General features: G+C 35.7%; 6 protein-coding genes, 1 long non-coding RNA gene and 5 other non-coding genes across 15 annotated transcripts; 5 read left to right on the top strand and 7 right to left on the bottom strand.

Moving 5' to 3' along the window:
- Positions 1-3,456: 3,456 nt before the first annotated feature.
- LOC123258006 (aspartate-semialdehyde dehydrogenase-like) lies at positions 3,457-4,943 on the bottom strand. Its single transcript, XM_044717928.1, has 2 exons — positions 4,465-4,943; positions 3,457-4,404 (listed from the first exon to the last, which is right to left on the bottom strand). The coding sequence occupies exons 1-2, from the start codon at positions 4,701-4,703 to the stop codon at positions 3,669-3,671; spliced, it is 975 nt and encodes a 324-aa protein (XP_044573863.1). The 5' UTR covers positions 4,704-4,943; the 3' UTR covers positions 3,457-3,668.
- Positions 4,944-5,011: 68 nt separating this feature from the next.
- On the top strand, positions 5,012-10,599 carry LOC123258005. Its single transcript, XM_044717927.1, has 3 exons — positions 5,012-5,424; positions 5,476-9,566; positions 9,618-10,599. The coding sequence occupies exon 2, from the start codon at positions 7,508-7,510 to the stop codon at positions 8,741-8,743; it is 1,236 nt and encodes a 411-aa protein (XP_044573862.1). The 5' UTR covers positions 5,012-5,424; positions 5,476-7,507; the 3' UTR covers positions 8,744-9,566; positions 9,618-10,599.
- Positions 10,600-33,771: 23,172 nt separating this feature from the next.
- Positions 33,772-35,732, top strand: LOC123258009 (NADH-quinone oxidoreductase subunit F-like). Its single transcript, XM_044717935.1, has one exon. It carries the CDS (start codon positions 34,416-34,418, stop codon positions 35,667-35,669), a length of 1,254 nt encoding a protein of 417 aa, XP_044573870.1. The 5' UTR covers positions 33,772-34,415; the 3' UTR covers positions 35,670-35,732.
- On the bottom strand, positions 33,931-34,003 carry Trnaa-ugc. Its single transcript has one exon. It is a non-coding gene; the product is annotated as a tRNA-Ala (tRNA).
- Trnak-uuu lies at positions 34,324-34,396 on the top strand. Its single transcript has one exon. It is a non-coding gene; the product is annotated as a tRNA-Lys (tRNA).
- A 4,691-nt stretch (positions 35,733-40,423) lies between the features above and the next one.
- Positions 40,424-40,511, top strand: Trnas-uga. The gene has a single exon. It is a non-coding gene; the product is annotated as a tRNA-Ser (tRNA).
- Positions 40,512-54,140: 13,629 nt separating this feature from the next.
- LOC123258010 (cysteine desulfurase IscS-like) lies at positions 54,141-55,693 on the bottom strand. The gene has a single exon (XM_044717936.1). It carries the CDS (start codon positions 55,644-55,646, stop codon positions 54,399-54,401), a length of 1,248 nt encoding a protein of 415 aa, XP_044573871.1. The 5' UTR covers positions 55,647-55,693; the 3' UTR covers positions 54,141-54,398.
- Positions 55,694-57,413: 1,720 nt separating this feature from the next.
- On the top strand, positions 57,414-57,498 carry Trnal-cag. Its single transcript has one exon. It is a non-coding gene; the product is annotated as a tRNA-Leu (tRNA).
- A 9,181-nt stretch (positions 57,499-66,679) lies between these two features.
- Positions 66,680-73,034, bottom strand: LOC123258007 (tRNA uridine 5-carboxymethylaminomethyl modification enzyme MnmG). 4 transcript variants are annotated; one of them, XM_044717932.1, is made up of 4 exons: positions 72,072-73,034; positions 69,383-72,006; positions 69,131-69,316; positions 66,680-69,072 (listed from the first exon to the last, which is right to left on the bottom strand). In XM_044717932.1, the coding sequence occupies exon 2, from the start codon at positions 71,820-71,822 to the stop codon at positions 70,857-70,859; it is 966 nt and encodes a 321-aa protein (XP_044573867.1). In that variant the 5' UTR covers positions 71,823-72,006; positions 72,072-73,034; the 3' UTR covers positions 66,680-69,072; positions 69,131-69,316; positions 69,383-70,856. The 4 variants fall into 4 exon arrangements, with proteins under 4 accessions (XP_044573867.1, XP_044573866.1, XP_044573864.1 ...); XM_044717931.1 differs by having other exon boundaries at positions 69,131-69,313; XM_044717929.1 differs by having other exon boundaries at positions 69,131-72,006; positions 72,072-72,289; positions 72,341-73,034.
- On the bottom strand, positions 72,983-73,055 carry Trnah-gug. The gene has a single exon. It is a non-coding gene; the product is annotated as a tRNA-His (tRNA).
- Positions 73,056-87,129: 14,074 nt separating this feature from the next.
- On the bottom strand, positions 87,130-88,895 carry LOC123258014 (phosphoribosylformylglycinamidine cyclo-ligase-like). Its single transcript, XM_044717940.1, has 3 exons — positions 88,875-88,895; positions 88,538-88,815; positions 87,130-88,444 (listed from the first exon to the last, which is right to left on the bottom strand). The coding sequence occupies exon 3, from the start codon at positions 88,438-88,440 to the stop codon at positions 87,403-87,405; it is 1,038 nt and encodes a 345-aa protein (XP_044573875.1). The 5' UTR covers positions 88,441-88,444; positions 88,538-88,815; positions 88,875-88,895; the 3' UTR covers positions 87,130-87,402.
- A 219-nt stretch (positions 88,896-89,114) lies between these two features.
- On the bottom strand, positions 89,115-90,635 carry LOC123258015. The gene is made up of 2 exons (XR_006507956.1): positions 90,396-90,635; positions 89,115-90,119 (listed from the first exon to the last, which is right to left on the bottom strand). It is a non-coding gene; the product is annotated as an uncharacterized LOC123258015 (long non-coding RNA).
- Between the last annotated feature and the right edge of the window lie 19,277 nt (positions 90,636-109,912).

Here is a 109,912-nt window from a genome sequence, read left to right as displayed (position 1 = left end):
CGGGTAGCGGAATGACAGTTTTTCAAATTGTCGGTAAATCTAAGTCAGTTTAGCTATAGCTCACGCTGCTTGGGTGACAATAGGAAAAAGTTTATTACTTAAGCTTAAAAAATGTGTATGATAGTGTTATTTCGCTCAAATCTTTTGTGTTGTTATCAAGCATTATCTCAGGATCTATATAGAAAGATACGGGCATAGCTGCTTTTTGTTTTGCTAGCAACATTTGTTCTTCAAAGCAAAAACATGCAACTTTGTTGAAATACTTACCTGCTTTGAAAGGCGTAACGTTATATACTGCCATACCAAATGAAGGCTGATCAGATAGATTTTTTGCGTAATAAAACGCTAAACTTTGTTCTCCTATGTTTACGTCAAAGTAGTTAGTTTCTGATTTAAACTCCCAAGGTAGATCGGACATTATATCAGCATTGAAATGGACCCTGATCTTTTGGTTAGTTATATTTGTTGTTGTGTTAGTTACTTTTCTTATTGTGCCACCATACCCAGTAGCTTTACAAAAAATGCTATATAGAGGCACCGATGCATATGCAAGACATAACATCAATACAACTAGAGATATTAGAAAGAAAACTATAGAATTCTTACTGCCTTTCCTTAAAAAGGAAAACATCTAATCCCTATTGTTGAACAAGTTAAGTAACCTGAGTAGATTGAGAAATATATTAATAAAGTCAAAATAAAGATTAGTTGCACCGAGTATTGCCAATTTAGTAGTAGCAACTTCTGATCCGTCATTATGTTTATAATAAACGTCCTTGATTCTTTGAGCATCATATGCAGTCATTAAGGTAAAGACTATTACTGATATGAACGATATTGCAAAGTAGAGAGGACTACTTCCAAGGAATAAATTTACTATGGATGCTATAATTATCCCCAAGACTCCCATAATCAAGAAAGAGCCCATACTTGTAAGATCTCTTTTTGTGGTATTACCATATAAAGCCATAGAGCCAAACATAATTGATGTAATGAAAAACGCTCTTGCTATATTTTCTGCAGTATAAACTATAAAAATATAAGATAAGGAAAGCCCCATTAACACTGAGAACGAGAAAAATATAGTAACGGCAGACTGAGCACTTAGGTGTTGAATTCTATGAGACATGTAGAACACCAATGCAACCGGAGATAACATTACCACAAGCGATAGAACGGGATTAGAATAAATTACTTGAAAAAGACCAGAAAATACTGTTAAAAATGCAACAAGCCCTGTGACGCCCAAAGCTAAAGCCATGTAGTTATATACTTTAGTTAGGTAACTTCTAAGCCCAGCACTATAATAAACGCCTTGAGAGCGAATATCCTGTTCATTTCTCATGTAAGACATAATATAACTCCTTTTATCCATTACTTAACACATTATAATATAAAACCATATTTTTATCAAGTGTTTTTATTATAAACAGCTATGCGCTGGCATTTGTTTTAATATAAATAGAATATAGGCCTATTGCTGCTGCATTTGAAACATTTAAACTGTTAATTGCATTTGACATTGGTATTTTTAAAAGATAATCACAGTTTTCTTTAACTAGTCTTCGTACCCCTTTCTCTTCGGAACCAAAAATAATTACTCTTTTTTTCTCAAAACTCTTTATTTCATCTATATTTTCTTTAGTATTGCAATCAAACCCATAACACCAGTAACCGACCTTTTTTAAATACTGCATAGTTTTTACTATATTTGTAACGTATATTAGTGGGACAATATCCAATGCTCCACTTGCTGCTTTTGCAATAGATGCATTTTCACTTGGTGAATGGTTATGTGGTAAAACCAATGCGTCGACATTAAAACAAGCTGAAGTTCTTAAAATCGACCCAATATTGTGCGTGTCAGTGACTTGATCTAAAATGACTATAGTAGAGCTATCGTTCGAGCTTTCAGCTATTTCTTCAATGCTTAAGTTATAAAGAATAGGGGCAACATTTAAAGCAATTCCCTGATGGTTAGCACCTTTGGGTAAAACGTCATTAAGTATTTTGCTTTCTACTAATCGAACTTTAATGCCCTTACTGTCTACACATTGCCTAATTTCTTTTTTGTGCTCTCTATAGAAATTTTCTGTTGCTAACAGTTCTATACACCGCCTATTTTTATTCTTCAGTGCTGACATGCAGGTGTGCTTTCCATACAGCCAAAAATTCTCATTAGTTTTTGACGATTTCATCGTATTATCGAAAATCTGGTTTTTATAGAATAAGCAACATTTTACTATGTTTGAATATTGTTGTAAAATTATACAATTCGATTAATGCGTTTATGTCGGACGATGAGTTGGATTGGCAAAAAAATGTTAAGCCAATAAAATGTGGAAAAGTTACTTTGAAAGTTGATCATAAAGTAAATATAAAGTCTATGGTTGATAAAGGTACCTCCGACTTACAAGGGAATTTTCTTAATACCAATAATGGTAACTCATCATTTTGTCTTGACCAAAACACAAAATCAAAAGTTGATAGGGGTAAATATTTTATAAGCGACAAGCTCGATTTGCATGGCTATAATATAGAGGATGCTTACTGTAAATTGATAGATTTTATTATCAAAAATTATCGAGCAGGGAATAGATGTTTATTGGTAATTACGGGATACGGCAGTGCAACAAATAAAACAGACACTATAAAGAATAACTTAAATAAGTGGTTAAATGATACTAAAATCCAGCATATGGTTCTATACTACCAGCAAGCTACGAAAAAACATGGTGGTAAAGGAGCTTTTTATGTTTTATTAAGAAGGCTTAGGTCCTATTAGCTGCTTAAGTTTCCTTTTAAGCCTTAATTTTTCTTGTATAACCATACAGTGTTCGGCAGCGCGTGACGCACAACTGTGCGAACATTGTGATTTGGGTCTACCAGGAAGGATGTCTCCCAGTACCTCTTTTCCCGTCATCCCGCTACGTGTTAGCGGGATCTCATTTCACTTTATGAGGGTGTCATCCGAGTAGCCCCTTTCTCGTCATCCCGCTACGTGTTAGCGGGATCTCATTTCACTTTATGAGGGTGTCATCCGAATAGCTTGACTACTTGGATCCAGATTGGATACTGAGTTGGTGAGTATAAAAGTATAGCTTCTACGTCATACCGCCGCGGTATCTCAGCCGCTAACAAGTAGCGGGGTGACGAGTTACTATACCGCTGCGAACCGTCATACCGCGATTTATTCCATAGCTGTACGAACATTCATTTTTGAAGGTAAACTGCACAGCAAATGGTGTCATTCCAGTGCTTGACACTGGAATCCAGCCGGCTTTGTTGCATCGCTAGCTATGATGGATTAAAGATAAAAAAGGTGGAGAATATCAGTAGCTTATTATTCTGGTATTTATAACAAGAACGGTCAGTGAATACCTAAATTTGAGTAAAAGAAATTTCACTACCACTCACTAATCCGGCTAAAATTCAAGAATTTCAATGCTTTAGCTATTTTCAATAGAATTAAATTTATTAATATAAATAACAAATTACTATTCTTAAATTTGATCAGATTGATTGCAAAAAAACAAGATTTTCAATAAGTTGCTTATAATCCTAATTATAGTTAGCCTTTCATAAGTAGCGATGCAACAAAGCCATTCCAGCGTCACGCGCTGCCATGTGGTATACAAATTTCCTTCGAATTACAACGTACGTGCGCTCTATATGCACTTGATTGACAAATGCTCTCTTATCAAAATCTCAAGAATCTGCACTATATTTAATGCTGCGCCTTTGCGCAGGTTGTCAGCCACTATCCACATATTTAATCCGTGCTCAACAGTATTGTCTCTTCTAATACGCGATACATATACAGCATTCTCCTGTACAACATCAATTTGAGTTATGTATTCACTATCTTCACGCCTGTTGTACACTAAAACTCCACTATCTTCGGCTTCACTTAGCACTTCACGAGCTTGTTCTTCAGTGATATGTTGATCAAATTCCACATTTACTGCCATAGCGTGACCGATAAAGACGGGTACCCTTACACAAGTTGCAGTAACTTTTATATCTTCCTCTAAAATTTTTTTTGTCTCCTCTTGCATTTTCCATTCCTCTTCTGTAGAACCATTTTCCATGAATTCTCCTACATGGGGAATGCAATTGAATGCTATTTGCTTAGAGAATATCTTGGGTTTTTTAGCTTCGTTCATAAAGATTTTTTTTGTCTGGTCATAGAGCTCATCCATTGCTGCTTTGCCTGCACCAGAAGTTGATTGATAAGTTGAAGCAACGATTCTCTTTATTTTTGCTTTTTGGTGTAATAGATGTAGTACTAGCAGCATCTGTATTGTAGTACAGTTTGGATTGGATATTATGTTGTGGTTTTTATATTCCATAATTTTTTCTTTATTAATCTCTGGAATAATGAGTGGCACACCCTCTTTCATTCTAAAATGGGAACTGTTATCTATCACGATGCATCCAGCCTGTGTTGCAATTGGTACATACTCTTCAGAAACATGAGATCCAGCACAGAAAATGGCTACATTAGTTCCAACGAAGTCATAATCCTCAAGGCATAAAACTGTTAACTCTTTGTCACCAAAGCTCACCTTCTTCCCTTCTGATTTTTTCGATGCAAGTGCAATAACGCAATCTATCGCCTCATCTTGAAATTCAGCAAGCGTGCTTAATACCTCACGCCCTACTCTTCCGGTTGCTCCAATAACAGCAATTTTGTATCCCATATAGATGAACCTCTAATTTCAAAGTTCTATTATATTTTTACTGACAAAATTTACAATTGTTTTAATATTTTTACCTTGCAATTAATTGTAATTTAGCTATTATTATGCAATATTAGTAATATTACATAATGAAATGAAAGATGAGTAAGGAATACGATGAAACTAAGGTTAAACCTGCAATTTCTACACCTCAAGGGCCTGAAGGAACCAATGGATCAAAGGCCCAAAGTGTTCTTTCGAATAAAAGAAAGCCTACAATAAATTTTGATGATAAAAAGTATGGTGTAAAAACCTCTAAAATATGTGAGGGTACGAATATGATTTTTATGAAAAATAAACAGAAAAGTTAAACTCTAAAGGTAAACAAACCATAGTCGATAGTTAGTAGACGATAGTTAGTAGTCGAATAAAAATAAGTCGATAACAGATCGCTGTTACAGCCCTTTAAAGCTGTTAAGGCAAACAATCTGGCAACCCCATCCATCTGGCAATTTTGACAACTGAATTTCCGCTTGCTTGGCTGGTTCTTTTGCAATCAAAACGCCAAAGTTAGAAGTTGTCTACAGCCAAAAGAAATAGTGAATATCGCCAACGTGGAAACTGGGATAGTACCGAACACGGTACACCAGGAGACTGAGATCAGAAGCCGAACGTTGGCTGTGGATGAGCCCAGCCGTTCGCCGCTGCACGTGTGTTGTGGTTGTGGCGAAAAAGACTCCAGGTGAGCCGGCTAATATGTCGCTAAGTAGAGTAATAATATAAGGTGTTCTAGGAAGTGTTAGGAAACCCACCCGATCGTTTACGTAGCGCTCGCCAAAAGCCTACGTCAAGCCACCGATCGAGTTTCGACCCAGAGGTCTACGGCGGAGACACCGCGTGGATCATCGGCCAGGGATCCAGGAAAAGCTTTCCTCGATCAGCCCCTAAACGTGCGCGAACCCGGTCCAGACTCGAACCGCGATCGGCGAGGTCTGTGACCGGCGACGTGTGCGTGATTGGGGCCGCAGAAGATCAGGAGCGGGCTGGAACCTGGCCAACCCAGGAGCGTGGAGGACATAACCTCACTCTCCGGAGCAGAACCGCATGTTCGTTTGAGCCGACCGCATTTAACCTGATGGGCTAGCCGACGATCGCTGAGGCAGACATCTCGTCCATAGTGACGATTCAACGAGAACAACAACAACCAGGAGAGAGGCGCGACAAGCTGTGCCAGGATTAGTGTATTATTGAGTAGAATTTAATTTTCATTATTTTTGTTTTGTAAGTCATTTTGGATCGTACATAGACTCATCTTTTGTTTTCTGTAGAGCATTGATAAGAGGCACATGTACATCAAAACTCCATAATATAATTCGCATTTAACCTGATCACCCCAAAACATCCAGCGTTCTCGTCTACAGGCCTGCGGACTTCGAGGGATGGTTTCGTGAGTAAACATTGTCATGTAACAAACTTGATCATGTAACAGTGCCTCTAGAGGAAAACATATGAATAGTCAGTCCGTATCAAAATGATTGGGTAGACGTTATAACTTAACTCCTACTTCACATTCATACATATAATTCTTTATCCACACATTTTTACATTATATTCCAATTTGTTAATTAAGCTAGAGTAAACTCATTTTGTAGGATTAGGACCAATTAGGAGTAAGGGTTTAGGTTAAGCATGAGTCTGAAGAAGAAGCTATTATGATTTTGTATTGAAGTTTGATTTTGAAATGAAGTAAATTTAGAATTTATATGGGCACCTGAGCTGATCGATTTCAATATGGGTAAGGGCAGCAGCAATTCGGTGTTGTTTCTTTACAGGTAGGGCGGGCAAAGCAGAAGAACCTCACCACCTTAGTTCTTCAAACAGCATGGTTTCCTGTCTCGACTTCATATCCTTCCAGATGACTGTATCCCCTTTCCTAACTCTGTCTACAAATTTTTATTGTGTGGCGGTGATGCTGATTAGGAAGTAACCGACCCCCTTGCCTCTTCCCTGAGCTAGGCCGTTCCCGTAGGCAGAGTATGCTACCAGTCGGTATCCACTACACCGTGTTCGTCACAGAATAAAATGGCGCCCAACGTGGGGCTAGCAAAACGGCTAGCAAAACATCTAGCTAAGCAACAAACAAAACACCAAATCGCAGCCCCTGCTCTCACGAGCTAACCTCCAACCTATCCTAACAGTCAGCCTTCCAAACAAGTTTCTTTAGTTTCAGAAAACCCTTCTTTTGATTCCACTAGGATTGCTGTGTTTTGGGAAATCCTCAGAACCAGACCAGGGAACAAATTAAGGATTAGGAAAGATGTTTCTCTTGAAATATCCCTTTGTTTACACATGTATTTAAGGAACAAGAAGTCGAGACTGTATTGGCTGGAATGTTTCAGCAATAACTCCTTCTTAGCCCTTGATCAACTCACCAAACCACAAAATAATCATAAGTTCGAGATTTGTAGTTGTTGGAACATTCAGCAATACCTCATTTTTGAATATTTTGGCTTCAATTTTGGCCTCTATTATTGTCAAAAGTTGCCTAAAAGAAATTGAGATTTATATTGGTTGGAGTATTTCAGCAGTATACTCTTTCATTTAGCGCAATGAACACATCAGTTTGTTTTAGATTCAATACAGATATGAAAATACAGACAGAAACCCTTGTAATGTACTAAATGAAATCGATACAGCAAAGGATAAGACCCAAGATATCCCATAAAAATTCAGGTTTCCGAAATTAAATTGTGGAAATAATAGACTTAATATCTATCAAATTTCGTTATATTTTGTTGTTGTTGTTGTATATCGAAAACGAAACAATGTCAGTTCGGCGTAGTCCCGAAAATAGTTCAAGATTGGCCATTGAGTCGGTGCAATGCTCCGTATGCAATGATACCAACGCCGAGATAGAATTTGTCGAAACTCCGTGTCAACACCGCTTTCATCGAACGTGCGTAACTTCCTGGTTACTGCAAAATGAAACGTGTCCAAATTGTCGACAACCATGCTTATCGTCGCAGCTCAATGATAGCACGCGAAGAGCGCAAGACACTACCCTAGAAGTTCCGAGAGTTCAAAACGGATCCAATCCAAACTCACGAACAGGTGCCGTTCCTAGAAGTCGTCCGAATACCAGACCGACAACAAGGTCAACCGCAACCATATCCAATAACCGTCCGAGCACCAGCTCGCAACCTCAGCGTTCACCACGTGCTGGAGGTTCGCAAAGAACGACTAGCATTTCAGAAGGGAGAATTCAGGAACTCATAACGAATGCATTAGAAGCATACCAAACCCAACTCTCTTCAACATTGTCAGAACAAATCAGTCTGGCAATGCAAAACCTTCACATACCTACCTCTCAAAGACAATCACTTGAGTGGGATGTGGAATTACCGCCAGCCGACCCATTACAAAGCCAGCCTTTTGATAGTCATTTGTCAGGTAACCATAACATCTCTGCTAATCGTTCACTAGAGAATCGAAGAGAGAATCACACTATCCGACCTGACCAAATTTCAAGCTTAATTGTTCACTGGAAGCTACAGTTTTCCGGCTCACCAAAAGATATTTTCGTAGACGATTTTATATACAGAGTGAATACTTTAACACGTCGCTCGTTAAACGGAAACTTTGATCTTTTGTATGAGTACGCGAATTTGTTGTTTGTAGGCCCAGCTCTAACCTTCTTTTGGCGATGCCATAGGAGTTCAGAGGAGATGAATTGGCGATTACTCTGTTCTCGGTTAAGGGAACGATATAAAGACCAACGATCAGATCAGGACATTCGAGCCGCGATGCGTAGAAGAAGGCAGGGAAATAGTGAATGTTTCGACGATTTTCTTGACTCCATCCTAGCCATCGCCGATGCGCTATCTGAACCTATTTCAGACTCAGAGTTGGCTCAGACAATAAGAAACAACCTAAGATCTGACCAAGGACACGACCTTTTACATATAGAAACCCCAACTATTGCTGCTTTACGCAAGCACTGCCACCGTCATGAAGAGTTCTTCAACAATCTCAGAGCTAAAAGTAGTTCACGTCCAAGGTAGTGAGGGATTATTTAGAAGATGAGATTTTTGTATGTTTTGGAACTCCTGAGGTTTTGGTTAGCGATAATGGCACTCAGTTTAAAAGCCAGGACTTCGCAGCCTTTACATCCAAGCATGGAATCCAACATAATTTCACTGGTGCTTACTCTCCGCAATCCAACGCGGCGGAGCGCGTCAACCGTAAAAAGAGAAATTTCGTTCTAAGCAACCAGGCTAAGCATATCAACGCAAAATTGTCACCGGTGGGAATCAAGGCCAGAGTAAAGGAGAAGAGAGGGCAGTCGTTATATCTGCTCGAAGACATCAATGGAAAGGAGTTAGGAGTTTTCATGCAAAAGACCTTTGGTGAAGTACCCTTTTTCAGCTTTCATCTCCTTTTATTATCAGGTCGATAAAACCTGTGGTGTGAGGGTACGAATATGATTTTTATGAAAAATAAACAGAAAAGTTAAACTCTAAAGGTAAACAAACCATAGTCGATAGTTAGTAGACGATAGTTAGTAGTCGAATAAAAATAAGTCGATAACAGATCGCTGTTACAGCCCTTTAAAGCTGTTAAGGCAAACAATCTGGCAACCCCATCCATCTGGCAATTTTGACAACTGAATTTCCGCTTGCTTGGCTGGTTCTTTTGCAATCAAAACGCCAAAGTTAGAAGTTGTCTACAGCCAAAAGAAATAGTGAATATCGCCAACGTGGAAACTGGGATAGTACCGAACACGGTACACCAGGAGACTGAGATCAGAAGCCGAACGTTGGCTGTGGATGAGCCCAGCCGTTCGCCGCTGCACGTGTGTTGTGGTTGTGGCGAAAAAGACTCCAGGTGAGCCGGCTAATATGTCGCTAAGTAGAGTAATAATATAAGGTGTTCTAGGAAGTGTTAGGAAACCCACCCGATCGTTTACGTAGCGCTCGCCAAAAGCCTACGTCAAGCCACCGATCGAGTTTCGACCCAGAGGTCTACGGCGGAGACACCGCGTGGATCATCGGCCAGGGATCCAGGAAAAGCTTTCCTCGATCAGCCCCTAAACGTGCGCGAACCCGGTCCAGACTCGAACCGCGATCGGCGAGGTCTGTGACCGGCGACGTGTGCGTGATTGGGGCCGCAGAAGATCAGGAGCGGGCTGGAACCTGGCCAACCCAGGAGCGTGGAGGACATAACCTCACTCTCCGGAGCAGAACCGCATGTTCGTTTGAGCCGACCGCATTTAACCTGATGGGCTAGCCGACGATCGCTGAGGCAGACATCTCGTCCATAGTGACGATTCAACGAGAACAACAACAACCAGGAGAGAGGCGCGACAAGCTGTGCCAGGATTAGTGTATTATTGAGTAGAATTTAATTTTCATTATTTTTGTTTTGTAAGTCATTTTGGATCGTACATAGACTCATCTTTTGTTTTCTGTAGAGCATTGATAAGAGGCACATGTACATCAAAACTCCATAATATAATTCGCATTTAACCTGATCACCCCAAAACATCCAGCGTTCTCGTCTACAGGCCTGCGGACTTCGAGGGATGGTTTCGTGAGTAAACATTGTCATGTAACAAACTTGATCATGTAACAGTGCCTCTAGAGGAAAACATATGAATAGTCAGTCCGTATCAAAATGATTGGGTAGACGTTATAACTTAACTCCTACTTCACATTCATACATATAATTCTTTATCCACACATTTTTACATTATATTCCAATTTGTTAATTAAGCTAGAGTAAACTCATTTTGTAGGATTAGGACCAATTAGGAGTAAGGGTTTAGGTTAAGCATGAGTCTGAAGAAGAAGCTATTATGATTTTGTATTGAAGTTTGATTTTGAAATGAAGTAAATTTAGAATTTATATGGGCACCTGAGCTGATCGATTTCAATATGGGTAAGGGCAGCAGCAATTCGGTGTTGTTTCTTTACAGGTAGGGCGGGCAAAGCAGAAGAACCTCACCACCTTAGTTCTTCAAACAGCATGGTTTCCTGTCTCGACTTCATATCCTTCCAGATGACTGTATCCCCTTTCCTAACTCTGTCTACAAATTTTTATTGTGTGGCGGTGATGCTGATTAGGAAGTAACCGACCCCCTTGCCTCTTCCCTGAGCTAGGCCGTTCCCGTAGGCAGAGTATGCTACCAGTCGGTATCCACTACACCGTGTTCGTCACAAATAGACCAACAGTCTCTAAACAAAAGACAAGAATCTTCAAAGCTAAGAGATTTCTTAAGGTCAATACCAATAATAAGGAGATTTTTAGCAAGGATTTTCACACCTGAAAAAATAGAAATCATCAGTAACCCTATATATGACAACATGGAAGCATATAAAAAATCGCAGGAAGATTACCCTAGTAAGATAAAAGATGAAACTAGTATAGATGATGAACACACAAAAGAAGTAGATAGTAAACTTGAGAAGGGTAATGTTGAACAAGTGGACAACAAGAAAAGTCGTAGTTCATAAATATCAATCATTTAAAAATTATCTCTAGTTATAACATTGTATCTGTTCAGATGCATGGCTCATGTACAAATATTGAAACAAAAATTCCAGTGCTCCCTTTCTTGTCATCCCAGTGCGTGACACTTGTATCTTTATGATGTGAGGCATTAGAGCTAAAATACCTCACAGGGAGGGTGAAGCTGATGCGACACTAATGCCATTAAGCCAGATTTTGCTTCCCTCCCATAGAGTTAAAGACTGAACAGTATCTTTTGGAATTATATCCCGTATTACAAGGTTAGTCTAAACTCTCAGTTTATTTATAGTCTTGGAGGCAATTTTATGCAAGTAAATGCTATTTTGGGTGTGGATATTTCAAAAAAGAAATTTGATGTTTGTTTGTTAGTGGACAGTAAAAAACGACACAAAGTCTTTCAAAATAATCAAGATGGTTTTGCAAAACTTGTAGTTTGGTGCAATGGCCATGGAGCAAATCTTACTCATTTATGTCTTGAAGCAACTAGTTGGTATGGAGAAGATTTGGCTACTTTTATGCACGATTTAGGACATAATGTCAGTATAGTAAACCCAGAAAGCTTTTGGCAAAAGTGAGCTGCTCAGAAATAAGACAGATAAATCAGATGCAGCTATGATAGCTAGATTTTGTATCGCCAACAAACCTGCTCTTTGGAAGCCCATTGCACCTGAAATGAGGCATTTGAGGGCGTTGCATGCAATCGCTAAAAGATGATAAGGTGCAACAGACAAATCGCTTGGAAAACAAAAATATGCATTCCAGTTGCAAAGAAGCTATATCTAAAGTAATTTTGGCAATAGAGGAGCAAATTATTGTTCTCGAAAAAGAAATTAATGAGCATATAAATAACTATCCACATCTAAAAAATATGGTGGAAAACCTTAAGACTATAAAAGGTATAGGATATCTTACTGCTGTTGCTGTTGTCGCAGAAATGCCATCAGTTGATAACTTTGACAATGCTAAACAATTTACAGCTTTTGCTGCCAGGACATTATCAATCGGGATCGTCAGTAAGTAAGAGAAGTTGCATATGCAAAATAGGATCTGAGCGTATTCGAAAAGCTCTTTATATGCCAGCTATAGTAGTCAAAAACCATAATAATCATTTTCAAAAGTTTTGTCAGCGTCTAGCAAGTAAAGGCAAATGTCCAAAAGTCATAGTTCTTGCGTTAATGCGAAAATTAATGCATGTCTTTTTTGGTATTCTTAAAAAGAATCAACCATTTAATTGTAATTTTGTTGGATAATTTGTTTGACAGCAGAGACAGTATCTGGGATCCAGATTGGGCACTAAGTTGGTAAACACGAAAGCGATTAATCCTTTACAACGTTTTTGATGGAACTGCGCGAAAGAACTGGATGCCAGTGTCACGCACTGGCATGACACCCATTTCTTCCTATAGTTGTCTTTTCTCGTCTACCTTATTTTGCCACTCTGCTGAACAGATACATAACATTTGCTATACAGAAACTCTGCGATACCAAAATAAATAAAGAGGTACGCCACTTGCAGTGAATAAGCTTGCGATCAGCAAGGTATTCACAGAAGTTTCAAATATTACCCAGCAGCAAAAGGTTGTTGCTATACTGCCAATTAAAAATTTGTAACAACTCTTTTCTTGCACAATAACTTTGAGAAAAGCAAGACTGCATGCAAGGTAAACAAATAAAAATGAAACTACAGAAAAGTCGATAATTGATGTGATCTGCTTAGCAAAATTGTTGCTTGAAGTGAGGATTAGTAAAGTTGCAGTTCCAACTGAGCTAGTTGTTATGCCCCAGAAAGGAGAACCGTGCTTGTTTCTTTGAGCAAAAAACTGTGGCATCAGTTTATCTTTTGCAAGGCCAAGGGCCACTTGTCCACTAGCTAGTACCCAAGCGTTTAAAGTACCAACACAAAAAATGAACGCAGTTATAGAAATAATCAAGTGCCAATTGCCAGAGGCCATAATTTTTATTGCGTCAACATATGGTGCTCTTGAACTTGCTAAATCATTGCCATTTATTAATCCCATAATTGCAAGATTGTTGATAAAATACACAACAGCAACAGAGATTGTTCCAAGTACCACTGCTCTTGGTATTGTTCTAGCTGGATTATCAACTGACCCTGCAGGTGCTGTTGCCAATTCAACTCCAATAAAACCCCATAGAGTAATAAGTGTAGAACGGGCAAGAATCTGCGATGTTGTAAGATTTGATATTTCTTCACTTATGATGAAGTTATTTCTATCAAAAAAAAACAATGCTGCTATAGGTATTACAAGCAATACAGAAATTTTTATCACCGTCAATAAAAACTCAACACGTCCAGCAGTAGCTACTCCTCTAATTTATTAGTGTAATAATTGTAAGTAATAACATCTCTAAAAACAGATGTACGTTTTGAATATCTTCATGGAAAAATGGTGTAAGATAACCAACACCCACAACTATTACGGCTGTTGTGCTAACCCATGAGATCACCCAATACGTCCAACCAACAAAAAAAGCTGCAGCAGGGCCAAAAGCATGCTTTACATAGACGTGAGGGCCACCCGTTTCCAGAAATTTTGCGCAGAGTGAGGCAAAAACTAAAGCAAGAGATATAGCACCAAGCCCTGATATTATCCAGCTTGTAAGGCTATACATGCCATATGGAGCAAGGCTAATTGGAAGCATAAAAATTCCAGAGCCAATTTGGCTGCTAATCACTAAGGCAAAAATAGCCCAAAAATCTATTTTATTTGACACAATAATTCTTATCTAAATAGATTAACAATATACCCTAAACTCAGAAATTTCAATTGATCTTTTAACATAAAAACTTGCATTTTTTTCAATTTATTCCTAAAATAGATTATATTAACAGATTATTAAGAGGGGGTTATGAATCCGAGATTAAAAGCATTTTTGGTTGTTTGTAGTATTATTGCATTTTTGATTGCACTTTTGTTTCTCGTGTATTATTTAAATCTTCTTGTTAACTATATCCTTGACCCGATTCTAGTTCGTCCCTTTGAAAGATTATACAAAAACTTAATTGTTGATGGTCTTTATGCCTATTTATCTACAAGCACTTCTAGCCCTGCACTAGCATTTTTGGCTACAGGTTTTATTGTTATTGCTGCGTTTATTTGCCTGAATAAAATGCTTCTTCCCTTGCAAGAGAAGATCATAAACAACTATACCTCCTTTAAAAACAACAATATTGATAGCAATAGCATGTTGTTTGAGGTTTATAAAGATCCAACAATAAAATTAAAGGACAAAATCTTATTCTTCAGTATACACTTGATATATTACCTACAGCTTCCATTTTTGTACATTGCATCAAAGGTATCAGCTCTACGTGAGTTTCTTATATTTAATTTTGGTTTATTATTGTTAAATTATGCACTGCTAATTCCAGTAGCACTTCTTGAGTTAATAAAATATCCATCAGTAAAACTCTTTTCACCTTTGGGTTTGAATGTAAAGCAGCTAAGCTTTTTGTTTAATGTAAGTGATGTGGGCACTGGTAGTCAAAGTGTTCATACTAGAAGTTTTGAAGAAAGCACCATTAAATGTGCTAAAGAATTAAAGGAAAAATATGGGGCACCATCAAATGAGTTAGATGAAGAGTTTAAAAGTTATATAAGCGGTTTAACAAGTCAGCAAAAACGAATGATAGAACCTTATCTAAGATTGGATGGTTATGAAACTGGGGAGTGGGTAAATTGGGTAGATTCAAAAACCGGATTGACATTGACACAGGCTATAAATTTAGTTTTAATTGCGGCAAGAAAGCAAAATTCAGACGTAGAACTATTGAAATCTATATTACTGGTTCGCTTTGATGAAAGTAACCGCCAATGTGGTCCTGGAATGCTTCTCCGCATTATTTATGCATTAAATGGCCTTGAAGCAGAAAACAACTTTGCAGCTCAACTAGAGCCTTGGCAAATAGGAGAGTTGGCTAGGTATACTACTAAAAGATTTTTTGAGAGATATGTGGATAAGCATTACTATAAGATAAAAGTTTTGAAAGAAAATTTTGATGATTTGTATTCACCAAGTTCTGAAGTGGATTTGAGCAACGTGAGTGATGAAGTAAAGGACGGCATTTCTTATACAAGAGATGCTATAAAAGAATTTGTGTTTAAGGAATTATATGTAAAGTTTTATAACGACTATGGGGAGCATATTCAGAGAGGGCAGATAAAACAAAGGTTAAGGGAGTTAATAACGGATGAAGTCGTAGACGCGGCAATATATTCTAAAATAGATGAAATAGAAATCCCTGCAGAACCACCTACTTATCTTGAAAGAGTAAAAGCATTTTTTGGAGGTCATGCAAGGTCTTCTGCTGCTTAGTGGTTTAGTTCGTGCTATATAGCTAAACTGACTTAGATTTACTGACAATTTTAAAACAACAAATTCGTCATTCCGCTACTAGTTAGCGGAATCTATACCGCGAATGAATCCATAGCTGTACGAACATTGTGATTTGAGAGCAATTTCCACAAGGGAGGGTGTCATTCCAGTGCTTGGCACTGGAATCCAGCCTTTATTATGCAGCCACTTGGTTGAAATTAAGTCTTCTGGATCCCAGTGTCTAGGCACTGGGATGACACCATTTGCTGTGCAATTTACCTTCAAAAATGAATGTTCGTACAGCTATGGAATGAATCGTGGTATGACGCGTTAGCTATAGCTTTGTCTTCCCTTTTCTGAATGGCTTGCAAGCTGCTATCTCTACAAAAACTATATTTTTCTTCAGAAGAGAGTTATATTGTAACTATGGACAAAATAATCATAAAAAAATTTGGTGGGACTTCGCTAACTGATTTAAACCGAGTTGCAAATTTGATAAAAAACGATATTGAGAAAGGTTGTAATGTAATCGTTGTTGTATCTGCTGTTGCAGGATTTACTGACCAAATGGCTTTTCAGGCTAGGCAAATCTCAAATTTAAGTTGCAGACAAGAGTTATCAGAGTATGACGTTATGCTTTCAGCAGGAGAACAAATTTCTTGCGGTCTATTAGCTATCACTCTCCAATCGATCGGAGTTAATGCTAAATCGTGGCTTGCTTGGCAGTTACCAATTGTAACTGATGATTTTTATTCTGAGTCTAAAATAAAAACAATAAAGATTGACCGTGTGAAAAGATCTTTTGCTGAGGGTTATACTGCTGCGATCATCGCTGGTTTTCAGGGTATAAATGATGATAGAATCACTACTTTTGGAAGAGGAGGCTCTGATATATCAGCAGTTGCCTTCACGGTAGCCTTTGGTGTTAGAACTTGCGAAATTTTTACTGATATTGATGGAATATATACAGCAGACCCGAGAATTGTTCCAAAGGCACGCAAGCTCAAATTTATCTCTTACGATGAAATGTTGGAAATGTCGTCATCTGGTGCTAAAATACTGCATAATCGTTCAGTACAACTTGCAATGAAACATAACATTAAAGTGCAAGTGCTATCCACTTTTAAGGAAGTAGAAGGCACCACAGTGCTACACAAAAGGGATGTACTAGAGAGATACTTAATTACTGGAATAACTTATAGCACTAATGAAGCTCTTGTAACTTTCACTAACCTTGCAAATAACTTGCGTACTTTAAGAGATATAGTAGGGGCAAACGTTAAAATTGATATGGTACATGGGTCAAGTTTTGTTATCTCCAAATTTGATATTGATTTAATGGAAAAGTTACTGAATAAGAATGAAAATTATGCTATAAACGATAATGTAGCTAAAATTTCAATAATTGGTATTGGTGTTATGTCTAACACTGAAGTGATGCACCGTACACTCAAGGTTTTAAGCGAAAAAAAGATAGAAATACTTGCTATCACAACATCCGAAATCAAAATCAGTATAATTGTTCAAAAAGAATACGTTGTAGCTTTGGTCAAAGATTTACATACTGAGTATGAGCTTGATATGCAACACTAGGATAGGCTCGACGTCCAGTTGTCTAAGAGTATGTCTTGAAAAGGAATGAGGAAAAAAATATGATAGTGTAAGTAAAAAATAGGAGGGAAAATTGTATCCAAGTGATATAAGTGATAAGGAATGGGAAATTTTGGAGCCACATGTTGCACAAGGAAAGATAGGGAGGCCAAGAAAGCACAATATCAGAACAATTATTAATGCAATAAGGTATATAATGAGAGGTGGTTGTCAATGGAGAATGCTGCCGAAAGATTTTCCTCCATGGAAGACGGTGTATGACTATTTTCTCAGGTGACGTAGTAATGGCAAATTGGAAAAAATACATAATATGCTAGTAAAAGAGGTAAGAAAAATGTTTGGTAAAAATGAAACACCTTCAGTAGGAATAATTGACAGTCAATCAGTAAAAACCACTCAAAAAGGGGATCCAGAGGATATGATGCTGAAAAAAAAATAAAGGGTAGAAAACGTCATATTGTTGTAGATACAGTGGGCTTAATTATTGCGGCTGATGTTCATAGTGCAAGTGTTCAAGATCGTGATGGTGCTCTAAATCTTTTCACTCAAGCTAAATACAAGGCTCCAACTTTACGTAAGTTTTTTGCTGATCAAGGATACATAGCAAAACCGCTGTTTATTGGAGACAGGATACGATTACCAAGAAAGCTGTTGATGTTACAGGATTTTTCGACAATCTGGACCACAATTTAGCACTGCAGGCTATCAAGAAGCACACAGACTGCAAATGGGTCATACTGTATGTTGAAAGGTGGATGAAATCCCCTATTCAGCAAGCAGATGGCAGTAAGGTAGTTAGGGAAAAAAGGAGTTCCGCAAGGAGGTTCAATAAGCCCAATCATTTCAAACATATTTATGCACCATGCATTTGATATATGGATGAAACAAAATCACCCAACAGTACCATTTGAAAGATATGTGGATGATGCGATAGTGCACTGCAGAACTAAAATGTAAAAGACAAGATTTGATCTGACAGACAAGAATTAACTGACAGAAGAATTGAGGTAGTCAAAACTAATATCAGGCTCTTGTGTAATGATACTAATATTTTTCTGAAAAGCAATATATTTGCTATCAAGAAAAGTTTGCATAGGCGTTTTGCCATAGCAATATTTACCCGAGTGAGGTCTTGTCTCATTATAAGAACGCAACCAATGATCAACATCAATCTGTAGATCTTCCAAAGAACTGTAGATTTTCTTTCTAAAGATGATATTGTAATACCAACTCTCATTGTTGGCCAGTCAAATAGGAGACATTGCAGAGTTGTTTAATTGTGGAGCTGGCAAGAGAAGTAATAAATTTGCACAAAGCACCCTCAAGCAGAGCAATTGTATCGTATATTTTATTGCGCAAAATGTTCTGTTTTATATATAACCAAAGCCTCTCAACAGGATTTAGCTCAGGTGAGTACGGAGGTAGGTATATAATATCGATATTTTTAGGTACCTTTAAATTTTTTGACCTATGCCAACTAGCACAATCCATAACAAGAAAAGCCTCTCGTGTTTCTAGATATTGCGACATCTGCTCAAGAAATATGTTCATGCAATCAGTGTTGACATTTGGTGCAAATAAGCTAGAACTCTCTCCATTTCTAGGATTAACCGCACTATAGAGATAGAAATTTTGCCTACCTAATTTTGTTTTAACCTGTGTTCTAATCCCCTTTTTAAACCACCCATGTCCAACCTTTGAATGTGTGCCAAACCGTGATTCATCAAAGAAAAATAGCTCTTTTTCTGGATACTTGCTAATAGCTCCATTGAGATTTTTTTTTGAATTCCTCTTGTTTGCTTTTATCTTGTCCATTATGAACTGGTCTTGGTGTAATATATGAGAATTTCATCTTTTGCATATAGCGGTGTACTGTAGATTTGCTGATATTTAATCTGAACTTTTCCTGGATTCTTATTCTCATTTCTTTAATGGTAATATTAGGATTTTCTTCTATCCACTCTTCAATTTGCTGTAGTTGAACCTGATTTAATTTAGTTTTTCTACGGCGTTGTGGAGGAGCAAACAGTTTTTCTTCTCTGCCAAATTTCAAGAGTTTTACCCACGAAGTTAGTGCGCTTCTTGAAATGCAATATATTTTTGCTACAGCCGTTATACTGTACTTTTTTGCTGCAATTACAGCATTTAGTTTTTTTGAAACATATGCATTATTCCTTACTTTCTTCAGCATTTCTTTTGCTGATTCTACTACTTTTTCATCCAATAATTTTGATCTTAATGCCATTTATACCTCAACTATTTTACTTACTTCATTATGGCTTTTCTTCCATCTTTGTCCATCTGTTTGCCGTGTAATGGGAATTGGTATAAGAGGTTGTCCGGAAACTAGTAAATTCAAGCATATTCCCTCTTTAACATAACCCTACTCATAGCTAGGTATATGAAATTCTCAGTGGATGTTGTGAGTAAATCATACTCCTTCGATAGCCTTCTATTCCTATTAACCCAAGCAAAAGTCCTTTCTACAACCCATCTTCTTGGCTGTACTTTAAACCCTTGTTCTCTTGTTGGTAGTAGCTCAGGTGGCGTATCTTTGTGCACCCAAAATCTACATGGAGGCCTTTTAACAATTTCAATATCTATGTCATATTCTTCCTTTATGTGATTCTTTAAATTTCTTCCTTGGTATCCCATGTCAGCCCACATTTTTTTAACTTTAGTATATTTTGTTCTCATATTGTTTAATGCTATTTTAATACCATCTCTATCATTTTCGTTAGCAGCGCCTACGTAACAACCTAGTATAAAACCCTGAGTGTCTGTAATTATATGCCTTTTTCTACCCTTTACTTTTTTACTTCCATCATAGCCTTTGATCCCCCCTTTTCTGTAGTCTTTACAGATTGACTATCTACTATACAGGCACTCGGCTGCTCATTCCTTCCTATTTTTCTTCTACTATATTTTGTAATTTCATAATTCATTTTCTCAAAAATTCCCTGCTTCTTCCATTGCCTGAACTGCTCATACACAGTCTTCCATAGCGGAAAATCATTTGGTAAATACCGCCATTGACACCCTGTACGCAATACATAGAAAATTGCTTCTAATATTTCTCTTTTGCTATACTTTGGCGGCCTTCCTCCTTTCTTGTATGATACTCTGAAGTGTTTTTCTATTCTTGCCCATTCCCTTTCGCTTAGATCTGTTGGATACTTTTTTCTCATCTTTACCCCGTACTAAAATTTCAGATATTATAGCCTTTTACTTGTTTCCGGACAACCTCTAACACTCATCTTGCATGGTTCTATGAAACCTTTCACATATGCCATTAGTCTGTGGAGAGTTGGCTTTAGTTCTAGAATGATCGATGTTTTCTATGCCCAAATAAAGCTGATAAGCGTGATTTTCGGGCTTGCCACAGTACTCCGTACCCCTATCAGTTAAAATGCGTAATAATGGAATTTTCTGCTCATCAAAAAATGGAATAACTCTATCGTTGAGAAGATCTGCAGCTGTAATAGCTGTTCTGTCCGTGTAAAGTTTAACCATTGCAACTCTGGAATAAGTATCAACAAAAGTTTGCTGATAAATGCGCCCTATACCTTTGATATTGCCCACATAATAGGTATCTTGAGAACCCAAATAACCTGGATGTTGCGTCTCAATTTCACCATGAGCTTCCCTTTGTTCTTTCACTTTTTCTAAAGCTGCAAGTTGTTCTTCAGTTAAAATGATTCCGTCTTGAGCTACTTTTGTCTCTAGTGCTTTAAGTCTCTTTTTGAGAGTTTCAAGGTCATTTCTTAGCCATACAGACCTTACTCCTCCCTGAGAAATTATTATACCTCTTTTTCTCAGTTCATTTGCAGCTCTTTCTTGCCCATATGCTGGAAATTCTGTTGCTATACCAATCACTGCTCTTTCTATATCGTCGGAAACTCTGTTTGCTAATAGCGGTTTTTTCTTACTTATTTCATGTAATGCTTCCTCTCCTCCATTTTCATATAACTCCTTAAAGCGATAAAATGTATCTCTTGAGTATCCCATCACTTTGCATGCTTGAGACACATTTCCTAGTTGTTTTGCTAGTTCTCTAGCTTTGGTTTTAATATTTTTGTCTGTATTGTACTCATATCTAACACTCCTTTATTTTTAACTTACTTTTTTAAAGTGTCAGGTCAAGTCTTATTTAATACAACTAAAAGACAGGCAGAATTTATGCGAGCAGCAATTGAAGAAAGATTGGCACAATGTAAGCTAAAATTGCAACCTGATACCAATGCCATTCCAAAACTCCATCATTATACTGCCTTAGTATAACCTTCTCACTCCTATTGTCTATTTGTTTGTTATGTAATAGAAATTGGTATGAGATTGAAGAATTAAGTGTGAACGGTTACAGAATTTTTGCCAGGAGAAACATATAGTTAAAGTAATTCAGATTTGTAAGATATGTTTATCTGCAATTATAGCTTCAACAGTAGGCAATGTTGCTTTTAATTACCTCAACATTTTCTCTTGGCAATTCTTTAATGAACCGAGAAGTGCGCATCGGTTGCCACTGGTTGTTAATTTCCCTCCTATCTGCACATGAAATGATTAACCTTTCTTTGGCTCTGGTTATGCCAACATATGCGAGTCTCCTTTCTTCTTCTAAAGCTTTACCACTTTTGTCATCAAAAGATCTTTGATGAGGAAATAATCCCTCTTCCCAACCAGGTAGAAACACGCACGGGAATTCAAGTCCTTTGGCTGCATGAAGAGTCATAACATATACGGTGTCATCGTTATTCATATTATCCACTTCCATCACCAAACTTATGTGCTCCAAGAAAGTTGTGGCATTATCGAAATTTTTTAAAGATGAGATGAGCTCCTTGACATTTTCTATTCGTGCTAAGCCTGTTACCTCCTCATTTTCAAGCATTTCAATATACCCTGATTGGTTTGCTACGATTTTAACGAATTCATGCAGTGGTTTTACGCTTACTATTTCTTCCCAAGCTTTAATTTTATTTAAAAAATCATTTAGTGAGAGTTTAATTCTTTCGGTTACTTGATTACTATTAACTAATATTTTTGCTGCCTCAAAAAAAGAAATTTTGTTATCCTGAGCAGTCGTGTATATTTTCTTTAGAGTTGTAGCTCCTATGCTTCTTTTTGGCCGGTTTACGATCCTTTCGAAAGCTAAGTCATCGTTATTGTTTGTAACGAGTCTTAAATATGCAATTATATCCCTGACTTCCTGACGTTCGTAGAATTTTACGCCACTTATAATCTTGTAGGGAATTGAATATTTTATAAAATACTCTTCGAGAACTCTAGTTTGAAAAGTGGCCCTTACCAGCACTGCAATGTCACTAAATCTGTATTTATTGAGCTTTAATATCTGTTCGCTTATGAACCTTGCTTCAGCTTTTCCGTCCCATAATTTTATTAGATTTACCTTTTCCCCTTCAATGTTTGTTGTCCACAATTTTTTTTCTAAGCGAGTCTTATTGTGATTGATAACATATGACGCAGTTGCAAGTATGTGGGATGTTGACCTGTAGTTACACTCTAGTTTAACGGTTTTTGCATTTTTAAAATCATCAGAAAACTTCAAAATATTTTCAACTTCTGCACCACGCCAACTATATATCGACTGGTCATCATCTCCTACACAGCAAATATTTGAGTGCTCTTTTGCAAGGTATTTTAGCCAAAGATATTGTATCGCATTTGTATCTTGATATTCATCTACCATGACATATTTAAACTTGTTTTGGTAGTAGGACAGAACTTCGGTCTTTTGATTAAAGAGTTGTATGTTATATAGCAATAAGTCACCAAAATCGACAGAGTTAAGGAATCTCAACCTTTCCTGATACTGGTGATAGACCTTGAGTGCAGTTACATATACTGGCCTAAATGATTGAATATCTTCCACTTCAGATGGCAATAAGCACTTCTCTTTCCATTGCTGAATAATATTCATAATGGTCTTACATTTTTCTGATAGGTAATCAGGATTTATTTCATTGATAATATTTTTTATTACCTGTAATTGGTCATCCACACCAATGATTGTAAAATTGGGGTTTAAGCCCACAATTTCTGCGTGCAGGCGCAAAATTTTTGCTGCAATTGCATGGAAAGTGCCAAGCCATGGTATGTTTGTGCCCGTTAGCTCAAGTACCCTTGATACCATCTCATTTGCTGCTTTATTTGTGAATGTAACAGCTAATATTTCATCAGAATAAGCGTGACCATTTCTAATTATGTGTGCTATTCTTGAAGTAATCGTTCTTGTTTTTCCGGTTCCGGCTCCTGCCAATATTAAAACCGGTCCATCTATGTTAGTTACAGCTGATTGTTGTTCTGGATTTAGCAGTGAGAGATAATCGTTCATCGTAGCCCTATAGATTATAACTTCGTAAAGTTAAACCTATGATTGAAATATTGTAAAGGTTTTATTGAATAGAACAGTTAAAGAATGCTTCACTCAAGTACTATATATTTAAACGTAGGTTTTACATCTATTTTGTTTTAGTAGTTTCAGGTGTATGTCGAGTAACAACAACTTGATTTGAGGTATTGGCACCAGTTGTTGGGTGAATAGGTGGAGTTTGGAATGGCTTATATGTACAATTTAGTTCCTTCATTTCTATTTCTTCAACAAGGGGTTTTTCTTTTGGGGTATAGTGATTATGCGTTGCAGGTCGTTCAGTGAGATTTTCATATGTTTCTTTCAACCAAGCTCCGATATCATACACAAATCCATACGCTTTTTCTTTAAATTCTCTCAATGATCTACCTAAACTGGCTGGTATGTTATTAAAGTAAATTGTCACATAATCTCTTGTAGTGTACTGATAACTTTCTCTATTTAATTTACCACTTTGTGTATTACAAGTGTTATTACTTTGAAAATAACCAAGTATGTTGTACATTTTGAGCCGCCATTAATTACTAACATACACATATTATATATTGATAAATTAAAATAATCAAGGATAAATTAAGGGTTTAGTGTATTGATTAAGCACTTAGAAAGCGCTCTGTATAATAATTTAAAATGGAGCTGGAGCTTTGTAGTACAATGTTTTCAAACGTTTAATATAATATTGACTTTACAACAATAGTCACTTTAAATTAGTAACTATTGTTGCAATTAAAGTATCAATGCCTTTTTTCTTTTATTTTTTTTCGATTTTGAGCATTTTATCTGCTGTTTGTGTGATTAGCGTAAGAAATCCTGTGCATGCAGTATTATTTTTAATTTTCACCTTCGTTAACTCTGCAGTGCTTTTTATTCTCCTTGGAGCTGAATTCATTGCTATGATGGTGCTGATAGTATACATCGGCGCGGTTGCAGTGTTATTCCTCTTTGTAGTTATGATGCTCGATATTGACTACATAAGGTTGCGCCAGGGTTTTGCAAAGCATTTCACTCTTGGTGCTATATTATGTGTTGTGTTTTTTCTAGTCATCAGCTTTGTAATCCGCAGCTCAACGCTGAATATAAGTAATGTTATAAACTATAATACTAATAACGTGAAAGCTATTGGTAATTTGCTGTATACTGACTACATGTACGCTTTTCATCTTTCTGGTATTCTGCTGCTTGTTGCAATTGTCGGTGCAATTGCTCTTACTTTGCAAGACAAGAAAAAAGGAATTAAAAGACAGAATGTTTTAAAGCAATTGACGCAATCTTCATCTGTAAAATTGGTTAAGGCTAAATTTGGAAAAGGAGTAGAATGGAAATAGGATTAAATCATTTTCTGATAGTTGCTGCTGTTTTGTTCACTATTGGGGTGTGCGGTATTTTCATTAACCGTAAGAGCATAATCAACATACTGTTATCAATAGAAATATTATTGCTGGCAATCAACATCAATCTAGTTGCTTTTTCTGCCTTTATGAATGATATAGTTGGGCAAATTTTTGTGATGTTTGTGTTGACTGTTGCAGCAGCAGAGTCAGGAGTTGGGCTTGCGATATTGGTTGTATATTATAGAAGCCGTGGCAATATAGACGTTGAACAAGCAAATTTAATGAAAGAATGAAAGTATGACGTATATACTGAAATTAATAGTATTTTTGCCACTTTTTGGTTCGCTATTTGCAGCACTTTTTAGAAGAGATGTTTTTAGTCAGTTAGTTACAACGGCAGGGATTGGAATATCTGCAGTTTTATCTTGGTATGTTTTTCTCACCTTCTCTGAAAATTATCACTTGAGTTTATTTCCTTTGTTTTCATTGAGCATCTTAAAAGTAAATTGGGCAATTAGTGTGGATGCTCTCTCATCCTTAATGCTGATTGTTATTACCACCGTTTCACTGGTAGTACATCTCTACTCTATCGGTTATATGGAGCATGATAAGGGGAAGTCGAGGTTTTTTTCTTACCTATCGCTATTTACGTTTTGCATGATTGTGCTGGTTGTAAGCGATAATTTCGTGCAGCTTTTTTTTGGCTGGGAAGGAGTTGGCCTGTGTTCTTATTTACTCATAGGATTTTGGTTCCAAAAATATTCTGCAAATAATGCAGCAATTAAAGCATTTGTTGTGAATAGGGTAGGAGACTTTGCACTATTGATTGGGATCTTTCTTATTTATTATACATTTCACTCTTTGAAATTTACTGAAGTTTTTGACACAGCTGATCTTCTTGGCACGCAGAACATTAGAGCATTCTGCTGTGAATTCAAAGTAACTCATATAATATGCATATTACTTTTTATTGGCTGTATGGGTAAATCTGCACAGCTTGGTTTACATGTTTGGTTGCCAGATGCAATGGAAGGGCCAACTCCTGTTTCTGCACTTATTCACGCAGCAACGATGGTAACAGCAGGTATATTTTTAGTAGCAAAGTGTTCTCCATTGTTTGAGTTATCAAATGTGGCACGAGAATTAATAGTTATCGTTGGAGCACTCACTGCTTTTTTTGCAGCCACCGTTGCAATTACTCAGAACGATATAAAGAAAATAATTGCTTATTCAACCTGCAGTCAACTTGGTTATATGTTCATGGCATGTGGGCTTTCTGCTTACAATGTTGCTATTTTTCATTTAATGACCCACGCTTTTTTTAAAGCTCTACTATTTCTTGGTGCTGGCAATGTAATTCATGCAATGCATCATGAGCAAAACATTCAGAAAATGGGAAATTGCTGGAAGAAAATCCCTTGCACTTACACTCTCATGTGGATTGGGTCTCTTGCGCTTTCTGGAATATTTCCATTTGCAGGTTTTTACTCAAAGGATTTGATAATTGAACATGCTTATAGCACGGATAGCTTTGCTTTTGTAATAAGCTTAGTTGTTGCATTCTTCACAGCGTTTTACTCTTGGAGGTTATTGCTTCTTGTGTTCCACAGCCAAAAACAAAGTAAAATTAATATACATGAGGCACCAAAGATTATGCTTATACCATTACTGATACTTGCTTTTGGTTCGGTATTTTCTGGAGTGTGGGGAGCAAATATTTTGAACATAACTAGTAATGCGTTTTGGAAATCAAGTTTAGTAGTTATTGATGAGCATGGAGTTCATAATTTCTTTATAAAACTACTGCCAACCTTAGCAAGCCTAAGTGGAATAGCACTTGCGTACCTAATTTACCAATATCAAGTAATTAGGCAAATTAAGAGTAAATTTTTACTTAAGTTTTTGCAGAATAAATGGTACTTTGATGAGGTGTATGAGTTTGTTATCATTGCACCGATAAGGTTTATATCTAGGCTTCTATGGAAGTTTGATGTTAAGGCTATTGATTCATTTGGGCCAAATGGTATTGTAAGGTTGGTTAATGAATGTTCAAAAAGTTCTATAAAGTTACAAACTGGTTATATATTTGATTATGCATTTATTATGTTTGTTACTTTAATAATCGGTGCTTTATATATTATTGGAATTAAATAGAAGGTGTTGTTACTTAGTATATTCTTGCTTCCACTGATAGGAGCGTTGATTTTATCCTTAATCAGGATTAATCATCAATCTATACACTTAAGATTCCTTGCTCTATTTTTTGCTGTACTTCCATTTTTGCTTAGCATTGTAGCTTGTATAGAATTTGATTATAACGATGCGGACTTTCAGTTTGTCAGCTACCCAATTAGAAATGTTGGAATAGGGATAGATGGTATATCGTTGCTTTTCCTTCTGCTTACAACTTTCTTGTTTGTAATTTGTATACTCTACAACTGCAAAATGAGTTATACAACCCTTAGGCCATATATGGCATTATTTCTACTGCTTGAGAGTTTTGTAGTCGGTTTTTTCGTTTCACTGAATGCTATAAGCTTTTATGTGTTTTTTGAAGCTGTTTTAATACCAATGTTCTTTATTATTGGCATTTGGGGAGGAAAACACAGGGTATATGCAACGTTTAAGTTGTTTCTTTATACATTAACTGGCTCATTATTATTTTTACTTGGATTGGTGTACATCTATAGCACTTTTGGGACGTTTAATATACAAAAATTAGCTACATTAGTGCCAAACCTTGATCTTGAAGTGCAGTCATTGCTGTGGATTGCATTTTTTATTTCTTTTGCAATAAAAGTACCGATGTTTCCATTTCACACTTGGCTTCCTGATGCGCATGTGCAATCACCAACTTCTGGATCTGTGATTTTAGCTGGCTTGCTTATTAAAATGGGGGGATATGGATTTTTAAGGTTTTCTATTCCAATGCTTCCTCAGGCAAGTTTATATTTTTCAAATTTCGTTGTTGTGCTGAGCATTATTGCGGTGATATATGCTTCTCTAGTTGCGTTTGCTCAAGATGATATAAAGAAGTTAATAGCTTATTCTTCAATAGCACATATGGGGATCGTTACTGCTGGCCTCTTTTCATTTTGTGAGGAAGGAGTACTGGGTAGCATATTTCAAATGATCAGTCATGGCCTTATCTCTGCTGCTTTATTTTTATGTGTTGGAATGCTATATACTCGAACTGGAACTTTGGAGATTGCAAAATATTTTGGCATAGTAAACACAATGCCAAAATTTGGTTTTATGTTCATTTTATTTTCAATAGCTTCAATAGGGCTACCTGGAACATCTGGGTTCGCAGGTGAGTTTTTGGCTATGGTTGGAATGTTTAAGAGCCTAGGGTTTTTTACAGGATTTATCGCACTTGGCACTATTTTAAGCGCAGTTTATATGCTGAATTTATGTAAGCAAATAATATGGGGGGTTAGCTATTCTAAATTATTAAATAACCGCTTGGATAGCATAGAATTTTCTGTCTTAATTCTGCTTGCAGTGTTTGTTATTTTGCTTGGATTCTACCCAACCCTTGCACTGAATTATTTGAAGCCATGTATGGCAAATTTGTTAGTCAAATATAATGCGCTATGAATTATATACAGATATTGCCGGAAACGTTCTCTATTATCTCCTCGTTAGTGTTGCTGCTGCTTGGGATTATATTTAACCGCCGCACTATCAATTTACTAGCACTTGGCTGCACAGTGGTAACTTTGATTATTTTAATTATTTCGGCAGAAAACAATGAAATTTTTCTCTTTAATTCGTTGTTAAAACTCAATTTATACATCAGGTCAGCCCAAGGGTTAATTCTCAGCACAGGAATTTTAATACTTTTGATGCTGAATTTATCAAAATATGACTATAAATATGAATTTTCAATACTGATTCTTTTTGCGCTATTTGGCATGATAACTTTAGTTTCAGCAAATAGCTTAATTTCTTTCTATTTAGCTTTTGAGTTGATGAGTATATCTTTGTATGTTCTTGCGAGCTTTAATAAAGATTCAGCTTATTCATGCGAAGCAGGAGTGAAATATTTTACACTCAGTGCGTTATCTTCCTGCATTATGCTATATGGAATGTCGCTGCTTTATGGATATACAGGACAAGTCAATTTCTCTGAGCTCAGTTCATTCTTGCAAAACCACCAGATAACTTATGGAATAGTTTTTGGGTTAGTCTTTGTCCTAATTGGTTTGTGTTTCAAGCTTGCTATTGTTCCTTTTCATATGTGGGCTCCAGATGTCTATCAAGGTGCACCTACCATAGTAACTGCGTTTTTTTCTACAGCTCCAAAAGCTGCACTTGTAACATTTTTAATTCGATTGATGAATGAAGAGTTAGTAAATGTAAAAAGTTATGTTCAGCCTATTTTCTTATACGTTTCAGCATTGTCTGTGCTTATCTCAGCTTTTGGGGCCTTGCGTCAGCAAAACTTAAAAAGGCTGCTTGCTTACAGTTCAATTGGTCACATTGGTTTTATATTTGCTTCACTTTCTATTTTTACACAAGCAGGAACAGATAGTGCCTTAATGTATCTGGTGATATATATCATCACAAGCATAGGGCTATTCTCATATCTTGTACAAATTGACGATGACGATTGTGATATTGCAAATTTATCTGGTATAGGGAAGAAACGCCCAATTGTAGCATTTCATCTTTCTGTGCTGTTACTCTCGATGTCGGGAATACCTCCACTTGCAGGTTTTATCGCTAAATTTTTTATATTCAAAAGTTTAATAAATTCTGGCTTTATCAGCCTGTCCTTGATCCTTGTAATAGCGAGTGTGATATCATGCTACTATTATTTAAATATCATGAAAGTTATGTATTTTGATAAAGCTAGTGGTAATAAGGTTGCTTATTCTAAGGGTCTATTCATTATTACTTCAGTGGCTTCACTGATCAACCTCGTTCTTTTCTTGTACGTTTTACTCACTCATTGAACTAAAGGACTGACAAGGTGATCCCTGAGGGTTTTCATATTCATCATTACAAAGAAGTTTCAAGCACTAATAAAGAAGCGTTGGATTTAATTGATAAAGGAATATCAAATGAAACCGCTATTATTGCCGACAAACAAACAGAGGGTAGAGGGCGTACCGGAAAAAGTTGGATTTCTCCCGAGGGTAATTTTTATGCAAGTTTGGTAATAAACCTCTTTAACGATTATCTGAATGAAAGCCAGCTTTCGGTGTCATTCCAGCGCGTGACGCTGGAATCTAGAAAAAAAGAAGAATGGATCCCAGTGTCAAGCACTGGGATGACATCAGAGGGCATTGGGATGACAGAGAAGGGTTTGGTGAATAAAATTGCGGATGTTAGCAAATTAACAGAATTGACTTTTGTTACTGCTCTTACTGTTGGAAATACTATACTGTCATTTATAAATGGTCTAAATCTCCAGTATAAGTGGCCAAATGATGTCCTTATTGATGGCAAGAAAATAAGTGGAATATTGCTTGAAAAAAGATCCAATTCGAATTGGCTTATTGTAGGAATTGGAATTAATGTCAGTCATGCACCACTTCCAGGAACAACGTGCATTAGCAATTACGGTGAGTCTGTGTCTAACATAGATCTGTTAAAGGAATTAATAATAAATTTTAATAAGCTAAGAAAGCAATGGCTATTTGATGGGTTTTATGCTATAAGAGAAATGTGGTTAAAAAAAGCATTCAAAATGAATGAGCAAATCAGTGTAAAGTTAGCTGACAAATTGTATGAAGGAATTTTTGCTGATATAGATAAAAGTGGTAAATTGGTGTTGCAGCAAAAGGATGAAAGCTTAATTTATTTTGATGCAGGTGAGTTATTTATTAACGATATATTATGAACACGTATGTGATTTTTGCTTACCTTATTAGTCTTACATTGATTACCGGAGAACTGATTCTTACCATTTCTTGCTATATTAAAAGTAAAAAAATTCTAGAAAGCCTGAAAGATAATAATGAAGAAGAAACATAAGCGATTACTTATAACTTCAGGAATTTTCTGCTTTTTAAGCTGCATAGTCTTTTTTATTTTAACAACGCTCAAAGAAAACATCTCATTTTTCTATACAGTAAGTGAGGCAATAGTTTTACAAAATAGTCAAAAACTAATCCGTGTTGGTGGAATGGTTGTTGAAAATAGCGTGATACGGAGCGAAAGTGAAGTAATTTTTCAAATGACAGATTTTAACAAAAGCGTTGTGGTAAAATATCAAGGGATACTTCCACCAATGTTTTCAGAAAAAAGTGGTGTTGTTGTGCAAGGTAAAATGTTTGATAATAGTACTTTTCTTGCAGATACAGTGTTTGCAAAACATGATGAGAACTATATGCCGAAAGTTTTAAAACAGATTCCCTAATTCAGCTGTATTGAAACGATATGTAGAGAGAGTAACAGCCCACTGGGCTATTACTTTTTTTCTTATATGAATTCAGGAGCATCCATTGGTGGCGGTTCTAGCGAAGATTTTAAATCGTTAATTTCTTTTATTAGCTCGTCAAGCTTACTCCTTTCTTCTGTTAGCATGTCATTTAATTGACTGATAGAGTTGCTATTGTTATGCAATACATCATCCAATTCAGGAACGAATTTCGTGTTCAGCTCTGCGATTAATTTATCTAAAGCTTTGTGGACATAACCAAGCTGCGCTGGATTTCGCGCAACTGTTTCATCATAACCTTTAGGTTTGGCGTTAACTTCTATTTTGCTTATTACTTTAAGTTCGTTTTTGCTTTCTTGTTTACTATTATTCATGCTAACTCCTATAAAAAATTAGAACTTTGAAACTAACTAGTTACCTTGAAATGGTATGTGAAAGAAAGCAACAGCCTGCTAGCAAGCTATTACCTTTTTTATTAAAGCAATCCGTTCTCTCCGCCAGTAATATGGAGTAATGAAGGAGCTTCTCCAATCTCTGGTATATCATCAAGTCTAGCCTGAAGATCTTTAAGTTTAGCGTCTATCTCGCTTGTCTTTGTGCCTATGTTTTCTATAGTTGATGACAGTGGTTCTACTATGCCGCTTGTCATCACATCACTTACATCATCGTTATATTTATTAATACTTTTCATCAGACCATCATAAAAATTTTTAAGATTCTTAACGCTTACCGTGATTGTCGGTATAGCATTAATCTCTTTTTCTTCCATAACCTTAGTTATATCAATTCCATCCGGTGCGCTTTTAGTAGTAATCTTCTTTATTTCTGGTATTGCAAAATTTGGTTTATTAAACGCCGGCTTCGGAAGTTGTAATGTATTATTTGATTCAACTTCTTCACTAGAATATAATTCTGTATTTTTACTCATAATAGTTACCTCCTATAAAAAACTACTTATCTTTATAAATCACTACTATACAAATAACAGTGAGTCATTATTAATGTCTACTATTGTGAAGTCTGAGGCCTGTCCGATTTCTGGCATATCGTCCTTGATTTGCTTGAGCATCTCAATCATTTCCTTGTTCTGTTTACTCTGCTCGTCAAGTTCCCCTTTTAATGCATCAATAATAGCTTTAGATTGATCTTTACTGCCAAGATCACCAATCACAGCTGTCACCTTTTCATAAGGCAGCTTGTGAATAATATCTTTAAGCTCTTCTGCGCCTATGTTATCCAAAAGTTCTTTAAACTGCTCATTAGACATATTGCGAGCAAAAGCTTGAAGTTTTTCTGGATTATCAACTAAAGACTTAATGATAATCTGGATCCTATTAGAATCAGTTAAATCCTGAGCAATTGCTTCGAGTTTCTCAGGATCAAGCTTATTAACTAAGTCTTTCAGTTGGTCTTCTTGCAGACTATTTACTAAAGCTTTCAACTGATCACCTTCTAATTCTTTGGAGAGTATCGTCAAGTGGTGCTCAGCCAAGTCTTTTGCAAGCACTGTAAATTGCTCGTCATTTAAAGTTTTAATAAGTGCTTTGAACTGATCCACTTTTAAGTGAGGTAAAATTTCTTTTACTTGCTCTGAATTTAATTTTCTCACTAGAGCTTCAAGCTGAGTATCATTTAAAATAGGAACAATTATTTGTAACTTTTCTGGATTTAGTTCCTGAGCGAGGGTTTTTAGCTGGTGATTGGTTAGATGATCCACTAAAGCTTGGAGTTGTTCATCTGTTAAGTTCTCTGCTAAGGCCTGCAACTGGCTTGAGCTCAGTTCAGGAATGATTTTTTGTAGTTGCTCGTTACTAAGAGTATTGGCAAGAGTTTTTAGTTGGCCGTCTGTTAGGCCCTGAATAAAAACTTTAGTAAACGCGTTTGATAGCAACAGTAGCACATCTCTTATATGTCTCTCACCGTAGTATAACATAATGTCTTGTAATACCTCATTGTCAGGTGAATCGATTATATTTCCTGCCTCGTCTGAAAAATAATATTTATTGTTGCCAGTATCTGAATCTTCCCATGTTACATATTTGTATTCCAATTTTTTTGATTTAATAGAACTGCTACACATAGTTTTGAAAGGCTGCACAAGCTCTCTTGTATATGATAACTTAGCCAACTCATTACCGTAATATACAAATGTATGGTTACCTTTTACATAATCTAAGTTAGAATCACTTTTATAATCTTTGGCTACCAGATTTCCTTCATTTTCTTCCTCCAGACATATGTAACTGTCTAGGCAAGAACTGCTGCAAAGTTTTATAGGCAATAAGCCTAGTACTACATCGTTTTTATCATCCAGCGATACAAGCTCAACTTTTTTAATAGGCATTGTAGGATCATTACCTTCAGGCCACTTTATCCTTGTAGTCGGGGTTTTTCTAAACACCTCTTTTCCAGGTATCATCTTAAAAACATGCTTTTTTCCACTCATAGGCGTTACCAATAAATTAATTGTTAGTATTCTAACATTTATTGATTAATTTATTGTTAAATTGGTATATATTACAATTGTAATAACCAACATTACTTGTGTAGAGAAAAGTTACGAAAAGAAATAGAGATTTTCAGGGAAGTAGTATAAAATCCTCATAGATTAAAATAAGCTGCTTTGACAGGTTTTGTGGCGGCTAGAGCTGTATAGACTGGTGGAGGCAAGCGGGATCGAACCGCTGACCTTCTGCGTGCAAAACAGATGCTCTACCAGCTGAGCTATACCCCCAGGTAATTCTTGCTTAAAGCATAAATCACTCAGGCTGAAATGCAAGAAATATTTATCTATTAGGCTATTGCTAAATAGTGTACAAATTCTGCAGGGTGTACACACTTCTCTATTTTTTTGTCTCCTTAGCGTTATACGTCACACCATCCAAATAAATCTGTGAACTGAAAATTAACAAGAAGTTTTCCTTTAAAAATTTTTTAACTAAATTATCACTAACGCAGTATATTATATAATTCATTTAACCACACATGAAAATTTTAGTTTGATTAAAACGGATAAAAACTGTATTGATGTTTAGTATAGCTGAAAAATGAAATGATCCCGTAGCTCAGCCGGTAGAGCAACTGACTTTTAATCAGTGGGTCACGCGTTCGAATCGCGTCGGGATCACTCACAAATTTTGAAAAACATGCTAAAAGAACAAGACAAAATATTCACCAACCTAAATGGTAAAGAAACTCCACTACTTGAGGGTGCAAAAAAACGTGGTGGTTGGCAAAAAACAAAGGAATTACTGGATTTAGGATCAGAAAAAATCATTGATGAAGTAAAGAAATCTGGCTTGAGAGGTCGAGGGGGTGCAGGATTTTCCACCGGCCTTAAGTGGAGCTTTATGCCCAAAAATCTCCCAAAAGCATATTTAGTAGTCAATGCAGATGAGTCAGAACCTGGTACATGTAAAGATAGAGATATATTGCGATATGAGCCACATAAGTTACTTGAGGGAATTCTCCTGGCCAGCAGAGCGATCAGCGCATCAGTTGCGTATATTTATATCAGGGGTGAATTTTATAATGAATATTTAGTTCTGAAAAAAGCACTTGAGGAAGCCTATAAAGAAAACTTAATTGGAAAAAATGCCTGCAAATCAGGTTATGATCTTGATGTGTTTATCCATAGGGGTGCTGGAGCTTACATATGTGGAGAAGAAACAGCTCAACTTGAATCAATTGAAGGAAAAAAGGGCTTTCCTCGCATGAAGCCTCCATTTCCCGCAGGTGTTGGACTTTTTGGCTGCCCAACCACAATAAACAACGTTGAAACTATAGCCATGGTTCCAGATATTCTAAATCGCGGAGGAGAATGGTTTACATCTCTTGGTAAACCAAATAATACTGGTACCAAGGTCTTTTGTATTTCAGGACATGTAAACAACCCGTGTAATGTTGAAGAAGAGCTCGGAATTCCATTACGTGAATTAATTGAAAAATACGCAGGTGGAGTGCGAGGAGGTTGGGATAATTTACTTGCTGTAATACCTGGTGGGTCTTCAGCGCCATTAATTCCAAAATCTATATGCGATACTATTGAAATGGATTTTGATTCATTAAGAACTGCACAATCAGGGCTTGGTACTGCTGCTGTAATAGTGATGGATAAATCAACTGATATAATAGCTGCAATAGAGAGGTTATCACACTTTTATATGCATGAGTCCTGTGGACAATGCACACCATGCCGTGAAGGTACTGGATGGATGTGGAGGATTATGAAGAGGATGGTGGCAGGAGATATTAAACCTGATGAAATAGATAAGCTGCTTGACCTTACAACTCAAATAGAAGGACATACAATTTGCGCGCTTGGCGATGCTGCAGCTTGGCCGATTCAAGGATTAATAAGACATTTTCGCCATGTTATCAAAGAGAGAGCGATAATTTAACTTTACTTATACTTCTTAAGCCGTTTTGCTACTTAGCAACCAGAGCTAAAAAATATTGATTCCCTTCTCTTTTAGGTGCCAATTCTACCTTTGCGATATCTTCAGTGTCTCGAATTAGCCGTTCTAATTTTTCCAGTCCAACTTCAGTGTTTATAAGCTCTCTCCCTCTAAATCTCATTGTGACTTTAATTTTATGTCCGTGGACAAGTAAGTCTCTTGCTTGACGCAATTTTGTTTCGTAGTCGTGATCACCAATATTAGGACCCAGTTTAATTTCTTTTATAGTTAATGTTTTTTGTTTCTTTTTTGCTTCACTTGCTTTCTTTTTTATATCATACTTTTGCTTGCTATAATCCAGAATTTTACATACTGGAGGGGTTGAATCAGGTGCAATTTCCACCAAGTCTAAACCAACACCCTGTGCAAGCTCCAAAGCTCGTTCTATTAGCACGATTCCGATCATTTCACCACTGTGATCAACTAAGCGTACCTCCTTAGCTGTGATGAATCCATTAATTCTGTTTTTATTGTTCTTTTTAACTTGCAAACTTTAACTCCCTTAATTCAAATTAATACTTTTTAACAACAATTCAATAGCCTTCTCCAAAGAAAAAGACTCCTGTCTTTCCGATCCTAAATTTCTCACTGACACAGTTTTACTGGTAACTTCATTTTTGCCTACAATCCACAATATAGGAACCTTGTTTAGACTATGCAAACGTATCTTATAACTAATTTTTTCATTGGTCAAATCAGTCTTGACTCTTACACCTTGTTCTTTTAAGACATTGCTGATTTTTGTGGCGTAACCGTCAGCCTCATTTGTAATGGTCAGAATAGCAAGTTGCGTTGGAGCAAGCCAAACTGGAAATTTTCCTGCGTAATTTTCTATCAAAATTCCAATAAAACGCTCAAAAGTCCCAAGAATTGCCCTATGTAACATGACAGGGTGATGCTTGTGCCCATCTGCTCCTATATAAAAAGCTCCCAGACGTTCTGGTAAAATGAAATCAACTTGCAATGTTCCACATTGCCAGCTTCTGCCTATTGCATCTTTCAAAACAAACTCTAGCTTTGGACCATAAAATGCACCTTCACCAGGGCTCAGTTCATAACTCAAGCCCGCTTCTTTAACGGCTTCAAGCAGCGCTTTTTCAGCTCTATCCCACACTTCATCATCTCCTGCCCTAACATCTGGACGGTCTGAAAATTTCACAGAAATTTCATTGAACCCAAGCTCTGAATATACTTCTTTTAAAAGGTCACAAAACTTTATAGTCTCAGAATTCACTTGTTCTTCCATACAAAAAATGTGTGCATCGTCTTGCGTAAAACCACGCACTCGCATCAGTCCGTGCAATGAGCCTGAGCTTTCATTCCTATGACACGTACCAAATTCTGCCATACGTATCGGTAAATCACGATAGCTTCTGGTGTGAGAATTAAAAATCTGCACATGACAGGGGCAATTCATGGGTTTTATTGCTAGCTTTTTGCTTTCAGATTCATCAACAATAAACATATTTTCACGAAACTTATCCCAATGTCCAGATTTTTCCCACAGCTCTTTGCTTACTAAAATAGGAGTTTTTACCTCAAAATAGCCATTATTTATTAGCTTCTTTCTGATGTAAGACTCAAGAACATTATATAGAATATATCCTTGTTCATGCCAAAAAACCTGCCCAACAGCTTCCTCTTGAATGTGAAATAAATCCATATCCTTAGCAATTTTGCGGTGATCACGTTTTTCTGCTTCTTTGAGGCACTCAAGGTAAGCGTTTAATTCATCCTTATTTCTCCATGCTGTACCATATATTCGCTGCAACATTGGGCCCTTTGCATCACCTCGCCAGTATGCACCCGCTACTTTCATAAGTTTAAACGCTTTAACTCTGCCGGTTGATGGTGAGTGCGGACCACGACATAGGTCAATAAAATCACCTTGCCTATAAACAGTTAGGTTTTCACCCTCTGGTATGGATGAGATAATATCAACCTTATATTTTTCGCCTATATCACTAAAGAAATCAATTGCCTGCTTGCGAGTCCAAACTTCTCGAACAAATCTGTGGTTACTTTTTACAATCTCTTTCATTTTCTTTTCTATTGCGGTAAGATCGTCCGTAGTGAAGGTACGACCTGTAGCAAAATCATAGTAAAAACCGTCCTGAATTGTTGGGCCGATAGTAATCTGAGTATTAGGAAATAGCTCTTTCACTGCCTGTGCCATTATGTGAGCAGCATCATGCCTTATTATATCTAAACCCGCTTCGTCACTCAGTTGTATCACCTCTATCTCTGCATCAGCTTCAATTTCACGTGAGAGATCATGCAACTCACCATTTACCTTAAAGGCAATTGCTTCTTTCAAAACATCCGGTTGTAATATATCAAAGCCAGTAACTTTACCACTGTATTCTTTTACTTTTTGTTCGGCTGAAAAAGTAATCCTAATCATTTATCGACCCTTTTGTCTAACCCTCTCTTTGTCATCCCAGTGCTTGACACTGGAATCCAGCTTTTTTGTAATTTCATTGAAAATGTTGTATAGTGTGCTTGTTCACAATCAATTTTACTGGATCCCAGTGTCAAGCACTGGGATGACACCTTTGTGTTTGAGGCAAAACAGGCTATAACATTTAACATACTGCCCTCGCAAACAAATGTTCGTACAGTTGTGTATCAGCTACTGGGATGACACCACCCCTAGTGGGCACTGCCCCTAAATCATAATGGATAACAGGGTTATAAGCTCTGAACATTAATAATAAGGCCTATTCTTCTTTAACCTGAGTGCAATTGCGTCTTCCCAAACTTCACCATTACGCAATAACTTTTCTTTATTGTACATTAGCTCCTCTCTTGTTTCAGTAGCAAATTCAAAGTTAGGACCTTCAACAATTGCATCAACTGGACATGCCTCTTGGCAAAGTCCGCAGTATATGCATTTTGTCATATCAATATCATAGCGCGTGGTGCGGCGACTACCGTCTTCTCTTTCCTCTGCTTCAATAACTATTGCTTGAGCAGGGCAGATAACTTCACATAATTTACAAGCTATGCATCGTTCTTCACCGTTTGGATACCTACGCAACGCATGCTCACCACGAAACCTTGGACTTAAAGGGCCCTTCTCCATAGGATACCTCAAAGTAACCTTTGGCTTAAACATATATTTTAATGTAATAACAAACCCTTTAATTAACTCTACAAAAGACCAGTACCAAGCTAATTTCTTGAGCATAAAATATTTAAAACTTGTGTCAGTCATTATAAATCATATTATCAGTTTTCAAAATAAATATTTTCACCTGGGTGACTTTTTAGGTATTTTGGTTCCTTAAGTATAACATTGCTAAGTAGTTTATATAAATAATGACAAACACAAATGAAACTATTTTCGCTTTATCGACCGTATTTGGTAAGTCAGGAGTTGCAGTAATCAGAATTTCAGGCAATTACGCGCTTAAAGCTTTAAATCATTTTCATATTAAGAAAGAAATTAAACCAAGATTTGCTACTTTAGTTGATCTATATGATGATTCCAGTCAATTGATAGATAATGGAATAATCATCTATTTCCCTGCTCCAAACAGTTTCACTGGCGAGGATGTTATAGAGTTACAAGTGCATGGAAGCAAGGCAGTTATAAAAATCATCTTGGAGGAATTATCAAAAGTTTTCGTTATGGCCAAGCCTGGAGAATTCTCACTTAGGGCTTTTCTAAATGGTAAATTTGACTTAACGCAAATAGAAGGGATTGCAGACTTAATTGATGCTGAGACGAAAATGCAAGCTAAACAAGCGATTAAGCAGATATCAGGAGAATTGGAGAGACTATACAGCAATTGGAGGCAAAGATTGATAACGATACAATCCAAAATCGAAGCATATATAGACTTTCCAGAGGACATTTGGGCAGAAAAAAGTGAGTTGGAAAAAATTAATAATGAAGTGCAATCTCTCGTGCGATTGATACAAGAGCATTTAAATGATAATAGACGGGGCGAAAGGTTGCGTGAGGGTTTACATATTGTAATAACTGGTGAACCAAATGTCGGTAAATCAACTCTGTTTAATTTCTTAGCCAAGCGTGATATTGCTATTGTTTCTGAATATGCAGGCACAACAAGAGATATACTTGAAGCTCATATTGACATTGGCGGATACCCAATCATTCTCTCTGATACTGCTGGAATTCGTGAAAGTTCAGATCCAATAGAATTAGAAGGTATAAGTCGAGCGAAAAAGAGGTCTTTTGAAGCTGATTTAAGAATAGAACTATTTCCTTTTGAACAGCGTCCTAATATCAATTGCAACGTTGTAAATAGCGATACTATTTATGTATTGAGCAAAGCTGACGATGTTATCAATAATCACGATATAAAAATTAATGGCATAGATCTTTTACCCGTTTCTATTCTAAAGGGAATAGGTACAAACAAATTGATCTCTCTCATAAAAGAGAAGGCAGAGGAAAAATTTGGGCATGATAGAGACACTCCTGTGATTACTCGGCAAAGACATAGGAATCACATGCAGAAAGCACTGGAACATTTACAACGTTTTAATATCGATAATCCAATTGAGTTGATATCTGAAGATTTGAGGCTTGCTGCATTTGAACTTGGTGCGGTGATTGGAATTATTGATGTTGAGGAAATATTGAGTAGTGTGTTTAGCAACTTTTGCGTGGGCAAGTAAAGCTTTTATAGATTGCTTAAAATCAAATGTTGTGATAGAAAAGAAATGGACGGATGGCCGAGCGGTTTAAGGCACCAGTCTTGAAAACTGACGTACGTGATGAGCGTACCATGGGTTCGAATCCCATTCCGTCCGCACAGCATCTCGCTATGCTAGCTGATTTTTAGAGCTTATTTGGACTATGTGGTTCATAACGCTGGAAATCTTGTCTAATCTAGCCACATCTTTTAAAAATACATCCCTTTGTAAATTGACCTTGTTAGCAAAGAAAGCTAATATCTATAAATAGATCACCATCTGAATATGAAAACCGATATAGTAATAATAGGTGCAGGACCTGTTGGAATATTCACTGCTTTTCAAGCGGGAATGCTTGATATGGGATGTCATATAATAGATGTTTTGGATCAAGCAGGAGGACAATGCACAGCTCTTTACCCAGAAAAGCCAATATATGATATACCTGGTTATCCTGTAATTACTGCCCAAAAATTAATTGAGCAACTAATGGAGCAAGCTTCGCCATTTAAGCCTATTTACCATTTAAGTCAAAAAGTAGAAAAGATTTCAAATAACGAAGGTGAAAACTTTACTATCATAACGAGCATAGGTACAGAGGTAAAATGTAAGGCTGTTATTGTTGCTGCAGGTAATGGAATGTTTGAACCTAACCGTCCACCCTTAAGTGGTATATTAGAATATGAAAATAAATCTGTATTTTATAGTGTAAATAAAATTTCCGATTTTCAGGATAAAACTATAGTCATTGCAGGGGGGGGTGATTCTGCGGCTGATTGGACTGTAGAACTTTCTAAAGTTGCGAAGAAAATTTATGTGATACATAGGAGAAAGGAATTTCGCTGCACTCCTGAAACTAGAAATAAATTAGAATCACTTGAAAGTGATGGAAAGATAGAACTGGTAGTGCCATATCAATTACACGAACTAGCAGGAGGTAATGGGCAATTGAGCACAGTGATAGTAAAAAACATTGCCTCTAAGGAAGAAAAAGAAATATCCGCTGATTTTTTGCTGCCATTTTTTGGATTGTCAATGAATCTTGGTCCAATAAACAATTGGGGTATACAGTTAGAACATAGCCGCATAGTTGTCGACCCAGCTACACTTAAAACCAGTAGAGATAGGATATATGCAATCGGAGATATAGCTATTTATTCAGGCAAACTAAAGTTAATATTAAGTGGTTTTGCTGAGAGTGCCATGGCTTGTTATGACATATACAAAGTAATCCACAATTCTCCGGTTAACTTTCAATATTCAACCTCAAAGGGAATTCACGGGAAAGAAAAACTTCCTTGACAAACCTCGCCAGCTCCCTTATCATGAAAATGAAGCTATTGTATTTGCTTTCGCCAATCTGCAGATTAAAAGGTAAGGATTACTTAATGTATCGGCGTCTTATGTTCAATTTTTTGCAGTATATAGATACTGTATGTCTTTACAAAACTTCATCTACATCTAGATTTTTATCTAAATAAGCTGAACGCGCTTACAAAGCGTTACAAGACATCAAAAAATGCCAATACTCGACAGAGATAGTAAAAGACTAGCTAACTCGGGGATTCTTTGTCTTTTTTTCTGCTTAGTAAATTTCTTAAACGTTTGCAGCGTAGGTTAGTTGCAATTAAAAGCAGCTGAATTTCGCTTGTCAAGCGTTTAAAACATAAAAAACGCCAATATTTTAAAGCGGATAATAACCCCAGGGCTTCTTTTGCCTTTTTTTTTATTTGGTAAATTTCTTAAATATTTATGGCTAAACGACAACCGTCATCCCAGCGGGATCTAGAGATACCGCGAATGAATCGCGGTATGACGTAGGACTGCTGTCATTCCAGTGCTCCTTTTTTTGTCATCCGAGTAGCTGACACTGGGATCCAGGAAACTTAACTTTACACCAGGTGAATGTACAATAAGAACTGGATTCCAGACTGGAATGACACCGAAGGGGCTACTGGGATGACAAAAGGGGGCACTGGGATGACAGGAGAAAGAGGCACTGGAATGACAAAGAGGGTACTTGGATGACAGGAGGTAATGCAGGAAGTCTAATAGTGCAGCAACACGGAACCCCAGGTCAGGCCTGCACCTATTGAAATCAGCAGTACCAGATTTCCTGATTTTATTTTTGATTCTTGTATTGCATAGTCTAAGGCCAGTGGAATTGATGCCGCTGAGGTGTTTGCATGCTTATCAACGGTATTAATCACTTTCTCTATAGGAAAATCTAATTTCTTTACTACTGCTTCAATAATACGAATGTTTGCTTGATGGGGAATTAACCAGTCAATATCAGTGATTTTCAAATTATTGCATTTCAGAGTTTCCTCTACTGAGGCTGTTAACTTATCCACTGCATGTTTAAACACTTCTCTTCCATTCATGCATATTTTTCCAGAATCACCAGTTGAGGATATCCCTCCGTTCGTACATAGTATGTCCACATTGCCGTCAGAGTATAAGTTTGTTGATATGATGCCGCTTCTACCCATTTCTGATTTCATCACCACTGCACCAGCACCATCACCAAAGAGTACACAAGTTGACCTATCTTCCCAATCAACAATCCTAGACATTATTTCAGCACCTATAACCAATGCATATTTAATTCTATTGTTAGATTTTATGAGCGAATCAGCAACTGTAACTGCATATATAAAACCAGAGCATGCTGCTTGTACATCAAAAGCAAATGCGTTTTTACATTTTAACTTACTTTGTACAATCGTTGCACAGCTAGGAAAAGTTTTATCAGGAGTTGTTGTAGCAACTATAATCAAGTCAATTTCATCTACTGAAATTTTAGCTTTTTCTATAGCACTTTTTGCTGCATTTACAGCTAGATCTGACGTTAGTTCTCCTTCATCTGCTATATGCCTTTGAACTATTCCTGTTCTCTGCCTTATCCATTCATCGCTCGTCTCAACTATCGATGCAATTTCGTTGTTACTCAACATTTTTCTTGGTAGGTAAGATCCAGTGCTTAATATGAAACTTTTATTCAATATGACTTACCCCGTTAATTATCTTTTGATTTAAATTTTCACTAATTGCATTTACTGCAAATTTTATGGCATGGGCAAAAGAAATAGCATCAGAATTTCCATGACTTTTAATGATGATACCATTCAGCCCTAAAAACATAGCTCCACTTCTAATTTTGGGATTAAAACGCGTTAAAGCTTTATTTAGTTTGGATTTTAACAATATACCAACAAGCATTTTCGCTATCCACGAATTGAATACTTCCTGCTTTATTAGATTGATAAAGGTACTAGCGGTTGCCTCAGCCGTTTTGAGCATTACATTGCCAACAAAACCATCAGCAACAATCACATCTATATTACCCTCTAAAAATTCACTTGCCTCTATATACCCTTTGAAATTAATGCCTGGAGCGTTTTTAAGCAACTCAAAAGCGCCGCGCACTGAGTCATTACCTTTAACTTCTTCTGTGCCGATATTTAGCAAAGCAACTTCAGGATTGTCAATTTTTAATGCTATTTTTGCAAATATACTACCCATTAACGCAAATTGAAATAATGAGTCGGCATTACAATCAACATTTGCACCAAGGTCAAGCAAAGCGAAGCTTTTTGTCTTAGTGGGACAGATAGAGGCAATAGCAGGACGATAAATATTTGGTAATGTTCCTAAAACAAATCTGGAAATTGCCATCAACGCTCCGGTGTTGCCTGAAGATACCACTCCGAAAGCTTTACCTTCTTTCACTGCAACAATTGCAGCTTTCATACTTGAGTCTTTACGATGTCTCAGCGCAAAAGATGGCTTATCATTTGCAAGGACATTGTCAGAACAATGAGTAAATTCAGAATTGTTACTTACTTTTTTATATTTCAAAAGCAAAGGAGATACTTCTTCCTTATCTCCATAAATATGAAAAAAAACTTTAATGCCTGGGTCAACAAGGTTGTCTAAAAAAAAACCAGCACCATGAATTACGGAAAGAGGCGCAAAATCTCCCCCCATAGCGTCAAGTGCAATAACTATATTATTATTGACCGTAGATAACATATCATAATAGTCACTCTGCCTGTTGCTTGATGAAAACCCGTTTTCCTTTGTAACTGCCATCAACTGCTACGTTATGAGGCAACATGAATTCCCCAGTTGTTGAACATACCACAACATTCTTAGGCTCAATAGCATGATGAGAACGATGCATATTACGCCTTGACTTTGACTTTTTTCTTTTTGGAACTGCCAAAACTTCCTCCATTCTACTACAAAATTCAATTCATTAGTAACATGTTTTTTACAGGAAGTAAACAGGGATAGTAAAATAAGTAAGGTTTGCTTATGTAATTGAGTTCTATAGCTAAAGTGGCTCTACAATTTGAAAAACCGTCATTCCGCTACCAGTTAGTGGAATCTATACCGCGAATGAATTGCGGTATGACATAGGGAAACCTTTCTTGGGTTAGCTATAAATTAAAACATCAAGTATATCGAACTTAAAACATATCTCAGCTATACTTTGCGATAAAGTTAATAAAAATTTTAATAAAATCAGTAAGACTAACCTCTAGCTAAAATGAATACAAAGTGAGCTTTTTTGATATAAATAGTGTTAGAATAATTGGTAGGTACTTTATCAATTTTTTGTTAAGGCTTGGTAGTGCATTCATATTTTTTATTCAATCTCTATACCACTGCCTTGTGCCGCCATATTATTTTAGCAACGTAGCAAGACAAATTATAGAGATAGGCTTTTTCTCTCTGCCAATTGTTGGGCTCACTGGAGTTTTCATAGGAGCGGCGATAGTTTTACAAAGCAGCTTGAGTGACCCATTAATTAACCAAGAACAGATAATACCCAAACTTGTTACGATCACTATCATTAAAGAGTTAGGACCAGTTTTGATCAGCTTAATAATGGTAGGAAAGGTTGGATCATCAGTTGCAGCAGAAATTGGTACAATGCGCATCACCGAGCAAATAGATGCACTTACAACCTTGAACATCAACCCTTTTAAATATTTAATTGCACCAAGGATTTTAGCGTCAATCATAGTATTTCCCATACTTACAGTATGTGCAGATTTAATAGGAATATTTGGAGGATGTATCACTGCAGTCTTCGAATTTAACCACAATTTAAATATATACATTAAACACACAGCTCAGTTCTTTAATACGTATGATTTTATAACTGGGCTAATAAAAGCAACTGTATTTGGCGCCATAATTTCTGTCTCAAGCTGCTATTACGGTTACCATTGCAAAGAAGGTGCACGAGGAGTAGGTGTTGCTACAACATCAACTGTTGTTTTATCGTCCATACTGATCATTTTAGCAAACTACATGATTACTTTGATACATGCGTAACCCCATAATATCAATATTGAACTTAAGCTTATCTTTTGATGATAGGACAGTACTAAAAGATCTAAATTTTGATATATTAAAAGGGGAATCATTAGTCATACTTGGTGGCTCAGGAAGCGGCAAATCTGTATTAACAAAAACAATTATCGGCTTGCTTGCTCCAGACTCAGGGTCTGTTAAAATAAATAGTAAAAGCAAAAATAAATTTGGGGTTTTATTTCAAAATTCCGCTTTATTTGACTACGTTACAGTGTGGGAAAATATATCTTTTAATTATAAAAAGCGCTTTAATATCAGCAAAAAAGAGGCAAAACAGCTAGCAATCGAGAAGTTAAATGATGTTGGACTGGAGGAAAGCATAGCAGATATGTTTCCAATAGAGCTATCAGGTGGAATGAAAAAAAGAGTGGCACTTGCAAGGGCGATTGCACACAATCCAGAAATCATTATTTTGGATGAACCAACTTCAGGATTGGACCCAATTATGTCAGATATAGTAAACGAGATAATAATAAAATTATCTAGAGATCTTAACCCTACAATTATCACGATTACACATGATATTCATAGTGCATTTAAAATAGCTGATAAAATAGCAGTATTATATGAAGGGGAGATCATTTCCCATGGAACTGTTCAGGAAATACAAAATACTAATAACCAATATATAAAAAAATTCATTCGTTATATATAGCTATAGGTTCACAAACGAGATTGTGAGTACTAAACAGTTTAACATAAAAATTGACAAAGCTCGATTCTTAAAGTATGTTTAATTGAAGTAGTAATTACGAAACTATAATGGCAGTAAAGCACATAAGAAAACGTTTATATCAAGCTATAATGTTACCACTTATAGCACTGTTCTTTATAGCAGCAGCTCCATTTGTAGCATTAAGTCTCTTGGTTTTTAACATCTGGAATACAGAAAGTATAAACAAAGCATTAAAGTATATTATTATTGCTCCATTAGTAGTGCTATATTTGCCATGTGCAATGCTAGCTCTAGTGCTACATTTATCAATTAGTACTTTGTTGACAGTCGCAAAAATTACACTTTTTCCTGAGTTCTTTTTGTCTTTGCGAATTAAGGAAGGAATTAAGTTTAGTAGAGTTTTTAGCTTATCTATTACTCAATTCCATAATATGGATTTTTATGCATATATAAAAGACTCTAAAACTTTTTTTAAGATAAAAGATAGTAATAGAAAACTATTAGTAGCACTTCTTAAAGATAACGACTTTAGTATACAAGATGATACACCTTTCCATTTCTATGAAACACACCTAGAGTTTGTGACAGATGTCACTACTAAGATTTCCGATAAAGAGAAATCAAAAATCATATTCGATTATTTAGGCCTAAGTAACTTAAAACCTTTAATCCAAAAAGATAGTTATGGTGAACGCCGTCTGTATGAAATTTATAACACACATGAAAAGCTTATTAAAGTAGTTAATGATATTGACATAGGATTACTTAAAACACTGCTCAAGTTAAATGAATCTTCAGTGAGAAACCCGAAATATATGTGCATTTCGCGGTTATCCAATGTTATAGATTTGTTTGATAATAATGACTTAGTAAAAAACATGTCTGATGCCTTTAGAAACAAACAAATACTTGCTGTGCAAATGGCTGAATACCTCTCCATATTTCTTGGACATGAGTACAATGGGTACTACAGTAAGAAGGTAATGCAAGACAATTTAAAAAAGTTGTTTCTAAAAAAGGATTTAATTGATAATTTATCTTCTAACTTGGGCGCACAATCTAGTTTAATGCTAATAATCAAATATTTTTTGCGTAAAGAGATGAGTGAACGCGAGTTTGATAACCTCACTTCAATGTTGGAAGATAAAAATATGATTGATAATTTAAAACATATTGATGATATTAACAATGTTCTGCCACATACATTAGAATGCAATGGCTATAGCACTTTTTTGGGATTAAGGGAAATTTTTGATCTTAAAACAGCAGCTTCTGATATAAGTAATCTGCACTTATTGTTAGCAAACAATAGGTTGTTTTATAAGTTCAGGGGCATCCCCATTGGAGTCCTTAGAAAAATCTGCAGTACCGAGCTATATGAAAACTGTGCAAATGTTGACGAAGTTTTAGCATTCTTTGATTGCTTGGGTGATAAAAGTAAAAATAAAAATATTTTAGATAATCTAATAGTTGCTTTTGAAAAAGATCCCGAAGCAACTCATGCACTTTTAAATAGTAAATTATTCAATTCTCGGAATGAAATACTACGGGTGCTTTCAGATGAAAAATTTGATGGTAATAAAGTGAGAGAAATATTGAATCACATTAACTTGTTGTGGACGTTGCGAAAAAATAGTATGTTTAATAATGATATGGATCTAGAGGACAAGCTTTTTTATACATTTCGCCCACGTTTCATAAATAGTGAGTTTCGTGGATGTGCACAAGATTATGCTCTATTAAGTGGAATACATAATAATCAGCGAGCAGAAAGAGTTTTTTCTAAAAGTGTTAATCTGTTTCAGATTTTCCTCAAAGAAGCGATAAAAGATAGGTATGAACTAATGTTTCCCATCATAGAAGACACTAAAGTTGAACATTTAGTTGATGGCAGATTTATCTCAAAAGTAAGAGATAAAATAAACCGCTACCTTTCTAACTTACTTATTTTTAAAGGGAACCTGTTTTCAGATGTAAGTAATATACTTAGATTACAGGTAATAATCATCCTTTTTTTTCCGTTGTTTGAATTTGAGGAAGGTCTGCATACCACTCTAGAAGAACGATGGGAAAAAATACTGAAAAGAAAGTTTACAGAGCTTTTTGTGGCACAGAAGTATCAGCAAATTACACCAGAATCTTTAGCAAAAATTCAAGATTTAACAATACAAGACTTATCAGCAATACCAGAAACTGAGGAGATAGAAGAATTTTTAAGAAAAAAAGGAATAACAAATTCAGATGATCTGTCTTTACTAGCAAAATTGATAGAGGACAGTATTCATATTGCAAACGTAATTGGAGAAAGAGTAAGTCTTACACAAAACATAACACAAACAATTTGTGATACATTTAAAGATATCTCTGTAAACCATAACACAAAACAAACACCACCATCTCTTCTTGATTTATGCAAGACAAATATAATTGGGAGTTCTTTAACTGAGCAAATAAGCTGCTAGGCAGGATTTATTTTAAAACTTTTGGCATTCGGCGCCTTGATGCTTTACCGCAACGCTTTTGTTAAAATCTGTCATCTGGAAAATGATAGTTTTTCAAATTGTCGTAAGTCAGTTTAGCTATATATAGGATGACAGAAATTGTTTGTATTAGCTATATTCAAAAGCTCTATTGATATTTTGCAATATTTGTGATAAAATAATAGCTTAAGGTTGAGAGTAAAAATTTATGAGTGAAGCTCAAGGTCCAAACATTGCAGAATGGCAAGCGCAGCAGCAACACCAAGAGGCTGCTGGTGAGAAAAGTGGTTTTGGTCTTGGTCATAGTGACTCTGTTTCAACAGTTGTCGATGGAATGAAATGGTTGTTCAACTTTCATGAAGGAGCAATTGCTGCTTATAGTAACGTGTTTGAAGGTTTGGTGAGTGGCAGTAGTTTAGTAACATTGTTTGGAAAGTCAGGTAATATGTTTGGCATAAAATTTCTTGAAGGCCTTGCAGAATATTTTTCAGGTGGAGGTGGGGAAGATATGCCATCAGAAGGAATGGATATGGCTCATGGTGATGATGGACATCACTCAGATGATTACCCTCATGCCAATAACGAAATAGCTCATAATGCTGATGGTTTGCAAGACATGCATGATGCAGGTGATCACCATGGTCAATCTTTTTCACCTGGTCCTTCACCATCTGTTGGCGATGACCACGGGCATGAACTTGGTTAAACGCTTAAAAACTATTGAATAGTTGGGTTCGCAAGAAAAGTTGCTATTGTTATGAGTTTGTCTTAGTGAAAAAGGTTTCAGTTTTAGGGTCAACAGGAAGTGTTGGAAAAAAGACTGTAGATTTGCTCTCAAAGAGAAAAGAAGAATACCAAGTGGAAGCACTAAGTGCCCATTCGAACTTTGCTCTACTGGCACACCAAGCAAAACTGCTGAATGCAAAATATGTTGCTATCTCCGATGAAAGACTTTACAAAGATTTGAAAGAAAGTCTACTTGGTACAGATGTAAAAATAGCAATTGGTGCTACAAATGTTGCTGCTATACCTGTTGATCTCTCAGTTGTTGCAATAGTTGGCATTGCAGGCCTTGGGCCAGTTATGGAGGTTATAGAAAGCGGTACCAAAGTCATTGCATTGGCAAACAAAGAAAGCATTGTTTGCGGTGGAAAGTTATTACTCAAAAAAGCTAAAGAAAAAAATGTACAAATAATCCCTATTGACTCTGAGCACAATGCAATTTTTCAAATTTTGCAAAATGACGACAAATGCGTAGAAAAGATCATACTTACTGCTTCTGGTGGACCATTCTTAAATTATAGCCTTGAGCAATTAAGAAATATCATGGTAGATCAGGCGCTTAGTCACCCCACTTGGAATATGGGAAAGAAAATCTCGGTTGATAGCGCAACAATGATGAATAAGGCACTAGAGATAATAGAAGCACATAACTTGTTTAACATCAGCCCGGATAAAATTGAAGCAGTAGTGCATCCTGAGTCAATAGTACATGGAATTGTAACTTATAAGGATGGGTTCAACTTTGCTGTGCTTGCAGAAACTGACATGGCAATTCCTATTTCATATGCTCTATCTTGGCCAGAAAGATTAGTTTTAAATTATAAATTAGATTTAACAAAGCAAGGAAAATTGACCTTTCAAGAGCCAGACCATAAGCATTTCCCTGTGCTAAAGCTTAGCATGGAAGTGTTAAACTCTTCTACTCCACAAACAAACAGTATTGTGCTCAATGCTGCAAATGAAATAGCTGTTAATGAATTTTTGAAGTCACGAATCGGCTTTTTGGAAATAGTAGAGGTAGTGGAATCAACAATGGAAAGTTTTGGTAGTTATACCGATATTAATTCACTATCTGATATAATAAATATTGATTGTGAAAGTCGTATTATTGCTCACAAAATTGTTGAAAGTAAAGTTGTTGCGTATAGCTAGAGTAATGTAACCAGACTGCATTCTGTGATTTTTAGCAAAACACGATACACAATCGTCATTCCGCTACTAATTAGCGGAATCTATGCCGAGATACCGCGGCGGTATGACGGTTCGCGGTGGTATGACGGTTAAGTAATTCGTCATCCCGCTGCTTGTTAGCGGGATCTAGAGATACCGCGGCGGTATGACGGTTCGCGGCGGCATAGCTATCTTCAAAAATATGGTTGAATAATTGTTAATAATAGTGTATAATTATTAATATTTTTAAGCACTTTGGCTATGGCTTTATCTAAGTTTCTCGACCCTAAGCTGGATTTGACCTTCAAAAAAATATTTGGCACTGAAAAAAATAAGAATATTCTCATACATTTTTTGAATGATATTTTAGGGTTTACTGAGATAAATACTATACAAGAAGTGGAATTCCTCAGTACTATAATGGATCCTGAAATTGCATCTGATAAACAAAGTATAGTTGATGTTCTTTGCAGGGATTCTAGTGGGGCCAGGTATGTGATTGAAATGGTGCGACCTGAAAGTCTTCGGTCATATTGTTTAAAAGGAGAGGAATTCCTCCAGAAAGAAACTGAAAGGATTCTAAAACTTATTAAACCAGATGTTTTGCCATCTGAGTCTACGCATCAGTGCGAATCGGGCAACCGGTTGGTGCCAAGCGATGCGGACAATGAACCTCCTCTTGAAAAAGAAGATGCTCAATCGTGAGAGGAGCATAAACTACAAGCATCATGTGGTTGGAGAGCTAGGCTAGTGGTATGGTGAACGTAAGTGAAACTTCAAAGTATCGTAATTATGAAGGAGCTAAAGATGCTGATAAGCTCTAACCAAAAAGGTAATGTGGATAAGTTACATTTCTCATTTCTAGATGTACGCAAATAATAACTCCACCGGTATAGAGAAGTCACCTAACCCACTGTTGTATGACAGAAGGAACAGGGTAAGCCTGTATTTTCGCCTACATGGCAAGCAAACCGCAAGGAATGCTGATGGAAGTGCAGGTAAAGGAGAATGGAGAAAGCGAATGCCATTTTGTAACGAAATGGATAGAATTTGTAACATTAATTCGCGTGAAAACGAGCAGACTTCCGTTTGGTCCCTCGTGACAAGAAACTTTGTTAACCACTTAAGGTAGGAAAGCAGATGATTACAAGTAAACCTGTAAGTGCATCTACCGAAAGCTTTGAAGCATGGAAGCAGTTGCCATGGAAGAAATGCCAGAAAGTTATTGTGAGGCTACAAAGACGTATTGTTAAGGCTGTCCAAAAAGGAAGATGGGGTAAGGTAAAAGCTTTACAACATCTTCTCACACGCTCTTTTAGCGGAAAAGCTTTGGCTGTTAAGAGAGTAACTGAAAACCAAGGAAAAAACACAGCGGGTGTAGATCGTCAATTATGGTCAACTTGCAATGCTAAATTTCAAGGAATAAAGCAGTTAAAGCAAAGAGGATATAAACCTTCTCCGCTAAAACGGATTTATATCAGTAAATCTAATGGCAAAAGAAGACCTCTTGGAATACCATCGATAAAAGATAGAGCCATGCAAGCATTATATCTGTTTGCTCTGGAACCGATAGCTGAAACAATCAGTGATCGTCACTCCTATGGCTTTAGGCCTAAAAGATCCTGTGCAGATGCTACAGTAGCTTGTCATTTGTTACTGGCAAGTCGTAATCAACTACAATGGATACTTGAAGGTGATATCAAAGGATGCTTTGACAACATTAATCATGAATGGCTTATGAAGCATATTCCTATGGAGAAGAAAATTCTGCATAGTTGGTTAAAAGCTGGCTTCCTAGAATCGAAAACTCTGTATCCCACAACTGCAGGTACCCCGCAAGGTGGTATAATTTCTCCAATACTAGCCAATTTAGCCTTAAACGGACTTGAAAAGTTATTGGAAAGTCGATTTGGTAAACTCGGCAGTAGAAGAAGAAACAAAATCAGAAGTGGAGTGAACGTAATCAGATACGCAGACGACTTTATTATTTCAGGTTTCACACATGAAGTACTGGAAAATGAAGTTAAGCCTTTAGTATCATCTTTTCTTCATGAGCGAGGTTTAATTCTTTCAGAAGAGAAGACAAAGATTACATCTATCACAACAGGGTTTGACTTTCTTGGTTGTAATGTACGTAGATATAATAAGAAGTTAATTATTAAACCTTCGAAAGAAAGTATTAAAAGACTTCTTAATAAAGCACGTACATTGATAAAAGCAAATATAGAGAACACTCAGGCTATAGTAATTAAGTCACTCAACTCTCTACTGAGAGGATGGGGAAATTACTATCACCATGTGTGTGCTAAAAAAGCGTTTAGAAAGATCGACAATGAAATTTGGCATAGTTTATGGAAATGGGCAAAGAAAAGACATCCTCGTAAAGGATTACGTTGGATAAAGAATCGTTACTTCAAAGTAATGGGTCAACGCCAATGGGTCTTTGCTGCACCCATATGCAAGAACAAACCAAAAGAGATACGGTATTTAAGACTGCTTAAGCTGATTGATATACCTATCAGACGACATGTTAAAATCAGAGCGGATGCAAATCCCCTTGACTTAAAATGGAAAAAGTATTTTGATGAGAGAGTGAAACGAACAAGAATGTTAGCAAGCTCTTTCTCAAGAGAAGGTTCTCTACTGTTGGTGTCACCATTAAGAATGATGTTTCCTGAGGAATCATGAAGGACAAGCCGGTTCTAGAAAAGAAGAACTTAGATAAGGGGCTCAAGCGTAGTGTGGGGAAACCTGCATGCTGCGTTTCTAAGGGAGGGGGTAGTAGTAATACTGCTTCCTTACCTGACCAGCTTACTCGCGATAAAGGCTTCGAAAAACGAGCTCAATTATATGCTGCTAAGGCTTACTCAAGGCAAGCTGATAAATCTGGTAAGTACATTGATTTAAAGAAGGTTTTCTTTATTGCTATCTCTAATTGTAATTTATTTCCTGATAAGCTTGATTATATATCCAGCCACACTATAAGAGATGAGAAAACCAATGAGCATGACTTAAAAGATTTTCAATTTGTATTTATTGAACTACCTAAATTTCCTAAGAATAAGGAAGAACAGCTAGAAAGCATAGTGGATCGTTGGTTATTTTTCTTCAAATATGCAGATGAAACTACGGAAGAAGACTTAAGGAAAATAGCAGAAAAAGCACCAATAATAAAGTTAGCCTACGATGAATTAGACAGGTTTAGCTGGAATGAAAAAGATTTAGTAGCTTATGAAGAAAGAATAATGGATCTACGGAAAGAAGAAGCCATTCTTGAATACAGACTTGACCTTGCTACTGAAAAAGGCATCCAAATTGGCGAAGAAAGAGGCATCAAAATCGGTAAAGAGGAAGGGAAAATTGAAGTCGCAAAAGCAATGCTGGCTAATAATGTTGATGTCAACACTATTGTCAAGTTTACTGGCCTTTCTATTAGTGAGATTGAAGAATTAAGTGTGAACGGTACAGAGTAATTTCAAAGTGCATTTGCAGTTGGAACGGATACATTTAATGAGAGTCCCATTTCACGGTGTTCAAATCTACTCCTTCTTGTACCATCTCCCAAAGTGGGCTCATTTCTCTCAGTCGGCCAACATTTTTAGCAACAAGATCTGCTGCATACAAAACTTCTTCTTTAGTTGTAAATCGGCCTAGGCCAAATCTAATTGATGAATGCTCAAGGTCATGGCCATTATTTAGCGACCGTACTACATAGGAAGGCTCAAGAGACGCAGACGTGCACGCAGAACCAGAACTTACTGCTAAATCCTTGATTGCCATGATGAGAGACTCACCCTCAATATAGGGAAAGCTCAAGTTTAGGTTGCCAGGAATTCTATTTTCATAATCACCATTTAAAACGATATCAGGAAACGCTTCTTTTATCTTGTTATACAAAATATCCCTTAATTCTTCCACTCTAGTTGTTTCTTTTTTCATTTCTTCTCTAGCAATACGTGCCGCTTCACCAAAACCAACTGCAAGAGGTGTTGGAACTGTTCCAGAACGCATGCCTCTTTCCTGTCCACCACCACTAATTAGTGGTATCAGCCTAACACGAGGATTCTTTCTACGTACATATAATGCGCCTATTCCCATAGGTCCATAAATTTTGTGGCTAGAGAGACTCATAAGATCAATGCACATCTCATTAACATCAATTGGAACTTTTCCAAAGCTTTGAGCTGCATTTGTGTGGAAAAATATATTATGCTTTCTACATATTACACCAATTTCTTTGACAGGCTGAATTACTCCGATTTCATTATTTACCATCATCACTGAAACCAGGATTGTTTGATCAGTAATTGCTTCCTCAAGCTTTGATAAATCTATAATTCCGTTTTGCTTAACAGGCAAATATGTAACTTTAAAGCCTTCATTTTCCAGATGCCGACAAGAATCCAGAACACACTTATGCTCCGTGCAGACAGTTATTATATGATTTCCTTTATTTTTATAAAAGTGAGCAACACCCTTGATTGCCGTATTATTTGACTCAGTTGCACCTGAGGTAAAGATAATTTCTTTGCTATCTGCGTTCACCAGATCAGCGATGTGTTTCCTTGCTTTTTCCACTGCTTCTTCAGCAGTCCAACCAAATGAATGGCTGCGAGAGTGTGCATTGCTGAACTCACCAAAGTAAGGTATCATCACCTCTAAAACACGGGGATCTACTTTAGTAGTAGATTGATAATCAAGAAATATTGGTAATTTTATTTTAGCATCGTGTATTTTTTTACTTTCAACATTCATAAAGCTACCACGGAGACAAAATTTACAATTATTTTATAGCATTAAAACTTAATTTTTTCAAGATATAATCTTGCATCAAGTACAAAAGTGTCATCCAAGTAGCTGACACATAACTGTACGAACATTTATTTGCGAAAGCAGTGTGTTAAATGTTATAGCCAGTTTTGCCTCAAACACAAAGGCAGTGCCCAGACACTGGGATGACACCCTATTGGTGGCAATTGCTTCCAAATCATAATGTTTGTACAGCTGTGCGCCGTGCGCTGGAATCCGTTTTAGCCCTTATCTATATCTCAGTTCCACCAACAGTTATTGCGTCGACTTTGAGTGTCGGCTGACCAACTCCAACGGGCACATTTTGTCCATCTTTCGAGCATGTGCCAACACCAGGATCTAACTTTAAGTCATTACCAACCATAGATACTTTTTTCAACACTGTTGGACCGTCACCAATTAGTGTTGCTCCTTTTACTGGCTGTGTAATTTTGCCATTTTCTATTAGGTAAGCTTCCGAAGATGAAAAAACAAATTTTCCTGACGTTATATCAACCTGCCCACCACCGAAATTTACTGCATATAGACCTTTCTTTACGCTAGATATTATTTCCTTCGGTGTATACTTTCCGGGCAACATATAGGTGTTTGTCATGCGCGGCATAATAACTTCTTTATAACTGTCTCTTCTACCATTACCAGTTGGGCTTACACCCATGAGTTTAGCGTTCATATGATCCTGCATGTATCCTTTTAGGATCCCATCCTCTATCAATATATTATAACTGGGTGGAGTGCCTTCATCGTCTACGCTGATAGAGCCGCGCAAATTGGGCAGAGTTCCGTCATCAACTACTGTGATGTCACTAGCTGCTACTTGTTTACCCACAGAATTTGAAAATGCTGAGACTTTTTTGCGATTGAAGTCGCCCTCAAGTCCATGACCCACGGCTTCGTGTAACAATATTCCTGGCCAGCCTGGACCTAAAACGACTGTCATTTCTCCGGCTGGAGTTGGAATTGCTTCAAGATTTACCAGTGCTTGTTCTAACGCTTGGTTTGCAACTTCTTTCCACTTTTTCTCAGAAATAAACTTACTATAAGAGTCCCTTCCACCATGCCCTGCAGAACCTCTTTCGGTACGGCCATCTTTTTCTACAATGACTAGCACATTAAAACGTACCAGAGGCCTGATATCGCTTAATCTGTGATCACCCTTTATTATTTGTACAACTTGCCATTCTCCACTTAGAGTTATTTTTACTTGCTTCACGCAGTTATTTTTGGACCTTACATACTCATTAACCTCATTGAGTAGCTTAATCTTTGAATTCAGATCCATTTCATTTATAGGGTTAATCCTCGAATATAGGCTTTTTGTCTCTTCGTTTAAATTTATTGAATTTGTCTTGTTTAAAGACACTGAGCTTTTTACCATAGAAGCAGCATTACTAATTTCTTTTTCGCTGATCTCAGAAGAACAAACGAAAGATGTACTATCTTCACAAAAAGACCTTAAACCAAATCCCCTTCTAGTATTCAAGTCCATGTGTTTTAATATGTTATCCTCAAAAACCAGGGACTCCGACTGGCAAAATTCTAGAAACAGCTCACCACCATCGCTATTGCTCAAAGCGTTATTGACTATTTTATATACGTTATTAATATTAACATTGTTTTGAGCAAAAAATATTTGATCTAGATTTGGCATTACCTTTGAACTAAAAATTGTTTAAGTATATTATTTAACTTTAACATAGTAAACTATAAAAAGCCCGGGTGGCGGAATTGGTAGACGCGCTAGCTTCAGGTGCTAGTAACTTTTTAAGTTGTGGAAGTTCAAGTCTTCTCTCGGGCACTCTTAGCTTCCATATTGCTTATTGAATTAATTAATGTTATAATATAACATATTAGGTAATATTTATGCTATGTATGGTGAAAAAGATAAGTTAGCCTACAGAAAGAAGGTACGAACTTACTCGAAACGCTTAGTTACTACACTATCTACTATCTCTTTCATTGGATACATAGCGGCATTGGTCTTGAATATTCCTGTCTTAAGTCTGTATTTTAGTATTGCCGGCACTATATTCAGTGCACTTTCGTTTGCTTTAAATATATGGTCACTAAATGATCATTCCCGACAACAGAATCTTAATAAGAAATCTGGCATAAAAAACACTCCAGGACAAAAAAAGTTAACAAAGATCTATCTTGATATAGCATCCAGTGCTTCATTTCTAATAGGAGGTATTGCATCTATGTCGCTTTTTGAGTCTTCTGTTATTTATTTTGTTTCTACGCCTTTTTTTATTCTAGGCTGTGTTATTATGGCAGCTAATATCGTTCAAACTATGATTAGTGAACCACAGACAAAAAACGCCCTTGAGAATCTCTCTTCAAATACTGCAAGAGTACAAGCTTAAGTATTAACTTATACAGGAATATTAGCTATATAATTCCACTGAAGGAAGCCATTCAAAAGAGTTCGATGTAATTAGCGTCAAAAAAGTGTAAGCAGAAATTGTGGGCTTATTGGGGTAGGAGCTCTTAGTACTCCTACTTCCACATCAATTACTTGAATAATTGCTCAAGCTATCAAAATAAAAGTTTTTATTCAGTAATTTGTGTATAAAGGGTACTATTTTACTGGTAGTAAAATAAATCAGAATGAAGTCTATTTTATTAACGAGGCCTTTATTGGATTCGTTCAATACAAGAAATATATTGAGAAAGTATGGATACAAAGTTTATATAGAACCAGTATTCACAATAAAGTACTTAAATCCTGATATATCTGCGTACGAATTTGACGTTGTGATATCTACAAGTAAAAACAGTGTAAAGGCTTTTAGTCAAATATGCAAAGAGGATGACTTTCCGATTATTACAGTTGGTAATTCAACCATGCAGGCTGCAAAAAATTTGGGATTTTCTGATATAATCTCAGCAGACAGCAACGTTGATGGTCTGATATCATTCATAAAAGCTCATTATTCAAACGCAATAAAGTTCTTGTATATAAGGGGACAAGAAGTATCATGTGACCTCAAAAAGAGATTATCTGAAGAAGATTTTAACGTAAGAGAAGTTGTACTCTATAAAACAATCATTAAAAGGAGTCTAACTAATAGGTGTAAAAATTTACTGTTGGATGGTAAAATTGATAGCGTTGCTTTTTTTTCCTCACAGACAGCAAGGGTATTTTGTTCATTAGTTCTAAAAAGTGGGCTATCTCATGTGATGAATAATACAGTTGCATATACCATTAGTAAAAACATTGCTGATAGTTTAAAGTTAATCAAGTGGAAAAAAATTATAACATCGAGGTTGCCTACTGGGGAGAGTTTAATTGATATAATTAATAAGGATTGCTGATGCTAAAGATTGCAACTTGGAACGTAAACTCCATACGTAAAAGAGTTAATCAACTTTGTAGTTTTATAGTTGATAGTCAGATAGATATAGTTTTGCTGCAAGAGATAAAATGTACGGAAGAGCAATTTCCTTATGCAGAGATAGAAAAGTTAGGATATGAATATGCTATCTATGGACAAGTTGCAAGAAATGGCGTTTGTGTTTTATCTAAATATCCAATACTGGAAAAGTTTAAAATTGACATTGTAGAAGGTTATCAAGAAGCGCGTTATATAGAGTGCATAATAAAGCACAATAATCAGAAGGTAAGGGTGGGAAGTGTATACGTTCCAAACGGTCAAAGCCCGGACTCTCAAGCATTTGAATATAAACTCAAGTTTTTTGATAATCTATATGAAAGGATGAGCACTTTGTTAAAGAATGAAGAGTTAACTATTATAGCTGGCGATTATAATGTTGCACCGGATGAAATTGATGTCTTTGATTCAAACTTATTGAATGGCCAAGTGTGCTTTCATATAAGAGAACGTGAGAAGTTAAGAGCGATCTTGAATCTTGGGTTTAAAGATGCGTTTAGAATATCTCACCCAAATTTGCAACAATTCACTTGGTGGCATTATCAAGGCAATTCACTCAGAAATAATCAAGGAATGCGAATAGATTATATGCTGTTATCACCACAAGCTGTAGATAAATTGGAAACATGCTACATAGATGATAGATTGCGTAAGCTAGAAAATCCGTCTGACCATACTCCTGTTGTATGTGCTATAGAATAATAGCAGATCTCTTACACAATTCACTTTTAGCAAACCTGAGTAGTCTTACCTTTGCTGCTCTGTGGTTCTTCCCTTCGTTTGTTTTCCTTTCCTGTCCAAGATTGATCGCGCTGCTCACTCTTTTCGTTTTCCCTGTTGTTTCTCTGGGAAATTTGCTCAGGAACAGGTTGTTGTTCACTCTTTTCTTTTCCTTGGGAAATTTGTTCAGAAACAGAAATGGGTTGCTCACTCCCTTTAGCCTTCTCGACTGGGGTTCCTAAAATTTTATTGATGCCATCGCTAATTTCATTACCCCATTCTTTTCTTTCCTTTTCATCCCGTGAATGAGGGTTATACAAAGTACCTTTTTTGTCATTTGAAAAAAGAACCTCCACTCCTCCTTTTATGGCAAATATTGTGCCGATAGCAGTAAGAACTACTCCGAGTGTAGTAGGACCAAAAATTAACATTGGAATAGTGGAAAGAAGGACAGGAAAAAAGATCTTGCTTAAGAACGTTGTTACCATCTCTTCATCTCTTCTTTTCTTTTCCTTGGGAAATTTGTTCAGAAACAGAAATGGGTTGCTCACTCCCTTTAGCCTTCTCGACTGGGGTTCCTAAAATTTTATTGATGCCATCGCTAATTTCATTACCCCATTCTTTTCTTTCCTTTTCATCCCGTGAATGAGGGTTATACAAAGTACCTTTTTTGTCATTTGAAAAAAGAACCTCCACTCCTCCTTTTATGGCAAATATTGTGCCGATAGCAGTAAGAACTACTCCGAGTGTAGTAGGACCAAAAATTAACATTGGAATAGTGGAAAGAAGGACAGGAAAAAAGATCTTGCTTAAGAACGTTGTTACCATCTCTTCATCACTGAGTGGTGGTTCATCCTCTTCTTTTTTATCTTTACCTAAGAATGGTATTTTTTCTTTCATCCCATCCATAAAGGAGCCAGAAATATTTTTCGGGTCTATTTTGATCCCTCCAATTAGCAGCAGCAGCATTTCCAATACAAACTTTATGGATGAATCTTTAGCTTCTGTACCGCGTATATCAGCTACACAGTCATCTACTACTTCTTTTATTTTACCATTCTTGAGATTCTCCTCATTAGCTAATTTTTTCTCTCTAATTTTCTCAAATACGGAAAGTAAAAACTGAGAAAAATTCTCTTCACTGAGTGGTTCTACATCTTCTAGCTTGACATTATTGAATATAATTTGATTCTGACTTAGCATGAAAGCGAGTACTGCCTCGTCATCTTCCTTTAATTCTTTAGGTTGTACTTTGTTTTTTAGCAATTGTATAAAGGCATCATGGATTACCTGATGTTCCTCTTTTTCAAAAATTTTCTCATCTTCGTTAGTTACCTGAGTAGGTAACTTTGGAGGTTTTGAACTTTTTACTTGTGGGCCTGTCATGGCTGACCTATTTGCATTTGCTATGTTCTATTCTAACATATTTTTCGTATTAGTTCAAATGATTTATACTCCTAGAATTCACGATGTTTAAGTCATAATTAAGGGAATTTAGACCCCAGTTGTCGCCAACTTTTATTTCTACTTCAAGTGGTACAGAAATTTCTATTGCATTTTCCATTATATCTTTCATAAGTTTTGCTGTTTCTTGTACCTTTTCGTCTTCTACTTCAACCAGTAGTTCATCGTGAACCTGGAGGATTATTTTACCTACTTTTAATTGGTCAAAAAGCTGAATCGTCGCACGTTTTATTATATCAGCGGCGGTGCCTTGCAGTGGTGCGTTTATTGCTGCCCTTTCTGCAAATTGTCTTACATAAGGAATTGTATTATTTATGTCTCTCACAAAGCATCTCCTGCCAAACAAAGTTTCTACATAACCATGCAATCTTGCGATAGACACTGCTTTTTCCATATAGACCTTTATTTCTGGGTAACAGGAAAAATAGTAATTAATGTATTCAGCAGCCTCCGCAATGGTAATTCCAAGCCGCTTTGCAAGACCAAATGGGCTAATGCCATATATAATTCCAAAATTAATGGATTTTGCTTTGCGTCTTAATTGCTCATCTATTTCTTGCACTCCAAAAACTTGCCTAGCGGTGATATCGTGAATATCTTGTTCGTTTGCAAAAGCTTCTTTAAATGCTGCAACGTTTGCAACGTGTGCCAGGAGTCTCAATTCTATTTGTGAATAGTCAGCAGAAATTATCTTATGCCCTTTTGGCGCAATAAATGCTTGTCTGATAAGATTTCCCTCTTCGCTTCTGATAGGAATATTCTGTAAATTAGGATTGCTGGAGCTCAGCCTTCCAGTTGCAGTTGCAGTCGTTGAAAAGCTTGTGTGTATTCTACCATCAAGTGGATCAACTTGCTTTATTAATGCATCAGTGTAGGTGCCTTTTAATTTACTTAAATGTCGCCAATTTAAGATTTTACTTGCGATTTCTACCCCTTCTTCTTCGAGTGCCTCTAGAACTTCATAATTGGTGCTATACGATCCAGATTTTTTTGACTTTTTCTTTTTATTAAGCCCCATTTTGTTGAATAAAACATCACTTAATTGTTTTGGCGAAGCAATATTAAATCTTTCTCCTGCCAAATTATATATCTCATCTTCAAGCACGGCAATTACCTGCTGAAATTTATCGGACAGCTCCTGTAATTTTTGTATGTTCAGTAATATCCCATTTTTCTCCATATCAAATATTACTTTCATAAGTGGCTTATCGAAGCGCTCGTAAATTGTGAACAATTTTTCCTGAAATAACCTTTGCTTTAGCTTTTCATGAATTGCTATTAAAGTTTTTGCCGAGAAAATTTCTGCATTTTCACTCAAATTATGCGCAACTATGTTTGGAATACTGTGATCGTGTTTTCCTGTATCCAAGCTATACGACATTATCATCAAATCATCAACTGAATCTAACATCTTCTCTGTTGCAGGGAAGATTTTCCTGATCTCTTTAATGTTATGTATTATTTTAAGCACTCCATTTGAGAGTAAAGTTGAGTTAATTGTAATAAGTGCATCTTGTATGCTGTCTTGCTCTATATAAAAAATATTACTTTCGCTATAAGATAGACTTAATACATTGTTTTCAAGGTGGTAATGAATTGCAATTTTGCCTTCATATCTACAATGCTCCAAAAATTTCTCTAACTCTTCACTACTATATTCTATTTTCTCTTTTGTGCTAGACCCATTATAGGAAAAAAGCTTTTCCATTTTACCTATTAAAGAATTGAATTCATACTTCTTTAAAAAGGATAATAGTTTTTCCATATTTGGAGGGCGAACTTCACATTTTGCAATATCATGTTGAAGGTCTACTTTTTCGCATAGTGATAAAAGTTCTCTTGAAATTAGCGCTTTTTCCTTATGTTCAGCAAGAATATTACGAATCCTCGTTTGCTCGATGTTATCAATGTTCTCTATAATATTATTCAATGAATCAAATTCATCTAATAATTTAGTGGCAGTTTTTGGGCCTATTCCTGGAACGCCTGGAATGTTATCAGATGCATCACCAGTTAGAGAAAATAAATCAAGAAGCTTGTTTGAATTTACACCAAATTTTTCTACTATTTGTTTTTCATCTATGTATATATTTTTAATAGGATCAAATATTAGAATATTGTAATTCAAAAGCTGGAACAAATCTTTATCTGATGAAACGACTACCACTTTAAAGTCTTGGTGGTTGGCGTATTTTGCAGCTAGTGTTGCGATTATATCATCTGCTTCATAACCTTCAATCTCTTCATAGCTGAGGTTAAAAGCTTCTACCGCTTCCCTCAGTATGGTAAACTGTGGAGTTAGATCCTCAGGAGGCGTTACTCTGTTCGCTTTGTACTCAGGATATAAATCGTGCCTAAAATTCTTTTTTCCTGCATCAAGTGCTATAGTTAAATAGTCCGAATGGGCAATGTACTTAAGAACCATATTCAGAAAGCCATATACACCACCTATTGGCATTCCTGTTGTGGTAATTAAATGAGGTAGTACATAGTAAGCTCTGAAAAGAAAACCATAGCCATCGATGATTGTGAAAGTTTTTTCTTTCATTGTAGATATTTATGCGTGCTTTTGATGGTCCACTATTTAGCTGAGAAAATCAAGTTTTTGTTTTTCTGCTTTTGAGCGTTGTAAGAGATTTTACCGAAAATAGCATTCATGATGGGGATGTACACATATGTAATATTAAAACCTAGTAGAAGAAATTTGACCTTACCCAGAAGAAGTGGAGAGAAAGTGTGGAATGTTTTTTACAAAAAGAATGATGCATCAAATTGTTCTGGAATGCAATAGTTAATAGTGACGTTGTTTGTTATAAAAAATTTCTATGTATTCAAATATTGCAGTTCTAGTGTGTTGAGCAGAGTGTTGTGAAGTATCAATAAGTATTTCTCTTTTCAATGAGCTAAAGAAGCTTTCTGCAACAGAATTGTCGTAACAACAGCCTTTATTACTCATCTATATTCTTTACAGCTAAGAGATATTGATACCCTTGCGCAGTATATTGTGAACCTTGGTCACTGTGCAGCAGTAGATTTTTAACAGGTTTACGCCTATTAATGGCCATTAATAAAGAGTTCATAACCAATTGTTTATTTATTGCACTACTCATTAACTACCATACGTGAGAATTATTGCTGCCAAATATAGCCATCCCTCCTTGGTTTTGATGTAAGTAATCCCATACTTTATTTGGTTGATCAACAATAAAGTTTTGATCTAGTATATTGGGAGCTACAGCTCTATTATCTGTTTGTTGTTTTTTAATTTTAAACTTTCTTCTCAGTATAGCCCTGATGTCATTTTTCTGCATAATACTTTGCACCGTTTTCAAATTGCAACTTTTACCCAAAGCCTTCAATTCAGCATGAATTTTAGGAGCTCCATATCTACATTTAGAAACTTGATATATTTTTTGAATAGCTTCGAGTAGCTCTTTATTTGCTGATTCTCTACTGCTTATTTTTCTTGTGGTCCACTTATAGTAGCCACTAGCAGAAAATCCTACATAATTCCTGTACTTTATAGCAGTTACTATATAAAAAAATATTTTACTCTTTTTGACTGGCCAGGGCTTTTTTTTAAATGTCTCTTTCCCTTGTTACTCTTGCTTTGTAAATCAAACCTCTCTTTGTCATAAGGTGCTACATCTGGAAATGCATTTGCCGCTGACTTTTTTTCGTTATATTTCTTCATCCATTTTCCTAATACACTATCCCTTATTCCTAGATCTCTTGCTACTTTTGCAACTGGTTGACCTACCTTTCTTTGTTCATTTGCCAGCTTAACAGCTTCCAATTTGAATTCTGCCGTATATTCTCTTGCCATTTCTAATCCTCCAAAATTTTATTTTACCCGAAAAAACTCTTTTCTTTCTCTCCACTTTTTCTGGGTAAGGTCACTATTTCTTAAGTAATTTACACTTCAGAGTTTATCTGCTTTAAAGTTTACTCTATTCTGTTTCAGCATTTGTCATAAATCCTTAATTATTTCTGTATCCGTTCAGGAGAGTGGTTTAAGAAACAATAGATAGGAGATTTTGGAAAGGATTGAGACCCCTTTGTTTCCAAGTTAAGTATAATGAAATTATCCGCTCAAGGAATGTATTTCCCCGCTTTGATTGTGTAAAATATGAGTTTTTGCGATAAACGACATAATGCCGAATTTGCCGTTCAGCGTGGTTATTTGTCAGCGGAATATTTTCTGGGTCATCTAAAAATTTCCACATCATTCTTTCAGATCTCAGAACATTTTTTGCAACTCGAGAGGCTCCAATTGCTTCAGGTAAACGAGATATCTCCTTCAAGTAATACTTTGTACGTTTTCTTAATTTTCTGGCACGTCTGACAAACCTCAAAACATCTATCTCACTTTTTAGTAAAGCTTTTTTTAGTGCAAATAATTCAGTGGCCACGTTTCTCAAGTAACAACCCAGAACTTTAACTTCAATATTCCAACTATGTGCTAATCTTTCAAAATCTCTTGATAAATGTGCCCAACAGATTTGCCTGTTTTTATCGGCAAAATAATTGTATGCTGCATACCTGTCAGTTATTACCAAGCTATTGCGATTGCAGAATTTACTATTTTGTAAAACTTTCATTCCTCTTGACTCTGTAAATTTTACAAAACTTGCCGTATTGCTTGCAAACATCCAACACCAAGCGAGTTTACCTTTGTTATAATGGCTCGTTTCATCAATATGTAGAACTTTACTCCTACTTATCTCTTGTTCGATCTGCTCATACATTTTTTTGCATTTTGAAGCAACTCTATGTTCACTATTTGATATGCTACCGACGCTTATGTTCAAATTGAAGATATCATTTACGACACTCGCTATTTCGCGTTTTGAATTTTTGTAGAATCCGCTGAACGCTGCAATTATTGACTTAACCCTTGGACCAAATGTATCTGGCGTAACACCTTCCGGTAACTTGCTACTTCTTCTCTTTCCGCATCTCCGACAACGGCCATGTTCTAACTGATATTCCACTACATAAGGCTTGATTTCTGGAAGATCAACTTTCTGATGAATATATGGTTTTTCACATATTGCAATTTCTCCTCCGCATTCGCAAGTATTAGGCAACTCTATCTTTACTACTTTATCTGCATCCATGTTGGCGCGAAAACTTCCTTTATGACCAACCTGACCGCCAATATTCCTTTCGCTTTTCGGCTTATTCTTTTTTATTTTATACAACTCTTTGGAACTTGGTATTGATGAATTTTTTGAGCTTAAACCGAGTCTTTCTCTTAACTCAGCATTTTCTATCTTTAAAGCCTTATTTTCTGCTTTTAAACTTTCATTCTCTTTTTCCAATCTTTCTATTTTTGCTTCTAACCTTTCTATTTTTTGCTGTAAATTTTTGCAAAGTTCTAAAAGGTTTACCATATTATTTCACTTTTGCTCTATGATTATCTTTTTAGATCACCTTGTCTACCTTATTCTGCCACTCCGCTGAACGGATACTTATTTCTGACTTTTTAGTTCAGTTTTTAACCATTCTTTCCTTAACTTAATGGCAGTGACAATAAGCCTATCTATCATTCTGATGTGATTTCAGTTTTGTTTACGTGCAAACTCTCTAATCCCACCTTGTAGTTAGGATAAATTAGAGAGACATTAAGATCTTTTTTAATTTTAACATTACTTACTCTCTTTGATCCTAAATAAAAACTCTGTGCATAATCTGGTAACTCAATTGGTTCTGGAGGGCTAACATTGAGAAGTTTGGTCGCATATATTACCACTTCAGATTGTGTAGTGGGTAAATCGTCTGCACAATTGTATATTTCACCAGGTTTTATGTTTTGCATGGAAGAAAATAAAATATTCGATATATCTTCAACGTGAATACGAGAAAAAAAATGCCCTTCTTTTTTCACATTTCTTGCTTTGCCAAGCTGCAAGTCAATTAACACGTTCCTACCAGGACCGTATATTCCAGCTAAACGAAAAATATGTACAGGCAGTTTGCTATTTAGCCACTTCTTTTCAGATTTAAGGCGCTTTTCTCCTCTGATTTCTATAGGTCTTGTTTCAGATTCCTCATCCACCCAATTACCAGAGTGATCACCATAGACGCTAGTTGCAGACAAATAACCAAGCCATTTTACATTTTGCAGACAATCACCGTATCTCTCCACAACATCATCGCCATCTGGAGGAATAGAAATTAAAACGTGCGTTGCGCTTTTAAGCAGATCTTGACTAACTTTCTCATAATTAAAGAGGATTACATCTTGTATATTTTTACTTCTTGATGTGCCACTGACTTTCCAACCTAAGTTCAGTAATTTTTTCGATAAAAATTTAGCTACATATCCATAACCAAAGCAAAACAAGTGCATGAAAATTAATTTTTAAAATTCTTCTTGATAAATTCTACTCCTAATTTTATTCCCTCTTCATTAATAATATGCCCTAATGCATGAATTGGGTGTCCTTCAACATTTACTCCATTTTCTTTCAGAGCTTTAACCGCTAAGTCGAGGGACGAAAAAGGTACCACGTCGTCAGCATCACCATGGATAACACATATGTTAGGTTTTGACTTGATCTCTGGTGCAGTTTTTGAAGGTGAAAGAAATCTACCAGAGTATGCAACAACTGATGCACAGGATTGAGAGCGGGTGAGAGCTGTATGTATTGCAAGCATTGCTCCTTGAGAAAATCCAACTAAAGAAAGTTGCGTATCTTTTAAATTAAGCTCCTTTAATTTTGTATCAATGAAATGATTTACAATTGATGTAGCATTTTTTACTCCATTATATAGCGCTTCCTCACTACGATCTTCCAAGCTGAACCACTGATAACCATCACCTATTTCTCTTTCAAACGGAGCATTGGGTACTGCAAAATATGAACCCAGTAAAAACTTGCTCATAACTTTAGCAAGGTGAATGAAATTATCGCCACTTGAGCCCCAACCATGTAAAAAAACAATCAAATTTTTCTTATTTCCGCCTGCACAAATTTCTGGACCTCTAAGTTCAATCATTTTTTTTCCTTTTGCGTTTATATTTTTATCTAACACTAATTTTCAAATTTGTAAAACCAATGTGCAATTACGTTCCCGATACTATAGCTAAAGTGACTTAGGTTCATCGACGATTTGAAAAACCGTCATTCCGCTACTTGTTAGCGGAATCTATACTAAGATACCGCGAATGAATCGCGGTATGACGTAGGATTGCTGTCATTCCAGTGCTTGACACTGGAATCCAGGAAACTTAACTTTACACCAGGTAATAAGAACTGGATCCCAGTGTCAAGCACTGGGATGACACCTCTGGGCACTGCCGTCATAAAGGAACCAGTGTCAGCTACTTTCATGACATCAATAATTGACCTCGACTTACCGTCCAACTAGAAAGTTGTATATAGAATGACAGAAATCCAGATGTTATTTATTTACTTTCGATCTTTTCTATCAATTTTTTAACTAAGCCTCTTAGCTTTTTACTGGATTCATTAAGCTCTTGAATCTGCGAGCTGCGCTCTTTCATTAGTTCCTTATAGTTACCTCTTATGTAGTCAATCATTTCCTTCATCTGAGCAATCATCTTGTTAACATCCATACTGCCCAAATCAGGTATCATGCCAGGCATAGCCCCTTCTAACATACCGCCAGCCATAAGCTGCTGAGACATTTGCATAAATGGTTTTAAAGCCTGATTAAGCAATTCAGGATCCTTGGCTAATTTTTCTATTTGCTCTTTGCAAGTATCCATATACTGCTTCATAAATTCATCTCCTTGCCCTTTGTCTATCATAATTATAACCTACCTAAAAATACGTGTCCTTTATTATATATTATTTTAAAATTAAAAACAATACAAAATACCTGTCACAATTGCATTAATACTTTTTAAATAATAAAAAATGCTCCTTTGCTTATAAAGGGTCACATACTTTCTTTAACCACTCCTTATCTTTGACGCTATTTTCTAAGTTTTTATAGACAAATTGATGGTAGCCATTTATCCATTCAATTTCATCCTTAGTAAGCATTTGCACACTTATTAGCCTTCTATCATATGGAATAGAGGTTAGTTGTTTAAATCCCAAGAAACCATTTTTATGTTTATCAACATACATCAGATTTTCAATCCTTATTCCATACTCTCCCGGAATGTAATAGCCAGGTTCGTTGGATAGTATCATGCCTGGCGTGAGTTTCACTTTATTTCCCTTTGATATTGCTTGTGGTCCTTCGTGTACTGATAGGTAACTTCCTACTCCATGCCCTGTACCATGCATATAGTCCATTCCAAATTTCCATAAATGCGTACGTGCTAATATATCCAATTCTCCACCAGTAGTGCCAGGAGGAAAGATGACACTTGCTATAGCAATGTGAGCTTTGAGTACTATTGTATAGTGGGTTATTTGTTCATCAGTTGGATTGCCAATTGCTACAGTTTTTGTCACATCAGTTGTGCCGTCAAGGTACTGGCCACCAGAGTCAATCAAATACAGTCCATCTTTCTGAATTACTTTATTCGTCTTACTGCTTGCACGATAGTGAATTATTGCTCCATTCTCATTAAATGCTGAAATTGTTGGAAAACTTAGTTGCTTAAACAAATTCTGCTCTTTTCTGTATTCTAAAATCTTTTCTTCAGCTTCAAGTTCTGTACCAACATTATTTTCAAGCCAATATAGAAAATTTGTAACTGCCACTCCATCTCTGATATGCGCATTTATAGCCCCAGCTATTTCAGTTTGGTTTTTTGCTGCTTTATAAATTAGACAAGGATCTTCTCTCTCAGCTACCTGTTTATCTTTTATTACAGCCATGATACTCATTGGAGTTGTGCTTGGATCCATGACTATTGAATTTAGCTTGTGCAGCGAATTTTCTAGCTCACTAATATCAAAAATATTTATATGATTGCCTAAATTTGCTTCTATAGTTGAATGTTCTTTATCTTGAATAAACAAATCAACATTACCGCTTTTATACAATATAGCACGACCCAATATACATGGAGTATATTTAGCATTTTCGTTTCTTAAATTTAATAACCATGAAATTGAATTTGGATCAGTTAAAAGCACTGCTTCAGCTTCTTTATCTATACTTTTAGCGACTTTTTCACATTTGTCCTTACTACTTTCACCAGCATGTTCAATAGAATGTAAAACCACTGCTTGTTTTCGATAGTCACTTTTTTTTCCAGCTAAACAGGGTATTAATTTACAGATATTCTCATACTTTCTTATATCTTCTATGGTAAAATATTGCAAATAATAACCTAGTGAGGCAGTCGATGTTAAGTTTGCTTTTATCCATTCGCGTGGATCCTCTTCTTGTATATTATATACTTGAAAATTGCCCCGATCGAGCTGATTGCGAGCTTGTGTGATATAGCGTCCATCCGTAAAAAATGGGCACTTGTTGTCTTTTGTAACGATAAGTAGCCCATTTGTTCCTGTAAAGCCACACAGCTTTGTTAGCTCCTCTGAATACTCATTTAAATATTCATCTTTAGTATGCAACATAAATGCATCAACGTTTATCTCGTGCATAAAAGAACGAAATTCTTCGATTTTTGACATAGAACACCTCATACAAAATTAGCAGCCACTTTCGTTTTCCTGTTTCTCAAATACACTAATATGCTCACTATCGCTGCGGGAGTGATGCCTTGTATTTGCTTTGCAATGCCAATCGTCGCTGGTTTTATCGTCTGCAACTTTTCTATTACTTCACTTGACAGGCCTTTAACTTGTGAATAGTTGAAATCAATTGGAATTTGAGTGTTAATTTCCTCTCGTAAAAACTTCATATCCGCTTCTTGTCTTATTAGATAAGGTTTGTATTTTGCTTCAATTTCAACCGCTTCGCATATTTCATTCTTAGCTCTATTATCCGCTTTGGTGTGTCCCATTTTGTCATTCCAGCGCGTGACGCTGCTTAACTCCGGCCATATTTCTTGTAATTTATTCCAGTCGATGTTTGGATAGCTAAGTAAATCTAGTGCCGTTTTTCTTATCCCATCATAAGATATTTTGATACCATAAGACCTAAGCTGCTCAGGAGTAATCGTCAGACTCCCTAACTTCTCTTCAAGCTGCTTAATGGATTCAAGTTTATTCTGTAAAACAGAGTATCTCTCATGCGAAACAAGGGAAATATCATAACCTTTTTGTGTTAATCTTCTATCTGCATTGTCTGACCTGATAGCTAGCCTATATTCTGCACGCGAGGTAAATAATCTATAAGGTTCGATCACCCCTTTAGTGACTAGATCATCTATCATTACACCGATATACGAATCTGTACGATGGAGAACAAAGCTTTCTTTTTTTTCAAATGCAGAGAGTGCTGCATTAATTCCGGCGATAATTCCTTGCCCTGCTGCTTCTTCATATCCAGTGGTGCCATTAATTTGGCCAGCAAAATATAGGCCTTTGACTTTCTTGGTTTCAAGAGTATGAAACAGCTCTCGTGGGTCAATATAGTCATACTCAACTGCATATCCAGGTCTTAGTATTTCTGCATTTTCAAGTCCCTTGATACTCTTTATCATTTCACGCTGCACTTCAATGGGCAATGAATTTGAAATTCCGTTCGGGTATACAGTATCATCATCCAGGCCTTCTGGTTCTAAAAATATTTGGTGGCTACTTTTTTCTGCGAATTTTTTCACTTTAACTTCAATGGATGGGCAGTATCTTGGCGCAACAACGTCACTTAGATACGAAGAAGCTGACCTATGAAGATTTTCTCTAATTATTTTATGCGTATTTTCATTAGTATGGGTAATAAAGCATGATACCTGAGGTTGGTTAATTTTTTCTGTGAGATAAGAAAACGGCACAGGTGGATTATCACCCACTTGTTCTTGCAATATTGACCAATTTATAGTGCCACGATCAAGCCTTGGTGGAGTTCCGGTACGCAGTCTACCTAATCTAAAATCATATTTATTCAACGTATTTGCAAGTTCTACTGCAGGCTTATCTCCCATTCTCCCTGAAGGGGTTGTTTGTTCTCCTATATGAATTACACCTTGCAGAAAAGTTCCTGTGGTTAAAACGACTTTACCTGTTAGTATATGTTCCCCTGAGCTTGTTATTACAGCTTTAATGCACAATTCTCCATTGTTATTACTCTCTATAAGGAAATCGTCAACTGACTCTTCTTTTACCGTCAAATTGTTATAATTTAGAATAATTTCCTGTATTGCTTGCTTGTATAATTTTCGATCTGCCTGTGCACGTGGTCCCCACACTGCCGCACCTCTGCTGCTATTTAAAATGACTGAGTGTATGCTTGCTCGGTCGATTGCTCTTCCCATTATTCCATCAAGAGCGTCAACTTCCCTGACTACAACACCCTTTGCAACTCCTCCGATTGCTGGATTGCAGGACATTTCCCCTATAGTTGAAATTTTATGAGTTATAAGCAGCGTGTTTGTACCAAGGCGAGCTGCCGCAGCAGCCGCTTCGCACCCTGCATGACCACCACCTACTACTACTACATCATATTTATGCATGCCTTCTTGAGTAATTCTTACTCTACTAATATTCTAACTATTAGCGGTTAATGTCAAATTTTACAGTAATTAACTATTTCAATCATCAGTGGCTAATGTATAGCTAACCCCACGTCATACCGTCACGGTATCTCTAGATCCCGCTAACAAGCAGCGGGATGACGGTTTTTCAAATTATCGGGTTTTAGTGGGGCGAGCGACCAGGATCGAACTGGCGACATTCAGTACCACAAACTGACGCTCTACCAACTGAGCTACGCCCGCCAAGATATAAAATTTCTAACATAAGAGCGCAAATAGTCAATTGATTATTTAACTCTCCTTTTGCAGAGGGTTTTAAGTTTAGCCAATAAATATTTTCATTGATACTTTTACCATTATAGTTAATTGTATTGACACTAATGAAGTAGTGGTATGTTTAAAAGTATTTTCACATTTAGTTTTTTTACGGCTATTTCAAGGATCTCAGGGTTAATAAGAGATGTATTGATTGCTACAGTTATTGGTGCAAACTCTCTTGCAGACATATTTTTTTCTTCGTTTCGCTTTGCCAATCTATTTCGAGCATTTTTTGCAGAAGGAGCGTTCACTACCTCATTCATACCGTTATACTCGACAGAATCATATGATAATAAGAAGGCATTTAATTTTGCAAGTAGTGTAATATCCATTACGTTTATTATCTTAGTAATTTTTTGCCTTATCATGCAAACTTTCTCCCCTTATATGATTCAAATTTTTGCTCCTGGATTTGACCAAAGTAAGTTTACCCTTACTGTTACTTTATCAAGAATTATGATGCCCTACATAATCTTTGTTTCAATTGCATCACTTATTGGTGGAATGCTGCAAGTAAAGCAGCATTTTGCTTCAACAGCTATTGCACCAATCGTTTTGAATCTCTGTTTAATCATCAGTTTGTTTGTGCCTTACGTAAAAACTCCAGCGCACAACCTTTCTATAGCTGTTCTTATAGGAGGAATTTTCCAGCTACTTTTGATACTATTTAGTGCATACAAGTTAAAGGCAGCTTTTTCTTTTAGCCTTGAATTAAGCAATGAAGTAAGGTTGTTTTTTAAGCGTGTGATACCTGCAATTATCAACAATTGTGTAACTCAAATAAGCTTATGGATTGATACAATAATGGCAAGTTTTATACCAAATGCGGTGTCTTATATATATTATGCCGATAGACTAAATCAACTACCGCAGGGAATAATCGGTACTGCAATTGGTACAGTGCTTCTTCCTCTAATTTCAAAACAGGTGAATAATACTGAAAATATAGTCAAAATACAGAACAAGGCTCTCAACATAGGATTAATGTTAATTATGCCAACAACTGCTGCCTTTATCATTATTCCCGACATAATTTTACTTACGCTTTTTTCTTACGGCCGGTTTGATCATTATGCAGTGCAGCAAACTGTTCCCACTTTAATAGCATTTTCTCTTTCTTTACCTGCATTTATTATAAATAAAGTATTGCTACCTACATTTTTTGCTAAAGGCAATCTGAAAATACCAACCATATTTTCGCTAATGTGTCTTGGAATTAATGTAGTGCTAAACCTTTTGTTAATGAACAAGTATCAGCATACGGGGATTGCTATTGCTACTTCCGTTTCCACTTGGATAAACTCCATTCTATTAATTAGTTATTTAACAATAAATAAGATGTATAAGGTTAGCCAAGCGTTATTGTTAAATATCATGAAAATTTTTGTAGCAACGGCAGTCATGTCAATAGCCCTTTATATTTTTAATTCTTTGTTGGCAGGATTATTTTTTGATAAAATGTTGGCTCGTATTGTTTATTTAGCGACTTTAATAGCTTTGAGTGTTATTGTTTATTTTGGTACTCTTTACTTAACTTTTAGAGGAAGTTTGAATAATTTGAAATATGTATAAACCAGATCTTTTGCTAAAGGAACAGCAAACGGTGTCATCCCAGTGCTTGACACTGGGATCCAGAAATTTTGTTGATTGTATGATCTGGAAAACCTTGTTTAAGTCACACTGGATTTCAGTGTCACACATACAACTGTATGAGTGTTGTGATTTGAAAGCAATTTCCACCGGGAAGGGTGTCATCCCAGTGCTTGACTACTTGGATCCAGCTTCTCATGCAACCTCATCAAAAATGTTGTGTTTTAACATAAGATTAGCTACTTTTTTGCTAACCAACTTAATGTCTAATCAAATTTTCTGGATCCCAGTGTCAAGCACTGGGATGACAGGAGTGGGTGCTGGGATGACAGGAATAGGCACTGGGATGACAAGACGAAGAGATGCCGGAATGAGAGGTCTACTATGAAACTTTCTTTATACGCCATATTATCAATTTCTTTAGTATTAGTCCTTCTTCATGTTGCTGCAACTTTTAAGGATTGGAGTGGCTACAGGCAATATATCATAAAAGAGTTGGAGAAGACGTATGATGCTAAAGTGCATATTGGAGGGAAAGTTGAAGTTTCACTCATTACTCCAAAGCTCACTATTTATAATGTATATGTACAATACAACGAAAATAAAGAGCAAAAGTTATCAGATTTAATTAGTGTAAGAAAAATTGAAATAAGACCATCGTTCCTATCGTTGTTTTTATTTTCGTTGCAACCAAAGTCAATCACATTGTTTGGCATGAAAAGCAATAAAGAAAATTTAATTAATATTATAAATACAAAAGCCAGTGGTAACACAGTCGATATAGTAATAAAAGACAGCCAAGTAAGTTTTAAGAGTGATTTCGCTGATATTGTTAACATAAAGGAGGTTGCTGTAAAAAAAAACAGGCAATTCTCTGGTAAAGTAAAGGTAGGTGACAATAATTACGATTTTTCAGGAAAGGTTGATATCACAAAAAAGAATGTACACATTAGTGTTGAATCAAATTTTGTAAATTTGCTATTTACAGGTAATAGAAATCAAGAAGAACTCCAGGGTAATTTAACACTAACGATTAATAATAGTTCCGGTTCTGTGAGTGATTTAGCAAAAATCATTAATCTTAGCTTTCTCTCTCATGTTATTCCTAGCGAAAATATCAAGATATCATCCAATATAAGTCTTAATGAAAGTGAGTTTACGGCAACTGACTTAAAAATTGATTCCAAAAGCATGCAAGCCAGTGGTACAATACAAAATGATAGAAAAGGCAATCACACTAATTTCAATATTAGCTTCAGTAAAGTTGATTTAGATTCCATACAAAATGATTCACAAAGAACAATGAATATGAAGGATCTTCTGGAATGTTTTAGAGCAGTTGTGCCAAAGAACTTGAGCTTAAATTTTAATATGGAAGCTTCTAACATTCAATATCAAAACAAAATATTGGACAATTTCCGTGCTGTACTAAAATCCACTGATGGCAAAGTAAAAGTTAATACGCTTCTTAAATTTCCTGGAATCAATAATATATCTTACTTATCAGGAGAGATCTCAAACAATAATGTCCTATCTGAATTCAACGGCGATTTATTAGTCGAAGGAAATGATTTTGGGTCATTCATTTCATGTTTTTTCCCTTCTATAAAGATGAAAGAAAACCAGAAAAATCAATTTACACTAAGTTCTAAACTGCACCTTGCACCAAGAATATTATCTATCTCAGACATTAGACTGCTAAATAATAAGGAATCCTTGCAAGGGTCAATTAGAGTAAGCCACACAAAAAAACGCAGTGTGGTCGATGGTGAATTTAGCATGCATAATCTTGATGCAGATAAATATGATCATTCATTATTTAGCAGTTTACCTAAAATGCAATGGCTGAAAAATTTTCAGTATGATGCAAATATAAAGGCCCGTGTTAATAACCTTACATTGAATGATACGAAAATTAAAAATTTGGATTTTTTGCTGAAAATGGAAAAAGGTAAGCTAGTTGCAGATAAAATAAAACTATCTGGAGAAGATTTCGATATTACCGGTAATGCAAAAATATTAGCAGATCAAAAATACGCCAAACCTTTATTAGATGTTAACCTTACGGGCAGTAAATTTAATGGAAAAATTATTACATTACCAAATTTAGTAGAGACGAAAAGAAATTCAAGAAATGAGATAGATCAAATTCAATGGTCAACAAAGCAGCTTGATTTTTTGGATGACAAAGAAGGCTTTGATGCAAATGTGCAAATCAATACTGCAGAATTTAAAACCAAGCAGAATGTTTTGAAAGATTTTAATTTGGATGCGGTAATGAGAAACAACACTATCACTATCAGGCAGGCAAGTTACGTATTAGAACACGGGCAAGTGTTTTTTCAGGGTTATTTAAGATCAGACTCAATAAATACAAGGTTTTCTATTGTAAATTTGGACACTAAAAAGATTGGTAAGGTTATAGGAATTGACAATGTAAATGGTCAGGTAAGCTTAAATGGTGAAATCAAAACTCAAGGAAAAAGTTTTCATGATTGGGCTAGTAACTTATCAGGAGATGTAAACTTACAAGCGCAAGGAATAGAAGTTACTAATGTAGATTTCAATTCATTTATCACTAATTTGTTAAGCAGTAAGAATAAATCTGAAATTTCCACACTTGCTTATATTGATATATATAATGGTAAAACATTTTTTGAAAATATTAGCGGAAAAGCAAGTATTAAGAGTGGTATATGTTCAACTAGTTTACAGTTCGGGATTGATCAAGCATCAGGGTCAATCTCTTCTAATTTAACCTTATCTAACTTCGCTTTAGCTTCTATATTCAGGTTCTTTTTCATACCACCAAACTATAGTAATCCAATCTATATCGATATGCATTTGGATGGCCCTATTTGGCGTCCTAAGATGAGTTTTGATGTAGACCAAATCTTCACCGCTCTGGTTGGCAAGAAAAATAGTTGATTTACTAACATCTGTTTATAAGAGTCATATGTGCTTGACACCTGGTTAATATTAGGTTAATATATTGATATGAGGGTTAAGTTGTAGGTAAAAAAAATGTTTAGTATGTTTTCGAATCTTTTTGGCAAAAATTCAAGTGTTATTGGAAGTGATGTAGAAGTTAGCCCTATAAAAGAAACAGTGACTCCTGTGGATATTGATGAGGGTTTTGAGGAGATTGATCTTGCAGAAATTGATGAGAGTGATGTAGAAGTTAGCCCTATAAAAGAAACAGTGACTCTTGTAGATATTGATGAGGGTTTTGAGGAGATTGATCTTGCAGAAATTGATGAGGAAGAATTTTTTGAATGTGCAGCAACACAAGAAGAACTAAATTCGTTGCTTGAATCTGAATTACAAGGTAAAACTATTTCTTATGCCCTTAAGCCATTGCTTTATACTGCAAAATATGGAGCCAAAGCACTATCAGCAACAACGGTAGTTGTATCGTACGCCTTAAATGGGGCTTCATATGGTATAGCTGGTATATCTTATATTCCCTGTAGTGCATCAAAGATACTTGAGTAGATTAAAGAAAAAGATAAAAATACAGTAGGATACAAGATGATCACTGCTTCTCAGAATTTGCTAGATCTTACGTCAGGTGCTATATATACTGTGTCATATGTACCATATGGTGCTGGAGTAGTTTTAAATGGAGTGTCTGGTATAGCGAATCAATTAGATTCTTCTTTATCTCCTGAAAAAATAGAGCAGATCTGTACTAAATCAGATTTGCTTGTAGATAATTTATCTAGTAAATTAAAGGGAATAAAAATAGAGAATTTTTCACAAGCTCTAGCGGTAGCTCGTTAGGCGTGTACGGTTTAGGGGACAATAAACTTATCTGAACGGATATCTTCAAGCGTATCTGTTCAATGGTGCGGTAAAAAATGGTTGCGCAGACAAAGTTGCTATAGCTAGTGCAACCCTACGTCATATCGCGATTCATTCGCGGTATAGATTCCGCTAACTAGTAGCGGAATGACGGTTTTTCAAATTGTCGATAAATCTAAGTCAGTTTAGCTATAAGTAATAAACATCAAAACTTCAACTCAATTTATCACCACCTGGCTGTGGTGGCAAGCCAAATGCTTCCCTTTTTTCATTGAGTGTCATAAAGCTTGCATTTTCTACGTATTTCCACAACTTTTGTCTCTTTTCCATGAGAATTTCTATTGTATCTTTGTCATACGACAAGCACAGATCTTCACCAAATCTTGGTATCAGCCAAGAATTCAGGTGACAGATAATATTTTCTAGCGTTGGTAAAACCGTCTGCTCCCAAAGGGACAGGCGTGCTTCGACTAAATTGCTATAAGTGTTATCACCTGGTATGCCAAGCAACTGCGGCGGAACGCCAAAAGCCAGGGCAATATCACGAGCTGAACTGTGTTTGGACTCAATAAAATCCATATCCCTTGGTGATTCAACAAATTCACAATAATTCAGCAGACGAATTAGTATGGCTACTCCAGCACCCTCCACTTTATACTGCAGGAATCAGTGCAACAGATGACGACGTTGTTGAAAAATTATTTCCTATATATAAAACAGGCAGGGGTGGCAAATACACATATCATGGTCCAGGACAGCGCATCATATATTTAATGTTAAACCTTAAAAAAAGAAATAAATGCGACATAAAGCTATATATTAGAGACCTAAGTAAGTGGATAATAAATGTTTTAAAGCAATTTAATATACTTGGAGAATTTAAAGAGGATAGAATAGGTGTTTGGGTGAATAACAATGGAGTAGAAAAAAAAATTGCAGCTTTTGGTATCCGTTTAAGAAAATGGGTAACTTATCATGGCATAGCGCTTAACGTCTTTCCAGACCTCTCTCATTATAAGGGTATTATTCCTTGTGGACTGCAAGATTATGGCGTCACGTCAATGGAAGAACTAGGAGTGAAAGTTCCACTCTCTGAATTGGATGATATACTAAAAAAAGAGTTTTATAAGATATTTTAATGATTGTTTATCTTTTATATTTCATTCTCACTTTATGTGCTAACACAAGTATTCATGCAATCGACCAAGTTGATATTATTGCTCCTTCCTCCAAGGGAAAAGAATCAGATCTGACTACCATAAAAGAATATGTAGAAGCTTTGGATTTTAATCCCCATATTTCGGAGAAAATATATAGTAATGATAATCCATTTTATTCCAACTCTGATGAATTCAGAGCAAATGATTTGGTTAGTGCACTAACCGGTGATAGTAAAATAATCTGGTGTATCAGAGGAGGAGAAGGGGCTTCTCGGTTAATTCCCTATCTAGAAAAGTTACCCAATGATAAAAAAGAAAGGATTGCTCAAAACAAAAAGATCCTCATAGGCTATAGCGATATAACTGCCTTGCACATCCATCTACAAGCTAAATATGATTGGCAAACTCTTCACGGCACCATGTTGGAAATGATAGTAAATAACTCCGTTTCTGAAAGCTCTGTTGAAAAATTGAAAGAGTTAATTCTTAACAAGCGGGATTCTATCAGATTTGATAACCTAAAGACGATAAATAATGGCATTAGACTAAAAGATGGCAGATTAAAGTCTAAAATCATCGGTGGTAATATGACTTTAGTTGAAAACAGTATAGGAACTGTTTGGCAAAAAAAAAAATTCTATTTTTAGAGGACATAAGAGTCTACCCATACGCAATAGAGCGCAGTTTAGATCACCTAAAACAAGCTCACATCTTTGATGGAGTACATGCAGTAATCTTTGGGGATTTCGTTAACTGCTATAACGATAACCTTGTTGAAGTTGTAAAAGAAAGGTTTGCAAAAAGTGTTAACTTTCCTGTATTTACAATGAAAGGGGTAGGCCATGGACATACAAATGATCCTTTACCTTTTAACACTCACGCTATTATTAGCGTTCAAGACGAAAAAGAAGGTTTGTTTTTTATGGACGTGCAGAATGTTAGCTACACATAGCTGATAGCTCACTAGGCTTCTTTTGAAATTGTTAAGGTAATTGTCATCCCAGTGCCCTGACTACTTGGATCCAGAAGACTTAATTTTAACCAAGCAGGCTGCATAATAAAGGCTGGATTCCAGCGTCACGCGCTGGAATGACAAGGTATAAACCTTATCGTCATGCTGCCGCGAACCGTCATACCGCCACGAACTGTCATACCACCACGAACCGTCATACCGCGATTCATTCGCGGTATCTCTAGATCCCGCTAACACGTAGCGGGATGACGGTTGTCAGGGTGTCATGCAAGTAGCTGACTACTTGGATCTGGTAGACTCAAATCACAATGCCCGTAAAGCTGCGACCCTAGAGCTACTATCTCTCACCCACTGCAAATATTGCACGGTACTATCCACTTGATCATCGTGTCGAGTTTCAGGAAACATTAAAATCTCATACTCAAAATCGTTCAGCCATACTGCTTGGTGCGGCAGAAAAACCTTGCCAGACTCTATAATCGGAACAATTTGATAAAATCGAGTGAGTTTGTCATCATGTGGTACTATTTCGATAATTGGTAAATCACTGTTTGTCTTTAGCTCTTGCACCAATTGCTGACCACTTGTTTTTGCTTCGATTAAAATTGCGTGTGGCGTCCATCTTGCTGCTAAGGAAAAAACTTGCTCTTTAAGCTTTGGATACTCAAGCTTTGCGCGATATACATCGAGTAAATAGAATTTATTGCCCACTTTTGTCCAGGTGGTGCAGACGCTAAAGTTGCTCATGCTGCTTGTTGAAACTGCAGTGTCCCAGCTCTGAGTGACATATGAGAGACTATCAGAAAAATTTCTATAGCGCTTCAGCCACTCTCGTTTAATTATACCACTTGAAAGTGGCAGAGGGTTTTGTTGATATTGTGCAGCAAAAGCGTAACTTCCAAGTTCAACCTTTATCATCTCAACTTCTTCTTTTCCTCCATCGAGGGGATATAGCAACTGACCTTCTTCTCTTGAGTATAATATTACGGGTGGTGTCATTCTAGCACTTGATGCTGTAATCCAGCTTTTGTACTCATTTGTAGTTACTCGGGTGACAGGAACAAGAAAAGGAGGCGCTGGCTTTTTGATTGAATAGATAATCTCCTTATTTTCAGATATCATCGGTAAACAAGTATGGTTCCATATGTTTTTCGGTTTGGAGAGAAGGTGCCCGGTTAAATCTTCTTGATGTAGCCTATGCATCACAAGAACAATTACTCCTTTTTTTCTATTGTTGAGCCTGGCTACTAAAGTCTGGTCAAACCAATTTGTAGCACGCTTTCTAAACGTTTCACTCAAAGCTTGGGCGGGACTCAGTGGATCATCCACGATGATGAAATCACCACCTTCACCTGTTAACGTCCCTCCAACTGACGTTGCGATTCTGTATCCTCTCTGCACTGTTTGAAATTTGTATTTGGTATTCTGATCTTTGGATAGTTCTACCTCTGGAAACAGCTCTCTATACCAACTAGACTGCATTATGCATCTTGTATCGAGCGAGTGCTTTTCGCTAAGCAGCCGAGAGTAGCTTGCAACTATTATTCTTGCAGTTGGCTGATTTCCCAGTATCCATGCGGGCCACGCAACGCTTATGCACAGGGACTTCATTGAACGCGGAGGCATATTGAATATTATTCGCCTCATTTTGCCAACATTTGCCGCTTCAAGTCTGTCTGCTATGACTTTTATATACTGATAATCATTATACTCACACCCCGGCACCACCGTTTGAAAGCACAGTTCAATGAATTTTAGAAAGTTCATGATATAATGTTGAAACCAACGCGTGACGCTGGGATGACAAAAAAAGGAGCACTGAAGGCTATAGGTGAGACGTTGCGGTATCTCTAGATCCCGCTAACAAGCAGCGGGATGACGAATTACTTAACCATCATCTACACCGTCATACCGCGATTCATTCGCGGTATCTCAGCCGCTAACAAGTAGCGGAATGACAACAATCCTACGTCATACCACCGCGGCGCTAACAAGAGATCCCGCTAACAAGCAGCGGGATGACGGTTGTCGTTTAGCTATAAATATTAAGAAATTTACCAAATAAAAAAAAGGCAAAAGAAGCCCCGTGGTTGGCTAATTACTTACATTATACTTTCAAGTATGGCGTTTTTTTATTCTAAACGCTTAATAACCGCGATTTAGCTGCTTTTTAATGCAACTAACCTTTAGTCATAAATGTTTAAGAAATTTACTAAACAGAAAAAAAGGCAAAAGAAACCCTAGGGTAGCTAGTTATTCACTATCCATTTTTTAAATCGGCGTTTTTTGATGTTTTAAATGCTTTATAAGCGCATTTCAGCTTATATTAGGTAAAAACCTAGAAATTTTATAAAGACATAAGATGCACATAGTGCAAAAAATTAAACATGGGACGCCAGATACGTGAGTTTTTTTGTCATTTAATCTGTACAGAGAAGATAAATAAATAGCTTCAGTTTCATGATAAGGGGACTGGCAAGGCTTGTCAAGCAAGTTTTTTGCAATATCAGGGGATAATTTCGACCATAAATCCCTATCAATAAATTTTAACAAAAATACTTCAGTGCATTTTCAAATATAAGCATTCCATCGCCATATTTTGGCACAGCAACACCTAAACGCTTGCTCTTTTCTTTTTCAAGGGACCAATTATCTTGCTGGGTAAAAAATATTCCCCTTTCTGGATGGGGCATTAAAGCTAGCACTCTTCCACTTTTATCTGATAAAGCTGCTAGGTCGTATGTAGATCCATTCGGATTGTAAGGAAATTGTAGGTTAGCATAGTTGCCATTTTTATCAATGTAACGTAATGCGGTGGAATTGCTCTCAATCAATTGGTTCAAAATATCTTGATCCATAAAAAATTTGCCTTCCCCATGAGCAATAGGGAGATATAGTTCACTCAGACCCCGTAGCCAAACAGAATTACTCTGCGGATTAACTCTCACTCTAATCCAGCGGCATTGGTAATCGCCTATATCATTATGGATTAAAGCTAGATTAGAGAACTCTGGAATTAATTTTACTAATATCTGACAACCATTACATATTCCTATAATCAGCTTGTCCTGAGATAAAAACTCTTGAAACTCATCCAACAAGTTGTTTTTAATACGTAAAGCAAACGCATTACCAGCACCAGTGTCATCACCATAGGAAAAACCCCCTGGAATTGCAAGTATATTGCTTAATTTCAGTTCACCTGGATTATCTATGATATCGTTAATGTGAACGATTTTTACTTCAATATTACCAATACCAAGTTTTCTGCTGCATTCCATAAATGCAAATGCAGTTTCTTTTTCGCAATTTAAGCCATAACCAGATAGGACTGTGATTTTCATGAATTGCTAAAAATTAAAAAATTCGAATTTCCTTTTTACAAAATTTGCTACTAAATTTAACGCAAATAACACCAATAATAAAGCTATAATTGCGATAGCAGCAAGTTCAACAAATGCAATTTCAGGATTGCTTGACCATATGTATATTTGCACAGGTAGAACAGTCGCCGGATCGAAAAAGGACGTAGGTGTATCAGCAATAAATGCCACCATACCCATCATAAGTAAAGGAGAAGATTCACCTAAAATCCTTGCAATTGCAAGCACAGTACCATGTATTATTCTTGGTAACGCAATCGGTAAAGAGTGATCTAATATCACCTTGATGTGAGGTGCACCGAGCGCAAACGCTGCATCTTTTATCGTAATAGGAACATTCGCAAAGGCATTTTTTGTTGCAATTATAATATTAGGTAACATCATAAATGAAAGAGTCATTCCACCAACAAGTGGTGAAGAGCGTGGTAGCCCAAATATGCCAAGATAGAGAGTTAAGCCCACTACACCAAATATTATTGAAGGCACTGCAGCAAGATTATTTATGCTAATTTCTACAATATTAGTCATTAGCCTATTTTTAGGCATAAATTCGTAAAGACAGATGCCCGACATAATTCCTATTGGTAATGCTAATGCTAGGCACACTATAATTGTCATTAATGAACCGATAAACGCTCCTAAAATCCCTGCATTTTCAGGTTCACGAGAGTCAGATTTAAGGAATAAAGACTTATTAAAAAATTTTTTCACTCTCCTCTTTTCTTTTAGCCAATCAAGTAATTTAGCATAACGATCATTCAAATATTTATCTTTATTTATTGAATTAATTATACTTGACGCGGTAAACCAGATCTCATATTCACCACTATCTTTTACTTTCTTACGAAAAAATTTCTCTAGTTCTTTGTAAGAATTACGACTTAAAATTTCGTCACCGTCTTTAAAATCAGTTCCTCCAAACACCTTACGTAAAGAATCGTTGAGTAAGCCAATGGACTTATACCGCAAGTCACTAGGATTACTCGCCAAAGCAAGATCAGCATTTATTTCAACTGGCAATAAAATTTTCGTTACTGTTAAGGCACTGTAAGAGTTAACTAATATACTCAACAATATACACACAGGACAGCCAAGTGAGATAACTAGTGCCGTGAAAGAACAAAAGCGTAGCGCTCTGTTCTTTTTATTTTTCCTTTTTATACGAGCATGTACACGCCTTGACTGAAGTAATTTAAGGAATTTTTTCTTTATACTCATTTACTTTTCTTTACACGAGGATTTGAAAAAACTTTCCCCTTTTTTGTCATGCAAGTAGCTGACACTGGGATCCAGCAGGCTTTGCCTGCAAATAATTTTTACATTTTCCATGAAAGCACAAACCAAAAGGAGAATAATGAATGCTGGATCCCAGTGTCGGAGCATTGGGATGACACCACAGCGGGAGGCAAACACAATGTTCGTACAGTTGTGTGTCACGCACTGAGATGACAAGAGAGAGTTCTGAGATGACACAATTGACATCACTCCCTATTGTATCTACTTAGATTTCTTTTTAACATAAGTAGTACGCTCTTTGATCCTTGCAGCTTTTCCAAATAGTTTGCACAGATAATACAGTTTTGCTCTACGAACCTTTCCTTTTCTTGTCACTTGCACTGAAACCAGTGCAGGAGAATAAACAAAAAACTGAGACACTATACTTTCTCCATGGCTCACTTTTCTGACTGCAAAAGAAGAATGTAACCCGCGGTTCCTTTTTGATATACATACACCTTCAAATATCTGTATACGTTCACTTGTACCGTCAACTACTTTAAAAGTGACCTTCAAATCATCGCCAGGACGAAATTCTGGTATTTCTTTAGCTAACACTTGCATTTGCTGTTCGTTAAATTTTTTAAGTAAATTTGTCATTTATCTCTCCACTCAATAATTCAGGCCTACGCTTTTTTGTTATAACATGAGACTGCTTCTGCCTCCAATCACTTATTTTTTTGTGATTGCCAGATAACAAAACCTCAGGTACTTTATATCCCTTCCACTGCTCAGGTCTAGTATATTGAGGATATTCAAGTACACCACCACCATAATTAAAACTTTCTTCAGTAATACTATCGGTATTATTTACTACACCTGGAAGAAGTCTAATGCATGCATCAAGAACCACCATTGCAGCTGGCTCACCTCCTGAAAGTATATAATCTCCAATACTTAACTCATAAGGAGTATACGCATCAATTATCCTTTGGTCAATACCTTCAAATCGACCACACAATATTGTTATATGAGGAAACTCTAATAATTCTCTGGCAATATTCTGATTAAACTTAGTTCCAGATGGAGTCATGTAAATAAACTTAGTGTTTTTATGAACAGAGAGCATACTATCTACTGCATCACCAACTACATCAGAACGCATAACCATTCCTGCTCCACCTCCATATGGAACATCATCCACAGTTGAATGTTTATCTTTCGCAAAAGAACGAATATTTATTACTTCAAGGTTCCATATTTTTTTTTCTAACGCTTTTCCGGCAAGAGAATAGTTCAAAAACCCCGGGAACATTTCTGGGAATATGGTTAATATTGTAACATTGAATGCCATTAAGGTTTATTTTAAGTTATTTGGGGCTATACTCTAAGAATAGTAAATTGATATAATATATAGTTAAATTAAACATGTCACTGAATAAAACGATATACGAAGGTAAAGCGAAAGCCATTATTGAAACTGAAGACTCATCAACTGTTATACAGCACTTTAAAGATGATGTTACAGCATTCAATAAGGAAAAATATGAAATTATTGAGAGCAAAGGAATAATTAATAATCATATTAGTGCTTTTATCATGGAAAAGCTTGAGAAAGCAGAAATTAGCACACACTTTATAAAAACTCTAAACGAAAGAGAACAGCTAGTCAAAAAACTCAAGATAATACCTCTTGAGGTAGTAGTTAGAAATGTCGCAGCTGGCAGCTTTTGCAAACGTTTTAATATCAAAGAAGGTGAGAGGCTTGCATCTCCTATAATCGATTTTTTTTACAAAAATGATGACCTAGCCGACCCAATGGTAAGTGAAAATCACATACTGTATTTTGATTGGCTATCTAGCAAAGAAATGGATGAAGTTAAAACTACAACTTTAAAAATCAACGAAATATTAGTTCACCTATTTTCAAATGCAAGTATATATTTAGTTGATCTCAAGTTAGAATTTGGCAGATTAATAAATGACAGTACTAAAATCGTTTTAGCTGATGAAATTAGCCCTGATAACTGCAGATTATGGGATAAAAATACTTATAAAAAGCTAGATAAAGATGTCTTTCGTTTGAATTTAGGAGATTTAAAGGAAGCATACCTAGAAGTTGCAAAAAGACTGTCAGTAAAGTTAGGTTAACTAAATACTACTCTATCAAGTGGAGGGTTACATGCCTCATCAAGTTTTCCAATAATTTCAATTTTTTCTCCACGTTTTTGGAAATGATTTTTCACGTTTTGCATATTCTCAGAACTTACGATCAATACCATACCAATACCACAATTAAATGTTTTTAGCATTTCTTTCTTCTCTATTTTACCCTCCTTTGTTAGCCATAAAAATATATCTGGCCATTTCCAGGAATTAATGTCTATGTTTGCAAATAAGTTTTTTGGAAGAATTCGCGGAATATTGTCTACCAAACCACCACCCGTGATGTGCGCAATACCTTTTACTTGTGACATGATAGGCAGCAAAGAATCAACATATATTTTTGTTGGTTCAAGTAGTATTTCACTCCAAGATTTATTATTCCATAGAGATGTATCGTTATAATTTATACCTAAGCTTTTGAAAACATGGCGCACTAAAGAAAACCCATTTGAGTGAATTCCACTTGACTCTAAGCCAACTATATAATCACCTGCTTTCATCATACTACAGTTTGGAAGAATTTGCTTTCGATCAACTACACCAACCACAAACCCTGCAAGGTCATAGTGATTATTACCATACATTCCAGGCATTTCTGCAGTTTCCCCACCAACCAATGCTATTTTAGCTTGCTTGCACCCCTCTGCAATGCCCTTAACCACAGATAATAAAACATCTTTGGTCAAAACGCCTGTTGCAAAGTAATCAAGGAAAAACAAAGGCGTTGCTCCTTGTGCAAGTAAGTCATTTACACACATTGCAACTAAATCTATACCTATAGTATCATGTTTATTCACTTCTTGAGCTATCAACAGTTTCGTACCTACTCCATCAGTTGAGGAAACGAGTACTGGATGGTCATACTTCTTACTTAGTGCAGCAAAATCAAATAACGCAGAAAATGAACCTATTTCGCTGATTACTTCTTCTCTAGTAGTTTCTTGAGCAATAGGCTTGACTTCTTTTATTAACTTATTATATAGTTCAATATCTATTCCTGATCTGGTATAAGTATTCATAATCCTTTTATAAATTTTAAAATTGTTAATACTATATTAATGCCTTGATATAAAAAGTGCAACGAAACTTTCTCTTAATTGACTATTATATACTTACCAATATAGGGTAACTTAAATCATTTATAATTATCCAATGAACGAAAATACCAAAAACATACTGTTAATAACGGAACTGCTATCAGGACGGCTGCTTCATGACTTTGCTAACTCTATGAATGGAATAACGTTTGGCGTAGAAGAGCTTGAAGTAATAGATAAGAATGATGCTGATGCGCAGAAGGAAGCGTTGTTGTTTCTTAAAGAAAGCTCCGATGATTTAATATATAAACATAAAGTTATGAAGCAGGCATATTCTTCTTCAATGGATAATTATAGCTTTGATAAGACCAAATCTAATATCGAAAATTATTTATTAAAAAAAAAGTAAAGCTTACGTGGAAAATAGACGTATACTCTGCAAAAAATAAGGAAGATTTAATTGAAAAGATAAATAAGATAATTTCTAATATGGTGCTAACTATAGCCAGTGCAGTGGCGGAAGTTGAACTAGTATCTGTTTTACTGAGTCAAACAGAAGATAAAATGCTATTAACTATAAAAATTCTAAATGAACACAAACCAATAAGCAAATCATTAGTAGACAAATTAATCAAAAAAAATGACACTAATTTAAATACAAAAGATATTAATATCTATATGACCTCTTTATTATTAGAGTACTATAACACTGAAATGCATTATACTTGCGAAAATAATTTGCTGGAAATAGGTTTAACTATAACTTGAGTTGCATATTTGGTTATTACAACTTTTTCTTCGTGTCAAGGCATTCCCCGACAAGGGGTACCAAATCTAATTTTTGTAATCACTTAAGTCTAGTACTATTTTATTAATGTAGCGCTCATTTGCATCTTTGATGATAAACTTCATACCATTTTTATATTTAATGACTTCATCTACAGAAGGCACTTTACCAGCAATCGAAAGAATCAAACCACCAAGTGTAACATAGTCTTCTTCAGGGTCACGTAATTCTATTTTTAGATCCTCTTCTATATCTTTTATAAGAGCCCTTGCTGATACTTCAAACTTATTTTGAGACAATTCAGTAATGGTATATTCTGAATTTATTTCGTTTTCACTATCAATGTTTGGTATTAGTTCCTCTATAAGATCAGTCATTGAAATTAAACCATCAGTTCCACCATATTCATCCAATACGATAGCTAAGCATGATTTAGAAGAGTTCATCCTAACAAAAAGATTAGTTGTCTTCATCGAGGGTGGAACAAATATTACGCTTTGTATAATATGTTTCAGATTAAAATTTTTATCCCTATTAAAAATAACATCTTTTACATAAAAAAAGCCTATTACGTTATCAAAGTTATTTTTATAAATTGGTATTTTAGTGTGGCAAGTGTTTTTTATCTTCTTTATTATTTCACGCTCGCTTGACTCAATGTCTACTGCGCATATCTCTGTACGTGGAGTCATTATATCCATTATACCACAATCGCGGAATTTTAATAGACCATTAAATATATTAAGGTCTGGCAGATCTTTCATTAATGCCTCAGTCGCACACTTTTTCAACACAGAAGCTTTTTTGAAAAGGAAGAGAAAAATTCTATATGCTATTTTTTCTACTAAGGTTCTTTTTTTACTCAATTTATTCCCTGTAATGGCAAAAACGTTTTCAGATTAGATTTATCAAGAAAACTGTTATTAAATGTTTAATAAGCATGTGAATAATGTCAAATTAATTTGTGAATTATTTGTTGATATAAAATACCAACAATTGATCAACAACTTTTTCAACAACATATACATAGTTGTGTAACAATGCATGATGGTAAAGTATTTTCCATAAAAGAAAATTACTGACACTCTAAACACCTTACTTATACACATAAATCATAACAGAAAATCAATAATATACGAAAGTTACTCACATATTTATCCACAAGTTGAACAACGCCAATTTTTACTGAATTTTAAGTTAGTAACAAGTTATTGATAGAACTATTATTATTACTATACTTTAATATACAAAAGAATAAATAGAATAGATTGGAAAGCGGCAAAACAACAATAGCGAAAATTATTAAGAGAAATGAGCCGGGTGGAAGAGTGCCTATCTGGCTAATGCGTCAGGCTGGCAGGTCTCTTCCTGAGTACCGCAAAGCAGTAGAAAATATGAATAATTTTATGGAGATATGCTACAACACAGATTTAGTGACAGAATTGACGTTACAGCCGGTGACAAGATTTGACATGGATGCGGCGATAATTTTTTCAGACATTTTAATAATAGCTGATGTTTTGGGTTGTGACGTGAATTTCGTACGCGGTGTAGGTCCAATAATAAAACCCGTGGAAAGTCCTAAGGAATTGAAGGGTCCACAAGAAATTGAAACTAAAACCTTACCAATTCTAAACGCTATAAAAAAAGTCAGAAGCCAATTACCAAAAGAAAAATCTCTCATAGGATTTGCTGGTGGACCATGGACAGTAGCCTCATACATCATAGAAGGTGGGAGCAGCAAAACTTTTTCCAAAGTATTAAATTTTTATCCTTCGTGTTTGAAGGAAATAATTGAACGAATAACGGAAGTAACGATTATTTATCTAATTAAACAGATAGAATTTGGAGCAGATGTTATTCAGCTATTTGACAGTAATGCTGGTGCGTTATCGGAACCATTGTTTAAAGAATATGTTATCGAACCAACAAAGAGAATTATCTTGGCAATAAAGGATAGATTTTCTGATTTTCCAATAATAGGTTTTCCAAGGTCTGCTGGAAATCTTTATAAAGATTACTGCGAACAAACAGGTGTATCTGCAGTAAGTATAGATTATAATGTTCCAATAAAATGGGCGAAAGCGAATCTAAACATCCCTCTACAAGGAAACCTTGATCCTAATCTTTTAGCCTATAATAAAACGGAAGCAATCAAAGAAGCAAAACGTATAATAGATTGCTTTAGAGATTTACCCTTCATATTTAATCTCGGACATGGAGTACTCCCTGATACTCCAGTTGAAAATATTGCTGCGTTGGTAAACCTGGTAAAAAGCTACTAATACAATACACAAAATTCCTAGCTTTTTTGTTGTACGGGGTTTATCATTTAAATTTAGCTTCAGTAAAATATGTCAGACCTTGCAAAAAGAATGTTCCTAATAAAACCATCACCTACGATTGCTGTAACTGATAAGGCAAATAAGTTGAAAAATGAAGGAAAAAAGATCTGTGTTTTAGCTGCAGGAGAACCGGATTTTGATACTCCAGATCATATAAAAAAAGCAGCTATTCAAGCAATAAGTGAAGGTAAGACTAAATATACTGCTGTTGATGGAACGCGTGAGCTGAAAGAAGCAATAATTAATAAGTTAAGAAAGGATAATAACCTCGAGTACACGCTTAACCAAATCTGTGTTGGTACAGGTGCTAAGCAGGTGTTATTCAATTTGTTCATGGCAACAATTAACTCTGGAGATGAAGTTATTATTCCAGCTCCTTATTGGGTTTCATATGTTGATATGGTAAGTCTTTTTGGCGGCTTGCCAGTTGTAGTAGAATGCAAACAAAATTTTAAACTGACAGCGGAATTATTGAAAAGCAGGATAACTAAAAAAACTAAATGGTTAATTCTTAACTCACCGAACAACCCTGCAGGAGCTGTGTACACATGTGATGAATTGAAAGACATAGCACAAATATTGCTTGAATATCCACATATGAATGTCGTTACAGATGATATTTATGAGCATATAATATACGACGAAAAGTTTTTTACTATCGCTCAGGTTGAGCCGAAGCTTTATGATAGAGTTTTTGTAGTCAATGGAGTATCAAAAGCCTATGCAATGACAGGCTGGAGAATAGGGTATATTGCAGGTAGAAGTGATGTGGTAAAAGCTATCTCTACGCTGCAGTCTCAAAGCACTTCTAATCCAAATTCGATAGCACAAGCAGCAGCAGCAGCAGCATTAAACGGTGATCATAGTTTTTTGAAAGAAAGAACAAGGATTTTTAAGAGTCGTAGAGATTTTATGGTGAAAGAGCTAAATTCTGCCCCGGGATTATCAGCGTCTGTTCCACAAGGTGCGTTTTATTTATTTGTCTCATGTGAAGGATTGCTCAGTAAAAGCACAAAAAGTGGTAAGATAATAAATAATGATTTAGATTTTACTGAATACTTACTGGGAGATCATTTGGTTGCTGTGGTTCCAGGAATTGCATTTGGTCTAGAAAATTTTATCAGAATTTCTTATGCAACCTCTCAGGAACAATTAGAAATTGGATGTGATAGTATTACTAAAGCGTGCCAGGAGTTAAAATGAAATAGACTATCCATAAGTTGTATATTTTGCCATACTTCGCCAAGGTTATTTTGAATGTTCTAACTTGTGTTTTTCTATGGAAGGCATTTTTATTGATTGAGCAAGTGTCTTTCTAATATTGAATTCCTCATTTTTTTCATTTTGTTGCAGTAAGTTAATGTTATTTATTTTATTTACTAAATCTTTCCCCTTTTCCAGAGTCTTTAAATCACTTTCGTTAATGTGATGTTCATTGTAAAATTCTGCAACAATTTCTTGTATCTTGAAAAAAGCATCTAGTGTTTTTAAGCTTAAGCATTAGGTGGAGAAGGGAAGAACTCTGGAAGATTCCTTAGATATAAAATCTGTAGAAAAGAAAAGAGTTCCCTTCTCAAAAGTAGAGGCTGGACGGTATCGTAGAAAGGCCTAAATGGTTCTAATTCTGTATTCACAAGGTAAGCCTTACTTTTCATTTTTAATAGTAGTATATGGAGTTATATATGATCAACAACTTTTTAGGTATAGATGTTTCAAAAGAACGCTTTGATGTTTCTCTCTCATTCATAAGTAAAAAAGGAAAGCGTGAAACTAGGAAAAGGAAATTTAAAAATGATGATACTGGGTTTCAAGGTCTACTGAACTTTCTACAAAAACATAACGTAGAAGAAGTAAAAGCTTGCATGGAATCCACTGGTTGTTATAGCGAAGCTTTGGCTGAGTTCCTCCACAACGCTGGATATTTCGTTAGTGTTGTAAACCCAGCTTGCATAAGATTTTATGCAAAAAGTAAGCTTACACGACAAAAGAATGACCAGACTGATGCAGAGATTATTGCAGATTATTGTCAAAGACAGGAACCTTCTCGTTGGACACCACCTTCTCCTGAAAAGAAAAAATTAAAACATCTTTATCGTTGCTCAAATGCGTTAAAGGATGAGTTAACATTAGCAAATAATCATTTAGAAAAGAAAGAGAGACTGCCTAAAGAAGTTGCAAATGCTTGGGAAGACCTTGCAATGAACATAGAGCAAAAAATAGAAACAATAAAAAACTCCATACGCGAACTATTAAAACAACACAAAGAATTGTTGGAAGATTTTCAACTCCTATTAACTATTCCAGGAATAGGAGAGGAAACAGCAATAGCTATTTTAGCTGAAATTCCTGGTATAAAAGCCTTTATAAATGCTAGGCAATTGGCAGCATATGCTGGAACTATACCACAAAATATAACATCAGGCTCATCCGTACATGCCAAGCCCAGATTAAGTAAAACCGGTTCACGAACATTACGTAAAGCAATGTACTTTCCTGCTATAGCAGCTAAAAAGCATAATCCTATCATTATGGCTTCTTGCGAAAGATTAAAAGAGAAAGGCAAGCATGCTATGGCCATAGTTGGTGCTGCAATGCGTAAGTTACTTCATATAGTTTTTGGTGTTTTAAGTTCAAAAAAGGCCTTTGATCCAGATCATATCAAGAACTATAGGGCTAAAAGGTTAACTGAAGGTTTAGTACTTTAAAATCAAAAAATGCTTCTAATTCATCTTATGTAAAATGGCATCTTACACAAATTTATTGAATGTTGTTGGTTAGTGGATATGTTGATAAGTAAATTTCTGCTGTTTTATATGTAACTAATTTACTTATCAACATATCCACTAACTATAATCTGTATACTGCTACACAGTTGGAAGTATTTTTTGATTTTATTATGCAATTTGGAGAATTTTTATGACTTTTTTGTTGACTAACAAGACGGTATCTTTTTTCTACTTAGTTTGGGTTATGCAAGAAGTCTAATGAAGTGAAAATAAATTTATTTACCAAAATAGAGTTGCCTTGGTCTACAGATCTTAGTTTCTTTATCATTTATCATTTCATACCACTGAGTAACCCAACCAGTGGTTCTTGCAAGTGCAAAAATAGGTGTGAACATATTTGAGGGAATATCGATAGCATTCATTATTATACCTGAGTAAAAATCAACATTTGGATATAACTTACGCACAATAAAATATTCATCCTTTAAAGCTATTTCTTCAAGTTTTTTTGCAATTTTAAGCAGTTCATTATTTTGTTCTAGTTTACTTAGAACCTCATGGCAAGCGCCTTTCAATATACGCGCGCGCGGATCATAATTTTTATAAACACGATGTCCAAATCCCATCAATTTAAATGGATCTTTATCATCTTTAGCTTTTTCGATGAATTTATCTATATCTCCACTTTGCTCTATCTCTTTTAGCATATTTATAACTGCCTCATTAGCTCCACCATGTGCTGGTCCCCAAAGTGTAGCAACTCCTGCAGAGAGGCTTGCAAACAGATTAGAACCAGCCGATCCCACCAATCTGACAGCCGCCGTAGAAGCATTCTGTTCATGATCAGCATGGAGAGTAAATATTTTATCCAGAGCTTTTGCAAAAAGGGCGCTTTTATCATTATCAACAGCATCGCCAAATATCATCTTTAAGAAATTTTCACTGTAACTTAATTCATTGTTAGCATTTATGAATTCCTGATTGTTGTTATGCCTACAAATCATTGCAATAATTGTGGAAACTTGCGCTATTGCAGAAATTCCAAAATCTAGGTCTTCACCATTGACATTGTTGCCATGCTTTTCATGATAAGATGCTGACAAACTTGCAAAACATGCAACTAAGATTGACATAGGGTGAGCAGTTTTTGGAAATGCTTTAATTACATTTGTAACTTGCTCTGATACTTTGGATGATTCTTGTATTTTGAGAAGAAATTTTTTGTGTTGCTCTGAACTGGGTAATTCACCATAGAGCAATAAATAAATCACAGCAGTAAAATTATTATTCTCTGCCAAATCAGCTATATTATGTCCCCTATATTTAAGAACTCCTTCATCTCCATCAATGAATGTAATTGTAGAAGAGCATGAAGCTGTAGAAACAAACCCTGGATCGTAAGTGAATAATCCTGTCATCTTATATAAATCCTTGATATTTAACACATCAGGACCTGTTGTTCCGCTTAATACAGGTAGCTCGATTTTTAATCCATTACTTAGTTCTAATAGCACTTTTTTATCCATCACTTAAGCTACTTAAATTTTATACAGAATATACAAACTGAGGAGTATATATTCATACAGTTAACTTTACATTAACCGTATTAAGCGGTCATCAATGCTTTTACTTTTGCATTTAAGCGACTTATTTTACGCGCAGCAGTATTCCTATGAATAACACCTTTATTCACACACTTGTGTAAATTAGATTCAGCATTCCGAAATGCCAGAACAACATTTTCTTTGTCGCCAGACTTGATTATATCAACCAATTTTCTAATAGAGGTGCGAGTTTTACTTTTCCGCATCTTATTTATTAAAGTGCGCTTTGCTATTACCTTTATCATTTTTTTAGCACTCTTATGATTTGCCATATATTAATACCTAAAATACTGTACTTTTCTTTTAATTATAAAGTTTTTTTGTTAATTTGCAATATCAGTTTTTCCTATGGTTAATCTACTGCTTCTCTCTTCAATAATTTTTTCTAAACTTTGCAAGAATTCATTTTTGTTTAACCCAGGATATATTGGGGGCAATATTTCTATTACTGCCTTTCCGGGATTCTTTCTCAGAGAAAGTATGCTTTTTGGCCAAAACAAACCAGTGTTTAAAGCAACCGGTAACACAGGAACAGATAATACGCTATATAAAGCAGCAATACCTGGTTGATATTTTATATTTTGGTTTATAGTTGTTCTTGTACCTTCAGGAAATATTATTATGCTTCTATTTTCTTTTATACGCATTTTTGCTAGTTTGACTATATGGCGTATAGAACTGATACCATCTGAACGGTTAATAAAAATCATTTTCAGCGCTATAAGATGCAAACCAATGAATGGAATCCATTTCAATTCACGTTTTAAAATAAAAACCGCTTTTCTAAATAGTAGTATAAAAATAAATGTTTCAAATGGAGATTGGTGTTTAGATGCAATGATAAAAGGTTGCTTAGGGATGTTTTCCATTCCCCTCACTTCATATTTAATGCCACATAATAAACGCAGCATGAATAATACAACTCTCACCGAACAGACGAGGAAAATGGTTATTACACACTCAGAAAAGAAAATTACAGGGAGAGTAATGAAAGTATAGAATACCTCCCATAATATAAGAAAGAAATTAAACAATAAACTTGAAATCACAAACTCACATAAATTTATTTAAATTTAACTTTATTACAAATTAAAAACAATAAATTTAATTATTGATCATCTGAGTAATAGGATGCGAATCAGCTAATTTGTCCTTTAACTTTTCGTTAGCAATATGAGTATATATTTGTGTTGTAGAAAGGTTAGTATGGCCAAGAACTTTCTGTATCAACACAATATTTGCTCCGCTATTTAGTAGATGGGTAGCAAAAGAATGCCTAATCACGTGTGGAGAGATCTTATTTTCATCAATATTGCATTTTCTTGCCAACTCCTTCATTAATTGACCGACCCTCTGCCTTGTAATTGGTTTATTAGGTTTATCACCTGGGAATAGCCAATCGGATTCCTTTTCTTTAGAGATCAGATTATCACGAACTGATAAATAATTTCTAAGGCTCTGCAATGCTTGTTCATTAAAAAGAATTTGCCTCTCTCTACCACTTTTTCCTTTTATTATTATATAGCATTCTTTGTTATTACTGTTTATTAAATGTGACACTTCACATAATTTCATACTAATTAGTTCAGAAACACGCATTCCAGAAGAGTAAAGGATATCTAAAATCGCACATAGCCTTTTACTGCTTATCTCTTTATTCGATTCGCTTGCTGATTTTCTCACTGTGTCCATTAGCAAAAATATTTCTTCGACACTTAAATACTTAGGCAAAGGACGAGAAACTTTTGGATTCTTTAATTCAGCATCATTAGCCGGCGCTGGATTAAAATCTATTATTCCGTCATTAAATAGACACTTGTAAAAATTTTTCATAGCGGATATTTTTCTTGATATAGAGCTACTTTTATATTTTTTTTGTGTACATAAAGATTTCACATAATCTTTAATATTGGTTTTGTTTACACCAACCAAGGTAGTGCCGCTTTCCAATAAAAATTCTTCAAACTGGTGTAAATCCGAACGATAACTTTCCAGAGTATTTTGTGCAGCGAACCTCTCTGAAGCTAAAGCATCTATGTAATATGTTATGTAAAGATTTTCTTTTTTATTTTGCGACTGTTTATTTTTCATTATCAGTTCCTATATTTATTTCTTTGGCTATAATTTGATTAGAAGTGTTCCCTGTGTTTCTTATGAGAAAATATGAGACAAATAAAGCATTTATCAATAGAGTGAACATCACAAACTTTTGCTTTAACCTTTTTCTTAAATTTAATCTTACTCTTATCATAGTTAAATTATAACGTTAAATCTATAAAAAACACCTTATAAAGTGAGCTCTACTATAAATATAGAATACTTCTTAGCTGTATCTATCTATATTTATTATAACATAACATTGATTATAATTCTAACATGGACAGATAGAGATTCCAATTACGTTAGTGTTATGGGTGTTAATAAATTTTTAATATACACCTTTACAAAAGAAGAAATCAAATGGCATCTTTTTTTAATAAAGTGCTAATAAAAGGAACGGTCACATTTGACCCTATAGATTCATTATCTATCTTTTCTATAATTTTATCAATGCTATAGAAAGAACGTTCTATTCTTGCTAAAATATAATTAATCACTTTTAAATCAATTTTTAACTGTTTATCTGAAAATCGTTTTATTAGCATAATTCTTAATAATTCCTCGCTTGCAGGCAAAATTTTTACGCTGATAGTTGATAATATTCGAGAACTTAAATCTCTTAGTTTGAAGTTAAGCTTTTTTGGTGAAATTGAAGAAGTGATTAGCAGCCTCTTGTCGTTTTCTTTCATGTAATTGTAACAATGTAATAACATTGCTTCATCTTTAATGTTTTGTACGTCTTCTAAAATAAAAGCATCGCTATACCTAATCTCGCTTACGAAGTTATTCACATTGATAAAGATTGCATCGTTTATTGATTGCCAAATATGAGCAAGATGAGTTTTACCGGAGCTTTTAGGTCCAAAAAGAATCAGACATTTCCAAGATAAATCATTAACTACCGAATTATATACGTGCTTATTTTCATCTAAGATGATGTAATTTTGCCGGCTATAATCAGCTTGATTGTTGTTAAATAAATTTAATTGCACGTTGAACCTCTTACGTAACCTCTTTCTGGTAGTAATTTTTGCGCAGAAATTTACTTACGCTCCTCAAATGTGTCAGGTATTCTGGGCTCATTTCTCCTCTTACCATAAATTGATTATGCAAAAGGTCTGTTAGCCGTTTTTATAAAGCTCACTTTTAAAATATTTATTGATTGCATATTCTACTGATACATTGAACATTGCTATTATTGGAATAAAAAGTAATATACCTGTAAATCCAAAATATGAAGCGCATATAGTAATTCCCAGAATAATTACAGTTGGATGTATATGAACTTTTTTTCCTATTAATAAAGGAACTAATATATTTGAATCTATTAATTGTCCAACACCAAATAATAGCAAAACGGCAGCACTTTCAAACCATCCACTAAATTGAGTGATGGCGCTCAAAAACCCAATAATGGTATATAATAATGGCCCTACGTAAGGTATGAACGTTAACATTCCTGATAAAATTCCAATAACAATAGAGTGTTCCAATCCGATTATGCTCAGACTCACAGAGTAAAAGACCATCATGACAATACATACATTTACCTGCCCCTTTAGATAATTAGATATAATGAAATCCACTTTGGAAAAATAATCTGCAATTTTTCCTCTGTAAGGAATAGGGATTAATTTACTAGCTTTTTCTATAATTAAAGGCCAATCACGTAATATATAGAAAAACACTACAGGAGTAATCACCATTAATGATACCGTGTTAAAGCTTGAACTTAACACTTGGATTATAAAGTTACTAGCAATATCAAGAGCATTCATGAAATAAGATACATAGTTGCTGTAATTTTCTGCTAGATTTTTAGATAAATGATCAAATAAGCTATCCTCGATTTTTATATTAAGAAATTCTAATACAGAGGGGATTACTTTAAGCTTTAATGAAGGCACTTTACTCACTAAGAAATTTAATATTGAAGTAATTTGAACATATATAATAGGTAAAACAAATGTTATGACTAGTATAAAAGCTATTAATAAAATAAGTATTATAAAAATTACAGAACATGAACGCGGTATTCTATACTTTTCAAACTTAACTACTAGCGGATTAAACAAATATGCAATAACAACAGATATTAAACATGGAAAAATCATAGGACGCATCAGGAATAACATCCCTATTATAAAAAGCAGTATAAAACAAATAGTTATATGACGTTTTTGCATGCTTTTAGCATAGCTAATTTACTGAAAAATATACAGTTTATTGTAAATACTGTCTATTCATTGTTTTATCAATTTTATTAAGTATTAGATCAGTCAAATTTTCACCCAATTCCCAACTAGATAAAACTCCGTTATGTGGATCATCTTCACACCTTTTCGAATTAACAGTCTTGATCAATTTTCCACGTAGCAATACATCATTTTCTATTGCGTGCGCCAATTGTGCAGGCTGTGGTACTAAGTAATCTTCTTTGCTATTAATAACTATTATTGGCGTATTCAATTTTCCTTCATCTCGCAACTTTCGTATATCGTTTACTAAATCAAAATCTAGATCTAAAGCCTTTAGCAATTTTTTAAAAATGGATGGGGGCAACATACTTAAAATTTTTGCTTGAGGGATCGGAAAATGCTCTATTGCTGTATGAAAAGAGCTGAAAGTGCTAGTAAAAATAACACCTCCAAGTTTAACGTTTTTGTCTGCAAAGTGCTTCAAAACTGCCGATGCAACTGCTCCTCCAAAGGAATGGCCAAAAAGTATAATGTTTTCAGGCCTCACACCCTTGTCCATTAATTTATTGATTTCTTCTATCGAGGGCTTAAGCAAACTTTGATCTCTATTTATAAAGGGAATAAAAATAAGCATTAAGGATAAAAAAATGCAAGTTAGAGCAGCTAAGCTTGCTAAACCAACTACTCCAGCTGTTATGGGGCTTATAAGTAGTAATATTGCAATGGGCGCTGATACAGATGCCACGAGGAACAAAAAGCTAACTGCAGCATAAGTTATGTAGTTCTGAAATGCGCTTGGATATTTATGTGCATGGTTATTATTTGATCCATTTAAACCTTGTACATAATTGTGAGCACTTTTATAGTTATCCCCTATTCCATGAAAGAATATAAGGTGTATCTCATTTTCCTTATTACACTTAGTAATGTGCATTCTAGCATCATATTATATCTTAATTAAAATAATACACTCTTTTTTTAAAACTGTAAATAACCTGTTACTATACACTTACGCTGAAAATGATAAATATGCACACTAACAGACTTAAGAAATACAAAATAGCAGCATTAATAGTTGCAGCAGGAGTAGGCAGTAGATGCAGTTCTACGATTCCTAAGCAGTATACAGAACTTGTAGGTAAATCTGTTTTATTTCATACAATTAAAAGATTTCTGACTAACCAATATATAGATCACATAAGAATAGCAATTAATAGAGACCATGAAAACTTCTATGAGAAAGCTATATCACTAATTACAGACACTAAATTACTAAGTCCAATATATGGAGGAGAAAACAGGCAAAGTTCAGTTAAACTAGGGCTTGAAAGCTTACAAAAAGTTAACCCAGATTTTGTAGTTATACACGATGCTTGTAGGCCTTTTGTGTCAAATGTTCTGATAGATAATTTGGCTCAGTCCATGATTAATGATCAATATACAGGAGTAGTTCCAGCAATAGATGTTGAAGATACTATGTCATTGGTAAGTAATAATTTCATTGAATCTACAATTTCAAGGGAAAAACTTAGAGCCATACAAACTCCTCAAATTTTTAACTTTAAAGAACTATTATCATGTCACCAATCAACCAAAGAATTTACTGATGATTCATCGCTAATGATAGAGCACAAAAAGCGCGTTGTGATTATTAAAGGTGAAAAAAGCAATTTTAAGTTAACCACAAAAGAAGATATCAATATGGCAAAACTCCTTTTTGAAGAGCCAAAATTTCGTGTCGGAACCGGTTATGATATACATAAGTTCATTAAAGTTCAAAATGGTGCTGAAAGCTTTATAAAAATTTGCGGTGTGAAAATTGAACACAACATGGCAATAGAAGCGCACTCTGATGGTGATGTTGCAATACATGCAATCGTTGATGCAATACTCGGAGCACTGGGATATGGCGACATAGGAGAGCACTTTCCTCCTAGTTCCTCTGAATGGAAAGATTGCAATTCATCTCACTTTCTTGACTTTGCTGCTAAAAAAGCAAAAGAAAAAGGGTACAGCGTGTCTAATTTAGATATTACTATAGTTTGTGAAGAGCCTAAAATATCGCCTTACAAAGTAGAAATGAAGAAATTCATATCAAAAGCATTAGAAATTGATGATGAATTTGTAAATATCAAAGCAACCACTGCAGAGAAATTAGGTTATATTGGAAGAAATGAAGGAATAGCAGTGCATGCTTCTGTGTTATTGCATACAAACTTTTATTGGAAATAGAAACGAAAAAACTTACTTGACACCCTTCGCCAGCCCCCTTATCATGAAACTGAAGCTATTTATTTATCTTCTCTGTACAGATTAAATGACAAAAAAACTCAACGTATTTGGCGTCTCATGTTTAATTTTTTGCACTATGTGCACCTTATGTCTTTATCAAATTTCTAGCTATACAAGCTAAAATGCGCTTATAAAGCATTTAAAACATCAAAAAACGCCAACTTAAAAAATGGATAGTGAGTAATTAGCTACCCTAGGTTTTCTTTGCCTTTTTTTCTGTTTAGTAAATTTCTTAATGTTTATAATTTAGATTAGTTGCGGCTTAAAAGCAGATGAATCGCGGTTATTAAACGTTTAGAATAAAAAAACGCCATACTTGAAAGTATAATGTAAGTAACTAGCCAACCACGGGGCTTCTTTTGCCTTTTTTTTCGTTTGGTAAATTTCTTAAACATTTATGGCTAAACGACAACCGTCATCCCGCTACGTGTTAGCGGGATCTAGAGATACCGCGGCGGCATGACGTAGGACTGCTGTCATTCAAGTAGCTGACGCTGGAATCCAGCCTTGCTGTAATCTCATCAAGAACGTTGTGTTTTAACATAAGATCAGCCACTTTTATGCTTACCAACTTAATAAAATTCCTGGATCCAAGTAGTCAGGCTACTCGGATGACACCTTCATAAAGTGAAATGAGATCCCGCTAACAAGCAGCGGGATGACGAGAAAGGGGCTACTCGGATGACACCCTCATAAAGTAAAATGAGATCCCGCTAACAAGCAGCGGAATGACGGGAAAAGAGGTGCTGGGATGACACCTTCACAAAGTGAAATGAGATCCCGCTAACAAGCAGCGGGATGACGGGAAAAGAGGTGCTAGAATGACACCGTTTACTATGTAACATCTCATCATATCACAATGTTCGTACAGTTGTGGCGGTATGACGTAGAAAAACTGTTAACTTAAATCTATATTGACATGTCCCATTTTACGCTTATCCCTAACCTCTTTTTTCCCATATATGGTTAAACTAGCTTTTTCGTTGCTCAAATACTTATGAGAATCATATATATCATTACCTATTATATTTTTCGTCATACAAGGAAAGCGTAATACTACTTCCTGCATAGGTAGCCCGCATATTATCCTAACCAGTTGTTCAAATTGACTAACGTTACATGCATCCAAGCTCCAGTGGCAAGAATTGTGAGGTCTGGGAGCTAGTTCATTAACTAACAATTCGTTATCCTTAGTAACAAAAAATTCAATAGCCAGAATTCCTATTACATCAAGCGCATTTGCTATTTTCTTTGCAGCTCGTTGTACCTCTTGAGTTAATTTACTATCTATTTTAGCTGGCACTGTTGAAGTATCAAGTATTCCATCAACGTGGTAATTTTCTGCTATAGGAAAAAAAGCTACTTTACCGTTTTTATCTCTTGCAACGACTATTGAAACCTCTTTCAGTAAATCAACACTTGCTTCAAGAATGTACTCTGTATTCCAATCAAAGGAAGCAAATTGCTTCACTTCAGAATCATTCTCAAGCACATATTGCCCTTTTCCATCATAACCCATTTCTGTTGTTTTCAGCCTTGTTGGATAGCCAAAAGCTCTACTGCTTTTCAGTAGCTCATTATAATTTTGTATACTCTTATAGTTAGCAGTTTTTATACCCAAGTTTTTAATAAAATCCTTTTCTCTCAGTCTGTTCTGCGAAATGTGTAACGCTTTTTTACCCGGATAAAAATTTACATCGATATCAATTGCACTACATGGAATATTTTCAGACTCAATAGTAACTAAATCCACACTCTGTGCAAAAGATTCAAGAGCTTTCTTATCAGAGAAATCTGCTATTGTGAAATCATCAGCAACAGAGCAAGCCGGATCGTCTTTAGCACTGGCAAAAACATGTGTTTTTTGTCCAAGTTTTGTTGCAGCGATAGCAGTCATTTTACCTAATTGTCCACCACCTATTATTCCTATTACTTTTTTGCTAAGCGCATCTGGTTCATTCATACTATAAATTGATACTTCCTAATTAAAGTATACTTGAAAAATCTATGAAAAAAGTATATAATTAAGATACTATTTTCTTATCATGAATATTTTATAATGATAGAATACACACTAACTACCAACTTTGTTGAAGTTACAGTTTTACCAATTTATATTGAAGAGCAATCCATTCCTTATGAAAATTGCTATGTATGGATGTATAACGTTAAGATAAAAAACAAAAGCCAATCAACTATTCAATTGTTAAGTCGTCATTGGCAAATAATAGATTATAAGGGAAAAGTAAATGAAATTGCCGGAGTTGGTGTTATCGGAGAACAACCTGTGATAAAATCTGGAGAGGTATTTAAATACACAAGTGGAACATACTTAAATGTACCGTCAGGAATAATGCAGGGTAAGTATGAATTTCTGAATGAAGAAAGCATAAAAGTTTTTGAAGTTATGATACCACCCTTTTCTTTGGATAGTCCATACATCAAAACTAGACCCCATTAACTGTCAAAATAGTTTATTTGTAACCAGACTGCATTCTGTGATTTTTAGCAAAGCACGATACACAATCGTCATCCCGCTACTTGTTAGCGGGATCTATGCTAAGATACCGCGAATGAATCGCGGTATGACGGTTCGTGGCGGTTATGACGTGTTAGCTATAGCTATCTTCAAAAATATGGTTGAATAATTGTTAATAATAGTGTATAATTATTAATATTTTCAAGCATTTTTGCCATGGCTCTTTCAAAATTTCTCGATCCTCGCAATGATTTGTGTTTCAAAAAAATCTTTGGAACGGAAAAAAATAAGAATATCCTGATCCACTTTTTGAACGATATTTTAGGGTTTACTGAGATAAATGCAATACAAGAAGTTGAGTTTCTTAGCACTATTATGGATCCCGAAGTTGCCTCTGATAAACAAAGTATTGTTGATGTTCTCTGCAAGGATTCTCACGGAAATAGATATATAGCAGAAATGGTGCGACCTGAAAGCCTTCGGTCATATTGTTTAAAAGGAGAGGAATTCATTCAGAAAGAAACTGAAAGGATTCTAAAGCTTATTGAACCAGATGTTTTGCCATCTGAGTCTACGCATCAGTGCGAATTGGGTAACCAGTTGGTGCCGAGCGACGCGGACAATGAACCTCCTCTTGATAAAGAAGATGCTCAATCGTGAGAGAAAGCATAAACTACAAGCATCATGTGGTTGGAGGGCTAGGCTTAGTGGTATGGTGAACGTAAGTGAAGCTTCATAAGTATCGTAACGATTAAAGAGCTAAAGATGCTGATAAGCTCCGACCAAAAGGTAATGTGGATGAGTTACATTTTTCATTTCTGGATGTACGCAAATAATAATTCCACCGGTATAGAGAAGCCACCTAACCCACTATTGTATGACAAAAGGAACAGGATAAGCCTGTATTTTCGCCTATATGGCAGGCAACCCGCAAGGAATGCTGATGGATGTGCAGGTAAAGGATAATGGAGAAAGCGAATGCCATTTTGTAACGAAATGGATAGAATTTGTAACATTAATTCGCGTGAAAACGAGCAGACTTCCATTTGGTCCCTCATGACAAGAAACTTTGTTAACCACTTAAGGTAGGAAAGCAGATGATTACAAGTACAACTGTAAGTGCACCTACCAATAACTCCGAAGCATGGAACCAGTTACCCTGGAAGAAATGCCAAAAAGTTGTTATGAGGCTACAGAGGCGTATTGTTAAGGCTGTCCAACAAGGCAGATGGGGTAAGGTGAAAACTTTACAACACCTTCTCACACGCTCTTTTAGCGGCAAAGCTTTGGCGGTTAAGAGAGTAACTGAAAACCAAGGAAAAAACACAGCAGGTGTAGATCGTCAAATATGGTCAACTTGCAACACAAAATTTCAAGGAATAAAGCTATTAAAACAAAGAGGATACAAACCTTCTCCGCTAAAACGGATATACATCAGTAAGTCTAATGGCAAAAGAAGACCTCTTGGAATCCCTACGATAAAAGATAGAGCCATGCAAGCATTATACTTGTTTGCTTTGGAACCGATAGCTGAAACGATCAGTGATCGTCACTCTTATGGTTTTAGACCAAAAAGATCCTGCGCAGACGCTACTGTGGCTTGTCACTTGTTACTGGCAAGCCGTAACCAACTACAATGGATACTCGAAGGTGATATTAAAGGGTGTTTTGATAACATTAACCATGAATGGCTCATGAAGCATATTCCTATGGAGAAGAAAATTCTTCATAGCTGGTTAAAAGCTGGCTTCCTAGAATCAAAAACTCTGTATTCCACAACTGCAGGTACCCCACAAGGTAGTATCATCTCTCCAATACTAGCAAATCTAGCCCTAAATGGACTTGAAAAATCATTGGAAAGTCAATTTGGTAAACTTGGCAGTAAAAGAAGAAGCAAAATCAGAAGTGGAGTAAATGTAATCAGGTACGCAGATGACTTTATCATTTCAGGAATCACACGTGAAGTACTGGAAAATGAAGTAAAACCTCTAGTATCGTCCTTTCTTCAGGAGAGAGGTCTTATCCTTTCCGAAGAGAAAACAAAAATTACATCTATTACAACAGGGTTTGACTTTCTTGGTTGTAATGTACGCAGGTATAATAAGAAGTTAATTATAAAACCTTCAAAAGAAAGTATTAAGAAACTTCTTAATAAAGCACGTACATTGATAAAGGCAAACATAGCGAACACTCAGGCCGTACTAATCAAGTTGCTCAATTCCCTATTAAGGGGATGGGGAAATTACTACAGCCATGTGTGTGCGAAAAGAGCTTTTAACAAAATAGACCATGAAATTATGTGTGCTCTATGGAAATGGGCAAAGAAAAGACATCCTCGTAAAGGATTACGTTGGATAAAGAATCGTTACTTCAAGGTAATGAAACAACGCCAATGGGTCTTTGCTGCACCCATATGCAAGAACAAACCGAAAGAGATAAGGTATTTAAGACTGCTTAGGTTGATTGATATACCTATCAGACGACATGTTAAAATCAGGGCGGATGCAAATCCACTTGACTTAAAATGGAAAAAGTATTTTGATGAAAGAGTGAAACAAACAAAAATGTTAGCAAGCTCTTTCTCAAGAGAAGGTTCTCTACTGTTGGTGTCACCATTAAGAATGATGTTTTCTGAGGAATCATGAAGGACAAGCCGGTTCGAGAAAAGAAGGACTTAGATAAGGGGCTCAAGCGTAGTGTGGGGAAACCTGCATGCTGCGTTTCTAAGGGAGGGAGTAGTAGCAATACTACTTCCTTACCTAACCAGCTCGCTAAAACTAAGGGCTTTGAAAAACGTGCTCAATACTATGCTGCTAAAGCCTATTCAAGACAGGCTGACAAAGGCGATCAATATCATGACCTTAAGGAAATTATCTTTATTGCTATAGCAGACTGTATTTTATTTCCTGATAAGTCTGAGTATAAGTCAAAGCATACCATTCGCGATGAAGATACTAATGAACATGATCTAAAAGATTTTTACTTTATATTTATTGAGTTGCCTAAATTTCCAAAAACCAAAGAAGATCAGCTTTCAAGTATTGTTGAGAAATGGGTCTACTTCTTTAAATATGCAGATGAGACTAGTGAAGAAGAGCTGGAAAAAATAATAGGTAGTGATCTAATAATTAAAAAGGCCTATGAAGAACTAAATAGGTTCAACTGGTCAGAAAAAGAATTTATTGCCTATGAACAGGAAATAAAACGTATTCTTGATGAACAGGCTGTCCTTGCTCAAAAACTTGATGATGCTACTGCAAAAGGCATCCTCATCGGACATGAAAAAGGCAGAAAAGAGAGGGAAATTGAAGTTGCAAAGAATCTACTTAAAGCAGGAGTTTCTATTGATATCATAGCTCAAACTACTGGTCTTACAGCTAATGAAATTAAAGACTTAAGCTCTTTGGATGTTTAGATGAACATCTTTGTACTAGATGAAAACCCAGAGATTGCGGCAAAAATGTTATGTGATAAGCATATAGTAAAAATGCTATTAGAAACTGCTCAGTTACTGAGTAATGTTTTTTCAATAGCATTAAAAGTGCCAAATCCTTTAGTCAGCATCACAGACCAGAATATAGAAGTTCCATATAAACTTACTCACAAAAACCACCCTTGTTCTCTATGGGCTAGACAATCCAAAGGGAACTTTTTCTGGTTAATAAAATACGGAAGGGAGCTGTGCAAAGAGTATACTTGGCGATATAAAAGAAAACATAGATCAGAAGAAGTTATAGATTGGTGTGATAGTAATAAGAATTTGCTTGTTTTTCAATCAACCGATATAAAGCCTTTTGTACAGGCGTTACCAGATCAATATAAGTCTAGTCATTCAGTAAAAGCTTACAGAGAGTACTACCTAAAAGAAAAGATGAGGTTTGCTAAGTGGGAAAAGGGTAGAGAAGTACCGGATTGGTTGCTAAGCAGAATCGTACGTCTGAAAAGCCGCAAATAAAAAGAACGCCTTAATTAGTAGAGAGGAAGGTGCAAAAAAACTAAAACATCTTCTCACTTTAACTCTTAATTAGATTTGAGGTAAATCATTAAAATCTCCACTCTTTTAACTGAGTCTGATAAAATTTAAAAACGGCAGTTTATTGAATACTTTACATGATTAAACCATTAAAACTCTTCAATTTTACTGAATTGATGGTAATTTCAAGGTATTTGCTGCTCAAATTTAGATACATGCTAATTTCTCTATTATAAATACTTAAATTATAAACTATTTACTCTTTAATTTTGGTTATTAGTACTGCGATCCAGAGGTATTCCAACATCACTCACTTCAGAAGAGCAAAGTACTCTGATAATCTGGAATTTCAAAGTAAGGTCTCGATATTACTTCTTTTATAACCTAACGAAAATCTGAGTTCAGAACATAAAACCAGTCCCTTAATATAACTACTTTGCTGTTCCCTTACTATCATTTACAAAGAAGCCCTTATATTTTTCTACTAAATCTGGTCTTTTCTTCATCTATATCTCCTTCTACACCTAGAACTCTATTCGCCAATTCCCTATTCTCTAGAGAAATAAGTAATGCTCTATATCACCGTCAGAAATTAATCTGCCGCACCGAGAACTGATAGACCTTTTTATCTTTCCCATTATCTCTTTTCTTGGGGTGAGTAAAACAATATATTTTTCCACATAGTTATAAGCTGGGAACCATAAAAACAGCTTCATGATCAGCCATTTTAAAAGTTCGATCAAGTTCAATATTCCTAAGCGTTGTACTTGCCTTATATGAACAATAACATCCCAATGTAAGGAAAGTTAATGCAGTCAAAGCAAGTGAAATAGATATTCCTAAATGAGACATTGTTAAACTTGTGCCAACAGCAAATACTCCAGATAATATAAGAGAAGCAGAGGCATAAATTATTTGCTTTCTACTCTGAGCTCTTGCTTCTGAGAATT

The sequence above is a fragment of the Drosophila ananassae genome (genome assembly GCF_017639315.1).
Source record: "Drosophila ananassae strain 14024-0371.13 chromosome 4 unlocalized genomic scaffold, ASM1763931v2 tig00000240, whole genome shotgun sequence".
Lineage (NCBI taxonomy): Eukaryota > Metazoa > Arthropoda > Insecta > Diptera > Drosophilidae > Drosophila > Drosophila ananassae.
Note: the sequence above shows the minus strand (reverse complement) of the source record. Positions and strands in the feature narration are given on the sequence as shown.

Coding starts and splice junctions, on each gene's coding strand:
- LOC123258009 (XM_044717935.1), top strand. CDS start 34,416: ATGCTAAAAGAACAAGACAAAATATTCACCAACCTAAATGGTAAAGAA.
- LOC123258014 (XM_044717940.1), bottom strand. CDS start 88,440: ATGAATACTTATACCAGATCAGGAATAGATATTGAACTATATAATAAG.
- LOC123258006 (XM_044717928.1), bottom strand. CDS start 4,703: ATGGGATACAAAATTGCTGTTATTGGAGCAACCGGAAGAGTAGGGCGT. Junction 4,405..4,464: donor GGATCTCATGTTTCTGAAGA/GTATGTACCAAT, acceptor TTCCCATTTTAG/AATGAAAGAGGGTGTGCCAC.
- LOC123258010 (XM_044717936.1), bottom strand. CDS start 55,646: ATGAATGTTGAAAGTAAAAAAATACACGATGCTAAAATAAAATTACCA.
- LOC123258007 (XM_044717929.1), bottom strand. CDS start 70,860: ATGAGGTGTTCTATGTCAAAAATCGAAGAATTTCGTTCTTTTATGCAC.
- LOC123258005 (XM_044717927.1), top strand. CDS start 7,508: ATGTCAGTTCGGCGTAGTCCCGAAAATAGTTCAAGATTGGCCATTGAG.